Raw genomic sequence first — 131,738 nt, forward strand, 5'->3', positions numbered from 1 at the left:
GGAGGGCCTTAGCTCAAGTGCTGCCCTACCTTGGCTCAGTGAGGGAGGAACCAGTGGGGAAGGGCAGGAGTGTTTCTATAGTAGGAAATTACTTACTTAAACAAATGGTTCTGTTTCAGACAGTTAGTGACATCCTTTTCAGGTTGAAGTACTCATAGAATCACAAGACCCCTGTTCAAGCAGCTGGACGGACTCCAGTTTGAGCTGGAGTGCAGGGCTTAGGAAATCCTGTGAGGAGGAATTCCAGAACTAAAGTTCTGTGAGATTTTGTGATAATATGCGGTGGGGTTTTGTTCTTTTTTAGGGTGGGTTTTTTTTCTTTTCATGGGAGCTCTGAACAAAGAGTCTCAGACTTGCTTACAAAATGGGATGTTTTAGGCAGTGAAATTTAGGGCTAATGGCTAGTTGCCTTCGGTTCAAGAGATTTTGAAGATGTGATTTACAATATTCATAAATAAATAATTATAGGGTATTAAGCTGGAAGAGACCAGGGATGAGAATGGGTCATAAATTCAGTGTGAGTCAGCAGCATTGTTCTGCTGTGAAGGAGGCACACTGGGATGTGTAAACAGACCTGTAACATGCCAAATTTCAGTTATTTCTTCTGCCTTCCTTGGTGCTGGGAAAAACCTCACTAAACTACCCTAATTCTAGTGATGCTTTTCCAAGGGTGAGCTGACAGGATAGAATGTCCAGAGATGGACAAGACTGCTGAGGAAAGAATAAGATACCATCATTTAGTGTAAAGAAAAGAAAACTGAGGAGAGATGGAAGTGGCCATGTGTTTAGGAATTGCCTGTTCGCCAGGCCCAAAGCAGAGGGAAGGAAGTAAAAGGCTTAAAGAGGAAAAAAGGAAAAAAAATATGCAATTAGATGTCTGGAGACATATCTTGCTAGGAAGGACAGTGAAGCACTGAAATAGATTGTGAAGAGATATGTCCAAGTTGCAGGCTTTTAAGCACAGATTAGGGAAACATCTGTCAGGGATGACAGCAGTTTAGTTGATCACTTGGGATAGAGGGCTGACTAGATGATCTCTGGAGGTTTTTTTCAAGTCTTTTACCTCCTAGGGCTCTAAGGTTTGTTTCTTTATTATCTAGTCATTGTCTTGAGTCTCTAAGGAAGTTTCTTGCTTAAATTAATTCTGTTTAGTTTTACTTGCATAGGGTTCCAAAAGAAGAGGAAATTGTTCTGCTTTCTCAATGCTTGACTGCAAACTGTGAATAATTATGACAGCCTTATAAAGAGATCACCACAAGTGGCAATTAACATACATGGTGAAACAAATGAAAATGATTTAGTCGTAATGTGAAACAAAAAACTTTTCCAATACTGTCTTAAGTGAAAGCCTAACTATTGCTGATCAAATGCAGGAGGGGGAAGCCAAATCTTTCAAAATATGATATGTGATAGAAGGTACTAGCTATAGCTCAGTAAGGGTGTGAAGGAAATGGATAAAGGAATGAAAAAAACAGAGTATAAAAAGATTAGCTCTCTAGTAAAGAGCCAATATGATTGCAGAAGCATTAAAATCCCTGCAGGAGATTTACTGAAGACTCTGCCCTGGATTAGAATTTGATATAAAATAATTTAACTGAAGTCATACAATTTCTATGCCATTTGTAGCTGAGTTAATAGCATATGTTCCTGGAGGATTACAGTCAATGATTAAGGAAATTAGGTTTTGTTTGAATTTAATTTAGTTGTATAAAGCTGCTACAATAATTTACAGCTTTGATATTTAATATTTAATAACCCAGATCTTAAAAGAATCCGAGGTATAGCAATGTCATCATATATTGAAATATTATCCCCATAAGTCATTTATATTTGCTAGTTGAGAAGAATGTTCATCAACTAGATGGGCTAAAACAGAGCTACTTGATAAAAAACCAATGCAGTTTTATAGGTAGTGGTAGTGAAATTTTTCTGTATCTGTTATCCAGTAAATCATAATTCACTTAGAGAACTTCTCAATCTCAGTTTCAGTCTTCATAAGAATATAACCCTGATAGTTTTCTTTTATCTAATTTCTTAGCTTTTGGCTTTATGAACATCACAAATCCTGTCTGTTCTTCTATAAGCATGCTTCTGCTGCTCCCTCCTTTCATTTAAAAGAAGTAAAATGCTCAGTCTCCAATTTAGCAGGGTACCCTGTTCTGTTCAGAGAAAAGGAGGCATCCAAAAACACTCTCATCTGAAAATCAAACCCCCAGTATTTTCAGGTACCTTTCTATTTTCCCCTAAGTTTATAAGAGCTTACAAGGCATCATATAAGAGTTTACCAGGCATGGTCCAAGTTCCCCCCCATACTGAAGCCAGCAACTGCAGAATCCAGTCTCAAAATACTCTTGTGTAAGCTTATCACCCAAAGCAAACATGCACCTATGAAGCAACAAAGCAAAAGGTTTCCAGTTGCCAGCCTGCTCTTACATCTCTCCATGCTTGCAGCATCTCTTCTTGTGCTTGTAGCCCTTTCTCTCCTCCTCTGTACCCTTTCCTAGGAGGGGAGGACCCATCAAATGGTTGGTTGTTTTGGATAGCTCCCACCTGTTGTGGGCCACTGCCTTCCAAGCCTCAGATCTGATAAAGGAGGGGGAGCTTAGCACAGACTTCAGCTCATTTTTAGCGCACTGTGAGTGCAGACTTTCAGAAAGGAAGGTGGAAGCTCTGTCTGCTTGGCAGGACAGTTATGAGTGGCCACGGGTCTGCCACAAACCCCAGGCCCTGGCTGGAGTGTGAGGTGCTATGAGCTGGCAGAGCTCCAGACATCCAAACTTCTGCAGCCCCAAAATAAAGCAAAGAGGGTTTTCCCCTCTGATTAAAGCTGGGGGAAAGCATGTCAGCAGTTTATAGCTCCCTACAGGTATACATCTTTTCTGTTGGTTTCATAGTTCAGAAAAAAAAAAAAAAAAAAGCCCTCTGGAAGACCATCTTTTTCTTGAAGAACAGAAAGAAAAAAAGAAAAGGTTTCGGGTATTTTATTAGGATTTGTAATTCCTCCTTCAGCCTGGCTTCTATTTCTGGGAACACACAGTAGTTCTGCAGCACTGTATATTTCAAAGAAGAATAGAAGCAACCTTGTTCTGCAGGCACTGTTTCAACCATGACTGAAGTGGAAGACCTGAAGTTACAGTGAAAAACTGTAACATTTGTCCTCAGCAAAGAGGAAAACTTTTAATTTTTGGCTAGGAATCCTTGAATTGTCTTCCAAGTTGTTCTGTCCTGTTTTCCAGTGTAAGGGCAATGTAATGAACTGACTGGAATAACACTGTTATTGTGTTTGGGGCACAGATAAATGGAGGCTGGGCACAGGTTCCTGGTAGAGCAATTGCCAGTGAAAAGGCCAAGCTCCTCTCACAGATGGAACAGAGGTTTAGACAATGGTTGTCAAGATAAGCTGTAAGCTGAAAACTGGTGGCACTGTTTTTGTTTACCCTCTGCATAGTCTTAACAAATAAGTTTTTCCTCCATGGTCTGATTTTACTGGAATTCCTATATGGCACTCAGCCTAAGCTAATGAGTCTGAAGTCAAGCCAATACAACCTGACTCTCACTGCAACTTGATTTCTTGGGTGTGGTGTGCTGCTAATTATAATCATATACCTCTGATAAACTCAAGTCATAAGTAAGAGGTATGAAAAAATGTATATAAAAAGAAAATCCCAAACTTGTAATATTTGGGCTGAGTACCTGGGTACCTGTATTGCATCAGCTCTCACAAATCCATGCTGTATCTCATCAGGAAACTCATGAAAGGACACTGGTTTCTGTTCTTATCTGTGCCTGATAAAATGTCTTTTTTTAAATTTTTTTTTTTATTTTCAATGATGTTGTGTGTAGGCCTTTGCTGTGATCTGTGCTCAGAACAGTTGAACAATGGTACTTGGCTATGGTCCTAGCAAGCTGCTTTCTTCCCTGCTGATATGGGGATCCAGTGATGATCATCTGCATGTATATTTTATGTGTATTTTTATATACCTATATAGATTTTGTCAGTCCCCTGACACATTTTCAGAATTTACTGAAGAAAATAGTCATGAAGCTGTGTGCAAAACTCCATAATATTTTTACAAGCTAATTAGTTAAGCTGATATTAATCTCTGTGCTGGAAGGGGCTGAAAGACAGGACTGTACCACAAAATACAGGTTGGCAGATTGGGAAATTACTTCACAAATGTACCCAGGGGTAGGGGGAGCATGTAAAGAAAACAACTCTCCCATCTGCAAAAAACCCTGCTAATCATATTCATCATCACTGCAGTAGGAATATGATGACATGGGTTTTTGTCTGAGAGCAAGGCTTCCATAAACGTGTCAAGCTGCTTAATTATGGTCTGCTGCACTGGACTGCCACAACCTGCTAAGAGGAAAAAAACAAAAGTAGTTAGAGTAGATACTCGTTTTGAACCAGAATAGTGTGCTGACTTTTCCTGTCCTCTTGTTATCCGTGAAAACTTCCTAAGGACAAAAATTTCCACATCTTTGTTGGTTGCAAAACATATTCGGTTTTACAAACAAGCTTCTTCCTAAAGGCTGCAGTTTCTGAACAAACCATCTGCTCAATCATTTTCTATCCTGGCAAAAAGAGAGGCTGAGTGCCAGAATTTTTTTTTCCTGTGATGTTTACCCATAAGTTATTAATACCTATCTGACACCCACAGAGAGCTTCAAACTTTTTTGTTGAGTAAAACAATATTGCTGACTTGTCTGACAATATCCAAAAATGAGTGAGAGTTGTTTCTGATCACCCCCACCGTACAGCTCACAATGCCAGTTTGTTTATAAATAATGTCATCTGTTGTCTTCTCTGGAGTGTTTTATCCCACTGACTATACTTCCCTCATCCTTTATTTGAGACATCTGTCTCTGCTGGTCCTGGTTTGCATAATGACTTGAGAGGATGGGAATAAAGAGAGCTTATATGGTGTAATAGGCACATCCAAATGTATTCTGGAATTTAGACTCAGCAATGTCACAGTGTGGTCCTAATGGTCTTTAAACTGCTTTGAAGTCAGATGTCAATTCTGAGTACTGCTGATGGGAAAAGCCACTTAAGAAAATCCAAAACCCTACCACCCAAAAAAACCAACTAATGATCCCAGAGAATGGCTACTAATTCTTGTGGATTTGCTAAGTCTGATAAAACAGTGTTTGAAATAGCAAAATTTTACTTGACAGGAGAATCTTCAGCATCTGGCAAGAAATAATGAGATGTTTTAGACTGAGTTTTGTAACTAGTTGCTGACTTTTTCCTGTTTACTATATACTAGTAACAACATTACAGGGTTCAAATGAGATGGCAAAAGAAAGGATCTGTAGTGATAGGTCTGGCTTGTGTTTATGGCAGCTTTATCCTCAGACTCCTTCACAGAAAAGTTTAGCACTATATCCAAGTATTTACCCTGCTAAATAACAGTCATGGGGCATCAAGCTCAGGTTTTTTGGAGGTTTTTTTATGGTAGTGGTGGTGATTCAATTTTGGGTTGTTTTTTTTCCAAGAGTAAAAATTAACAATTTTTATCCCACTGCAGTATTTTAGTTATACCATCTTCTGTGAAGTTTCACAGTGAGGCGAGATAGTCCTGTTGCTCTTTAAAAAACCTTGGCAGATTAATATTCTCCAGTAGCTCTGTGTTCTGGGGGTCTGATTGGGATCTACTCATCTAGTGTTCTTACTTTAACTTTGTAGCAATCAAAGCTTATCCAAATGTAATATATTTTTAGAAAGAGTGGATTCTTTTTGTCAGCAACTGAATTGGAAAACAGAGGCTCTTCTAAAATTGGATTCATAAGATCCTTTCAGTTCTTTACTTCAAAGTCCCTTTCAGGGTCTCAAGGACAGACAACATGGTCCTTAATGTGCTTGGAAGAGTGTTGAAAGAACTGAGGGAGGTATCTTCTTCACAGAAGGAACTTTTTTATTAGTTTTGACTGCACCAAGTAAAACCAAAACCTTTTAGAAAAAGCCCATCTCATTGTAGATGACAGCCCAAAGACAAAGCTGCTACATTCACAAGTGCTACAGAAATGGACCACAATTAGAGTTACATCAAAACCCCTTGTGTTAGTAATTGCAGCTAGTCTGAGTGGTTTGAGTTTCAGGGGTTTGTTTTAGGTATATCAGAAGGGGGGTTTGGGGTGTGTGTTTATTTGGTGAGAGTAGGAACCAGGGAAAGAGAGGTGAGCAAGGATGGTGGGGGGCTGATCAAGCTGTCCCAAACTACTTTCATTACACAGAGGTAGTATAAATCATGGTAAGGTATGTTAGTGTGAACTGCAGCCCAAAATGCCCAGAAGCTCAGGATCCTGATTTACAGCACTCTGGGCTAAAGACATTTTGCCAATTCTTTCATTTCCATGATGAGTCGGGAAATATTTAGTACTTTTCTTGACCATATTTTGAAATCTTGGGCTTTTCTTAAAGCTTGTCTAATACTGGCAGGAGAGGCCTTTGCAAGTCAGATATTCAGAAATCTTTATTCTTTGAATTCACAGAACATGTGGCTCCCAATTGTTGCAAGGAATGTTGCCTTGTGTGACTCTGGAATGCCATGGCTGTTGTAGAAGTCACGTAACACTTACTCTGCAGTGGTAGATACAGAGAAGTACTGACCAAAGTGACCCAGTGGCTCTCCAGAACTGGAAACTGCCCTCAGTGTGCCAAACCTGAAGCACCAGTGTGACAGAATGGCACATGAGCATAAAAATCATAATTTTTAGATCATACTTTGAGGAAATCATACTTTGAGGAAATGTAATACATGTGAATCCTGTCCATATTGTGAGATACTGATGTTGCAATATAGTAGCTCTGGACTGGGTCCAGTTTCTGCATAAACTTTATAAAAAGATTTAACTCTTTAACTAATCTTTGCCTTGACAGTTCTTTTTCTCTTAACTGTCTTATACATGTTTGATGGCAACAATGAGCTGCAAGTCTGTGAGCTGTCACACACAAAGGAAACAGATTCTTTCCAAATATGCATTTCTGGAACAGGAAAAGTTCTACCAGAAAGAGACATGTTTGTTTTTTTTTTTTTTTTTATTTCTTGTTGTAATTATTTATGAGCATGTTTATTACATGGATAGGATGATAGTATGAGGAGTATCCAGGTATACACATTTATGATTCTCTTCTTTTGTCATTGTATGTTAAGAGCTTTCCTGTGGCACCGTTTATTTCTGGACAGTATGTTTAATGAAACTTAATCCAAATTGATCGTCCATTCAAAGGATTGAAAGGTAGTGGGGACTGGGATTTGACTGTAAAATAAGGTGCAAAGTTGAATAAACCTTTTGTGTGTTGCTATGGACTCCAAGAAGCCAGGGAGAAAGTTGGTGTACCAAATGCAGAAGTTAGGTGGTGTTAGTGTGTAATAAGAGGTCACCTAGAGGTAAATTAGGATAATCAAAATAGGCACAAGTTGAAAGAGGCATCTGTAAAGGAAGAATTGAGCCTGGACAATGAGAACTAGACTTTGAAATCATAGAATGATTTGAGTTGGAAGGGACCTTAAAGATCATTTGGTCACCAGCCCGCCACCACAGGCTGGACACTTTGCCATAGACCAGGCTGCTGACTGCCCCGTCCAGCCTGGCCTTGAACCCTGCCAGGGATGGGCATCTGCAGTTTCTCTGGGGAACCTGTGCCAGTGCCTCACCACCCTCTCAGGGAAGAATTTCTTCTTAATGTCTGGTCTAAATCTACCTCGCTTCAGTTTCAAGCCATTCCCTCTGGTCCTATTACAGCATGCTCTTGTTAAAAAGTCCCTCTCCAGACTTCCTCATAAAATGACTCATCTGCTGGTGCTCCAAGTTCAAGAATCTTCCAGTGTGCTGACTGGACATGCATTCCTGAACTTGTAATAATAGTCAGTTCCTGAGCCTGATGAGGAACCAGAAAGGCAAGATGCAGCTGAGATTTCAGATAAGGCAGAGTTGAAGCTGTGTTTGAGATGTTGGAGGGCAGATTTAAAAATGCAGCAGGGACTGAGAGAGGGCAGCATTGTATGGTATGATGTCAGTAGTGAAGCATGAGTTAATATAGCTAGTAATAAATGTAGCACATTGTGCAGTGTCCTAAAGGGACATAGAGCATACTCTGGAGGATGTGGATGAACTGTCCACCCATTCTTGGCAAGCTCTTCAGTTTTGAAGTCCTACACACCAAGGTTACAAAACTGAACATTTAAAAAATGAGGCATTTGGGAACTGAAACCAGAGCTGCATTATGCTGTACATAAATATGATTACAATCAGAGCTGAGTAAAATCGAGTAGAAAGAATTTGTTTCTTATAATCTGGAGTCACTGGCTCTTCCATTTTTATTTTGAGGAAGCTACCCAAACAAAATAGAGAAATCATAGGATTACTGATTCAGTGGCAGCAGAGAGGTTTTACAAACTCAGCTGGAGTGGCAGGATTGGTATTTGATGGTAGTTTAGTGTTTTGTTGGTTGGTTGTTGTTTGCTAGCAGCTGTGCTGCAGGTTTGTGCAGGCTTTCAAACTCATCCTTTTCCAGCTTTCTTCTCAGAAATATAAATAGCTTTTTTAGTGTCAGCTTTTTAAAAAGAAAAGTTACTTTCTTAGTGCACCTGGCTTTGTCAGTCTGTCACGACCAAAACTTTGTGAGGGGGGAGGAGGTTACATGCACACTTACCATTGATGCCTTTTAGCTCTTAATTTGCAGGATTATTGCATTCCAAGAACAAGATTTTCTTTATTTTAAGAATAAGATTTTTATGCTCTGTCATCCATATATTGTACACCAAAAACATTTGGAAGAGGAAAAATGTCTCAGTAAAGCATATTAAATAAGGGACATTTCATGGAATATGGAAAATATCATAAGTCAAAGTAACTGGTCTTGAAAAACTGGCAACTGCTATTGCTATAAATACAGCTGTACCAAAGAGGTGGAAAAAGATGTCTCCATGGAGGTATTTAAAGGTATTTTAGTACTTCTGTCACTACAGTAACTATATACCATCCACAGGTGCAACTGTAAAATGTTCATGTGTGATAAAATAGCTAAGTAAAAAATACCAAATAATAGCACACAAAAAAGTATGCATTTTTCTTTTGCAATGTATTTATTGTATAAAACATGCTTTAAAATAGTCTGTGTCTGTGACAAACTTGCAGGCACTTAAATTAGGATTTTGAATGGGTTCATTCCATTTCTTGCATTAGCCTCCAAGAGCAAGCTTTTAATGGAATTTTGACCTCTCTTGTACTTGCACATCAGCAGATTTGAGCCCTTGCAGCAGGGTGGGCTGAGCTGACTCTTGGGTGTTCTCAGGGACCTCTTCTAGACATGATGCCTATGTGAGCAAAGCTATCAGCACAGGCAAATCAGCTGTGTGCTAAAGCTTGGGCAGATAAGGCACTGTTTGTTCTGATGCTGGCTACTGGATTAAAAGTGGCCTGATGCATTGCTGTGTTTCTGTCTGAAGCCATTGCTGAAGGAAGCTAAAGGTCAGACTAAAAATATGTTGATGAATCAAAACCTTCTTCTGGCTCTTGAGATGTCAGCCAAGAAATCCCTGAGTGTCTGGAGCAAAAGGAAAAAAGCATCTGGGGTGGCTTTTCTCCTTGCCATGGATGATGCTGTATCACTCCAGGTCTACAGGACAGTCCTGTAAGCCAATGTTACATGTATTGAAGTGATTAGTCAGTGTAAAATTATAGGCTGAGCCTGCATTGCTAAGCCAGACACCAGTTCTTAGACCCTTCCTTAAAAAATACTCCTGGCCAAGTTTTAGATAATGTAATTGAAGTTTCATATTGCAGCCCTAGAAGAATCCTGGACTTTGAGGAGCACTCACCAAGCTTAACCAATTCAGCTGCTCTGAGGTGGTCTTGGTGAGCACTGGTGAGAGCTGTACTTCAAAGAAGAGCAAACTCTTTCCATTCCAGTTCTTGTCCAGCTGCTGCCTGCAGAGCCCTGCATGGGGAAGTGCTGTGAAAGTTGCACTCACTGCTTGTCTCTTCCTCCATGTGACCAAACCTGGTGTCCCACTACCCTGCCATGCCCCTGCAGCACAGCACAGTCAGTGGTGATGGACAGCAGATGGGAGAGGGTAAACCAGAGATGGGTGGCAGGGACTCCAGTCAGCCAGCAGGGGGATTTGTAAATACCTTTGTAATAAGCTCAGCAGTACCTCACCATAAAGTCTTGTGAGTCTTGGAAACTCCAAAGAGCACAGGAGTCTCCTCACCCCAGGAGTTCCCAGAGCACATCAAGCCTTTTTTCATTCTGCTGACTTATTACTTGGCATTGAATCAAGTTCAGCTCCTCAGTCCTTCTGTTCAGAGACCCATGACTTAGGCTCAGGCCTGCTACAAGGCAACTGACTGCTTTGGGTTTGACATCTTTCTCTTCAGACCTGATGGAGCATCCTTATGATCAAGAGGTCAGTGCCAGAAAGTAGACTTTGCAAAAGGGGTGCTGTAAGAGCAGCTTATAAATTAAGCTGCTCTTATAATTATAAACACTTATAAATTACCCCAAGAGCTAGGGACCTTCAAAGAGCTCATACCCTGTTCCACATGTAATATACATCTCCTTGGTCTTGCTTCCTCTAAGATAAACACGTAGCTGGGTGCAGGGTTTTTTTTCTTTTAATTTCTACCAAAACAAAATACTTCACTGCAAATGCTTTTCCCCCTTGAGGGATGAGAGTACTAATGACACATGACAGATGTTAGTCATGGTCGCTTTGTACACTACTGGAAGGCACTTGGGTGCCACAGAGATGTTTATAGCATAAGAAGTTTTAGAATAATGCAATTGGAGCTGATGTTGGTATTTAAAGTTAATCACTGGCTTTCAGGTTTTTAGCCGCTAAGTTGACAATTATTTTCAAGCCACGTGAAGGACAGGAATCAGGGAGAAAAATGAGTTATTTTTCTGCCCTATATCAGTGCATTAGTAATAAATCATTTAAGTTCAAGGGAACTTGAAATCCAGCCCATAATGGTGAGGTATGAGAAGTGTGTGCATGTGAAGGGGAAAAGCAAATTCAATGATCTGCTGATGTGAGTCTCTCATGTTCTTCCCTGGCCCACTTTCTGTGTTGATAAAGATGCTAATGGGCCTCTATTGTGCATGTATCTATTTTGATAACCATAATGCAGAGGGAAAAAACATTAAGTTGAAGTGCTGCTTCTGCGGAAGAGAAGAATATTTATTAAGCTGTTCTACAAAAGACAGATCTGGGCTCCCAGCTAAGCACTAGTTTCAGATATTAAATTCTAGCTATTGCACGCATGGCATGATCCTTGTCAGGGAGGAGCTCAGAGCCTGTAATTTTCACCTGATCCTACAGTCATTGGACACCACCTGGATGAATGCAAATACAGGCAAGTTCCTTAGCATCCCAAAGGGAACTTTCCTTCCCAGTCACAAGGCTCAGCAATTCTTGTGTACAACCAAGTCCATAATGCATCTCTCTTTCCCAAAGCCTTGTGAAAGATGATGGCTTAACTACTAGCTAGCAGATTTCAACTGTCATTTTAGTCAGAGACATACAGCACACAGTTTTGCATGCCTCAGCAAGAACATCTGTTTGGCAGCTGCTTCTGGTTTCAAGTCAAACCTCCTCAGTTACTGAGAGCTGCAGATGAGAGAAGTTAGCTGCGCCTTGCTTCCAGTTGTGTTGTGTGATCAGCTTAGCAGTGGGGCAACCAGTAATGTAGAGCACCCACCAAGCGTGGTTTTTTAGCTGTTAGATAATCCACAATGTGGATTTCTGTAAGAAAACGGAATATATGCAGAAAGTGTTTCCAATGTGTTTGAAAACTTGTTTTCAGGTTTTGGGGAGATAAGACCTCATCCAGTATCATGGAAGAGCCCTGAGGATTTCTGTGGTCCAAGAAACATTAAAGTACTTATTTAAATGCCTTGCAAAAAAGCTACATGCTCCACATAGAATATTACAGTATTTGTTGCTATTTGCATTTGTTTTTTGTAGAGTTATGTCTGTAAAATGGCTTTGGAGAAAAGGACTTGTTGCAGTATATATTTTGATTTTACCTTGTTATCACATCTATGAGGGCTTGCCACATGATCAAGGGATTTTCTAGATCCTGGCATACACAACAGTTTGTTTGAAAAGCACAGCCTTAAATGGTTTGTGGAATGAATGGGGAGCTGAGATGTTTTTAGAAGAATAGGAGTTGATATAGCGGATTTGCCCAAAGAGCAGCTGGGTAAAAAATTCCACTGTCCATTTCTTTGGCTGTTGTAAGATCATGCTTGTTTTTCTGGTTTTTTGCTAACTCTTGTTCACCCAGCAGCTTGAGCTCATTTACCTCAGTGAGCCTTTCTATTGACAAATAATTGTCAGCTTAGTGGCTAAAAACTGCAGAAATGGAAAACAGGTACCTGAATGCAGCATCTCCCACTGATGCCTCCAAGAGAAGTACTTGCTGCTAGAAGGAAAGTTCAGAAAAAATGGGGGATATAGATATTGGGGTTGAGCTTCAAACTACATGAGATTAGGGTAAATGATGTCATTAAAGGTACTTTAAAACAGTTTTCTCTGAAACTAATTACCAAGGGCTTTTAATTGGTGGGGGCATATTTTTAAGGACCTCTTCTTTAATCTTTTATGGTAATCAGGCTCCCACATTTAGAATTCAGCAGTGTTCCTCATACAAATAACTAGATAAAATTCTTAATTAGATTATAGTGACTGTAGGAAAAAGTTGTTCTAAAAGTGAAATTACAGACTGTTATGACTAATGCTGTACAAATTAGCATAAAGTAGTTCAGACCAAATTATCCCTAAGAGTTTGCAATTAGGAGCACCTGCTATTAGTGCACTTGCTAAACTTTTATCAATTAATCATTACCTCCTCAAATAACAAGAACAAAACTGAATGTTGTGAATATTGTAAGAGTGATTAATTGCTAGTTGTAAATTGCTGACTAGCTCCATTATTACTTCTACTTTAAAGACTTTCAGAAACGTGTCTATCAGTTTTATGAATGCATAAATTACACTAATGTACTTGGTATCAGTTGGAATTTTTTTGTCCTACTGGCTGGTAGCATCTGTTCTCAGATTTAGATAAGTCAGAGACTTGCAGAGTGTGAACTGTGTAACAGAAAATTGTTTTTACCTTGGATTTCTTTTTCCTCTTTTCTCTTTCAAAATGGACTCTAAACTCAGACTCCTAAATGCTGGGCAACTAAATCAATCACTCTGTTAGTTCTTTTGAGTACTGGGTATAGGGTAATTCCCTCATCTGAGGATACTGACATTTGACATCTGGAAAGGTATTTAGTGTTATCATCATTGCCTGAACTTACCTGTTTGTTCCAGCTTTGTGGTACAGTGTTGTCCTGCTTCTTTTTCAATATATCAATTAACATGTGAGGGAGTATTACAACACTGGAGTGTAACTAAGGGGGATGTTTTAATATTTTGTTTCTCAAGAAGTCTCTGCTTTCATGGGTCCTAGGCATTCTGAAAAGGTCAGTGAAGTAGAATACTAATTAATGGTTCAATAAATGATGTTATTTGAAGCATTTTTCTTTACATTAACTGGGGATTGGAGTAGATGTTAAATTTTGCCAGTTCAGGGGTGCTTTTAGTCCTGTGTAATCAGAGGCATTGCAGCTCTAATGCGAATTGAAAAAATCTAAACCAGAGAGCACAGCATTACTGCTGTTGAGTGAAACAACAGCAGGTTGCCAAAATGTATGGTACTATGTTAACAGATTCCTAAGAAATATATAAAAATCTGGAACTGATCAAGAGTTCAAAATCAAAATAGCTGGAATTGTTTATCTTGGCTTTTCTGAGATGAAGTCACTACATGGATGGAATAATTCTAAAGTGCAGCTTGTGAAAACTGTCAGAAATTAAGATTTTACAAAGCTGGAAAAAAAATGAGGTTGGAAATCAGCCAGCAGGGGAAGCAAAAATCCAAAAGCTAGATATTCTTGACATGCCTGAGAGATATAAAGGGAGATGGTATGGGTGAAAGACTTTTCTCATTCCCAGATCATCTGAGCTGTAAGGATGAACCACTTTCTAATAACCCTTTAGCTTCCTAGCATAAAATGTACCTGTCAGTTAAGTCTATGGGTTTCATTATAGTGCTGTGGAACAGGTAGTGCAGGTAAATATTGCTTCAATTACTTAGTACCCAAATGGAGACAACACAGGAGCAGCAGAAAACATGTAGCTGTCACTTAACCTAGCACCTAAAATATTCTCAAGTTTAATCACATAATAAATGAGATAATAATAGCCTTTGTCCTAGATGTTGTAATCGGGCTACTTCACCTGGTGCTGTGGAAATTCCTCCTGGGAGCTCTTGGTGAGCCAGGCTCACTGCCTCTCCACAGAGTGCCCCTCACTGGGAGCATTGGGGTTCCATGCCCTGCTGAAGTGAACTCTCCTTTGTGATTAATTCCTACATTTCATGAAGGAAAGTGAAGGCAAATACCATCCTTGTGTGAGGCATTTGGCACGTTCTGATAATATACATGCACAATTTTCAGTTATTCCATAATACAGTTATGGAAGTTATTCTAAATGAAAGTATTTTACTGAGAGCTTCGACTGAGGCATGTGAACCATGGAGGTGCAAAGTGGAGCCCTGTTGGGAGGGCTGGCAGTCATCAGAACAGAGGTGGTGGGCACATAATGCAGAAGCACAGTGAGGGAGTCACCCGTAACACTCTCAGGAAATGCAGTAGTCATTAGATAATTTCTTCTATAATTGACAAATGGGCCAAAAGTATAGTTTCAGCCAACAGCAATGAAAATTACAAAGCATCTAATTATGATCATGCTCAAAATCCTAAAGATTTTTGTTGTTTGTCTTGCTGTTGTTTTCTTACTTCCCACCTTAAAGGTCAGGTACTTTTGACAGATGAAAATTTTCTCATCCTCTACCTTATCAAGCATAAGACACACTGAATTTTTGGTTTTTAAATGAGCCATTTGTATAAGGTGGCTGTTTGCCTGCCGCCTTCTTTTCAGTAGCCTCAGGCTCTTGTTTTCTGCTTTCCTCTCCCTGTTTGGAGCTCACTCTCTCTGCAGAGCTTGCACAGATGAAGCTGGTTATGTATGACACAGTGCTGAAGCCTAAGAACAATCCCCTTGTTTCCTTCAAGTTACCTTGGATCCCACTCATATTTGCACAATGGCGCAAGTAAGAAATAGCTTTGGTCATGATAAGTGACTATCGCCATAATTCTTACTCACCTGAAGCTGCTGCCACACTATAATAAAAGAAATGGGGTCCTGGCTTTGCTCAAAAGAGGAAAACAAATCCTAAATCCCTGGGACAGGTGCTGAGCACAGCAGCACTGATTCTAAAGAAGCTGCAGTGATTGACACGAGTGGAGCATGTAACCACACAAGGATATCTAGGTCACCAGGGAGCTGATGTTTCAAACACTCCTGCTAGGCATCCCCTTTGGCACTTTGCTTGGCCTAGTTGGGGAGCAAATAATGAGGAAAACAGTTGAGAACTCCAGTGACCACGGTGTAGCACTTTTCTCTCTCTGCTTCTCTATATTCACACAAATCATCAAATATTTAGTTTTAGCCTGTTCAGTCCTTTCTCTTTTAAACATAAGGCAGGAGGTGTCACAAAAGCAAATGTCTCTCATGAGAGTTTCAGCATTTCCCCATTTGGACTTGGCTGAAAGTTCTGCTACAAATCCTGATCTTGTAATACTGTCACTTTACCAAACAAACTTACCAACACTTTACCAAACAAACAAGTATCCTAAATATTTACCCAACAATTTGAAATACAAGTTCATGTTATTTTAGTTTTTAGACCAAAGAATGCAGCTGCTCTCACTTCAGTAAGCTAATTCCTTGCATTTTGATTACTATAGGCTTCTCTTTTTAAACTGTGCTGCCATGTGGCTGCATTTGAATTATGCCCGTAGCTCATTTGGAAAATTGTACATGAGAACTGTGCCCAAAATGCAGTACTAGAACGTGAGCTGTGCTTTACTTTGTGTGTATGTTAGTGTGTGTGATTCATATTTAGGGGAAAAATCAACATAAAAGTTGGTAGGAACATACCCAAAAAACAACTTTATATGCCAATGCTTTCCTTGTTCAGTGATCTTGCAGCAAGCAGGTGAGTGAGATCTTGTGCTCCCCCAGCAGACCAAGGGATCCCCTCTCCTGATGCTACACCAGCACCTCCATTTCGAGCTCTGATAGGAATGCAACTGGAATCAGAGCCAGTTCTGGTGCTCAGCTCCTGGCTGTGCATTCCCATCAGAGCCCCTTGGCAGAGGCCAGAACAGCCCATCTGTGTGCTAGACTGCTCCAACCCAATCTGCTGAGGAGCATGGGTCCAAACCAGCAAGGACCATGAGCAAACTCTTCTGCTTACTCAGTATCAAGGAAAAATGGTTTTACTTCGCTTTAGTGAAGATTACTCCTAATATATGCGTGCATGCATATATGCGTGCATATGTGTGTTAACACTTTGTAAATCTAACATTTGGAATTCCTTCAAAAATTGCATTGCTATTTGGATCAGGTTTAGATTTATACAAGCAAGTCTGTCTGTTTTTTATTGTTCTGTACCAAATAACTGTTAGCTCATTTTGCCTCAATTTAATGACATCATAGAAGTTGGAGGTTATCAAGTTTCTACGTGTTTTGCCAACTAGGAGGAAAGCTATCATGTCACTTGATAGATGCTATGGAAAGTCACAGAAAAGTAGGAGAATCTACAGCCAAAGATATTGAAGCCAATCAATTGCAGCACACCAAACCTTAAAGAAATTTGTCTGTTACCCTGCTAGTTTTCCTTGGGGCTGAATTAATTAGTTTCACAATTCTACCCTTTCTGATCTTTTTCCTGTGATAATTTAATTGTCAAAAAGTTGTTTTTTACAGAAAGTCTCTTGATGATTGTCTGTTGCTCAGTTTCACTTTGTCAAAATTTGTGGGAATTTGAGGAGATCTTTGAAATACTGTTACAGTCAGGGCACATTTCAAAGCCCTCAGTGACACTGCAGAGGCTGAAGTACGTGACTCACTGAGTAAATGTGGCTCATGCTAATTGTCTGGGGACCTTTGTTCTAGTAATACATTGAGTTTCCTGCTCTGAGATTAGTTTAGTAAATAAAAGTCTGCTTTCTTTGAATGCAGGAAATAACTGAAACCCAAAACTGAATATCACTATAATGGTCATCTTAGGAACCTCACAAAACAAATTAAATTAGGTTATGGGCACAGGCCTAGTTAGAGGTGACTGACTCTATTCCCTTCTTGAAAAAGTTGTTTCAGTTGCACAAATGCAAGTGCTAAGTAATTGCTTTGCACCATTTTTCAGTACAAATTGGCTGGTGAGAGTCAATATGGCCAACTCTTTTGGAGCAATATGTTGCTGTGTGCAAGCAGGCAGTCTCCGACCTGCCTTTGCTGGCTGGCCAGGCAGGAATGGGAAGTGCTGTGTTGCAGCAGTAAGGATTGCAGTGCATGCCATGCAACACTACATCATCCCTGCTTACAGCTCACTGATAGTGCCAGACCTCTGAAAATACCCTGGAAATGGTTAAATTCACAAAGACAAACTTTATCCCACTGCACCCTGCAAGCTATAAATAGCAAGAATGCTGTAATTGCTCAGGTGAAAGGTAAACTGTAGTGAGTGCTGGCATGATTTATAGATCTTGGTTTGTGTAGGCAAAGGGCAGCGTGTCTTTGTGTCATGTATAGGTTGTGCATATCTGCAGAAACAATCACTACTTGGCTTTACCCTTATTCCTGAGTAGCTCTGTGCTGTTTGCCTTCAGCAAACATTCTTCACTGGTTTGCATTAAGTATTTTCAGTGATTGATAGTTTTCTTGTTCAAGGATTGATAAATGTGAATCGGCTTTTCATCTTGGCCTAAAGGGACCTTTGATGGAGTGGAGCTTTTGGGGGTGTTTTTTCTATAAGCTTTGGAAAGAGACTGAAAGACTTGATGCTGAGTCACTGGGGAATGCAATTTATAATGTGTGGCTTGGTCTGTCACTCATTATGCAGCATAATCAACTAAGTGACCAGTTCAGATGGGAATAAAATCACTGGCAGTTTTCTCAGAGAACGTGAGTGGATGAATATCCTTTGGCAGACTCTTAGCCAAACTCCAAGCTGAGAAACAAACTATGCTGTCTTTATGAGTGAAGAGCAAAATCAAGGTCTGGTAGAGAAATGGTGAAAAACAGAAGTGCAGAAGGGGCATCTATGTGCAGATCAAAGCAGCTGTTTTGCCAGGTCTTCAGTGATAGCAGAGTTTGATATCTTCACTAGGAATAATAGTTTGAACTGTAGAAGAACGTAGCTGCAAGGATAGATATGTGTGAGATATATGAGTCAAACCAGCAGGGACTGTCCCAAAAAACCCATGAAATATGCAGACCTTGGAAAATCTGAATATAGTTTGGAAACAGTGTTCAACATAAGAGGAAACTCTCAACTAAGTAACTATTAAGGCCTAATATAAATGCTTATTTACACCAACATACCCAGAAACTTTTTAGCAATGAAAGTGTTAAGTGAAAGTGAACAGAATTTAAAGGAAATAAAAAGAGCATTTAGTGAAGAGGGTTTAAAGAGGGCAAAAATCCATTATGAAGTTACCAGAATAAAAATCAAATCTTTCTGATGATCATGTAGCTTTTGCATCATAAAAATGTAAATGAGGAATATTTATTGCTAAGCCAAATTAAAGACTCAGCTAAACATTAAGTACACTGCTACACTAACAAAATAAAGTTGTCCATGTCACCAATGGAGAACAATGGTAATTCTTCAAGCTTAGGGTAGCAGCTCTGCCTTATGCTTGTAACCTCTTCCTTTTGCTCTGGTGGATTCTGCTTTCCCTGGTGGCCTAAGAAATCTCATGTCTCCTCCTGTGAATCAGAAGAGAAAAAAAACAAGCAGAGAGGTGAAATAGTTGGTTACACACATGAAACAAGCAGTAAATGGTGTAGCTGCTGGGGCAGTAGCAAAGCTGGAATATAATGAAATGTTTTGTTTTACTATGCAAATGAGATAAAGCATAAACAAGAAGGCCTGAAATGAAAACATCTTGAAAGGGGATGTAGGCAGGGCTGGGGAAAGAGGGTAAGTGTCTGACAGGTGGTTGTGTGTGGGAATAGTGAATTAGAGCAGCTGAACCAGAAAACATAATATACATGTGTTTCTCACTTCCCAAATGAAGGTACTGTTTGAATGGCAGTGATTAAAGAGGATTTCCAGGTTAAATGCAAGTACTCCAGTTTCCTGTAGACAATGTTGGATATGAATTTGTAGAAGGTATCTTGCCATCTACTAGACAGCAAACTTGTTTGCTGTGGAAGGAAACAGCATCTTTTGAACCCTTTAAAGTTGTTAAATAAATGTCACAAGGTAAATAAAATTTAAAGAATAAAGTACTTATAGAAGCTGTAGAAGAAAGTATATACAATAGGCTTCTCAAAAGATGCTTTTGTTTTGTATAGCAGTGGTATTTGAATTTTTCAAAAAGCATATTGTTTAAAATATCAGATCCAAAAAATCTTTGGTGTGGAATGTTAAAAATGCATTATATTTTTATGTTTCACAGTGAATTTTCATTTGTCGGCCAGAGGTTATTTAGATATTTACTTGATGTGAAACTAAGCGATGAGCCGTTTTTCATTGCAGGAACAAACATTGTGATCAAGGAAAGGAAAACCACATCTGCATTAGAACTAAGTAGTAGCTGCTGTTATTGGCTCTTTAAATCCAACTCAAACAAACAAAAAATATTTCAGCTATTATGTCTTACTCCAACAGGGGAGCACGTTATATCTGCTATTGTTGGCAAGCTGTGAAATAACATTTATAGATCAATTTACATTACTTTAAGCAAAGCATTTCCAATAGATGCTTTTAAAGATAATTTCATTCCAATCTCCTTCTTTATTCTCTATAGCTAGTTTTGCCAAGATGTTTTTATGCTGGGGTGTGAAGGCAGGCTTTGCTAAATCCAGCATTGCTCAGGACAAGCTTTCATGCATGAACTCCACATACACTGATTATTATCAGAGATAAGTTTAATACTCCAGAAACCAGGGAAGCTATATAAAATGAAACTGGGAGGTGCCACCCAACCCTTAAGGCTGTGAAGAGAAGCAGAATAGTAATATGCATGTGAAAAACTCAGCTGGATTCTCTATGGGTTCATGGCAAGAATGGCCAATTTGTTTTGCACCCTTTGCAATTGCTTTGTTCCCACAGGGGTAGTGCAGGGCTGGACACACCAAACTGTCTTTGCACACAGCTGACCCCATAACCTGATATTTCCTCTCCCTCCCCTGACAAGGTGCTGAATTTTTCCCCACACAGTGTGATAGCTTTTTTAGGGCTTTTTTTTGAGGTTTGTTTTCTTTTGCTGTTGTCCTACCAACAGTTCAAGCCCTACAAAAGTTTCCATATTAGGTTATTGGCCATTCCAGATTTGAACCAGTACTGTTCCAGTACTTCAACTGAACTGTGACCTGTATCTTCCCATGTGCAGGCTGCTCCTCAAGACTCAAACAGGATGAATGTGGGTTACCTAGTATGCTATCATCCCACTTTTCTTCTAGAGAGTGAAATTTTACTATATATAACACAGAAAAGTGGGATGGAAGTCGTGTTTCAGGAATTTCTTTTTGCAGCCTTTTTTTTTTCACCCTAGCCTTTACTACTTTCCAGAGAAAAGAAGCTAAAATGACTGAATTGAATCTCTTTATACCTTTAATCAAAGTATTGGAATGAAAACAGAGAACTTTAAAAGTCAGAAGTCTTATCTGCAGGAAGCAGCTAATATCATCTATTCTTTAAAAAATTATTCCTATCAAACTGTTGGAGCAAATTTTTTTTGGGAAAGGAATTGAAACAAAGTAATAGTGTGGGGCCAAATGCACTCCTTAACATAGCCTGATTTTACAGAGAGGCAGAGCGGGTGCAAAGCAGCTGAATGATTATAGAAGATAAGAGCAGCAGTGGTTCAGATCTGTGACCTGCCATTTCATCTCAAGATCCAGCAAAAGCCTCTTCTTGCTCCCTCATCTTTGATTTTTTTTTTTTTTTTTTTTTTTTTTTTTTTTTTTTTTTTGAGCAGAGCTAGGGGTAAGGATACCAAGCTGCCCATTTCTCTGGCAGCCTTTAATTGCACAAGTAGCAGATTTTGCTTCCTCCAGACTCTGTGGGCCATTTGAGTCCTGTGCTTTGGAGGGAATGGGGGCTGCTGTAGGAGGGCAGGCAGAGCGCTCAGGACAGGAAACAAGCTGAGAGATACCAAATCCTGCCAAATGCAGAGGAAAATGGGGCTGTGTGTGTGCAGGAGGAAAATGTAGGCCAAAGTTACCAATTGTTGCCTCAAGATGTTCAGTAACAGATAAACCAGCTCATGGAAATGTGGTATTTAAGCAAATACCCCAATACTTTTGGTTTAAGACAGTCTGTATTTGGGTAGGGAGCACCATGCTGAACTAGTTATCCTAGCTTGTGTTTCATGCACTGCAGCTTAGGCAGGCCAGCAAACAGCTTGGTAATGCCACATGAAATATCTTGGCATGTATCTGACAGCTCATTGGGAGAATATCCTGTAAAATTGATCACCTGACTCCATTACTCAAAAATAAAATTGAGTTTGTGTAGTGAGGTAAACATTGGTGAGGGTGCTTGAATGCTGTTACAGGAAATTAAATCCTCTGCATATATGGCAATATTTATTTTACATTTTGTGTACTTCAATAGGAAATGAGCTCATATTTATCTTCCCTCCATGGCAAGATGAATTAAGCTCCAGAGCAAGTACAGCATCAGTCTCCAATGGTTTTCAACCTAAAAAGCTGTATCCCTGAATCCCTGTTGTCTTGCCTTACATTTATGCTCCTGCATAGGATGGAGAGGGCAGAAGCCCTTTGAGATGCCTTTTCTGCTTGCAGGCTTACTTGTTGCAGTATTGTTGAGGAGGGAAAGAGGAAGTAAGAGTAAGTTATTTCTGCATTTAGCTAGAATATCTTGCCCTCTTGACTCTCCTCAGATGTTTGACCAATAGGACTTTTTTGGCTGCATGTTCAATATCATCAGAAATAAAAGTCCTAATATATCACTCAGACATTGGGTAAATTTTTGACAATTCTGGACATCATCTGGATACACTAATGAAATTGATATTTGGTCTCATTAATCAATCCAAATAGCACAATATACTAAAGAGAAGAAAAAAGCCAACTTTTTAAACTTATTTTCTTTCTTTCTACATTAGGATCTTTCTGCATTAGAAATTAATATAATCTGTCTTGATCTGGTCCTCCTTAAGTGAGCAGCAAATTGCAGGGTGGAATGGAATATAAGATGTGTTTTACTTTGTGTCTTGAACTCATTTATTTACTGCACTTTATTCCTCATTCATATGACCACAGTGCCCATGACTTGAAATCAACAAAACACAGTTATCCTGTAGAGCCAAATGTGCTGGAGGAAAGTTTGCAAGTTTAGACCTCGTAAGGGAAAGAAAAGAGTGAAATGAGAAGTGTTTCTAGTGATAATTGAGCAATACATACTTGTCATATGTCAGAGTTGAGTGACCTTTTTTTCCTCCTAACTGTAACACTCAAAAATGTGATAGCAGAGAAATTATCTTATCCTGCTTCTTTATTCCTAGCTCAGTAGTTGTTTGGGTTCCACAATTTAAAAACTACTTTCTCACAGAAAGCCCTTATCTAACATATGGCATTGTCTCTGCAGTGACTGAACGCCTCGTGAGCACAGAGTGACTTTATTTTCACAATAGCAGCACCCTGAGATGAGAAAATTTTCAACCCTGCTAACTGTGTGGGGTAGAGGGAGAGAGAGGAAATGAAATGCCTTGCTTATTTTTCTCAGCTAAGAGCTGCTGAGAAGCCTGTCTTTCCTTCCATTGTCTGTAAAGGGGCTGTGATTTTCACTGTTGTAGGAGGATCTTCTCTCTGTTAGGTGGGGGAAGCTGGTTGGCCATTGGTGATGTGGGACACAAAGCCACCAGCACATCAACATTACTTTAAGAAGTAAATATTGAGCCTGGTGATGGTATGGACAAATGGGGCTGTAAGGTCTCTGGCTTTTAAGGCTCAGAATGAAACTGGGAACCTTCCAGTTTAGCTAAATGTAGTGTAACAATCAAGTAGTGCACACCTTTTCTTCCCAGCAGCACCTGCTGACCAGTATTTTTCCTAACATTTTCTTTCTTCTGCCCATTGTATTAAAAACATACCTTAATCGACTCTATACCAGAAACCTGCCCTGGTGCTTCAGTAACCACTGTCATCAGCACAGGAGAAGGAGTCACCTTGTCCTGGCCATGTGCAAGTGTGCAGAACTGAGGCTCATGTCCCAGTCAGCTTTGGCCAAAATGCTGATGTAGGTGTTGCACCCAAGGACACATCTGCAGAGATGAAGCAGCCCCAGTGGAATGTGTTCTGCACATTGCTAAAATTCTTGAAATTGCTACTGTGAGGTCCTTTTACCTTCCAGAGCAAAGAATCTGGCCAAAACCTTCCTGTTGTCATTTTAATCAATCTGCTGTGAGAGGTGGCTCACCAGCTCCTTGAGGCCTGTGGCCTACGACTATTTGACTGCATAGCCAGTGTTTTTACAGAGTCTTTTCTGCATAAACATGTGAATACTCAGCATCAAATAGGTTTTATTAAACACTTGGGGTTTTTTCCTGAAAGCTCTAAGTATATTAATAGGTACCCAAAATGTTTTAGAAGCAGAGTACAAATGTGTTTCTGTTGTGCTAACAACAAATACTTCATTTCTTCAGGCCTCTCTTTCTCTTCAACTTCTTTTCCTCTTTGTAGCACTTGTGAAGCATAATGCAACTGTTTTCCAACCTGTCTGTAACCATGGTTTTAGTTTTTGTTTCCTTTGCTAATGAAAAGAAAAATCAAATCAATTTTATGAAGCTACTGATAAAGTACAGAGAGCATTTACTGTAATTAGGGCACTGCATTTCAGAAGTGATCTAAAGAATTCTGTTAAATGTCATTGCTCCCAGCAAAGAAACTACAGAAGTTGAAATGGAATTTTGAAAGGGAGAGTTGAGTAATGTGCTTAGCTGTTCAATCATGTTGACTGATGTACTCTTGAGCTGTGTTTTAATTTAACAAGTTGGATTTTCTTTCTGCAGTAAAAGATTAGGAGCAGTCTTTGCTCTAAACCAGGTAATTCCACACTTGCCTGCTCTTTGTTTAGCAGCTGTTATGCCACCTTCCATTCATTCTGGCAGTTGGCACAATGCAGATAATGATGAGGTATGTGATGACAAATACTTTCATTGTCTTATTTCTGGCTGATTTCTTATGCCAGATTGTTCAAACCAGAGTAAGTGCAGTGCTGATTAGAGTTTGATTTTTTATTCTTTTCAAGTTTATTTTTAAGGAATATAAATTTCCTTCAGAATATGTCTGGTCCTTCAATCTTATCTATATGGATATAGCCTGTATCATTAATTCATTGGAAGTAGGTGCTTATCCTCTTGCCATTGTTGATTGGATTTGCAAGATTGGAGCCTTAATAAGAACCTGTGCATTCTGCAGTGAGGAAACATTGTATGGTGAAGATCTGCTCATATATAGCACCATTTGGGAATTAATCTTGCAATCAAAATGAATGCAGGATTAGCTCTGAAGCCTTTCTTCTATCTGACATACACTAACCTACCTGTCCAACAGCCAGGCAACTGCTTTGGGAAAGTGGAGTCATTGCTCAGTTCCTATGAGCTGGTCAATACACAGTGGAAAAGCTTGGCCCTGGCTTTTCCTCACCTTGATTTACAAATGGTGAGGGAAAACCTAGGCTGCAACTTGAGACAGAAGTCCACAGTTAATGGACTCATTCAGACAAAGTTTTTTCTGCTTACTTGTTCACCATGCCTGTTCTAGGCCTGCTAGAGTTCCTTATACCTTGGCTGCACATGTGAAACCCCTCATTCTGCTGAGAGGAATTTAACTTTCTGTTCTTCCTTCCCTCCATGAGTGAGATTGTATCCTCTTTTTAGCACAACTGTGTGGTCACAAAGCCCCTGAGCAATGCACTGTGGAGGTGGTGATTTTGTGTTAAGTATGTTATTTTTTTCATCCCTTATAGAAACATTTCCTTAGATGGGGAACTGTCTGAATTTTGTGACATCAATCAAATGCTGGTTGGGTTGTGAAGGAACTTATCCCCATAGACACAGAGTATAATACTGAATATATCAACTCTGTGTCTCCTCGATATGTGCAGAAATTTGAAAGAAGAGGATCAAGCAGTTCTTTAACGTTCAGATCCTGAAATCAATAAATTTTCATCTGCCTCCATCTGCCCTCCCCCACCTGCTTCTTAAAGATCTCTAAAATAGCTTTAGACAGAGAAATACATTGTAGTATTTTGGACTCACCTGCTTTGAGGATAAAGTACACTCTGCAGAAGAAACAGGAAAAGAAAGTGAAAAGAACACAAAGGCAAACATTCAGTGGTGATCAAATGTGCCATATTTGTAGACAGAATGTCAGGGTGAAATAGATTATTTTGAAAGCGTGAAGATCTGGCAGTTTAAAGGAAAATAAAAAGTATTCCTGAGAGTTAAACATCGAAACTTTTTTGAAAAGGGGTTGGTGTTGTAATGAAAACAACATCTGGCTGTGATTGCTAAAATTTGATTGCCAAAGGAAAAACTGAATGATGTTATCTCACATTGATAGACATTAAAAAAAAAACTTGAAAAAATGGACATTAGAAATGAAAGTTAGACAGATGTAGCAAAGCAGCAGCTGTTGGAGATGGACAAGTTTTCTCAGGGGACACATTGCCAAAGAAATATAAGAGCCTTATTCTGACTGCCTGTTGCTGTAAATCAGCATTAGCTCCACTGAAGTCAAACTTGTCGTACCAGTGCAAAACTGGCGTAAGATCAGAAACAGGTATGGAAAACAAAGTCAAATAATAAAATATGGCAAAGTTCTGTCTGGAATATAATTGGTTTGGCATTTTTGTCACATGTACCTGGCTTTGTAACCATGTTTATTTTTTATGATTGATGAACACACTCAAATATTAGCAGCATGATCATATTCCAGGTGGATCACTCAGAGGACTATTCTAGACACAGGAAAAGGAGAAAAGGATAGGCACAGGTTCAGGTTCATCCTCATGTGCAGTATCTCAGTGAGAGAAAACCACTGCTACCTATTCTGAGGGATAAATAGGGGTAAGATGGGGGCAGAGCTAAGATGACTTGAGCCTGCTGTGCTTCTCATCTTCTTGAAGGTCCTCAGTAATTGTTTCCAGTGATGGAGGATGGGTGTTCCCCAAACCAGGAGTGAGACATACCCCAATCCCCAGCTCCGGAGCACTCTGAGCTCTGCAGCCCCACGGTCTCGTGGCAGAGCCATCAGTCAGTGTGGTGGGTGCTCAGACTGGGCACCAGGAATTGTCCCTCCCTGCTGCTGTCAGCAGTTACAGACCCGGTGCTGAGGCTGCTCTGCTCAGTGCCCCCAGTGTGAGGAACTCCCTGCATGCATGAGCTTCATCCCCAGCTGTGGTAAAGTAAATAAAGCCTACAAGGAAGAAAACATGCTTCCCAGCCAGCCTTTCTTATTACATTTTTCTAAACAATTCTTTTGGTTTATAGGGAGGTTTTATTTTTCACTCTAAACTGTGACTGTATATTAAGGGTGAACAGTTTCTTCACACCTTTCTTAAATTGCTGTAAAGAGCCTGGGTGGAGGTTACTGTGTTCTGGTGAATAATCCTTATCCTCTACATCATGGACAAATGCTGGCTGCCAGACAAAGAGCTGGAAGTGAGTGTGAGCAGATTTATAAAGTTGTGGTAGGGGAAGGGCAATATGGCAGAATTAGGAAGGGACAAAGTATTGGAAAATCAGAATATATTTCCAAAATAATTTTTAAGAGGCTGTTGTTAATGACAATGTTTAAACACAGTGTTTTGTTTCTGGGTGAAACAGAAAAGGATATGCTCATAGCCCCTGCTGCAGTTCAGAGAAAGGGAGCGGGGATGGAAATGATTAGGAGAGGGTTGATATTTAGAGGAGAATTTACATGGTCTGCTTTACACAGAAATCTTGTGTTGGTAAAGCTGAAATCAGGACATGTGCACACGTGCCAGTTCACAACAATTTACTGCATCTTCTGTTCTGAGTGCTGTAAAACCATAAGGATCCCAGAGAGAGCAGCCCCCCAGCACAAGCACAGAAACACAGCTGCCCCAAGCAGCGACAGCTCCCTATTAGTGCTGTCCCACAAGTGTGGTGTAGAAGTGCAGAATACAATTTCATTCCATTGTATCTGCTCTCAGAGAAAACACAAGATTAAATAAGTCTCACCACTGCTAACTACTGGCTAACAGTAGAAAGGATGAATGTTCTGCCTCCCTTTCTCATCAGGCAGTTAACTGCACGCATCCTTTGCCAACCACATGTACTTTGTGCTTCAGCAAATTTCTTTTAGTTGAGAGGAACAGGAGTAATGTGGCTCATCAGTCGGGCTTTTATCCTGTTTCATCAGAATTCTTAAGCTTTCTTTCCCCTGGCTTTTTGATTTGTTTCTAAATCTTCTATCTCTTCCTCTCAGACCTATTCCAAAGAGCATGTTGTACAGTGCTTTTCTTTTACAGTAACCAGATTTATGGGATTTACAGCATAGGGGGATCTGCTTTGCAGGGACTGTTAGCCCTTGGGTATCAGTAGATGCTTTCGATGTGAAGGAAGAAAATCTGTTCACATTTGTGTTGCGTGTTATTGTTCAAAGTCTGGGCTTGAGATCAAGGGGGTCACCCAACTGAAAGTTATCCCATAGCAGTGCTTTCTTGCTGTACAGCAGAATAGCTTCCAAACACATTACTGGCCATGGCAAGAAAGAGCAAAAGTGTCTTCCAAACCTTAATAAAAGAATCTTTTTCAGGAAAATAGTATCATCCAAGTAGTTCTGAGGGTTTAGGAGGTAAGGTAATAGCACAAAATTTTCCTCTCAGTTTGGATTAATTTATGCTAATTGATTTAAAATCTGTTTTGTGGTATTAGGAGGCCTGGTACCTGGTTAGCTGGTTGTTTAATTCTGTGTGCAAATCTGCCATTCCTGCCTTCTGAGCTCAGGGATTTTTGTTTTAATGTTTATCACCGTCACAGAAATGTGCTGTAATTGTTTGGGTTTTTCCCAGCATAGGCTATACATGTGGGAATCTCTCTGCTGGACATCTCAGTGTGTATCCAGTGGCCAGGTGTGGGTAGCCCTGTGTGCCTCTCCCCAGCACCCAAGCTGATGCTTTCCAGCCTGGCAATCCCTGCCAGCCTTCCTCCCCATGGCACCAAGGCAGATTGACTGCTGGAGCTGGCTGGCATCCAGTGCCTTTCTGTGCAACCAGGACTGCCTCTTTCTGTAGGTGTAGCTCTGCATGACCTTTGATAGCAAACATTATTTATATAATGATATTTCAAGTATCTGTATTATTTCTGACATTGCACATTATCTTATAATTTTTTTTTTTTTTTTTTTGCATTTACAGAAAACTTATTTTCTCTTTCACTGTATACCAAATATACCCATTCTCAATGAATTTGAACTTATGGCTCACATTGCCTTCATAGGAATATAAAGAAATGCTATCTGCTCTTGAAGCAAAATTTCAATATTTGGTTGCAATTCCAGTTTATTACAGCTGGTGTCAGTCATAAATACTCTCAGACTTCCATCCTTCAGTGGAAAGTTCAACAAATGACTGATTTCCTTTTGCTGTGTTTATTGTTTGCATTTGAAATACTCTAGAATGTTATTAATAGGTTTTAAGCAAAAATTCAGCTTCATTTCATCAGACTCAAAATGTGGAGATGAATCTTGCCGGGCCTATAGTACATTGTCACTTAATGTTTAGAAATAGTTTATCACTTCTTGTGTTCTCTGCCACATACTTGAGGTCTCATCCAGAAAGCCAAAGATTTCCTGTCTGCTGCAATCATAAGGAGTTTTTTTATATGGAGGGTAGCAATGGATATGATGTCAGATTGCACTGGATACTGCAGATTGAAAGGGGAACGCACCCACATTGATAATCTAATTAATATTTTTTAAATATTTTAACTTTTTTTTGTGGCAGACTGTACCCCTTTTATTCCTGAGCAATGTCTAAAAAATTGCATCCTTGAGCTGGGCTGGAATCTTGCTCATATTTAAACATGAGCTGATAATAATTTTATGCATCATGTAAACCTTTACATAATGAAGTGCTTTGGCATTCATCTCATGCAGTAATATTTGCTTTTTGATGACAAGCTAAACTGTCACTGGTGTGTGTAGCATTCCAAATGCCCTCTACCATTACAGCCTGATTTGCTTTGAACTGTGTGGTTGCATTTAAAATTAATAATATAATATTAAAGCACTTATTAGAAATAGCAATTTCTGAATGCTTAGCCCTTCCCAACTGGAATATCTGCGGTTAAGTGTGGTTTGATCTAAAGAAGTGCTATTTTCCTATTGTCTCTCAAAGGACTTTCTCCCTGTTATTCCACAAGTGAATTTGACCCTCAGTTTGCGAGTCGCCATTCTTCTTTCCTTCTCATATGCAGTGTTCTGTGACAATAGAAATATAATGCTCAACCTTGGTTTGTCTTGTTAACAGCATGTGGTTAGAATATTATGCTGCCATTTCAGTCACATTTTTACACTTGTCCCCTACTGTCTTGGCTGCTTGCCAGCACGGTGATTTATGCTTTGTTTGCCTCCAGATGTGATTATTGCTTTTCTTTCCTGGATGGGCTCTCTGAAAGAGTTCTTCACACATTAAAATGTTGAAGCTCTTAAATCAGGGACTTGCTTAAACTAATTTTCAGTGAAAATGAGTATAAAAATTCCTAAAGGAACAGAAAACACCTGGATGAAATCTTGATTTCAATAAAAATTGAGAAACTAAGATGTCTTGGCTTTAAAATGATGATGTAGGCTATTAGAGATTCAATATAACCTCATCTATTTAAGTGCAGCCCTGGGCTATATTTTCTAGTGAAGGGAAACTTTTCTGTGCTGCTTAGTATGTTTAGTGAAAACTCACACTTTCATGGTGAAAAGACAGCTTAAACATAAGATTTTTATAAGGCTTTGATTTCTTTCTTCTATGCTTTAAAAATTACTTTAATGCCTATTTTAATTTATTTGAACTTCAAGGAAGTTGCAATTTAATATTCCTAATCAGTGCTGCCTTCAGAGCACTTAACCTTACAAATATATTCTGTTTCAAGTAAGACTTCCTTTTCTCTACTTCCCCAAGCATCTGCAGAAAATAGTTCACCTAAACAAGTTATGATCACAGATGTTGAAGGTGAGCACAAAAATAATAATGCTTTAGAGGCCAAAGCTAAGAATTTTGAATAAAAAAGTGCTAGTTTTTTCATTGGATTCAGCCCCTCTTCCCCACTCCATGTACTCATGAATTTCCTGCATTTACATGTATTTTGCCTCTGACTTCGGAATGAATGATAGACTAGCATGGTTTTCCATAAGATGTCTCAAGAAAATGCATTTTTAATCTGGAGTAAACATTAACATCTTTGTAGGAAATGGCTTGGATTCAGACATCTGGCAAATGAAAGCATTATGTATCGACCTACTGTAGTTTGCTAGGCTGCTGGTAACTTCAGATTCATTTGTCTTGGTACCAGTGGAGAGAGCATTGCAGATAAAACCAGAACTGCTTGCGCTGTATTATTTAGAACAGTACTCCAAAACCAGAGAAGAACCACTGCAGCTATAGCTAATCAAGCAAGATGCATTCCAGTTCTGCTGCCTTTAAATACATGGGGTCACCATGCGTTCCCTTGCAGAGACTTCTTCACTTCTGCAGCAGCAGGAGGCAGATCACCTGTGTAAGCACATACAGGTGGTGCAAAACTGCCCCACCAGTGACAGGGATTTCTGCTTTCTGCAGAGTAACTGGACCAGTTAATCTCTGAAAGTCCCTGGCCCAAGGCAAAAAAGGCTTTTTTAAATTAAATAAATAACTGGAGAATACTATAAAATAACAAGGTGCATGTCTAGCTCAGATTCTATTTATTAACAGCAGAACTGTGCACCACTGGTTCTTTACAATTGTTTGTTCTCCCTTCAATTACTTGCTGAGAGCCACTCAGATCCAGCCCTGTGTCATTGTTTGTATTGCACAGGAACATGAATCAAGTCTGTCACACTTGTGATGTGGCTGCCAAGTCAAAGCACAGTCATTTTAAGTACTTAGCAAAAACCCCCTCCATGTTTTCTGCCAATGAAAACAGAACAGGTTTTGCCCCTTTGCTTGTTTTTATCACTTTGTGGAAGATCCATTTAAAAGTGACATTTATTTGTCAGCTGAAAAAAATTATCTTTTCAGGTGTTGTTTTTAATTATAGATTTTGAGATTTGCAAAGTTCACATTTTGTTTTTCATTTCAGGGCATATTGTCTCAAAAAGCATAAAGTAAATATTACAGCCAGCATTTCAGTTTTGTATTTTCTTACTTTGGTAGTTCCTTTTAAAATTCCTCTATTTGTAAGGAATCAGATCTAGCAGTTCCAGGAAGCAGAGGTTCAGACAGGTAGATGTGTACTGAATCCCAAAATACAGTTAAATATAAGCTATCCTAATCTCTTTATGGCAGAATATTAAGATGACATTGTCAGTTTAATTTCATCAAAGGCATAAATGTCTTTTTGCCCCAGGGACTCCAGGAAAAGGTATTTTCAGTTTTGGTCATTATGCCAGGCATAATAGTCTCTTTTCTGAATTGGTGTTATGGGCTTCAAATAGGAAAAGTAGCAGCATGCAGACTGCAGTATACAGAAAACATCCATGCACTTTAATTTGGGATATCTGTAATGGACAAAAGCTCCAAGACAAGATAAAACTATGGTAAAATTCCAGCCCTGAAAATTAGGTGGTCTTTGTTTCTGTATCTAATACTGTTAATCTGGCAGTTTTCATTACAGCTTGGAATTGGTTTTGCACTCCTTAGAGTTCAAATCAGTCCTAAATAGTTGATGTAACTGAATAGTTGATGCCAATTCACAGTTTAAGACCAAATGACAGTGCAGAGGCTAAACAGATTTGGGTATCAAAGCCCTTCAATAATGGATTTATGTAGTCTCTGAAATGACACATCTTCCTTGTTGTGTGGAAGAGTAGGCACAGTCCAGGAAAGAAATCAGTGAGTTAGCTTAATTGTTCCAGCCCTGCCACACACCCTCCTTTAGCTGTGACCATCCTCTCCTGCACAGGTGTCCCTGGAGACTGAAGCCATGATCCCAAACCCTTCTGCAGGGCTGTGTGTCCCCTGCTGCTCTCCCTGATGTTGGGCTGCCTGGTTCTTGCACTCACTGCCTGAGAAGTGCTGGTGCTCACAATCTGCTCCTCTCCAAGGTAGGTGACTTCTCCTCTCTCATAACTAAATTACTCCCTTATGCTGTAGGGTTGAGCTGCTATAGCAGGTTGTTTTCTGTAAAACATGTCTACAGTGAATTTCTCAAACCTCTTCACAATCATTCTGTAAGTGTCAGGTACTAACCTTGGAATTACTGGCTTTAGATTCTCACCTACAGCCCATTTCTCTGATTCCTAATAATAACCATCAACAGTTAATTTTCCATCTCCCTTATTACATTTAAAACAAAAAAAAAGTTAACTTCATTGCTGCTGCTGCCATTGGCCATAAAACTCCAGCTGTAAGCTTAGTGCGAAAAAATGAAATGAAAATCAACTGCATCAACAACCACGCCCACATCCCCCAGCCCTACTGAAACAGCAATAAGAAAATCTGTGCCTTTGGAGAATGCAAAAATTTCTCAATTTGATTTGATACAATTTATTTCCAATAAGTTTCACAGTCAGGAGAAAAATTTAAAAGTTGCTCTGTTTAGACCATAATAAGAAAAAATAAAATTTAATGGATTCATTTGCATTTTTCTATCAGTTATCCATGATTCATACTTACCTCTTGGAATGCAATACACAGATGAGTCATACAGAGAAACAGCCTCTGCATAGGAAATTACACTGTCATTTATAAGTAACATTGCTTTCCTGAGCTGAAACAATGATGGGCCACAGTAATCACAGATAAATCTCCACTGCCTTGGAGCACTTGTTTAGAAAACCCACTCCCCTGTGTGTGTGTGAAACCAGAGCCTGTCTCAGAGCATATGGAGCATATAGTAACTAATTCCCATTAGCATTGGGCATCCTGGGAACCTTTCAGGATCACCATTTCAGCTAATTATTTTTTTTTAATACAATACATGAAAGGACACCTTGCACTTTGGTGCCCTGACTGAGCCTCCTTGCAGGGCTGTTCTCCCCCTTTCTTGGAGCCCTGTGGTCACCTGGAGTCAGGCCTCAGACTCCTTGTGTGCTCCAGCAAACTCCTCCCTTAGCACACTCTTAGCCAGCTTTGACAGAGGCTTGGTGAGAGCCCCGAAGCCAGGAGCATGTGCCAGGACAAGGTGGAACTGCCCGTGTCACAGCCTGGGGTGTCCCACATGCCACAGGGAGCTGAGCAGGGCCGGCCCCAAGAACTGGTTGTTGAAGCACCCTGCTGGGGGAGATGGAATTCCTGCTGGGGGAGATGGAATTCCTGCTCTTGTAAGACCTCTGATGAAGCTATGTCCTCCTAAAATTTCTGGAGGCTTGTTCTCTTTTTATGAGATCATCATTCAAGACAGAAGGAATGAAGCCCAAAAGCTTCCTAGTTTTTCCAGGTTGCTCTTGAATATTCCCAAATGATAGAAACAGGAGAGGGAGCGAAAATATCACACCAACAGCATCTGTTGACTGCCAAATGTGTTGTAATTCTCTGGCCTTTTAAATAAATGCTGTTCATATGTATTGCAAAGCCTGCAAGAGGAGGAACTGAACATACCAAGATTTGAAGCCTTGTACTCAAGAGGCTGAATGTCATTCAGGCTGTGGGTTCTGATCTCAAATATGAGTAAACCACAAATTTCCCAAATCTGGAAACACAAGACTGTGCAGCTTTAATCACTGGTGTATAGTGTACCTGATTGGTATTTTCAGAGCATCAGTAAAACTCACAGAGGGAAAACAGACATGACAACTAGAGTGTATGCTTGGAATATCAGTGATTATGTTATATATGCATCTGAGATTTGTACTTAATTCAAGTCAGGATCTAATCCAGCTCCCATTAAGTCAGTGGGAATTTTGCCAGTGAAAACAATAGTAACAGGATCTGGCCAAAATAATTTAATCCACCCTCTTCAGCTGCTGTGCTCACAGCAAGAATGTTGCCATTAAGAAGTTTATATGGACATAAATATTCACTTTAATTTCCTAGAGTTTGTCTACTTGCTTAAAATTGCATTTGTGATTAAAAAAAGAGCAATACAGTGTACTATGGCAGCATTTTAATCACTCTAGGTTCAGGAATAAATAGAAAAACATCTTAAATATTTTATACAGATTATATTGCAATCTTGAGTTAACAATTTATTTTGGAGTTGTTTATATCTTTTTCATTCTCTGTTGCTTTATTTTTCTTCTGTTGGTTCAGGTTTCCAAGCTACTCTGTGAGAGTGATAGTGATGGGTTTGGAATTTTTCCTCCTATAATCACATTCTGGAAAATTGTCACTATGCATGTTGTGTCACTGAATTGCATCTTGGCTCCTGCTGTGATTCTGTTTCAGGAGGAGGAAAAGTTTAGGGCTGTATCATACTAATACTGTGTTTAATGGACTGCTCTAAGCCTTTGAAGGATGCAAGAACATCATCAGGGGGAAGTCTTTAGCGGCTGAAGCGTTTTTGAACAGCATTCAAAGGTTTTATTACACCAGACCCTGCTCGTCAGTGCTGCCCTCTCCCCATGAGCTCAGGTGTAGCTCCTTGGCTTAGAACTTCCTGAGGAGAACAAGATGCCTCTTCTGGAGACCTGGTGGCTTGTGCCCCTGTGCCTGGCATCTTTTCTGAGCTGACCACCCTTGATGCTTCTGCTCTGTGCCCTTCTTTTCGTTCCCACCGCAGGAGCAGCAGTGAGCCCTGAGCTGTGAATGCACTGCAGCTGCAGTCAGCCCTTCTCAGAGAAGGCCAGCACTGGTGTGCTCCAGTAAAGCTCCAGAATGGCTCAGCAGTGAGGGGAAAATGCAGTTCTGCAATTGGCAAAGAGCTTGGGAATGTGTAGGAGCTGACCAGGAGTGGCAATGGGGGAGCTGGGGGCTGTGGCAGCTGCTTGTGCTGCTCCCAGGATCCTGCCTCACTTTACAGCCTGTCCCGTGTGCCCCTGCAGGCACCAGTGCAGGCATCGGGTACATTGCACCTCCTGGCACTGCCACTGAAAGCATTTAGGATTTGAAACAATTGTCTCTGGTTTGTTTCTCTGCCAGCTGGGCAGTGAGGGGGCAGAAGCCAACCGGACAGAATGCACGTGGCTGTCATTTCTGAGTAACCATGGGTCTAAAAGCACCTTGCACTGAAGGTGGCTGTTTCCTGTCCTGGCTAACTTCAGTGTGGGTATGCATATTGTCCATGACCCCCAAAGTTTTTTCTCCTGATGCCCCCACAGCCTTGGAATGTCAGCATTTCCTATGTTACTGTTGTTGAAAAGTGTTGTGGTTTGACACTGGCCCAATGCCAGGCACCCACTCGAGTCACTCACTCACCCTTCCCTGCTACCGCTGGGCAGAGGAGAGGGAAAAAAAATTAATAAACACTTTATGAGTGAGATAAGGACCAGGAAAAATATTTCAAGGGGAAAAAACAGGCTCAGCTTAAGTAGCAAAGAGAATTTTATTGCTAACAGAATCAAAGGAGGATAATGAGAATCAAAATAAACTCTTATTACAAGACTAAAACCCCCAAGCCCTGTCTCCCTGCATTGTTGGTGGAAGGAGGGAGGGACTGGGGGACAACAGGTGTTTTAAGGGCTTATTTTACTTCTCATTATCCTCCTTTGATTCTGTTAGCAATAAAATGCACTTTGCAACTTAAGTTGAGCCTGTTTTACCCCTTGAAATATTTTTCCTTGTCCTAATCTCACTTACGAAGTGTTTGTTACTTTTTTTCCCTCTTCTCTGCCCAGCTGTGGCAGGGGAGGGTGAGTAAGTGAGTGACTCTGGTGGGTGCCTGGCATTGGGCCAGTGTCAAATCATGACAAGAAGTCACTAAAATTTCAACTCTTCTTCTACTCTCCCTCTCCTTTTTTTTCCCCTTAGATGTATTTTCTTCAGTTTCTCAAGCCTTGAAAATCTTTGGGGATTGAACTAAGGCAAGAACATATTATGCATCCATTTTAATGCCTCCTTATGGTCCCACAACAATGTCTAATATTGTTCTTTTTCTTGGGCAATCTAAATTTTCTTTGTTTTTAGGACCAAACAAAAGAAATCCATCAGGGCATGGCCCGGTGCAGGCAGAGGGGCCAGTGTGGGGCAGTAATGGTGGTTAACACTCTGTACTGGCTGTGTGTGGGTGTTCCAGCTCATGACCCCACTGAGAGATTGGGTATCTCCACCTCCTCATAGGACAAACTTTAATTTGGGCTTGCTCTAGGCTTTTTATTCTTTTCAGTCCTTGGATGTGGTCTCAGTGATGGTATCCAAACCCTTCTCCTTACCAGTCCTGCTGACTTTGATATAGTGGCTCACTTTTTATTTCCCTTATTGTCTAGTCTTGCTTCCTAGAACTATCTCTGTACAGCAGTATAGAGATATGTGTATTAGTTTTTGGGGTTTTTTTCCTTTGAAATTAATATTATAAATGCAAACGCTGTTACCCAGGAAATGTTTGAATCATTTCACAGTGGATATCTGAATCCTATTAGTGGGTAGTGAAGGTTACAAAATTCTCATACTCTCTCCTAAAAATGTTTAGGAGGATTTTATGAGTGCCTCTGCAAAACTATTTAATTCTGTATTCTGACTATCTGGTTATAAACTTGATTGTATATTAGATTTGGTTTATGAAATAGGCAGCAAAATTCAATGCATCGAATTAAAACCCTGAATAGGAAATATAAAAGCATTCCTCCTGGATATTTCAAGTTATGAGTTCTGTGACTGAACATTATTTTATATTTATATTTGGTGAATTATTTATTCCAAATAGATTAATTATAAATATGACTAAAAAAACCTCCAAGATCTCCCAATGTATAGTTGCTTGATTGTGGGGGTGGGTGGTTTTTTGATTATCTAATCTATTGAGAGAATCCATGTATCTTTATTATACTGCTTAATGGCCTGGAAACACATTACAACAGCATAGTAGTTTATTTATAGCTATATAAAGTTGAATTACTTTTAATGAGACATTTGCATACAATTATTGCAATCATGCTGGAAATGGAACAGCTACTTCAGCATATTTTTGAGACTTTGGCTCAAGAACTCTGAGGATTTCCCTTTACAGCTGCTGGTAAAAGTAAATTTTTTTACCCATGCTCCAGACTGTGGTACATGCTCTACCACTGTTTCTGGAGGGAGGGAGCCCTTGTTGCTCCAAATTAAAATGTAAACACTGATTCCCCTGAGAAGTCCAATAGGCTTAGTGCAAAATATAAGCAACTAATATTTTTATGGATGTCAGCTCCCATAGTATGTCTGTTTTCTCTTTCAATTAATATTTTGCATAAATCAGTGTCTCAGTAAAATAAGCAACACCACACTGAAAAGAACACAAGGCAACTGTAATTAAGCCATATGTTTAGTAATGTGCTGAACAAACAATGGAAAAAATTACTCTTTGGTTACTAAATCAATTGTAATCAACCTCATTCCACCCACTGATTCACCTCTAGGAGCTGATAATACCTCTGTAGATATCAGGAACAAATCCAGCAGCTAAATTAATAAAGCAAAATTGGTGGTTCAGCTACATGTGTCAGCACGAATGTATTGCTCCCTACAGCTTTATCTCTACAAACATCTTTTTGCTCCCAGAGGGCACTTAAAAATCCATACTGGTAAAATAAATATAAAGAAATTACTCAGCTTTATAATTACAGCATCATTTAAGAATTTCTCTGCCTTTTGCCAAATGGGTTGAAATTTGATGGATTATTGCTAACAAACTATTTATCTCCAATAGTCAAAGAAAACCTATGAGCTAGTATTGCTTTAGTTTATACCCTGTGAACAAGGCTGTTGGAGTATCTGGTTTGCTGTTAGGCAGCTTGTCAAGCTCACAGTGATGGCCTGAGAGAGGGTTTTTGTGGCACAGGGGCTGCCATCACATGGTGCAGGATGGCAGCTCAATGTGCTGCTGCCACTTGAAGGTAAATACTTGATAGTAATAGGGTCATCTTTATCAAACCTTCCCTCATAGATGTGGGCAGAGACGTTTCCTGCCTACCAGACTAAGGGAGATGATGCAAGGGAGGGATGGGTTTAACATTTTCTGGAGCCTGAAGCCAAAAATTGCGTTCTTGTTAACTTGGCAACTGGTCATGTCTGCTGGCTGTTCCGCTGTGGTGTGTCACTGGTTCCTGCCAAGAAGGAGTGGTGTTGATAACTAGCAGAGCATTACAAAAGTGCCTGCTCCATGTCCATGTGGTCACAGGAAGGAGCTCAGCAGCATCCTGGGCTCAAGGCAGCCCTGCTGTGCCTGTCTGGGAGCCAGTGTGAACAGAACTAGAGCACACAGAGCCCTGATTCATTTTAGTGTGTGTAACACAGGCATGGCTGGAATACATGCACAGGCCTTTCTAACCCTTGGGAACTGAAACAAGGGGATGTTAGCTCAGTTCCCAATGGCTCTGGTTTGGTTATTCTGCAAATTGCCATATTCATGTGTGGAGGGATAGCATGTAGGAAAATAAAGATAGTGCAGAAGGTGGTCCCACACCTGAGGAGTTGCAGCTGTACTCATCACCAGAGACTGGGAACAGGCCTGCCCTTAATAGGCCACAGCTGTGTCCAATAAGAAGATGAGTGCTACAAAAGAGTGGGTAGCTGGGTGAGGAGAGAGATGGAGTTTGCTGGTTGTACTGTGAAGAAGGAGTCAGTGCTGTGAGGAACTGCCCATGAGGAATCATCAAGAAGGTATGGGAGCTTTGCAATAAGATGACAACATTCATGTATGGCAGGAAGTGTCTGGGAATTCCTATCACATGAAGTGCACATGGACAATGTGTTTAATGCTTTTATCTTATTAACCTGTGACTGTTAGCCAGTGAACTATTTAAAGAGCTAAGTGCTATTTAACAATAAAGGACATTTCCTTGCCAGCTATTTAATTGTCTTCAAAGAGTAGACATGGCTTATGGGCACAAAAAAGAATGAAAGGAATAAGCAAAAGTCTCTAATTCCTGGGTTGAAATTCCCTGGAGGTGTTTGTCCAAAGAAGGGAAATTCAGATCCCCAGAGCTGATTCCTAAAGAGAATGTAAAACTGCATTACTTTTCTGTATTTCTTATGTAAGATTCCACTAATCAGGATTTCCTGGATAAAGGAGTGTCAGCTAAATCTTAATTTTTGCTGGCTTCCCACAGAGTAGTGCTTATTAAATCCAATAAATACCTCCTAAAAAAAAAAACCATATGCAATGCTAAAAGTATCATTCTTATTGTAGGAAAATAAGCTTTACAGCTTTACTTGTAGTTTATAAATATTAATGAAATAATTTTTAGTAGAACTTTGCGAACTTAAAAAATATTTAGAAAGTGTGTACAATTATTACATAATGAAATCAAGGTTTGAAGGAAGTGGAGACAAATCCTGAAAGAAAATTTAAGTTTGCTTGGAAGGTTTTGATACATATCTTTAGTGATTTTTAAAAACATTTTGAAACATTAGTGTCTTGATGATATTGAAAATCTTGAGTGCCTAGTTTTATATGAAAATAATTTTTAAAAAACATTAGTGGCTTGATCAAAACCACAAAAAGTAGTGAGAACTTAAGAGCTGGAAATGAAGGTTCTTATTTTCATTTTTTAAATTACTCTGCTGTAACCAACCTGTGTGCATTGGACTGACTTTGCTCCAGCTTTATTTACTCCATAAATATACAGATGTTGTGATATGCTAGTAGGTCCAGCTTGGAATATTCAGTGAAATATCACTATGGAGTCTGTGGGTGATGATGAGACATCACAGACCTCACTGGACCTTATGCATCCAAGTTAGCTAAAAAGCCAACTCCAGCAGCAAGCTCATGTCCCCTGCTCCTGCTTTGAATTTTTGGGGATAGAGGCTACAGTAGCACCTAGATAAAAACAACTGAAACTATAGAGAAACTGCAGTAGCACCGAAGAGTTGTCAGTGGTTGTGGCTGCAGATCTGCAGTGGGAAGTGGGAATGGGACAGGTGTCCTACAAAAGCCCAATTACTTCTTCAAATGTTCTATTGTAAGGTAGTCAGAATAATAAAAGGTATGCAAAAAATTCTGGTATTGGAACAACTTGGAATTCCTTTAGCATACAACTGCTCTTCTAGGGAACGATTTGGGTGCAACAATGTGGGTTCTGCTGCACCAAGGTGAGACAGGTTTATTGATGAGAAGCAACTGGAGGAATCTTGATGAGTAAGTACATCTGTCCCTACTACATAGGCTGTGAAGGCCAGAGTTAAAAAAAAATCCCAACAGTTCTCAGCAGACCTGAAGTCATTCCAGAGTGAGTAGCAGCCTACTGCTTCTTGCATTCCATCTTTCCTTAAATGGCAGATGGAGAGTATGGGAAATATTGTGACTGCATGAGATAAAGCCAGGTGTACCAAACGGACCATGTGGCAGCTTGTTTGAGAGGTCAGTTCTGGGAGCTGGTGGAAGGAGTCACATCTTGCCCGGTGTCACCAGCTGGCATGGGGCTGCGTGTCCTGTGAGCAATCCTGGGGTGGTACAATGACAGAAGTGGTGCCAGGAGAGCTCACACAGCTGAAGGCTGGGAGGATGAAGGGGTTGTTAGTCAGCCCCGAGCCAGCCGCCCTCCGAGCGGCCAAAGCTGCTTCAGTGCTGCTGCCAAGGCACTTGAGGGGTGCACACAGCTCTATGGGGACCCTGCTCACTGCTGGGGAGCGATGCTGGAGGAGCTCTTACACCTTGTTCCCTGGCATCTGCTGGTGCCACAGCTCTGCTGAACTCTCTCAAACTGTGCTTCAATCCATTTAAATCCTTTGTGTCTTATGGCGGCACAGGCACTGTGAAGTGAGGGATGCTCACAGGAATGTCTGAGCTGCCCCAGCTGGGCCAGCAGACTGAGATGTGGGGCATCAGTTTCTACCTAGGAGTGGAAGCATGGCCCTCCTGAAATTACAAAAAGCTTGGTGGTCTTACAGTGTGTTTACATACATTTAAAATAGAATGAATCAAATGGAAGTAAAAGATAAAGAGAACAAATGTGGACTTCATGAAGATTTATAACATGTCAAAACTAGGGAGAAAAATTCACAGTAATGATCTAGCAGATGAAAATAAGTTACTTTGCATTACTAATGGACAGTTTATATTGCAAAGCCACTGTCCCATATTGCACACATTATAGAACCTCCTTGCTATCTCAAATAGATAAATAACATTAGCACAAAGCCAAGAAGATTTATAGCATGCATGAATCTCTCTCCATTACTCTTTTCCGACTAAGTTTCTGTAACTCTTTCTGTTGCATATGAATCACTTCAGTGACCAAGCTAATTCATGGATTAACTCCCTTGGCTCCAGTGGAAGTACTCCAAAGATGATTTTGAGGTGTACACTAAAAAAGGTCACACAGTGAGTAAATGGATGTTATAAAACAAAGTGCTTGTGCTAATTGGCAATGGCATCATCCCATCAACCCCAGAGCAAGTGGATTGTTCCCAGCCTCTGTTACGGATCTCTATTACAGACAAGTAATTTATTTTCTTTTTCTATCTATTGTTTGTGTTCTAAAGCAATTAGCTCATTGGAAACTAATTTTCCTTTCATCTGGGGACAAATGCTATTTTTGCTTATGTTTTTATAGTTACTCCCTAATTTGACTTTGGTCATTCTGGTAGAAATGTACTGTTGGACTGTCTGTCACCTTCCAACTAAAGAGCCCAAAGCATATGGCCCATCTTATGCCTCCCAACACTCAGAAAGTATATAGGTAATTTTATAGATATTTAATAGACAAGAGGATTTCAAATTCTATCTTGTCTGGAAAATTCTAGTGGGTTTGGAGTGCTTGCCTTTTGGGAATGGTCTTTGCATATTCACATTCCAGATGTTCCTTCTGGTAGAAACCTGAGTGTTGCTTGGTGGACTGTGCATCTAAATGGACTTTCTGTTGTGGGTGGAGGTTACATCAGTGCACTGATGGTTTTGTATGGGCCTGGGTCTGCTGCAACAAGCTGTTATATTTCTCCCTAACATGTGTTTCACATCAATGCAGAATTAGCACATCATCACACAAATGATCAATGCTGGGTTCAGTCCAGGAAGGAACAAAATGTAAAGGGAAACTGCGTGTGCACGAGTTCAGATTTTTAAATGGGAGTTGCTGCTAAAGGCTCATAGAAAAATCCTGGCACATATTGAGGTAAGAAAAATGTATTTACAGTTTTAAAATTTCAGATCAAATTTCTCCAGAGTTCTTAGCAGCATTAATCAAGATTAAAAAAAACCCCTAAGTTGTGTTAATTATGCATGTGTAATGGTCTGGGAAATGTGGAAAATCTTAAAGTGATGAGAAAAGAGTTTGATGTCCTATTTAATATTTAAGTTCATTGACACCTCCTGCCCCCAAAATTTACAGAAAGCTAAACTGTGCCTGAGCTTTTTAAAATGCATATGGACTGACACTAAGTATGAACATTTTCAGTCTTAAAGGAATAAAACCGAGAAAATGGCAAGCAATCAGAAACAAAAGTTACATTACATGCCTAACTATTGTATCTATAGTGGCCACTACTACTGCCATTATAATGCACAAGAGAATTTGAAAGCATTTAGATTTGCCTTTTCAGCTGACAATCTGCCGCAGGTGCTGTGCCATTATAAATAACTATTCAGCTGTTATGTGTTATTGTCTAAATCACCATTTTGAACCTGAAGTATAAGCTGCACAACCCATAGATCAAATCTAAGAAATTGGCTCTTGTTTGCAATGTAGTTATTTTAAAGGAAGAAAATACCCAGTAAATCAAACTCACAAAGAATTTTAATTACGCTACTTGTTCCTAGGAGCAGTATTACAGTTTTACATTCCAACACTGTGTGCATGGGAAATGTAATACACAACACCTGTTAACAATACATACTCTGATGAATGCTTGGCTAAAAATTGGTGTCTGATTTTTTTTTTAATTATATAGGGTGGAGAGAAAGAAGATTGAGTCCATTTTTTTCTGTAAGTAGACAAAAAGTATCTATTTAGTATAATGATTTATGTTTTACCATCAGATGAAATCATACAGGGAATTTTTTTGGTCTAATACAGAAATAATTATGGTTGTTCTATCATTATTACATGAGTGATAGCAGGATTTATGCATAGCAGCAAAAGGTGTAGGTAGCACTGGAAAAATTGTTTTCATTATAATTCCCTACTTGCAGCCTCTGATTTTAATTCTTATTTGGCACAAAAAATATACATGGTTGAGTTCAACGTAAAAAATGCTTTATTTGGATTGTATTTAATTTCTCTGTATTTTCAACAAAACTTTTCACTGTGGCTGTGAGAAAAATATTTCTCTGGTATGTGTATAAAACATTCAGTTACAGTTAATATTTTGAAACGCAGCAGAGGCAGTGAAAATTTAAATAGTCATTTATCAAGAGTAATGTCTGGCTTGGGTAACATGCAAAAGGTAGTTACCAAGAAGGAACGTGTGATCCATGTGCTAGTGTAAAAGCAAGAGGTAGAAGAAAAATTACATTGTGTGTGATAAACCCAGGAAATAAAACTTTGAGTCAGTTTTGTGTAGGAAAGCCTATAATCGTCTTTTGAAGCTTAGTCTGGTTTTGGAGCTTGATCTTCTTTTCATCAAGGGGAGTTTGAAAATTTACATCAGAGGAAGCGAAGAGGCAGAAATCAGAGCTGAAAGAGCATCCCGATCCTCCATTTTGGGGACTTTCCATTTTTGCTGCAGCTGAGTTTTAACTGCAAGTGTTATAAATAAGTAATGGCTCAGTCCTCCCATCCCGGTTCTGGCTGAGCTCCCGTGGCTTTGCCTGTGGGTGACTGAGCTGCTGCCCTGCTCAGGTGGCCGCAGTGCTGAGGTAGGGGAGCCCTGAGAAGGACGGCAGTGGGCGGGTGCAGCGCTGCTTCCGAGCACACAAAAAGGTTGAACAGAACAACTGGAGATATTATTACCCAGGCAGCCTAACAAAGCTGTGTGCTTCTGAAGACAAATGTTTTCACTGCAGGGTTCCCAGGAAACAAAGGGAGTCGTGGCCTTTACAAAGTACACAAGTGGCAGAAATACTTGTATACAAAGTCTGACTCACAGCTCATGTAAAGAATATGACAAACTTCTTAGTCTAATTCATTAACTGTAAATAATGTCCTTTCAAATGCCATCCCCAGAAGCAGTTTCTATTGGAGCTATTTTTTATCCTTTTGCCACAGATTGTTTTAAAAGAATTATGGGAAATGACAGCTGTAGAACTAAAGTTCAATTTTTCACAGATGAAACTACAAAATGCATGGAGTAATGTAATCCAGTCAGACAAGTGAGTAAATTATATCTTGGTTGCAACAACGCACCACTTGCTGAATATCAATAAGGATATGTTTCCTTCTTTGGAGTAAAAATATTTGCTGTTAATGTAAACGGTTCTGAATGTCCCTGGCAGTATAGGCACAGATGCCAAACAGCATTAAAACTGAGCAGAATCTCATATGTTTTGTTTGTGAGGAAGAGGAAGACGGCGTTCACAGATGTTAAAACAAGGAAGATGATTCCTTTTACATTGCTTTACCATAATGAAACTCCATTAACTTCTATCATCTTCTTTCAAATTTCAAGTAAATGAGAAAAGCATAAGCTCCAGTTCAAGGAACATTGTCAAACAGTGCACTCAGTATTTTCATTCTCCTTCTAAATTTCCTAGGATAAGTGTGTGGGTAACTCTGCTCCCTGTGTACCAAAATACCCCTATTCTCCATAACCCAAGTCACAAGTGTCAGCAGAGTACATGAGAGCTGTGCCACATCTTTCTCTTCCTTTGAATTTTCAGTTCCAAGATACTGAGCTCAAGAATGGGTTAGAATAATCAGTTTTCCACTCTAAACAGGCTAATTCTCCCTCATCTAAATCAATAAATTACATTAATAAATACCTTATGGAAATATTTTACCCCTGTTCTAGAAGAAACCCATAATGTTCCATATGACATCACATGCAGAGCTCATGTGCAGTTAAAGTGATATTCTTAGCACGAATATATGTGCTGGCCTTGGATCCTCTGCTCAATGACTTTTTATTTTTACAAGAAGTAATATACTTAAGCTCTCTAGAGCTCTGTGAATTCATTTTTTGCATGCAACTACATAATCTTTTTGGAGTGAATATGGACATTAACTCCTCCTTGCAGCTCTCTGTAAACATAGGCTTGCACAGCAGATATTTCAAATTCAGAATCTAGGAAGGAAAGTGCTCCCAGGACTGACTACTGAGTTATATACCATTTTATTTTAATGTACTTTGCCAAGATGAGTCCATAACCTCAAATGAGTGAGGGAAATAAAGGGGAAGGGCAATAACAAACAGCTTCATCGTAATTTTAACCCTATTGCCTAGTGATCACAAAATAAGCTTTATGCTTACATATTTAAGGAGACCACATGGACACGTTCTTCCTGAATGTGCTCATCCACTCCTTGGCATTTGTACTCTGTGTTTCCAAGTACACAAGAGAAGACACGTGATCCACTTGGTTGCTTGGATCTGGTGGCAGGGACACTTAGGATGTATTGCCAAACTGCAGAGTGACACATTTCACTCTCTTGGACAGGCCTCTTTCTGTAAAATGGAGACTCATTTGCCATACTGACTCTCCAGGTGTTGCTGCTGTAGGTGGGATCCTAGTCCAAGACATCACTTAAATATGATGTAATTATGTCCCAGTAATTCAGGCTTGCCAGTCCTTATTAAATAACTAAAGAAATATTGAAACACCTTGGAAGCTGTTTGTGTAGTCCAGCAAACAAGCAATTCACAAATAAACAAAAAATACAGTTAGCTTTAGTATACAAGACAATTCAAGTCTTGAGTAACTACAGTCTCTCTATTAAAATCCTCCTGTAATTTCAGCTGGATGTATTTTTTCACTTGCTGCCCTAAATTGTTATATGTTATTCTAAAAGCTGGTTAACATCACATGGAGAAGTTGGCAAAAAATCAATAGAGCTTCACAACAAAGGCATGAAAGGAGTAAAATATGAAACCTATGAAAGAAATTATGTTCCCATTTGGGGGCAAAAGGGCAAGGGCAATGGAATCAGTGAATTTATATTTTTTCTGTAGACTTTGCTGTGTTACTAAGATGTAATACTTCACGTAGTTGTGTCTTTCTATCTTCTTTGGTCTGCCAAGAGAATGAAATAGCAGTTCAAATGGAAAAGTCAAGTTTTGTCTATCAAAATGAAATTTCAAGAGAGTTTTCCCAGGAGATTAATGTCTCATCTTTCTCATGGAGTAAAATATCCTCCAGTTCCTGTGAACTTGCCAAGATTAGCAGTAGTTTATGTCTTTAGAAAAGATACAGAGTAGATGGGAATCTGAGCTGAAGTGGCTGTCTGAAGAGAGAATATATACATGTGTACTATATAGTACCAATACTTGAGTATGTGTTTAATATGTAACAATTTATATAGAATATGAATATACATACTCCTGTATTTTACAAGTTTTATTTCTATTTGCAATTATAACTCGTTAAATTATTCTTTCTGGTGATTTTCAACGCTACATTAATTAGCAAATGCTGTACTGCACAGCATGTCCTCCTGAAGAATGCAGCTCTCTGCCAATGAAACAATTCTCTCAACAAACCAAAAGCCCTATACTAACTTTATGATAAATTATTTGTCCATTGTCACCGTGTACTCATGGCTGTATAAGACTTAGGGGACTTAGAGTCACTCAATGGGCTCTTCTTTTTGTCTCATGTCTTGAATTTGGGACTTCTGAGTGGATTGTTCTGGTTTGAATAATAACTATGAGGAGTTCTTGAGTTGTAGAGATTTTAGGTTTTGTTTTATCAATTGATGACCTTGAGGGTAGGTAGTTTGAAATAGCTATGCTCTAAATTATCCAAATTGCTTTATCTTATGCATCAGGTGTCATAGTTTAGGTTTTTGTACTAAGAGATGTTTAGAGGGGAGAAAAACCTAAGCTTTCTTAGTTCACACTGATGGTGAACTGCAATGTTATACACACATTTACATTATTTCTACAGTTTAATACAAGTAAGGAGGTGTCTTGAACTACTGGATTAAATAAATTCCTATTTCTGCTTGAAGTTCTTGTTGGCAAGAAAAAGTACAGGTCCCCTGGAGATGGGTTACATGTTCTTATAAGTCTTTTCTATCTAATTTTTAGGATTTCTATGAACTCAATTCAATTTCTTGGCAATAGATATAGCAGTCTTCTGGCTATGATCAAGAAGAGAATCAATCTAAAATTTGCTTTTATCCTACATTGAGTCACTTCTCTTTATGGTGAGAAGATAATGGAATCATTGATAGAATACACATTTTACTACTTTCATTTCTTTGTATGCATATTGTTTTGAATAATTGAAAAGTTATGATTTGCTCCATTTAACTTGGACTTTGTTGCTGGGCAGAGTACTAACTTTACAAGTCTCAAAATCACTGTCAAATCACATGGAAACTTTGCCTACCTATTAATTAAACAGGCACAGAGAGGTACTGAGCTGGATTGTGTTGACAGTGAGCAAAAAAGAAGCAGCATCTGTCCCCAAGTAACTCGGAACTCTGTCTATCCTGCTGCTGATACACCAGTTATCCTCTCATACCTGTATCTCATTTTAATTGGATACTGCCTGAGAAATGGCAGAATTATCTTTTTGTTTTAAAAACAAGTTTCCCCCACAACCTGGGATTTATGTTTTTCTTTTCCTAGTACATAATCATGTCCAGAATTTTTTTCTGAAGGTGTGTGTCTATATATGTAAAACAGAAGAACATTACCTAGGGGGAATGCTGTTCCCTGGATAGAATATCTGCAAAGAATGTTATAAAGGAGCCAGGAGGGGATGATTAATTACTGTGTTAATGCACTTATGCACAGTAATGCAGGGCTCTTTATTAAGAGTCACGTAGCACTAATGTCCTGTTGCTTTCACAAATTACCCGTTTGTTACTGGGAGGGTCAAACCCAAATACTGTGTGCAAGTCCTCCACATATGCTCGTGGTTTCTTCTCAATTCTTGTACCACAGGGCATGAGTATAAGCAATTTGTTGTCATAAGGGCTGGCAGCCAGGAGAGCTATATGTCCATCTGATGTTGATGTAACAAGCAAGGCTCTGCTAGGAATTTCTGTCTGCTTTTCATCCTGAATTTGCCTATGGCTAATTACTCTGCTTGGTGATGCTTAACTAAAAGTGACTGGAAACGTGTTTGCAATTGAACATTTTTATAGGATCTCTGTCAATAGGAGGATGTTTTTGTGGGCCTGTTTTTTGTTACAAAACCTTTGCTTTGTAAAAGGCAACTTCTGAAAATTCATTCCTTTTCTTAAATTAATACGTTTCATTTACTCCTGAAATGCCAGGATCTCTGTGATGAGTAACAAAATCAGACTGAATCACCTTGGCTACTAAAGCTTTGGAAGGTTTGTTGGAATATTTTGGAGCACTTGCAGCTGCTGGATGTGTTCCAGTTGCAGGAGGCCTGTACTATCAAAGCTTTGCTTGCAGCTGTGACCTTTATTCCCTTTTTGACAAGGACTTGTGTGATGCAGGAGAACCTGCTCCCTGCCCAAAAGATGGAGTATTGTGATGAAGAGGAAAGTATTTTTAAAAAGATAGCTGTGTAGTTCATTGTCCAGAGAGCAGTGTGGAATTGCTATATTGGTGATGCTTCAGTACATAATTAGCAAAATTAAAATTTGGCAACTTGAAGAAAATTAAGGGGAACAACCACCTCTTTGCCCAGCCCTGCCAGGGCTGAGTGTTAGTGGGCTGTGTGGTGGTTATCTTGTACAGGCTAGAGGTGACCTAGGCACCATGAGCTAAAGAGCTTTAATCGAAGAGAGACAATAAAGAAATGTGCCTTCCATGATGCTCATGTTCTGAGTGACACCAGTCTTGGCAGAGCCTCTCCCAAACCTTAGCTCTGATTGCTTCTCAGACAAATAGAAGAGCACTTACGGTGTAAAGCCAGACTTTCAAATATGTTCTGCTTAAATGACATATTTTAAATATTAAATAACAGACACTTTCAGGAAACCTTTACATCTAACAGAACTGCACCAGTGGAGAAGGAGCTCTGCTGTTCTCTAACCTGGGTCTGTTTGATGATTAGAAATCATATGAAAATCTACCATGGCTACCTGTAGTAGGAAAGGACTCCGTCAGCATTTTAAGTTTAGCATTTCTGTGTTGCACTTAGAAGTTTTGCATTTGAAGGAAATCAAAAGCCACCTTAAATATTCACATACACATGAATGTGGTTTTGTAAACATGAAGGATCCACATGAAATTAGATGGCATGGTTTGATGCAACTGTTGAATCCTTTTTTCTGTTTCTAAGCCTTCTGACACCAACTATCTAAAAATCTAAATTGAAAAGTAGGAAGTTTAGGAGCTCACAACTGGAAATGTGGTTTGAGCTTCAATCAGCACTCAGCTTCAATCACCTGCTCAGTTCAGGTTTTGTGCAAGAGAGAATTCAATCTTTTTATATTGAGAAACAGAATTAGCTCTTTCTAAAGGCTTTAAGCCCCCAAGTCTTTTACATTGAAAATGTTCGTGGAAGTCAATGGGCATTTTCAGTTCCAGAGGAGTGCAGGGTTAAGTCGAGAATCTACCTGTTACCAACTAGATAACATAATAATGAATGTACACAATCTTGCATTGCATCCACTTAATTCCTCAGTTTTAACACCTTACTACGTGCAGTGCTTGCAGCTCTGAATAATGTTCTTATTTGGTTAGATTTATATACACTGTAAAAGGGGCAGTAATACAGCTGTGCAGCTATCAGCCACAGAGCACAGCACAAATTGTAGGAATTCTCAGTGTGGGCTCTATTTCTTTAAATTCACAGTGTGGGCTCTATTTCTTTAAAATACTGTGAATAATTCTACAAAACACTGCAGGATCCAGCTCTCTGAACCTCAAAGATTTCTGACTCCTTTTGGAAGCACGATTGGTCTACCTGTGTCAGTGAGGGTCAGGGTGTTTGAGCAGAACAGGAGCTACAGACGTGTTGAATCTCGCACTATACATCACAACCTTAGTGGGTAATGGGCATGTTCTTGTCTCCTGTGCCTCAGCTAGGACACAGGTACTGTACTTTGTGGTTTGCACGTTTTAAGAAACTGTGGATGACAAACGTCTGAAGGTGGCAAACTGCTCCAAAGCAGTGGCACAGCCTGAAACAGCTGCAGAAAATCCCGGGAGGCCTTTGCTTTATGTGAGGCACTGCAAGGAAGTTGTTTTGTCGTACCAACTCCCTCAGCACATCCATAAACTTTGCAAAGTAAATTACTTCTTTCTTTGTTCTCATTACTGTTCACCTACCAAATGCTTGCATTTTATTTGATGTTGCGGGTAAATGCTATTACTCTGAATTACTGTTGCTGCGTGCAATAGCTGACAGGGAAAATGTTTCGATGTAGTTTTAGTTCGCTGCTGTTCCGAGTTCGTTAATTAGAAGCGGCACGCGCCGGGCCCGGCCGCGCGGCCGTGAGGGGCGGGCCGGGCTCTGAGGGGAGCGCGGGCGGGGCGCCGTTAGGGGCGGGCCCGGCGGCCATGGCGGAGGGCGTGCAGGTACCGCCGGGGTGGGAGCGCTTTGTGGTAAATTGTCCGTGCTGAGCTGCACCAAGGGCCGCAAGGATGGTGAGGGGTCTGGAGCATCTCGCTTGTGACGAGAGACTGCGGCAGCTGGGCCTGTTTAGTCTGGAGGAGACTGAGAGGGGTTTTATCAATATATGGCTCAAAGGTTAGGAGGATGGTGCCGGCCTCTTTTCAGTAGTGCCCGGTGACAGGAGGAGCAAGGGCCATAAACCACAGCAGAGAAATTTCCACCTCAATATGAGGAAGAGCTTCTTCATGAGGAGGGTGGCAGAGCACTGGAACGGGCCGCCCAAGGAGGTTGTGGAGTCTCCATCTCTGGAGAGAGGCATTTGGAGACATTGCAAACCCCTCTGGACACGTTCCTTTGTCACTTGCTCTGGGTGACCCTATCTCGGCTGGGGGATGGACTGTATTACCTCCACAGGTCCCTGCCAACCCTTACAATTCTGCGTAGAAAAGAGTGTGGCGTTAAAAAAGCTGTGTGTCTGTAAATACGCATATGTACATATAAAAATACACCTGTCGTCACTTTCAGTTCCCGGTGTCAGTTTCCCAGTGTCAGTTTCCAGTGTCACTATCGTCACCCAGGCAGTTCAATGGAGAGACAGGGCCTGGCCCGGCAGCTCCTCCAGCAGAGACTGCGGAGCCTGGGCTGGCACAGCCCAGCCGGGTCTGTCCCTCACGCAGAGCTGCTGCTCGTGTGTGCCTCCTCCACCTCTGACCTCCCACTGCCTCGCCAGCTTTCACTCGGTTATCGACCCTCCTTTATAAATGTATGGTTATTTCTTGGTGTATAGGGTTTGTGTGGCTTAGGTCGTAGGGAGCTACAGGAGTGTTTTCTGCGAGAAGCTGCTGGAAGCTTTCCCATGTCCACTAGGGCCAATGCCAGCCAGCTCCAGGACACACCCGCGGCTGGCCGAGGGTGACCTCACCCGACAGAGATCTGGGATAACAGATTTAGGAGGGGGAGGAAGGAGGCCATACAACAGCAGCTGGAAGAGGGGGATGCAAATATAGCTGCAAACACCAAGGCCAGCAGAGAAGGGGAGGCAGGATGTGCTCCAGGTGCCAGAGCAGGTTTCCCCACAGCCCATGGTGACACAGCTGTGCCCCTGGGCCCATGGAGGTCACGGTGGAGGAGACACCCATGTTGGAGCAGTTCATGGTAGACTCCCTGGTGGGGGGCACCCCGTGCTGGAGTAGAGTTAGAGTGTGAGGAGTCTTCCCTGAGGAAAGGAAGGGAATGAGGAGGCAGCAGGGTCAGATGCAACACGTGCTGAAATGGCTGCAAGCACTTTACCCCATCCCCCTGTACTCCTGGGGGGAACTGGTAGAGAAAATTGGGAGTGAAGTTGAGTCTGGGAAGAGAAGAGAGGTGTTTTGAAATGAAGTTTTTATTTTGCATTATTCTACTCTGATTTCATTGGTAACAAATTATTTTTCTGCCCAAACCAAGACCCTTTTGCTCATGACAGTAATTGGTCAGTGCCCTTTCCCTGTCCTCACCTTTTCCCACAAGCCTTTTGTTACGTTTCCTCTCCCCTGTTTGGCTGAGGAAGGGGCTGGCAGAGAGGCTGTGGTCAGCTCCTGGGCATCCAGCCTGGGTCAAACCACCATAGTGGGCTTTTTTGTGGTGGTAGGAGTCTCCTAATTTTTGGTTGTTGAGGAAAAGGCTTGTGGTTTCCTTTTAAAGAGCACTGGGGCAGTAGAAGCAAGCTTACACTTTCCTTCCAGCAATATCACAGTTGTATTTCTCACCTTTCATTGCTTTATCTTGCTATCCTCTGGAGGATTTTACAAATCCACAGTGTTTGCATTAATATTTGCTTTATTTGCTTGTCTTTGGCCTCCTCCCTGTTTTTTTCCTGTTTCCTTTTTTGACTTGGTTGACAGAGGTGTGGTTTCTGACAGGCAACTCATTTCATGCTGCTTGTCAAGAGATATAAGAGTAAAATTCATTCCTCCCAAGAATGTATGAGGTATTGCATCAACTCAGAATTTCTCCCTCAAGCCTGTCTATGTAGTTGTAGCTACTATAAGATAATTTTCTTCTGCTTGAGCTGCTTTGTTGTCTCCACTGGCCAAGAAGTCGCCGTGGCTGTTGCGGGAGTGATTAAGCGCCTTCAGCCGTGTCATGGTTGTGTCTTTGTCAGTACAAAAGCTCACCATTTAGGTTTCCTTAAATAAATAAACCCTCTTTTCAGTGAAATGTGTTGCTAAGTATTCTAAATGCTTTATGAAAAATATATGCACCTTTCACAGAGCTACATTAGTGCTCTCTGTAAATATTTTGGCATTGGAGCAGCGTAACGCTGGGGTAATGCAGTCAGATCGCAGTAAAAGGATACAGGCTGTGCTCTATGGGACACGACAGGCTGTCAGAAATATATTGTACATCTGGTTGAAATGTACCATTGAAATTTTTGTAGATTTTACTTCATGGCTTTATAAAAAGAATCTTTAGAGGAATTCAGTAAACTTTTTTTTTCCACGTGTTTTCTGTTCCTCATGTATTGAAGTTTGTTCTACACACAGTAGCTTACTTTTGTGATATTTCTGTCTATCCTTTATGATTTGTTTTTATTGGAAACCATGTGGAATTGTGTGTTTTTATGATTCTATAGTCCCTAGTTTTGGCTGAAGGTAGCTTAGCATGGTCCGTATATAAGGTATAGGAATCACTATTCTGGTACTGTTTCTTTATATAATTTCTTACATTTTGAGACAATTCCTTTTATTTAAATTGAATATTTTTATGATTGTTACAGCTTGTAATGACTTTCAGCAGAAGGTCTGTTAGAAAATCTAAATACTGATCTTATCAAGTCTTGCTGCTGCTTTATTTTTAACCACATTTTTCTCGTAAGTGGTCTGCAGCTGTGAAAACATCAGTAAAATTTATTGTCATCAGACGTTTGGTCAACCATAAATCATGATATATGGACTGTGACATTTTTGAAACTTATTTTGTTAGTAAAAGGACACTATCATGTTTATAGTGTTCCTTGAAAGCTTTCTTTGCCTATAGGTTTTGTGTTTTGCATGTGACACATCTGCATATTTCCCTTTTGAAGGTAGTTGAAATGAGTGCTGTTATTTTTATTTCCTCATTTGTTTGATGACAAAAGAAATGTTTATGATTAAAAATAGCAACTATTGATCTTAACTTCCCATTGTGGGAGCGGACAAGTGGGGCCTTTTAAAAACAAACAGGAGCAGTGAATATGTTTCTGTTTCTGCCTTAACTATTTGTGTAGAAAGCTTCAGGATTTTCTGCTGCTACTGAAGCATTTGACAGCTTGATAACAAAATGTGTATAATAATACAAATAACAGCCTGTGTTGCTGGTGTAGTTTGGTTGGGTTTTTTTCATTCCCATTTTGATTAAAGTTGTAACTGATATACAGTGCTCTTCCAGGGTACATCTGCTGTGCTGTCAGCCCAGGCAGAGCAGCTGAGCTTGCTTTTCATGAGCTACTGGAAAGTTGAGTCCAGTCTGATTTCCCTGCTAGGGTGAGGACAGCAGGATCTTGGGTTCCTTATGCTTTGAGTGTTCTCTACACTTGGTGGGATTTGCTGTTCCCTGTGTATTATGTGTTTGGAAGCCATTTTGCAAAGCGTGGTGGTGTATTGTCAAACAAATGCAAATGCTGTCTTCAACCACTGCAGAAGGCTCATCCCAAAGGACAAGCTTATTTTTCTTGAGGAATGCTGGTGCTCATTTCAGTTGCTGTGTTTCAGGGTTTGGCCACTCTGGAAAGGCCCTCACCAACACCCCAGGTAGAGGGGCATTTTTCCTAGCCAGGGATGACTCAGTGCAGGTTTGAGGTTTTGAGAGTTCTTTCCCACCGCTGTAAACATGGAGGTTTTTTGCAATTTGCTGTTTATCATGCTGCTGCTGCTATTTCCTGCTTCATGGCAGTGAAGAGACTGAGATTTAGAAAGATCTTACTTTTTGTTTTAGAATGTCTGGTTTGGTATTTTTGATTTGATACTGTTAACAAGGGTTGCCCACAGCATTTGGAGCAATGTATTAAACAGCCAGAAACATATTATGCATTCAGAACAATTAAAAATCCTTCAAAGGATAATAAAACTGTAACAAATAATTCTCTACTAGCAGCCTGTATTTAAACAGGCAGTTTGCTGCTGGGAGTGGGCATTGGTAGGATTGGTCTCAGGAGTTTTTTCCTGACACATGAGCAGCATTACTAGAATTAACTCACCTTGGATTACCTCAGTCAGTCACTGCAGTTAATACTAAAATGAACAGTAAATTCTTTGACACCAGTGAGCACATATGAAAATAATCTCCTGGTACTTTTAGTAGTGGTTAAAGAGACAAAAGTAATCAATCAAAATAATTGTAAGTTTTAGTCAGGTGTGTGTGTGTAGGTTCAGCCCAAACAGAAACTGTCTATAAACACAGGATTGTTTAAATGATTTACGGACCTTCAATACTTTCTTAAATTATAGAAACATTGCTGATTTTTAAAAAAATTAAATCATGTGCTTTGTGTCCCATAGTTCCTCATCTGTCATTTGTGACACTATCTCTTATCTGATACCTGTGCTTGTTACGGTGGACAGTGGTGCCCAAACCCCATCTTATCATGAGCATTACCAAAACCAGTAATGCACTGGTGGGAATGTTGCTGCTGGGAATGTTGTTCCAGCCCCTGGGTGATGAAATGGATCTTGGGAAGCATTCACCTTGCCCTGTAAACTGTTCTGGTTTGATGTGCAGATTAGGGAGCCTTATCTGCAACTCTGAGTTAGTTACAGCAGCTGCCAATCTTTTCAGTTTAAACTGCAGCTTGTAAAATATTAGCATTTTGCCTTTCTAACAATTGTGCCCAGTAAGATGTTGAGTGACTGACCAGTCATAGGTAATTTATATAGTGGTGGTCACTGTAAATAATAAAGTATTCTATGTATTGAACATCCTAAGAGAAAGTGAGGGAGGAGCTTTAATTCAGTTTCCAAAACATTAATATCAGTTATTCATTTAATTCAGCCCCTACAGCTTCTAAAGAATCTCATGTTCAACGAGTTTTTCACCACTGCAGGAAAGCATTTATATTTTTTATTCTTACTGAAATATGTCTTTCAATAATTGTATATTAGCTGGTAGTGCTATTGTTTTTTCCTGCAGCTTCAATTAGAGCAGCATTACTGACTGTAGGAGTATTTTTTATGCTGTTTAAATTACTGCTAATAAAAGCAAACTAACATCGTGCTTTTAACCATGTGAAGGAAGCCTTCACTTATTTCATTCCTGTTCTTACGAGATAGTGTATCTGAGATTGACTTGTTTGCAGTTGGGAACAATAATTTTTCTTATTGAGGTATATGTGAAAGTACTCAAGTACTTAATTAGAGGGGAGGAAATAGTCTGTCCACTGAATCAATGTTCTTTGCAGCTCTCAGTCTTGTTTTGTCCCTCCTGTCTGTGGTGGTTCTTCAGCTAGTCCCAGGATTTCAGTACCTCTTGTAGCTCAGCAGCAGCAGGGGGAGTAGTGTAGCTTTACTTGGGGGCTCTCCTTGTCCAGCACTGGAGTGAGCTGGTGTCAGCTCAGAGCAGTGCTGGTCAGGCTCAAAACTCCGTGTGTGTCAGGAATTGTGCATTGGTCTCCCTGCATGAGCTGGGAGCAGGATTCTGCAGGCTCTGCCTTGCTGCACTTCTCTAAACCCCAGATCCTGCAGATGTACAAGTGTGCCTGCTACAAGCAAATTGTGCCAGGGGTTTGTGTGGTCAGGCCGGAGCAGGAGGCTGGGAGGCGTTTTGGGACTGGTTCACTCTTGATCAGAGCTGGGCCAGCACCCAGTGCCCAGCAGGGCTTTGTCCAGTTTGCTCTTGAAAGCCTGCGAGGATGGAGATTCCTCTGCCTTTCTGGGTTATCTATTCTAGATATGAAATATTTTCATACTGAAATATTTTTCTTTATCCTGCCCCATTGTGGATCCCCTTCCACCGGAGCACGCTCCCATGACCACTGTCCCTTTTTCCCTGAAGTGCACCTCTCTGAAGGGGCTGCTTCATCTCACACCTCACCTCATCTACATATTCTATTGTGAAACAGTTTTATGGGATTTATTCTACTGGTTTTTGCATTTCATAGATTTCTTACTGAATTTTCCTGTTTTTTTGAAGACCACTGCATTGTTAGTTCATACTCAGTTTGTTCTTCCCTAAACCATGTCCATCCTTCCTAGGAGCAGTAGTGTCAGATCCCTATTATTCTGTTGCAGCAAGCATCTTGGACCTTTGTTTGGCTAGGGGAAGGAGATAGTGTAGACAGTAAATTTGAAAATGCAATCAAGTACATGGTGGAGAGCAAATAACATAGTAATTTTCATGTATTCTCATAATATGTTTAGAAGAAAGTTAATTTTAAAATTTAATTATTGTGCAACACAGTATCATGTTGGTCAAATTTAGATTCATGGATTCTTTTGCACCTTTAAATCTCTGTTGTTTTTACTTGCAAGTTAATTTAATCTTGTGCAGCACATAATATGTCAGTGTGTTCCCATATGAATTTATGACAAAAATACTATGTCCCATGTATCTGCCCAGCTTTTCTCTGGTGAGAATGTGTTAAGGTGTTGTGTTACTGCTGTATAATTACAGCTGTCTTGCATTTTTGGCATTTGTTGAATTAATCCCTTGCATACCTCCTCAATATAAAAATGTTATTTAGATAAGTTAGTGACGTAATAAAATAAACATTTTTTAAGTTACATTCCTATGTCCATGTATGCAGGATGAATTCCGAGATCAGGATGAAGTCCACGATCAGGATGAAGTCCGAGATCAGGGTGATTTAGGTGGAGCAAAGATTATCAATAGGACATTTCTTTCTCTTTCCCAAGTAACTGCCTTGTCAGAAGAAGATCTGGAAGGAGTTGAAAAGTAAGTAGCAGTGACAGCAATGCTGGAACCCATATAATAATAAAATAAAAATTGTTAGATTTCTTTTGTGATGGTTATGCCATTAGTCTTTAATTGTTCAGTTAAATCATTGATATTTAGTATTATTCATGAAAGATGGCAGAAATACTTTTGATCTCAGATCCAGCCTGGTTTACTGGTTTTCCTATATATTTTAATTTTGCTTAGACTCCTTTTTTCCACTTGAATTTCACCTTGTCGTGGTTTCTGAATTTACGATAGCTTTAAATAGGCTGTAAACAAAACACAAAATAAGAACAGGCTGATACTGAGCTTTTTTTGGTAAATCTCTCTGAGTAACCTTTTTTTGCTAAAACATTCAAGATTCTGTACTGTAACATGAGTTACCAAAAAATCAAAAAGGTCTTGAAAGTTCAGCAAGGGATGGAAAGCTTAAGAAGGCATTAGTAGGTCGCCATTATGGTGCTCTGGGGAAATGGGAGGCAGCCAAAGACTTCTGATGTCAGGCTGCCTTTGTCTTTCCTGTACCAACACTCTCCCTTGTTATTAGTGTTTAATAGCAGCTAAATTTAGGAGGCCAGAAGTTTGACCTGAGACTCCAGATTTATATTTGAAAGATTGGACTTCTCAGAAGTACAAGAATTATTTAGGAGCGTTTGTGTCTACTAGTAGTTCTTAGGGAATTGAAAGGCAAAGGGCTGGGCCGCTGGTCTGGTTTGGGAAGGAAGAGGTGGAGGTGTATAAAGTCCAGCTTTGTTCCTCTGAATAGGTGACCATTTAACAGAGATTAAAATATTCCTGAAACATATTCAGTTTTTCCTATTTGTCACTATTCTAGGGAGAGAAAGTTTTTCTGGGATTTTTTTTTTAAACTGGAAAGAAAATTTGCCACCATCAAATAATAATAGAAAAAATTCTTTCCTTTCCTGTTTTCTCTTGCACAATGGGCCCCTTTAAATTTAGAGGAGACTGAAGTGTACAACTCATGGAGACTAAAATGTGCTTAATGTGCACAATTCTTTGTGCAACTTTCCCATCAAGATTAAAAAGAAAAGCACTGAAAGATCACATGCTCTTTTAGTCTCAGCTGATCACATATGTATTTATATATACATGCTGTACAGAGGGAATGTAAAATATATACTGCATCTGACTGGAAGGAGCATAGTTACAGGGTATTTTATGCACACTAAGCAGGTTAACAGCAGCATTGAAGTTTTGTTTACCACAGTGCATTGTGTCTATTTACAAGAGCAGTTTGAGGGCCACAGCTAGGGTTAGAAAATCAGAATAGATCTGAGTCTGATAGTTTTGATATCCTGCATTCCCATCTATCAGGGAGTTTTGTACTGCTGTCCATCTTGGTAAGACTTGAGCCCTGTGAAGAAAGAAAAAGCAGGGAGGGTAACTATGGAATCGAACTGCCCCATGGTTTCACAAGCATGTAAAGATACTGTTGTCAGTGACATGCCTTACAGAATTGGAAAGATGAGCACTGGCATTGTTAGCAGAATCAGAGAAAATCTAAATCCCTGAGAAGCTCTGATTATGAAAACACAGAGTTGGCAGAAGCTTCAGAGAGAGAGGATATGGACTGTTTCAAACCTTGGAAAGTTCAGCTGGCCATGTTCCACTTCTATTCCAGGACACAGGCTAAGTGTTTTTAACTGACTTGCATGTGTGCAGCCGTACAAGTTTGTCATGCAGAACAAAGGAATACATGTTTTAAACAAAACTGATTGGATTATATGCTTTACTCTGTTAGCTATTGAGGCTTTAATTAAAGAAAGAAACTCCTCTCTTTTGACAGCATATCTGTACTGTGTCGGGTAAAGCCCTGAAACTCTAATGGCTGCAGTCAGTAGGTCTGGGATTAATGTCCTTCTTAGGAAGGAATGAGAAGGCAGCAGGGCTGGGGAAGACCTTGCTTTTTCACACAGGAGTAGAAACTCTGCTCACTGGCACCTGTGTCCTCAGCTGTAGTTGAGAAGCCAAGGATTGCTTTAATGTAAAACTTAAGTACCTGTGACATGGCCAAAGTTACACTGGAAGAATTGAAACCGAGTCCTAGCCCCAGTCCCGTCTCTTCATGTGGAAAAAAGCACACAGTTATTATAAAAGATGTAACTAATTCTGTGTTTGGATAGAGTAGACATAAATGTGTCAGCAACAGTATGGTCTCCTACAAGGGAGTGTATTTTTTCATAAATTTTGCGAGTTAAAGTGAGTGGAAAAATTTTCATGGTGTGCCAGTAAAATGGGATAAGCATCTTTTTAAACGTTTTGACCATTATGGAAGTGCAATTTAAGCTTCTAAATATTTAAGCTACTTTCAGTAATTATGTATTATATTATTTGCATTAATTTTCAGATGTAATTTTTCATCAGAGGCCACATGAAAAATAATCTTGAAATGTAAACAAGACCTTATTATACTGTAAAACTATCTAAATCAGAGTGAAAGCATGATAGTGGAAAATGGAGACTAAGTGTGTCATTTCATCCCACAAACCAATTCCTGATGAAAACTTTTTTCCTCTGGAATTTTCTATGTATTTCTCTTTGGTTTTGTACTGCTCTGATTTTTGTTCTTAACACTTCAATAGTTTTTGGTGAAACCTGCAGGTAATTGTTTACTTTTTGATATGTCCTCTGATCATAAATGCAGTCTAGGAATTGATGTAGCTAAATTCAAGAAATTATGTACATATGCACATATGAATAATGTAGCAACTAAACAAATGTTATGGTTATAACTGCATGCAGGCCAAGTAAGACTTTGGAATCTGTAATTTATTTTTTTAATTTCATTGTTTTACTCTGCAACTTTTTTAGGAAGATGGCAGAATTTCTGAATCTTACACAACTAAAGACATCTTTGAAAGAAACTATTTTATTCGATTATTATACTGCAGGATTTTGGTGGGCTAAAGAAATGAACTTCAGTCTTATCCAGATCTCAGGATTCATGGGTCTATTAAATTTTGCCTTGGAGAACCTCAGCAGTAAGTATAATTAAGAATTGTAAAATAAATATCTGAAGTGGAAGGCAAGAATGTTTCCTAGTCATTTTAATAAAGTGATATTTAATTACATGTAATTTTGAAATTATTTATTTTCCTCTTGAATGTTGCTATGTTAGACCTTGTGCCTGAAAAGAATTCTTACTGGCAGATCTCAAGTCTTTTGAGTAGAATATTCCTCATCCTTTGTTTGTACAATATGTTGTACAAATGGCCCAAGTCCTGAAGAGACCTTTTCTTTGCTATGGTAAAATAAATAATAATTACAGTAGAGTGAGAGCAGGGAGCTCCTAAATTCCAATTCCAGCTTTCTCAGTGACTGACTCACTGTAGCCTTGGGCACATTTCTCTGCTGTTTGAGATATTCAGTACATCCTGTAGCGTTATAGCAGGTGAATTACATTTTTTTTTATCCTCAGAGGTCAACTCTCAGCTTCCTGTATGGCAAATGCTGCACTTCTGGCACAGAATCTATGTTAACTAAGGACTGGTGAGGGAAGTAAACTGGTATTGCTGCTGAAGATGAAAATGACAAAGGACTGTAGCTCCTGTGGCTATGAGGAAATTTGCCACAAAGCATGAAGCTTGGTCTAGTGGGAATGAAATAGCCAGAAAAAAATGGTAGCACTGTCCTCTAAAACCTTCTTTGTCAGACATTCTAATGCTTGTTTAACATTCACTTTGAAGGTGATTATGTTCAGAAAAGTCCATCCCAGAGGAAGAGTGAAAGGATTCAGCAGTTTCCTTCAAAAGAGAAGGCAAATATTTTAAAATCAAACTCATAACATTTATTACACTTGTTCACTGTAATTTAGTTCAAGGGCCTTTCTGACTTGGAATTTTGACAGAATATGTACGTGCTTTATGATCATTGGAATTCCAGTTGTCCTTCCTGTCTCCAATGAGAAAGTATCTTAACATATGCTAACTATGTTACAATAACAATGGAGCAGAATGGGAACCCATCAGAAATCAGCTTTATGAGACCATGTAATACATGTGTACACAACAGGCTGGTAGCACAACCGTTATTAAAACTGACTGACCTTTTTCAGGAATGTCATCTTAGTTACAGTAAGCTTTGCCAAACTTTTAACTCTTTAAGCTTAAGAAATTTTCCATGGCCCTGTCTGCGTTTGGTGAATTTTTATATATAAAATTGCAAGTGAAACAGTCCAGTGGGCTTGCAGACAGAGACTGTGGGAAAAAAAAAAAAAAACCAAAAAAAACCCAAACTATTTTGTGGTTTTTTTTGTTTTTTTTTTTTTGAGAGGTCAAATGCCACGGTGCTTTGAAGTAAAGATAAAGATTTGGCAAGCAAATATTGTGAATTTGCTTTTTGCTGTCCTGTGAAAATCCATTAAGATTTGGCTAAGATATACATGGTTTTTAGAGAAAGAAAATGTAGTTTTTAAATGCTTGCAGGAAACTTCTTATATTTGCTTCACAGCCCAGGGCTGAGATGAATTTTCTTGTAATTACCAAACATTTCAACTGAAAGCAAAATTCTAATGTCTTTTATATTGATGACTTTCTTTTCGTTTCTCTGCACTGGACCCAGTTAGCCTGGAGAATTTAACTGACTTGGCATAATAGCAAGAGTAGCATTGAGCAGAAAGAATGGATTTAGAGAGGGAGGGTAATGGAAATGCATTTAAGGCAGGTAAAGCAGCAAGGAAAACTGGAGGCCTTTCTTGATGGGGAGGCAGAATGAGTTACATGATTTGATTCTCCTCTATCCATTGAGGGTAAAGTACTCCTTACCTCACACAAGTGCTGCATGAGTCTTCCTGAGACAGGTGGTTGGGACTAAAAATCAGAAGATGTGCAGAAGAAAGAAAATTTGGATGAGTTGGCAGCAGACTCAGGGCCTGGGTGATCTGTTATGTGCCTTCACTTCCCTACAAAGGGTATTTCTGGTTCTGTTGCTTTTCCTCATTTCCTATGGCTTCTGTTTCCTTTGCATTCTCTGTGTTTCTTTCTTGTCCCTTCCCATACGGTTATTTATATTGTGCTGCCTCTCTTACTGAAAAGTGAGGTAGAATTTTCAAGCCTTTGATTACTGTACCACTAAAGGGCAAAACTATAAAAGTAAAGAAATCTTCTAAGTATTTTAATTTGTTTTCTGTACAAAAAAAACCCAAGGAGTGTATCAGTAGAGACATAAAACAATGAGGAAAATAAATCTATTTCACCACTGGCGGATATTTCCCCATTTTTTCTGTAGATATTTTTAGACATAAAAGAAAAAAATAAATTGTATTTGAAGCTTTTTTATTTTTAACTTTCCATGGTACTAGTGATGGCAGACACTGTGTGCAAATCATAAAGATGAATCCTTTTTTTTATGGGTTCAGCAAGCACTGATACATTTCAGATAACTGTCCTCTTTGTAAGGACAGTTATCAAACAGAATTTAAATTCTAATTCCAACCCGTTGTGGCATTTGTTTTTGATTTCCAGGGTAAAAATGTAAAGTAATTATCTGGTTTGGAAGGATGCAAAAATGTCTCCAAGTTTGATGATGCATGCAGGGTCTTATGCATATTCATGTTTAATCTATTATGACTGTAAACACTTTAAAATATTCTTCGCCCTTTTTAATATCTGTTCCTGTATTAATGGCTTATGTTGCAAGGGGCATGGTCTGAAGAATAATCTTTTACAATTCATAAGAAGTAGTCTATTTTAAAGAAAAATATACCCTGCCTCTCAAATTTGCATGTTATTCTGCCTGTGGTTCTCTCAGCACAGGTAAGAGGTGAAGCTGTAGTATCTTGAACACCCGTTATTGTGATCCTTGCATTGTGAAGGCAGAGTGGTGGTTTTGTAGTGAAATTTTAATGGACACTTTAGTGATGAGAATAATGGCAATAGAAGCATTTGACTGCTGTTGGCTTTTAAGTGGTAGGTCATAACTAAAACTTCAACAAGTCTTATAATTAAAATGGACCAAAAACTCCCATCCCACCTTGTCATGTTTATACATGGTTTTTGTTCTTTGGGATTACTTTGCAGTCAGACGTATGACCTTGGGAGACAATGTAAAAGAACTTGAAAAAGCAGTGACTGGAATAAGAGAAACTGAGTCAGAAGAAGGAGGTGACGTGAATTTATTCAGCGTTGACCAAGGCAAAGCAATCATTGATTTCTTGTTTTCCAGGTATTTATTTCTACAGAATCTGTTTTTATTTCATTAATCTAATATAGTGAGAAAATGACTGATAAAATAACAGCAATAATAAGAACAACAACATGACAATTTTAAAATTATTATTATATTTACACTACTTCTACTAGTAGTATTTTGCTCTTATTTTACTGGATATCTTCCTACTGTGCCAACATACTGCAAACACCAAACTGTAAATAATGAAAAAGAAAAATATGCAAGGAGCAGTAAAGATCTGGCCTCAGATGTGAAAGTCCAAAAAATAAATTTGGACTGGAAGTTTGTAAAAATATAAGATTATGCTGAAAATATTCCTTTAGGGTTTTGTTTGATGTGCTAAAAGAAAACAAAGTGATGCATGGGCAATAATCTTGTTTTGCTTTTAAGAGCTACTTTTAGATTCCATCTGAATAAAATTGTAGATCTTATTTATCTTATTTAGATCTTATCTTGATTCTGTTACTCTAAGTATTTGTATAGCCTTGACAGTTATTGTGGACTGAAGTGATTTAAAGTTTTGTACTTACAGAATTGAGGTTCTGGTCATATAGGAGTCATAAAAATGTTGCATTTCAAAATCAGCAAAAGTCCAGTATGTATGTGAAAAGGTTTTGTGGCAGGTCTCAGCTTTTAAACAGAGACACAGAAAGAGATGCAAACAGCTGTACATTCGTTATTTATTTGAGAAAAAGACTGAGTCTGCCAGCACCAGTAATGCCCCTGTATAAAGTTGTGACTGTGTAGCCATGTGTACACCCCATTTCACTGCACTGCTGGGGTTCAGGCAGTGCTGCACTGACATACCCCTGTTGGCAGCACAGGATGGACACAACGGTTCTCAAGCTGTTCAACCATTCATCAGTGTCGGGGGCAAGGAGATGGAAGATGGATAAGTTACTCCTGTAGAATATGCTCATCCACTGTACTGCAGCTGTAGCCCTTCAGCCCATTTTCTGACCCAAGTGGGGGTGGAGGGATTTGTGGCAGATGGGCATAAAAATTGAGTAAGTCATGGCTGATCCATATCTAGATTTACTGGGAATTTTCTGACTTTTCTGTAGGAAAAATGTAACACAGCAAAGTGGGAGTTTTTAGGGTGTTTTCCTGAATGCAGAAAAGTATTTTCTCTTGAGGGAAGGCAAAATACTAGGGTAGCCATTTAGAGTTTAGAGTACTTGGATTTAAAGGGGGATTTAAACCCATTGCAGGCAATTTCTCTTACAATTGGGCTATAAAATATGTCTCTTTCTCCTACTCTCTGATTTTTTTCTTTTGTTTCTTTCTCATGGAAAATATAAAACACTTAAGATTCTTCTCATAAAAAATGGGAACATCCCTTTAAATCTCAAATTTCTGTAGTCAGGCAAAATAATGTCCTGCCAAGTACTAACCCTAAACTAAAAGGAAACTTGGCATTTAAGATGTCTCAACTCCTTTTACTTCTGCCTTCCTGTCTGTCTTTTGTGTATTTATATGGAACAAATGTTCTTTCCAAATAGCACATCTATAAGTCTTGTGTAAATTATCCATTGAGAGCTATCTTGTCCATGAAGTAATTCCTTCACAGTCGGAAGAATTTCATCCAAGAGATTAGGTGCTCCATCCTACTTTGAACCAAAGTATTAGCTGGGCAGAAATACAATCAAGCTGCAAAACTTTTGCAGCAGAATGGTATTTTGGCCATCAGATATGGGTTCTATGTCCAAACAGCTTAATTTATTACAAATGGGTGCTGTGGCCATGCCATGGATGTACACACATACGGTAAAATGTATCATAAGTGTCCAGTTTATGCCATCCATTATTTCAGATACTGGATTTTTTTTCTAAATAAGAATGGAATTTGCACACTTAAATGGGTGTATTTTAAACTTTATTAACTCAGAAATAGTTTGAGTTTTATTCCAATTCAAATTAATGTATTAGTTCAATGCATTTTTTTTCTTGTTTAATTTTAAATGATAAGCCTGTAGATTTTTTTCTACTCAAGATAGTGTGACATGTTGTAGTTCAGATCACATTTTTACAGATGAGCGGTAAACCCATGGGATTTATAATGGAAACAGGGACAAATGCTTAACCACATTGGCACAAACTGTACAGCAACTATAATGACACCTTCAGGTTTGGTGGAAGGTGACAGTTATCATCTTTTTATCTTGTCTCCTTGGGCAAACACACATCAACGTAGCTCCTGACATTTTCTTTTCAGGAAGCAGTGGAGCTGGGGAAATATGTCATTGTTAATCACCTTCAGATTCTCATATGACATCATAAGAGGGCTATTATTAACAATATTACTTACACAAGTAAAATTATTTCTGGGTAATTGCTAGAAACATTGGTATGGAATTTTTAAATTGTTCACAGCAAATTGAAACAAAAAGGAGCATTTTGTATAATGTCTGATAGAAGAAAGAAAATTACACTGTTTTTCTAAATAAATGCTGATGTCTGATTTATGTAATTTGATTTCAAGACCATTAAATAGAGAAATTTTTTCCTTCATACAGGATTAGGGGTGCCAGGTTGAATAGAGATATTTTTAAAAATAAAGACATAAAATTCAGAAATGCCAGAAATAATTACTTATACATTTGGGTATATATTTTAAATTATATGTACCTGTAGCATAGTCCATGAACAATATCAAAACACATTTGGAGGGGAGGGGAAAGAAAAGACCTGACTTTTAGGTGCTGCAAAACTGGCTTATTTCAAAAACACTAGGATAAGAGAACAAGTTTGAAATACTAATTTCTGCCAATCCAATTGGAAGGATATATGTCTTATTCCCTGTGTGTCTATGATGTTCATAAAATATTTTTTGTCTTTTTTCAAATAATCCCTGTTAGAATTTTACCAAATTACAGGTGTGTATGAAAGGGGACACATATTTACATAAATCAGTGTGAGTCATTTCCAGGTTAAGTCCTGAACTCTCTTTAAACATAATTTCTGTGTTTCCACTGAAACATGTCAGGAATTCTTTGGTGAAGTGCTGCAATAAAAATGTACTTAAATGAAATTGCAAATACTGTAAGAACTTAATTGCCTGTGTGCTTTGGGTTTGGGGGAAGGCGGCCTCTAGGTGATGGCATCCAGACTTCTTATGTGGGCCTTGCCAGTACCGAGCCAAAGGTATTGCTGACCCAACTGATGGGGGTCCCAAGAAAAGAACCTGGGTTCTGTCCCTAGGCAGAAAGCACAGGAACCAGTTACAGAGGTTCCCTGCAAATATTGCTGTACCTTTCATGGATACAGCAGGCAGGACAGCAATAAAGTCCTGGAATCATTCTTCAGCCTGGACTTGGTATGAAATCACAGAGCAACATTTTAAATCATATGTCAAAATGATGTGACAGAAGCCAGGAGTTCTGTATCATGATTGTAAGAGAAGAACGAATTGTAACAGACAATGACAAACAAAACTTTTGGTTAAACAAATGCTGTATCATTGATCATTAGAAAAGGAAACAAAATTATTTGAAACATGTGAAATGGAAAGCCATACATGTTTAAGGAAGGAATATTTTAGTCCATTGACAAAGTCTGTTTAGAGTTACTTTTGTTGTAGTACACAAAACTGCTGTGTGTTAATCTATTTTTTTAATTTTTCTTAGAGGAAATACTACACTGATTTTGCAAAGTGACCTTGAGAGAATAAATACTTCTATTCTTTATTGTTTTGGTGTTCCAAGACCAAACTTTCTCCCTGTACTGGCAGCCCATCCCAGAATCTGAAAGCCGATTTGGCTTTGTTTCCTTCTTGTCTGCTATTGCTGATAATAAAGGCATAAGTATCCTGGTGATAAGTGTTTCAGGAATTACTTTTTTCAGAGGAGAACTTTGTCTTCTCGGAGTTCAATTTCATAAGGACTAAGTGGATGTATTTTTAAGTAACATGTTGTATTTTCTACAGCCATCTGATAATAAATCCTGCAAACTGAATATGCTGCTTGTTGGTTTAGAAGTTAAACAACTGTTTCTTTTTAAAATTTGGACTGTTACCATGCTGGAGGGTACCTCTTGGTTTAAGAAAACTTGTAATATTGTTACCTTTCCAAAAACTCACAGCTCTGATAGTCTACGTTATGTTGTTTTTCAGCTTATTCCAGTACTATAAAGCATATGAATACCTCTTCCACGTTCGTAGAGAAGATCTTGTGCTAAGTAATGAGGTGAGTCATTTATATAGATGGAACTCATTATGCAGAGTTCCTTAACGAGTGCACCATGGCATATGTTTTATATTGCTCAAAGCAACTTCATGTCAACATCCCTGCATTACTAACGTAAAACGGCTGATTAAAGAGCGCAAGTTAAGATGTTTTGATCCTCATATTCAAAATTAATTTGGGATCTCAAAAAAGTGTAAATGCATTGCTTGGTTAAGTCATTAGTTGTGTTAAATCAGGAACACTTTTGTGTAGGTATTTGTAAGTTGATGCATGTAATTTGAATTAGCAACGTGAGTCTGACTCTGCTTTAAAATCAGCAATCAAAATCAGAAAATGCTCTGTGCCACACTAGTCTGACCACAGCCCTCATAGACATGTGTGCATGTACAGAGTTCTGTACATGCTTCTGTAGCCACCAAGAGTTAATTGTACTGACTAGAAAGAAAGAAACAAGCTAGAAACTGAGCATTTTGAAATAATTCAGTTAACAATAGTGAGTTGGCGTCACAATGAGCTTTGTGATGTGTTCTGACTTACATGTGAAAAACTACATAAGAATGTGTTGATGCAAAACATGGCCTTTAATCAAATGGACAGGTTCAATTAATCAAATAAACCTTCCTTTAGCTTTTTGAGGATATTTGTTATTATACATTAAAAAATATTTCCATTTTAAAATTTTATTAGGAACCAACTGATGGCCCAGAGGGGCACAGTAGTGTATTATTTTTGATGGTACTTATATTTTAGCTTATCAGTACACAATGAAGTTAAAATTAGCGCACTGGAAAAATTCCTTTACACTTTCAGCTGGTATTTTGACTCTGGTGATGTGAGATAATTGCTTTCCATGTTACTTTTAAGTAGCCATATTATAAAATTACTTTTCTTGACACGGATACAAATATTTGGAAATTACTCTTGTCATTTGCAAGGTGGGTTAAAATTCCAACTGTGATGAAATTGGTGACAAAACTGTCAATACAAAGGTGAAGCAGAACTTCAGTGTTACTATGTTAGGGTGGGGGTTTTGTGTTAGGTAATCAGATCAATGGGTGATTAGCACTTCTTAATTGGTAAAATCGATTTTAATGGGGCTTTGATTAAGTAATTCTTGTGTAAACTTGAATCATGAATCTTAGAGGGTTTCAGGCTAGCTTTAAGGAAATGTGTTTGGGTTTTCTGAAGTCTCCTTTCTGGGTGGGTGAGATGATCATGTGCAGTCCCAGCCACAGGACAGGGCTTGCCCTGGGCAGACCCTGGGCGAGCACCACCTCTGCTGAGGGTACCAGCACCTCTGGGCAGTGGTAGGAGTGGATTTCAGGGAATGACTTCGGTGATGATCCATCCAAGCAACAAGTGCTGTCTGCAGCTACAACTGTCACAAAACCCTGCATGACAATCTTTAACTGTAACTCCTTTATGGCCTTCTCTTACCTATGGTGCCACTTCACTTCAATCCATCTGTTTTGTATTCTGAGCTACATGGCAGAGAGCTTTTAATTTGTCCAACTACACTCCAACACCCAAGAAAATCAATACTTATATTCTGTTAGAGTTCATTTTGATAGGGTGATGCATTGTTCTTCAATAAGTAAAAGTTTAAGGTATTGAGGCTGCACATACAAATTTATGGCATTATTTGTGCTTGCTTTATGTGTTAAAATGTGAGGAGAGGTGAACTCAGCATAGACTTCAAGTTCTTTTGCTGTAACTTTGTTTTATTTAGTAATTCTTATACATAAAAGAGATCATTACTTCTATTTTGCAGTCCCTTAGATGAACAGTTTTTTGGGCTGCCGTGGTTTGGTGTGTGTGGCTGTGGCAGGGACACACCTGGGGTCACTTGCTCTGCAGTGCATCTGCTCAGGGAATGGGAGATCAACTGGGAAATCCATGTGCTGAAAGTTTGGCTGCTGTCCTGTTATGTAGGCCAGTGTCTTACTACAAAAAAAATGCTCTTGCAGACACACGACAGCCCAAAGCTGGATCTGATCCTGACTGTAAGCTGAGTGCAACTAACGTCTAAGAAGTTTTCCTTTAGCTCCAGCAATAAAAGCCTGTTCTCTTGGAACAGGACACTCTAAATTGTAATGGCCAGATTTGCCCAAATAACAAGAAGCGCAGTGTTCCAAGAGCTTAATTACAGCATTATCTCCTTTTGCAAATGAACACTTTGAGACGAGTCAGTGAAATTACTTGCTTCAACAGAATTGATTTGCTTCCACTGAAATGGCTTTAGCTCAGCGAGTATGTGCACCGAAAAAATTACCTACGGAATAAAAGCCCAGCACCCTCAGGAGAAGATCTGCTGCTCTAAAAGAGATACAGCTACAACAAATAAAAGCTGTACTCAGTGTTGTAATGGATATCCTTTTAGGGAAACCACAGTGTGTGTTTTCCAAAGAAATCTTATAGCGATGGGTTGTAAAGTCATTGGAATTTTTTTTTCTCTAGCACAGGCAATTATACAGTGTTCTCAATCAAGTTTCCTTTTTGATCTTTCACTGCAGTTATTTTCAAATGACCCTGTCATTTCCTGTGTAGAATAAAATCAGACAAGAAAAGGGAAATGACTCAAAACTCAGATTATGCATACAATATCTGTGGTCATGCCACTTAACAAAATGTAAGTTATTTAAATGTAGCACATAATTAGTGGAGCTTCACAGTCTGATTAATATTCTGCATTTGATGCAGCTAGCATAATAAAGCCACCTCTGTAAAACACAGACAGTGTTCAAGTCTTAAAAAAAGATTAAAAATGCCAGGCTAATTTAATTTTTTTTTTTTTTTTTTTTGCATGGGCTAAAGCCTTTAAACCTCAAACTGCCTAAGGTGATCATATTGCCTAGGAAAAAAAAGGTTAAAACAGAAAGACATGAATGCTTGATTAGATGATAAAACACACATCACACTTCTAACCTACTTTGACAGTATTTAAAATTTAAAACTTGCCTTTCTAGCCATCAAATCCCTTACTTCTCCTTCATTCCAAATCTACAAAGACCTATATATTATGTATGCATGAATACCTGTTAGAAAACATGACGGTACAAGGAATTGCTGAGAAGTGTTAAGATTGCCAAGTAAATTCATTGCTTTTTTTTCCTGTTACTATTATGAGCAGTTCCCCCCATTTAGAATGATTACAGAAGAAGCTCTGCTTTAGCTGTTCTGTGGCTGTGATCCAAAATAAAATGCAAGCAGTGCTACCATACCAGAGTTCTTCAGGAATATTGCTGTTAAAGATACCAGTTTTTTCCCTTCTGCCTGTTCTGGGCATTTTGCTCTCTAGCTGTGATTTAGTACACCTATATTGGCCTGCAATTTCAAGGAAAGCAAAAGGAGTACAGACTAAATATTGATGTTCAGGGAGTCAATGGAGCAATTCTTATTAACACATCAGATCTTAGAACAAAGGTTTAAATTGTTAATACATGAATTGTGTAGAAGTTAATTCTTCTCTATTTCTACATTTAGTTAATATATTTTGCTTTGATAGGATATTACACAATATCTGGCAAATTTTTTCTCTCATTTACAAATTGTACCTTATACTGCAGTTCATGGTTTTTGCTCCTCTCTGTTTTGTATTTTTGGATGGTATAAGGCTAAGGTCTTTTGGGATTATGTCTGCTTTGAAACATTTCCTAATAAAAATAATGTGGTTGGTAAATCTAGTTTTATTCCTAGTTGCTTTAGCCAGCCTGATGGAGTAATCTGCTATTTTATGGCCCAGATGACTAGCTAAGTTTGACTTCTTGAAATAGTAGTGTACAATGTAATTTTCTTTAGAGATGTCATAGTGGGTCAGGTTGCAATAAAAATATCAAAGATTAAATTTAATGGCAGTGCAGATTCAGTATTGTAGCAGTTACTAGATATCATCCTCTGTACTTAGAGTTCCAAACTGGTTTCCATTAATGCTTTTGTTCTATGTACTCCCTACTTTCTGAAGCATTAAGCATTTGGGCTGTGTCTGGTCCTTATTCCAGTTATGGGTTGGGGTTGTTTTTAAGTTAGAACAAAATCCCTTCTTTGTTTGAGTTTAAGGAGATGGATAGGAAGAATATGCTTTTTGAAAGCTAATAAAGCTTTGTGTTCTTCTGATGGCAAAAGCCCTACAATCTGGGACTTGACTTTGGTACGTAATCCTCATTAGGAGTTGCATATTTAGATTGGTTAATCAATCATTGTTTAAATGAATTTGATCCATGACTTCTTGAGAACTGCATTTTAGAGATGTATGAAACCAGAATATTTCCATAAGCATATCAGTTCACACTACAGAAATTCATTCCCCAGCTAATGGAGTGCTTTTCAAAGCCTGGAGGTTTCAGATATTTTTAGTGCCTAAAAACCAGTGAGTTGATGTTTTTAGTTTTGTTTTCTAAATATCACCATGGCAAAGACATCAAGAAGAACACAGGACTAGAAGGGATGTCTTCAATTGTTAACTCTCATGCTGCTTTCTCTTAGGGAAACATTCATAATCCTCTTCAGAAACCTGTCAAACTCCAGTTTAAAAAGTTAACTTTTTTTTTCTTTGCTCTTCAGTTAGAAAGTGCCCTGATGCCTGGTTTCTGTTATTGTTATAAAACCTCAATTTCTGGTCAGGGTGTATTCATGACAAGCTTATGTGCATTTGTCCTTGTGACAATTTGTGCTGGTATTGACCTTTAGCTCTCGTTCCATCCCCAGTGTTTATTTTTCTAGTGCATAAAGAGACAGCAATCTTATTGTCAGCCTTCATTCAGCTAGACTAGAAAAGCCAGCCTTCTGTAATCTTTGCTTTAAAGGTAGACTTTGATACACATGTGCTTACATCCATACCAGCTTCTTGTCATCCTGTTGGCCTTCTTCTATAATTGTTCCTCTTTAAATCAGTTTTGTTAGAACATAAGTGACCAAACTGACATAATATTGTTGCTGAGATAAAAGCAAGGCCTTGTAAAATATCAATAGTGCTTTCTTTTCCTCTGCTGGGAATAGCCTACATGATAGGTCCTAGAAGCGTTTTATACCTGTATCGTGTGCCTATCGCATTGTACATCTGCTATTCTAGTTCTCCTTTGTTATTGCATTTTCTAGCTGAGATACTCCCAGTGCACTATGGGCTTTAAAAAAAGATGTCCCCACAATGTCACCTCCCAATTTGTCATTGAATACAAGAGTGAATAGACTTCAAGGGCGCTCAGTCCCATCTGTGTGGTATTCCTGTCTGCTCATAAATTGATCATGTCTCTCACATTGCTTTTGTCTAGAAAATTATTTATTTAATTTACTATGAAATTAGTCTGGCATCGTGTATCTTTGATAAATTGATGTTGTGTTACATTCCATTTCTCTTTAATTTCCATGCTCTTATTTAGTTTTTCCTTCAAACATGTTCCTCAAGCCTTTGCTGCTATGAAGATCAAAACTACAGCTCCAGGAGTAGGTTCATTATTTTCTGATTGTAGATGTTTAAAACTGGTACTCAGTCTTTTGATGTCTAAAGGAAAATTTTTGATGTCCATTACAGAAGTGTGCCATACCCAAGTCCAGATTACTGAAGTAAGCAGCTGGAGAGCCAGTGGGTTTTTGACAAAATTCACAGATATCCAGCTCTTTGATCTTGAGGCTTGCTATGGCTGAACTGGAGATCTTGAAGGATTTGTGATTAGTCTGAATGAAAAGTGGAGTCTGTTGGAATTTTATGCAGCGCTACTTCAAATATTTAAGCGTCTGTTGTCTAGTAGAAACAGCCTTTGTTTCCCAAAGCTTCTATTGGTATACTCATTTGTCAGTAGGGGAGCTACACTGATGCTTAGCAGTTAATTTCCATGTAGGTCACATGCTGATGATCTTCTAATGAACTTTTAACATTCCCAAGTTTTGGTAGCTGAACTGCTCTGCCCTAAGAGCTGATGAGAGCTCCAGAGAGCTGGTGGAGAGAGTGATTAAGAAAACGTTTTTTAAATTATTTTCTTAGGAAACATCAAATACAAAACAAGCCTGCTTCTTAACTCAGTAACATGCGTGAAGTCACGAAAGAAAAGAATTCAGGCAGGACAAGTGCCAGATAACTGACATGGGCTGTGCCTTCAGTGTGCTGAGCACCATGGTTCTGACCCAGCCAGTCTTAAAAAATTGGGAGCTTTAATTTCAATGGACCTATTCACATGCACAGAATTAAACTGAGAAGTGACTGAGGTCACATTGCTCAGCACCCTGGAGGATGAAAAACTAAATATATTAGAGGAAAAAAATAGAGGCTCATGATCAATTTACTTCAGTTGTACAACTGACAAAGCATCACATTTTTTGACTGTATGATCTTAGAGAGAGAGGGGGAAAAAAACTTCAATTCTTGGCAGGAAAACAATTCTGGAACTATGCAGGAATTAATATATACACAGATGTGCTCTATGAGTTTTTAATTATTTATTTAGGAAGTTGCTTGATTTCCATATGTATGGAATCGTGTGTGTGTGTATGTGTTTGAATGTATGTAAGCATACATAGTTGGGATAAGAGCAGTAATGACTTGTTTATTTGCTGGAATGCAGGTCAGCTAGGAATTGTAGGCTTTGATTGGAAGGATAGTCAGTGCATTAATGACAGCCTGTTTCTGCTATTCATCAGAATGTTCTATGACCCAAATGATGAAGCACTCTATCAGACGACTACAGCACATTTAAAAATGGTTATCAATCAAGATGTAAATTTTAATAGAAGACATTGAGAGTGGCAGAAATGTATTGACTTGGAGACGTTTTTAAGTGGTTAAGCAAAGTAGCTGAGGACAGACTATTAGGATATGAATTTTGTTTTACTTTTCTAGTATTCCAGAATACCTCAATCTGTTGATGCCCTTTGCAAATTCTAATTGTTTAACTTGACCAGCATGAAAAAAGTACTTGGAGCTGAGCAAAGATCTGTAATTTTGTTTCATAGGAGAATCTGAGAATTTTGCAGTTTGATTTAATTCCAGTTTAAAACAAAAAAATAAACACTTAAGAGGATTGCTATTCTCACATGTCTGTGTTTAAACTCCCTGACACAAAAGCAGTGCTTTTGAAGGTGATTTCAGAGCCCCAGCTCCATCATGGTGCCATACAGCATAGTTGGCTCTGCTGGAGCAAGACCCACACAGTCTAGGGGTCCTCAGCTTGCTTGGGGAGACAGGAATCTAGAAAACAGGATTCTTTATCAGCCAGTGTGGAAAACATTGGAAGGGCTTTGTACATATGCTGGTGAGAGCCAGGTAGGTCACTGCTGGCACATTGGCAGCAAGTTATTCGCGCAATAACTCAACTTTAGGAAGTTCAAAGGACGTAACTTGAAAGGAATCTGCTGAAAAAAAGTAGAGACACATTTTATTTTGAGCCCAATGCATTATGTCTGCTGCAGTACAGTGCTATTTTCAGTGTCAAACTCTTCCATGTAAAGTAGCAGGCATCAAGGAGTTATTCAAGAATGTGCCACATTTTGTTTATATTTGGTGGTTCAAATTTAGCTGCCCTTTTTTAAAGTTGTTTGCCAGAAGGTACCATTTTGGTGCCTGTACAGTTTGACTTACTGGAGACTGGTTTTCCAGAGCAGTTGCCCTGTTTCCAAGATTTCCTGCATAATATTTGGTAATTGACTGACAGAGATCCATGACCTTAAAGTACAATTAACAACTGTTTTGTACCCCTTACCTTTATCTGCAGCTTTTCATCATCTTGAAAATCAAATTGCATTCATAAAAGTATTGGTGGAATGGGCAAGTGATGTAATATTTCATGGGAATGTATCCCCACGGGTGAATATTTAAGTATCAAATTCATACATCTTGTGACCTTATGTTATGAATAACATGTTGACCTTATTCATATAAATAAATAGCATGACATTTCTTTACCATGATGATTTATAATCAATATACATTTTAATAAATTTTCATCCATTTAGTTGATGTTATGAGGACAAATGTAATCCAAGTCTAAATAACAGACAAGTTTTACAGTCCTTTAAAGTTCCTTTTTAAAATGCACCAGAAAGTTTGTGTCTTCTAATTCCACCTTGAATTTTACAACTTGTCATAAGATACAACATAAAGTATTTTTACTGAATATTGAATCTGATGTATTTGAATATTAATTCATAAAACATTATTTTGATTTCCTATAAATATGCTAAGCTCAGCAAAATGTAGTGTTACTCATTAGAAAGCTAAGTTTTATAGGATGTCTGGTTGGTATTTGAGGTAACTTATATTGCTACTTAAGTTTACATTTAATAAACCTTAGCTAAGAAAATTGTTTAAATTTCAAAGGAAAGATAATAAATAAAATGAGGGCATCTAATATTAATGTGAACTGTGCCTTTATTTTGCTAAAGCATTCAGAGCTAAATAGTGGTGGTCTGTTAACAATCTAGGGCTATTTGGCAAGTCTCTAAACTTACTCAATAATCAAAACATAAAAGGACAATGGAAACTTTTCACAATAAAAGAAAAAGGAGTTGAGTACAGAAACCAAACAAATTATTCTCTGCTTTTTCTTGCTAAGGATATGAACTTTATAGGAAGGGCAGCAAGCTCTGTGTTAGGGTTGCCTTTTCCTGCCTTTGTTATAAATTACATCTGTCTGTGAAGAATCCTCTCCAGTTACTTCTTGGTTCATGGCTACGGGGGAGGTGAGCATGTCTATCTGGAATGGGGCAGAGAGAGACAGATTGTGGGGGAGCCTTTTCATTTTAATGGTTTGTTTTTCACTGAGGAAATGGCAATTCTAAGCATTAATTTGCCTTGCTTACTAAATATATAGATGGATAAAATTCCTAAGGATCCAGCTGTGTAAATAGAATATTAACAAAACAACTGTTTTCTTCAGCATTTTTATTATTTGTTCTCTGAAGCTTGCTAGACTTTTGGAAGACTTCAGCACAGTTTAGGTTAAGTGTAATCATTCAAAATGTTTTTATTAGTGCTTAAATGAGGAAAACATTTGGCAAAGGGATGGAGTTTATCCAAAGCATAATGTTTGATCCTTTCACGAGAGTCTGAATACAATACTGCAACAATATTGTAAGGCACCAGAAATATGGGAATAAGCTGCCAAATGGTACTGGAAGGAGAGCCTGTACATACCAAATATGTTGGGTGCAGTGTGGTCTCCATGCCCTCCTTCCCCTGCACTGGTGAGCAAAGAGATCAGGGTGAGGTAGCCCAGATGTGGCAGTGCAGGGCTCTGGCCCCTTTCTCTCCTGTCTGCAGTTTCCTCCACCATTTGATCCCAAGGCTGCAGTCACTTGCAGGCTGCTAGCGACAGAGCAAGGTGGAAATTCTGTCCTTCCAATCCCTTCTTCAGTGTGGGCTGGTGGCCACCTCCCACCAGCTCCAGTCCACTGAGCCTCACTCTCTCCTCTTCTGATTTGGGAAATGGGCTCCCATCTGCCTCTTCCATCAGCCTTAACTAACCTTGTGCTGCCTGAGTCTCCCACAAGTCCACTGTGTTTGTGTGGAAGCTGAGACTCCATTATGTGTTTTGAGCACTCAGAAAACATCAGATAGGCTTGAAATCACAACAGCTGGAGCCTTTTGGTGTTCTTCACAGTTAAGATTATTATCTAAAATATTTTTTGGTTTGGATTTCCATGTGTGCTGTTGAAAATTTGGTAGTGAACTCATCCTGAATCTCTTCTTGGCCAGCTTAAGGCAAAGAGGAGAAATACTTAATTGTTTATACTTACTGTTTGCTCTTTCCTACTTGTTAGAGTGGGCAGACTGTTTGGCTGACATTAAGGTGCTTATATGGTGAGTGCTCAGCTTTTTTTTTTTTTTTTGGCTGACTTCATCCTCATATTTTGTCCTCTGCCTGCAAAGCCTATGTTAGAGCCCATGTAGGTTCTGCAGGGTTACATTGCAGATGGTGTTGTGTCCAGGATAATTCCTAAACAAACACAGATGTTTTTGGCTGAAATACCTCAACATTCTGCTTTCCATTTTTATGACAAGTGGTCCTTTTGACTTCTTGCTTGGTTCTACAAGAATCCCACAATATTGTAAATACACATTGCAGAAAATATTGTTACTACTCCCACAGAACAGGTCATTCTGCATGAATAACATTCTGATACACATATGACTATTTTCTTAGTGTTAGAATTCCTGTGCTTGATGTGTTGATTCTGTTCTATTCAAATAATACGAGGTAAGGAAAAATATCTCCTGTGCATTTGCACTGTCATTTATTTTGACTGTGCATATCAAATTTGGCCTGTGAACACAATCTAAGGAAATGACATAGATTTTAATTGATAAAGATGAATGTTGCATGCTTCATTTATAGGAAGGCCATCCAAATATGGTCTCGGAGTTGTGAGAACATCCTGTGCTTGACATGTCTTGAATTTTGCATTGATCAAGGCTGTGGACAAGTTTCAGGCATTAACAGGCTGGAATTCAGGTCTATTTCTAGATTTACTGGATATTGTGTGTTGTGAAAAGATTGCAATACATTGCAACCAATGCATATAGTACTCTTATATAATAAAAGGAAAGAGTGCTAAGGATGTTCCTTAGAGATTATTCTACTTTGAATATCTACTTTACATTCCCTCAGCGTTTTTCTTAGCATTCATTTTGTATTCATGGTGCCCATTTATCATTTTTGTCTCTATCTGTTATACATTTAGGATCTTAATGATTTTCTTTTGTTCTAAGAAAGATGTGCCAGCTTTTTGTATTCGTCAGGAATTAGGATATAGTTGAATACTTACTTTTGGAGAAATGTTAAATTACCTGTAATGGTCAGATTTCCAATGAACTAGTGTTACTCTCATAATAAACTATTGTCAGTTTTTAGTGTTACTGTTGTCCTGGCAGGTCTAGATTAAAAGGAAGTGAGGACTAGAGCCTAGGTAGCTGACTTTGGGGTGGGGAGGGGGGGTAGGAGGGGATGGTTGGTTTTTTGTGTGGCTTTTTTTTTTTTTAATAATCCTACCATTGGTTCACTGTGGTGCCCTGCAGTGGAATTTCTAAAAATGTCATTATGTTTCTGTCAATTTTGAGAATGACCCCTTGAGTCTATCAATACTGCATGCCTAGAACTGTGCGCTGAACCATTAATTTCTGTTTAATAATCATGTTTTGTTTGAGAAATCAAGAAATTGTCAAGGTGGAAATAAGGAGCCAAATGTTACTTATTTTACCATGACACAGATTTTATCTTTTGTCCTTCCTCCTTGCTTGCAAATAGAGCTCTCTGAATTACTGAATATGAAATTAATATCCTTTTCTCTGCAACCCTAACGTGGCCAAACACAATAGGAGTAGTTAAAGACAGGATTTCAGTCTTATCTCTGTGTTTCTGAACTACTGCTGGTTTGTCTTCAGTTTCTACTCTTGTTATTCATACTGGTTTTATTGCAGTATATTTAATTGTCTCTTTGTTCTGATCAATCCTCAGTTAAATGGGTAAATAATAAAAGAAAGAGAATACATAATCAAATTACCAGCAGTAATTGGTCAGTCCAAGCATTACTGGAACTTTATAGTGGGTGGAAAGAACAGGGCTTTGGTATCAGAGTCAAAAAGGCCAAGCCTTTAAAACTGACAACATAAATACATTGCTACATTGGCACATCTTTGTGAATTTAAATTACAAATTATTGTGCATAATCAGAATCAGAGCAACTGGAAAATCATACAGCATGGATAGACTTTATTAATTTTGGATACAAATGAAAGACATTGGACAAGCTTAGAAATCTGACAGGCTAGGAGAATCTTAATATTTGACAAATTGACTTTGTCTCCTGGATTGCTGGGGTTTTTCTTTCTTTCCTAATAGTGGAAACATTACAAAAAATAATAAGCAGCAAACCATATGCATTAGAAAAAAATGTAGAAATCTGTGGTAAGGAAGGTTATTTGGGAAATGGGAAAGTTTAAAGGTTATACATTAAATGATCAACAGGGCATTGTGTGTTACACAGGGGACTGAGTTGCTCTAGGAATTGGGAATTAAGCCCTAAAGTTTTTCAGAGCTTGATTGCCATTTTAATACATTTAGGGTTTTGCAGACCATAACATGAGTAGGTTTTGTTTCATTTTGTAGTGAACCAATACAATTAAGAAGACAAATCTGCTTTCTTCCTTAACATTTATCTGTTAACATGCTAGCAATTTTAGTAGCAAAATAAATTGCTTAATCAGATAGGTACCAATAGCTCTAACCTATCCAGACATACAGAATTTGATTTTTTAAATTTTCATTTTCTCCTTCTACCAAATCAATTGGAGAAGAATGGACAAAGAGTAATGAAAAGGTAGCATGACTTAACAAACTAAACCCTGCTCTATGGAATTCAGGTACATAAAAGGTCATTTTTATAGATTTGTGCTATTTAGAGGATTCTGCCTGTTACATCTGATAAGATCAGTATGGTGGGGAAAAATTAAATCTGCTCATGAAAAGTACACTGAACTTGACCAATGCTACAATAAATAGTTGTGTTTCAGCAGGGTGTTGCAGCTTCATGTTTACCTGGCTTTCAGGTTGACTCTGTCAACTACTTCCCAGTTAAGATCCAATTTACTCAGGCTGCATAAAATCTTTGATGTGACATTAATGTGCTCTGGAACTCTGTCTTCAGGGAACAGTAATTTCAATTCATCAAAAATATCTTGAATTTGAAAATTAAAGAATTTGGGATGGTGACTTAGACAAATTTTTCATGTGATATTGCATGAGAAGGCTTGCAAGGTCTGTCCTTCTGTTACTATTACCCTATTGCTGTAAGGTCTGTCCTTCTGTTACTGTTGTCGAGTATAACATTTTGAGTGAGCTGCTAAGATTTACCATTCAGTTCATGTTTCCTCAATACACTGTGCCCCGAGTAATTTCAGGGGAACTGCTAGGATTGTATGGAAAATAAACAGTATATTACCATGGCGTGTAATGTGCAAAATTTGGCCTCAAACTGAAAAATGTTACATTAAAAACACTCTCCCTAATGCAAACATCCCATATTTACAGCTGTAGAAGATACTACTACAACTTTGTGATGTGTGGTTGTATGTGTGTATGTGTAAGTAGAGTAGAAAGTGCTGTATTGGTTCATCTTGTGGGTCATTCCCAAATAAGACTTCATTTGAAAACATTTAACTAATTGTGCTTTGTGTTTTCTGTAGTGAATTAAGGAGCCTAGTTAGTGCTCAGCATTAAGAGGAGGTTGCTGCAGTATATCTGCAATACAACGGGAATTATATTTGTTAATGTACTTTGGGAACATTTAAATTCTAATCACGCAGACGAAAGGAAATTTCAAGTGATGGCAAGTAAATTTAAATTACACAACAGTAAAGACTTTCATACCTTTGAAAATATTTCAGCACTGGCTTTTTTTTTTCACTTGCTTTGATTATCCATGATCACAGCAGCAGAATTCTATTGCTGTTGCCATAATTTCTGAAGCATAACTGTGCTAACATGAAATATGTATATATAGGTACATTTGCCAACTTGTTTTAATTTTGTCGTTGGCTTTCCACCTCATATGTTGGGAGGGGCTGCTGATCAGCGTGGTGGTTGAAGGAGAAGGCAGAATTGTTGTAGGAGAGAATGAAGATAAGCAGGCAACATTTGGAGAAAAAGTAAGCACTTTTTCTGTGGTTTCAGGGTCAAGAAAATAAGATTTCCATCCCATAAAATCTGTCTCTGTGACCTCTGGGAGCCCTCTGTGGCCATGCAGGTGTGAGTGTGGCTCACAAGCACTGTGTAAGGCAGGAATTTTATGCCACGTAAAATTGTCAGCTTTGCCCTTGTTGAGCAGTCCTCTGGATCAGGTCTCACAAGCTGTGTACCTCCAGTTATCTAATGGATATAGCTTGGCTTTTCCTGCAAGCCGGATCTTGGCTAAGGCAGGAAAATGCAATACAAGATATGTAGTGACTGTGGAAGGGGAGGACAATTCTTTCCAAGGAAGCATTTTCCTACCCTTCTCAAGCTCAATGTCCTCCTACCATGAGTCTTTTCACCTCTTCAGCAACACCTGCTTATTGTAAAAAAAGAGAGGAAAAAACTAAGCACCACTGTGACCAAAAATAGAATTCCCCCTTTTTTTTTTTTTAATTTCTGTGTTTAACCTCTGCTTTTTGAATCATATGCACAGCAAGAAAAACGGGGTGTGCTCTAGCAACTTGTCAGCTATGAAGCAGTGCAATTTTTTAGGTAGAATCATGCTATCAGTTGGAAGTAAACAATAGGTCTGCATATATTTAATTATTTACTAAATTTTGAGTTATGCTATTCTTTTAATTATGTTAATCAGGCAGGCTCCAACATTGCAAGCCTTAGGGCTTGAAGTGCAATTTCAATGCTTTGTATTAAATTTGCTGAACTTTGGAAAAAGATGAAATGGCTCAGTATTAAACATTTTCTTGATTTAAATTTTACTAACCCATGCACTTTATGACTCATATTCTTTCCGTTCAATGTACAGCCCCAGCAGAATGACCATAATAGTGAGTAAGTGTTCCTTTTGCACACAGGTTTTGCTTATAAACTTGATGAATAAAGGCCTGGCTGTTGAGGGAATGGTAAAGATCTATTGTGCCTTGCACTTCAAGGTCATTGGTTCAAGCACACATCATTAAAGGCAGAAACTTAACATCTGACTGGTGCTTCATAACATACATTAAATGAGTTAGTGGTGTCAGTGGAGACAAAGGAAACAACCAGTTCAATTACAAGAGAAAGGGGTAGGACTAATGCACACTTCCAAATATTTGGAGGAATTGGGAGATGCTCAATGTCTTCCCCTGCATGCAGTCCGAAGGGTTTAGTCTTTTTCAGTCTGGAAAGGTTGTAGCCATCCTCCTGCTTGATCTCATTCAATGGCATGAGCTTAATGAGTTGAGCTGGATGAATACTTAGGTGGAAAAGGATCCAAGGAAAATGCAGGTAGAAGATGGTTTGGTGATGAAGTAATAGTGAACCAGTTTGGTGCTGCACAATGGGCTCTTTGAAGGGAACTGCCACACTGATATTCTGGCCACTGGTCATTACCTCAGGCATATAAATCACAGGCAGAGAACAGTTGGGCATGGTGTCCTCATGACTGCCTTCAAGTGAGTAATTACAGCCTGCCAATGGTAGTTCCCCAGAAAAGTTAATGGCATGAGGTGCCCTCTCTTTTGGTCAGTTGTGCAGTGTGATTGTTGCTTAAGGCTCTTTTAAAGAAGTAGTTGCTTTTCAGTCACGTGATTCCTTTATGTGAGACTTTTATGAATGTTAGGTGTGTTTAGAGGAAGGAGTTTGTGGAACGTGGCAGTGATTTTTTTTATTAGCCATTTAATATTTAGTTGTCAAAAGGAAGTAAATCACTTCTGTCTGCTCTAAAAAGTGCATTCTTTTTCCTGCAGCTTTTCTCTTTCCTTTGGTCTTGTTGTTGTTATTGTTTGCTTTGAAATCTGGGTTGACACTGGACCCAGGATGTCTTTACTTAATGTATACATAGGACTTAGTGAAAGAAATTATTTCAGCCATTATAAAAGAGCCCTGTGACATTTCCTCTGTGGTACCTTTATTCAGGAACAGACCAAAGGGGGAGGGGGTATCAAATAAAAACTTCACCTAAGTAGTTCCTTTATTAATAAGCCCCCATTAGAACATTTTGTGAGTAAGAAAGAAAATAAGGTGAGAAAAACTAGAGAAGGAGAAACTCAACCTCCCACACAAATGAACTTCCAGAAAAAAAATAGGGGCATATGCAATGCTGGCTTGGTTTGGTTTGTTTCTTTTGCCCTTTAGCCCTTGTTACTTGTATAACATAAAGTTCTTATACCTTTGGAAGATGTTTAAGTCACAGGTTTTTTATAGTTTTAATATGAGTATACATTGAAAATACTTAGTAATATTTTGGATTTAATGTTTTAGATTTCTTTTTATTCTCAACACTTCACTGAAGCAGAAAGCATTTTTGGAAGAGGTCTTACACATCTGAGCCCCTGAATTAGTCTAATGTCACAGTTGTTCATTGAGAGGTGGTTTCACTTAATTGTAATGGGGAAAATCCAGTGGAAGATTTTGCAATGGAATTTTATGAATGAAATCTTGGTTTACGTTTAAATAAGTATGCAGTGCTCAATGAAATGATCTCTGGAACTTTTGTGAATATTTTATTCAATAACCTTAGCCCATGTTTGTTTTTTTGTTTTTTTTTTTTTTTTTTTTTTTTTTTTATGAGGATAGTGAAGTTCCAACTGTCTTTTTTAAATTTAAAATTTAAAATGTCAAAAGCTTCTCTATTAAAAATATATTTCAACCTCTAGGTATTCAAGTATTGCAAGAGTATTATTTATTTTCATAAAGGATTCTATCTAATTCCACATAATAACTTTTTCTAAAGTAGACCGGGGGGGAACATGCATAGAATATGTCAATTCTTTCCTGAAAGAAAACACCTTGTTAATTTTGCCTCCAAACTCGAATAGGAAACTTTTTTGACATAAAAAGCAATTAGGTTTTAAACTTCTTGTCATGTCTGTTAGAAAATCACACAACTTCTAAGCAATTAAAAAAAATAAATCTTCAATCTCAAGTTATGGCAACCTGTGATATTTAGTTGGAGGATTTTTAGGATTAAAAAAAAAACAACAGAACTTTTATATTTCAAAATATTAGTGCATCGGCTTTATTGGAAAAAGCTGCAATTGTTCAAATGATCTCAGTAAAACAATTTGGACTACGGTTCCCGGAATGCTCATGAAGCTGACATATCTACATGTTCTCAAAAAGTCATAATCCATCATTCTGATGCTAGATCGATGGATTATGACTTTCTGATGTCAGGTCTGTGAATTAAGGCTTTTTTGAGTACAGCCTGCTATCCAATTATTGCCCCTATTCATATATTATAAATCATTATTCCTTCACCAGGTAGTCAGCAGTTTCTATTTCCTGAAGTTTCAGAGCATTCTTTTTTTAGCCATTGTGGCACTCCCATTGAGCAATCAAAAATGGAGAGCGCTGACCTGAAAAATAAAGCTTCTATCACAGCAAATTGTTGAGGGAGCAACAGTCGTTTCTAATTCTTCTAGTTTCTGTTGAAACAAATCTCATCCTCTTCCTGCACAAACAAGCAATATAATAAATTAGTACGAAAGTCAGTAGTTGGCACACACTGACTTCATTTTTAAGTGCTTACGCCTGAGTTTCTTAAAACTGATGCTTTCTTCTGAGAAGTTTCATTTTTTTATGTGAAGAAAGATCAGCTTCTGATTTAAAGCTGGAATTTGCCAGTGTGCTGCCTTAAGTGACTGTGTCTATTAGGTGCTGTTAAACTGAAGCTCCTTTGAATGAATTATTTATAATGTAATACTCACCTCTAATGTAACAAAATGTATGATAAAAATAAAAAATGCTTTACTGTAACCAGTTTAGGTGTCAAATCAAAACACATTTAGGACAACTTTATTAAAAGATACTCAGAAAAACAAGAGGAGTTGTTACAGGACCTATCGTGCATTCAGAAAAGTCATTAAATGAAATGTAATCATCCTGTGTTGGAGAGTTATCTCAACAGATTTCTCAAGCTAAGGGAATTTAGGTCTGGTCTGTGTGGATGGAGAAAATCAATAGTATGATCTTGTTGGTTTTTATTTCATTTTGCTGTACTGATATTCTTCATTAGGATACGGTTTTCACAGTAGATGGCTGTGCATAAAATATGCCCAGTCAGTACATTGCTGGTGGAGTAGTTGTCAAAAAGGATGGAAATCGATGAAAAGGAGCGAGGTGTAATGAGTGGAGTAGAATTTATCTTTATTAACTGTTTGTTCTAGTCCTGTGACTGTTGTGAGAGCTGTCCTAGTGTGGCTTGTGCCTCAGTTTCTCCTTTGGGTGGCCACATGGATTCTAAAATCTGTGTTCCAAGACTGTTTCCTTAGCACTCTCCTGATAAACAGGCTTGTGTATCTTGTGTTACCCCTGTTGCTCTTCAGTCAAGGATGTTATCAGAAACTATATGAGAGGGTTAATAGACATTTTACCTGTTCTGCCATTAAGTAGTTGGGGGGCAGTTTGTATTATTTTAATATAAAGGGAAACATTGTCTAGGCATATTTATCTCATTCCTTATTGTTTATTTCAGGAGTTCTGGTCATTAATGGCATCCTTGCTCTCACATTCCGTTTCCTGTTACCTCTTTTACATTTCAGATTTTGGCCACCAAGGCTTCCAGGGTGCTGCAGAGCACTGGGAAGAGGTGGTTTGTTGTGAGAACAGACATAGTTGTTCTATGAATACCTTTGCAGAAAACATTATTTCAAGGACAGGTGCCAGCACAGGGATGGAACTGGGGCGGGATGGAACTCCAAAGGCCTCCTTGTTTCAGACAGCCCAGTTCTGCTGCTGGGGAGTCGCGTGAAGCTCCCGCCACGCACGGAAGTCTGCTCCAACCCATTTTGAAATTTCCTGTAAACTGCAGATGCCCACTAGATGGAGACATAATATTTTCTACACTAGTGGCTATACAGATGGTAATCAAACCCACCAGCTGCTGCCTGCGCATTCCGGGCACCGCGCCAATTTACTGGCAGTATGTCGACTGGGAAGCAGACAGTGACACACTTTGATCGAAAAGCTTGTATGATGATTTTTTTTTTGTTGTAATATTATTGTTTTTTTAAAAAATGATAAAAGAGATCAAGATGTGTATCTTGATCAAAGGGTAGTGCTGTCTGCTTTCCCATCAGCAACTTCTAATTTATAGAAATCAGATTGCATGGAAGGCAATCAGCAAAGGTTTGAGGTCTTTCTTGTTCTCACTGCCAAGGCATGCTGACAAGTGAGAAAATTAAAATCAGAGAAGGTAGGGAGAGAACTAGTAAAACACTGGTTGAAATATAATTATTTAAAGTTCACAATTTTAATAATTTTAGGGCTGTTAAAAATCCAGTTAAAGTGCTCCATTTGTCATTCAGTTGTATTATAAGAGCACCTCAAGGTCTTTCTCTGATGGAGGGTGTTGCTTTGAGACTAATTTAGCACGGAGAGAGAAATATATCTATTACTTGTTGTCATGGAAAAATAACCTGTCTCTGGTTCTGGGGCCAGGTTTTTCAAAGGTACCTCCTACCAACTCTGTTTCTTCCATATGGAGCTGTGCATCCAGTATAACTTATAAGGGTGTATACATGATACAATGGACACCTGTAAAGAACTCTTAAACCAGTCAGTCCTATAAATGTGGAAATACTTTGTACAGAGGGACTTAACTGAAAATTTGTCTATCATACTTGGTAAGATCTTTTCTCTTTAGGGTCTCTAGTTAAGTCATTTTTGTTTTCAGCTCTTGGTATCGACTCCCTCTTTAAAAGCCTTTTTGTAATTTTATTTTTCAGTCCTTTCCTATATATATGCAAATTAGCAGTTGCATATGTATATGTGTGTGTGTGTGTGTGGACTGTGTTTCCATGCAGGGGTCAATATTTCTGGCCAACATAAAAGCACAAACCCAGTGACAGTGGTGAGAATTGCTTCACATTCTGCCAATTTTTAAGACCAAAATGGAAAATGGCATCATAGAAGGACTGGGATCTGTGACATTTTGTCTCAATGGAGCAAGGGACTATTGGAGGGAAGAAGCTTAATGTAGGTAAGGAAGTTAATGGGGCCCACCTCCAGGAGTCTTCAGTGTGAGACCTTTGATCTGATCTCTGGGTTATGCTCAGCCTTACTGCCTCTCCTCCACCCATGGGATGTGGTTGCTGCGTCCCATCATTCTTGCTCTTTTCTTCCACAGCACCAAATGAAGTCCTGTGTCCTCATCCAGCCTGCCTTTCTCTGTGCTGCTAGCCAAGCTTCCCAGCAATTAGTGATTTTCCTATCTTCTCCTCCACTTCTCTCCTTGGCAGTCCACACGCATTGGATTTTCCTGCTGAGTGCTTTCTTCTAAGGGTTAGATCAAAAGACAGCAACTTCAGAGTAGGAGATGTCATGTTTCTGGGAATGGCTCGGCATTCTCAAGAGAAGATGCTGCCATTGGGTGCTTGCTCCCTCTAGGTATTTATGACATTGCTATTTAGGAAAGCTGCCAAGGAAAAGGTGCTGCTGAAAGGAATAAATAAAACCCTTTGGCATCATTGCTTCATTTTTTCCCATCAAAAGCTGTCACATTGTCTTTATCTCATCAGGCAAACTGCGTACAAACTTTGTGGTCACACGTTCTTTGCCTATTTTTGTAGAACAGAGTTTCTCAGAGAGACAAAGCACAAGGGGAGGAGAGGAAAGGCTGCAGTGTACAACTCAATGCAATACCCTTTAGCTTCACTTATTCTGTGGCTGGCTCAAGACTGTCACTCCAGAACTGGAAGTGTTTGCTCTCTGTTCTGAGTGATGATACAATTCTGTATGATTGTGGAAATCTTTGACCAAATGTTAGATTTTTGTTAGTTCTGTTACTTGTGAGTATGGTGATTTTCTATAAGATGTAGTAAACAGACTTTATAAGGGATAAGGAGTTAAGAGACTGTTTTTAATTTGTTTTTTTAATTGGAGAGAAATTATTCAGTAGAAATGTTTGTTTCTTCCCTGCATTGTTGAAACAAATTCTAAAAATCCACATTGGATTATGTGATTTGTCATGAGCTTCCTAACAAGTCAAAGCAGAATGAGATTTATGCTATTTTTCAGCAGAAACCATTTCATGCCCCAACAGAAATGGAAATGACTGTTCTCAGAAACCTTCCAAGTTGAAGTGGGAGGAGATAATCTGCAAGGAGATATTACCTTCTCAAAAACAACCTCACATCATCCAAGGTGTGGTTGGCTTTGGCAGTTTACCAAGGGGAAGCTTTACTAGATTTCAAATCACCCACCTAGCCAAGCTGTGCTGAGGCAAGGCTTTGTTTAACTCCTGCATTCACAGACCAACCCTGCCCTTACCCACAGCTGCGTTTTTATCTAACGTGAATGACAGGATTCTAAAGGAGAGTTAAAACAAACACAGGCACGCACACAGAGGTGCAGCATAAACAGATTTATGAACACATATGTAATGAGAGAACCTCTTTATATTGGGGCACAAAATCATGTAAGGAAGGGAGGGTTTCTTTAGACTAACAGGCCGTGGTTACAACTCTGCTGATTGAAATTCCATAGAAATAGAGTTGTAAAGAAGCACCGATACCTTAGACTTATGTGGAGGGTTTGTGTGTGCTGATCAAATATTCTGGTGTTAAAATAGACTAGTTTCACATAGAGAGGTGACTGAAAACTGTAACTCTGAAATTTCAGAGAGCTGGCTTTCTTCTGCATTCCTACATTGGGAAATATATGCTAATGGCTTAATTTTTATGATAAAAACATGAAAAATAAGTCCCTAAAATAGTGTTGAATCCATTTTCTGATAAAACAAATTTGTTTTCCCATTTGTGATTAAAATGACCTACAGTGAGATTTTTTTTTTTAACTAGGTGTTAATTAAAAATATGGAAATGGATTTAAAAAACCTTGCAGTTCACAGTGGAAGAATTACCATAACTGATCTGTTCTCAGAGCCATGCCTGTTCTGAGATGTTTTTAAGATGTCTAAGTTACTGGTTGTTTTTCTGCATGATTGTTTCCAAAGCAAAATGTGATTCCAATAAAAACAGTAATTGAATTTACAGTCCACAGGACAAATTGTTGTTTTAACAGAAACTTACACACTCAGGCAAAGACCTTATGTTTTAGGTCTAATAACAAAGAACACAAGCTCCCCATTTTTATGTGGCCATATATTCTGCAGTTTTCTAATGTGGCATTTTTTCTTTAAAAAAATCTATATTGTATTTTTGAAATTATGTGAGCAGTTTTTTCCCCCTTTTAGCACTGGATCAATATTCCTTGGGTTGTGTTGGTTTGGGGTTTTTTTAAAGCAACCTTTTAAATGTTAGTGCAGCTATTTTCTGTAGCATCAGCTGGGGGTGAATCAATACAGACAAGCCTATCCACATCTAATGCACCTAATGACTGAGAGGAGTTTGGAGAGAGCTTGTTCATCTGGCATTTGGTGCTGAGAGAGCGTGCAGAGCACAGGACAGTTGTGTGAGGGGCTTGTCCATGACCAGTCTTGTGTGGAGAAAACGCTGATTTCAGAGGAAGTGGGTAGAAAGGGAAGGCTGTCCAAGAGCAGTGGCAGACAAAGGCAGGAGGTGGGACCTCTTTCCAGCATCAGGCAGTGACTGCCCTTCACTGTGCCAACAGCAAAATGCTATTTTTCTGCTCTCTGCAGGTGCCCCTGGGCTCTTCTCTAGCCCTTTTTGTTCTAAAAAGTGGAGGGATTTAGTTTTCCTAGGTTTTTGGAATCTTGGTGCCTTTTTTTCCTGTTTAGGTAAAGCCTGAAGTGTGTGCCTGCTGAAGTAAGAGAAGTTGGGTGGTGCTCAGCTCCAGGGGCACACAGGCTGCTCTGAACTGGTGTGTGCAGAGCCTGAGACACACTGGAGATTCACACATGCTGGAAACAGGCATGTCTACATTAGCAGGCATTTTTGGAAGTCCTGAGGCTGACCTAAAGCCCTGTGGAACAGTAAGAGTTGGTGAGATATTGCTGCATCTCGGATGTAACACCTGTAAATAACAGTCCAGGATAGTGCCAACAGCTGTCTGGCTCTTCCCTAGACACTCAGGGTGCAGGAGGAACACGTGGTGCTGGTAATCATCTCTGAGTTCCTACAGTGACCATTTGAATAAAAAAGGGAATATTTCATGCTTCTTACACCAGGCAAACCAGGGACCCCAAGTGAGCTTTCCTAGGTTCCCCTTGGGAAAAGGCCAGAGAGCAGGCTGTGCTTGCTGCAGTCCAGGGCAGGTACATTAAGAAATTTTTAGGTTCTTAATTTATCTTAGTTGACTGTCTCTCAGGAGAGGCAATTGTCTTTGCACTTCCTGCAAGCAGAGGTTTAGGGGGTTGACAGAGCCCCTAAAGCAGGTGTGATGAATACCAGCCCCCCAAGCAATTTAATTCTTATAGGCCATTTTGTTGCCAAAGGCACATGCTCTCATGCAAATTGGTTTTCTGAGAGTATGGAATTGCAGTATTTATAAAATGTTTGAAGCCTGGTCCCTGAAAGAGGTGCAGAGATGCCCCTGGCCAAGTTTTGTTTCACATTTTTATCATAATGTTTTCAGCATTCATATTGGTTCTTTACTGATAAAGTAATGTGGTAGAAAAGATGCACAACAAGTTTAAAGCTCCAACCTGATAAAGGTGGATGCCACTGCCTGTTGTTCATTGGGTTCAACAGAACTTACTTTTATGGTTTTCAGATGTGATCATATGAGTAATAAAAGGGCCTTCATTTTTAAAAACCATTTGTAGCTCTAGATAGGTGGTTCCTGTGGGAACGGTGCTTGTGGTGTTTTTTTGTTTATTTTTTAAATGACTTTAGATCCCTGTTGATTATGATTGTGTGGCCAATATAGGAGCTGGCTGTTCTTTGCTTTCCATGGCTTGTTCCAGAGCCCCTTGAAGTGGAAAGGGGGGAGTTCATACTTTGAAGAGTCCAGACATGCAAGAGTTGCACTTTCAAGAACAAAGAAACCAAAATTGTTCACTCCTCCTGAAAATCTGTATGTATTTTTAAAGGGTTATATTAGCCTTGAGTATTCAAAATGATGAGACGTATCCCAAAAAATAATAAGTTGCTTAAAAATAATTGTTTGGTTCTTTTTCCTTGCTGTCTAGTTTTTTAGCTTTTAAGATTCATGTTTTCAATCTTTCCTCTGCAACCATAAGAGCTAACTTTATTTTTAAATGAAAGCTGAGATTCTCTTGTAATCCCATAACTCTGGGAGATTTGGCAATGCTAAATGCAATGTGAATTTAGAGTGACCATTCCAAGGTGAATCATTCAGTGATGTGTCCTCGGCATTAAAGCCAGCTGGGATTTTTTTTTTTATGTCTTATTTTGTCTTTCTAAATAATCTGCAAATTGGCAGCAATAACTGGAAGCTTGGTGAAAGCAGTAGAAGACAACTGCAGCCTAGTAAAATCAGGGAGTTTTATTGTTGGGTTTTTTTCCTGGTATGTTAAGATAGATTCTTACAGAATCTAGGCATTAAGGGCACTCTGCATTAAGATATCTCTGGAGAGGAAGGCTTTGGTTGTTTTTGTAGAAGCACCCTTTTCTACTCAGTCAAGCATTAAAATTGGCAGCAGCTCCTGGAGTAGCAAGAAAATCCTGGTTGTCCTCATGTAGTTACTGAAAACAGTAAGAGGATATGTAAAAGCTTTAACTCCAAGGAAAAATATTTATAACTGTGACATTGTGTTTCCTTACAGTAATTTATGGGCGAAATGTAGGAAAGGAGGAACACAAGCTATAAATAATATTTCTTATGTAAACATAATGGCAGTAGCAAATTCTTTTTATTTAAAAATTAATATTGATGTTCATTAATATAAATTACCACATTTCAGATGACTCTGATGTCCTTGAGGCCAGATGTCACTGACTGATTTACAGCTTCCTGGGGGGAGGAGGAGATCCTGTTTTGTCAATGTAGGCACCAAATTGCTTCAAATAGCTATTTTAGACTAGATTCTTTACTAATGTATTGTCAGCAAAGTCGATTCACATCACAGATCAGAAACATGGAAAACTCTTTTAGAACATATTGACTTGGATTTTTGAAATGCAGGAATAAGAGCATAAAGCCTACCTTTGACTCACTGAACCTCTGTTTCTTTTAGGAATAGTGGTTTGAAAACTCCTGCCCAGGAACACGCACACAGAATTTCCATGTGCATCATTAGCAGCCAGGGACATCCTTCAGAGGCAGAGTTTTAGGCCCTCATTGATCTTAATTCTACTTTTAATATTAATACAAATGCGTGTAGTGAGGTTGTGCAGGAGGAAGCTCTGCCACCTCAGTCACACCACAGAGATCAGGTATCTGGATTAAGTTTTTGAGTGCTTTGTAAAATCCTTTGGTCCTTTGGACCTCGTGTACTCAGTTGCTGCAGAAGAGGATGGCAGATGTGTTTGTAGAGCTGTCAGCAGCTCCCAGGAACCTCCTGTGGGAACGCTCGTGGGCGATGCCTCTGCAGGCAGCTGGGGTGGATTTGTTGTGTTTGCATATGCTGGCAGGTAAAAGGGGAGGGATTAAAAAAAGCAGGCTGGTTTGAGTCAGTGCATCTCTGTCCATTAGGTATTCATTCAAATTCAACCACATGAAATACAGGCATCCAACAAACCACCTCTTGTAAGTGCCTTTTATTGCAGCAGCTGAAATTCAGCACATTTGTAGGTCTGGGGCCCACCATGTTTAGCATGAATAGCAAACTAATGTAAATTCTGTAAATCCTCTGTATTACAGAGTTTGTTTGATAGCAAAGCTCACATATATATGAGAGAAATCTGTGCAGGCCTCTGGTAGGATAAGGTCCCATGGCATACAAGTAAAAACTGCACAGGTGATATGAATATAGAGAATAATGCACAAAGAACTCCCTTTTTGAAATTCATCTGCCCTTCATATAAATCAAACCTATATCCATTGAAAGGCTTGGAAAGATGTTATGAGGCTTTAGAAATGGTCCATGTTGAACGTGGGATCTTTTTTCCAATCCTTATAAATAATTATTTTCCTGTGTTTGGTAAGTTTAGCTGCAGAGAATTTATGTTAAGACTGTGTAGAAAGGAGTACAGAATTTCAGGTAATATCAAGCTGAGAAGGTGGTTTTAAAATATTTCTGTGGTACAAAAGCTTTCTATCGAAGAGGCAAATGCATCACCCCCTCAGTCTTTTTTCTCGTTTATGAAATAAGTAAACATAAACTCTGAATTCTCATTTTCAGTAAGCATGTTAGTAAAGCCAAACTGACCTTGACCTTAGCTTTGCTAATTCCCAAACTCTGATATTTATTCCTGGAGTAGATTGTTCCCCTTCATACCACATACATAAATACTGCAAACCTTTTCAATGCCTTGAATTAGAGTGTAAGTAAATAGCTAGTTTTAATCTACATAATATTTTGAGAGCAGACATTCTGTGCTATGACTATTAAGATATTCCCAGCAGCCATTTCTATAATACTAAAACCTCTTATATGTATTATTAAAAGTAACACTATCAGCCAGGGCTTGTTATATGCCACAGAAACTTTAAATAATAAAATACAGAATGGATAAAATCTGCAATAATAGTAACTTAAGAAAAATTAATTCAAGTAAGAGATAACATCAGGGAGAAAATGCAATGGTATATTGGTAAGTTATGCAAAGCTAATTTTATTATAACTACCACATCTGTGGAACTCATCTATTAGAACGCTTTACCAATCTTCTTTCCTGTTATTATTCTGTTGTAGAAATTTCCCTCTGTACTATCTTACTGTCTTTTCTCTGCCTACATTTGTAAAAAGGCAATTTGCTACCTCTCAACAACAAGAAAAGTGTACGAGTTTATGTACAGAACAGCACAGTGCTTTTTATACAAACCTGTCTTTATGCAGACGTGCAGCAGTAAGAATTGCAGAGCAGGGCTGTGGCACGGGGCTGTGCTCTGAGAGCAGTGTCTGCTCTCAGCCCGGCTGCTGCCCCTGGGCTGGGGAGGTGCTGCTGACCCATCAGCCCCATGTCAAGCTGTGCTGACTTCCCCAGCCCAGCGGCCTCCTGGCACCCCACCTCACCTCAGAACTGGTAAGAATAGTGCACCTAATTGTCCTTTCAGTCTCTTTCAGAGCAGCTGACACTGATATGCCAGCTGCATTTGTGCAACTGCCTCACAATGTCTTGATGTTTGAATTCCTGTGGACCCGCTGGACCGCAGTGTGCAGGAAAATATTGCCAATTAATTTTTAAGGCATTATCATCTTGCCAAACTGTTCCTCACATTTCGATAGTTATATTGATTCAAGAGGACACTTTGAGTAATACATCTTTGTCATAGTGAATAATGCTCACATAATGACAAATCTTCAGGAATTAAAAAAAGGAGAGTGAAGTTTTTAATGTAGGTCAGTGGAAGTAATTCACCATAAATTTACTCAGTCTTCAGAAACTAGCAACATTTTTTTAAAACCTTTGTAACTGTATAAAACTTACTGTGTCTCCTTCTCTGTTTTTAAATAGATTTTACTACAGAGCCATTGGTGCTATTAAACATGAGGTTTTGTTCAAAGGAAACACAAAGACTTAATTGTATTTTTTAAAGGAAAGTATTGCATCAGAAGGATTCATTTAAATACGTTTGTTGGCTTCGGGCTCTCACCACAATTCATTCGTTCTAATTTTCCCCTGGACTTGTTAAGGACACAATGTATAGAAGGGAGCAATGCAGAATGGCATTTTTAGGTCACTATATTTTGGCTGTAAACTGTAGTCCTGCTCATAAACTTGTTATTACTAAACAAAAAGCTTCATATTCTACATTGAAGTTTCACAGTCCTTAAAAAAAACTTTTGGCTGACTGTTGGGACTATTATGGCTCATTAAAGAGACTAGTTCTGCTGTAATTTAGTTATTTCTTAATGATCCAAGAGTTATTATTAGACATGGAACAGATGAGTAAAGAATGGCTCTCTGTAAAAAGACGCAGTGAAGTAAAAATATTATTCAGAAAAACAGAACCTCTAAAAAATCTTATCCATCCAGCAAAAGTGTATTTGATTGGCTTGGAATTGATTCTAAAAACATGGTCTATTTTTATTACATAATTTGATTTTTTTTTTTTAATTTGGACTGGAGAAAAAAAATGGAATGATAATTTAATCTAAATAAAAAATATATTTTTAGTGAATAGGCTACTAAGCAAAAAATATTATTTTAAGGAAGCAGAAAGTAATTTTGAATTGTCATCCACTTCAGCTAATATTTTTAATAAGAAAATATAAGGGAAGAAAATTGAGATAGTTGCTAAATTAAAAAAGCTCTAGTTTTTTAAAAACTAGAATTTGAATACAATGTGTCTTTGTTTTTGAAAGAAATACAGTTTGAGTCAGTTTTTTCATTTTGATTCCAAGCACAAACTTTCTGACTATTTCTTTTGTGAGTATGTAGGCATTGGCAAAGTGCTGAAAATTTGAATTACAGTGATAAAAGAAAATGCTTCTATAACTCTGTTTTTCTCCTCGGTTGCAATCTGCAAATCTTTCTGTCAGCCTGTTAGGTTCTTATAAACACGGGCTAATGCTATCTACCTACTTTACTGAGCTCACACATAACAGGGAACCTTGGTGGTAGTGACAGAGTCCAAACAGAAGTTCTGAAAAGCTTTTAGAACTACAAAAGAGATTTTTATTGTAATGAAGTGGCTAGGTCTAACTTTGTATTTTCAGTTGTTGCTATCACTTCTGCACATGTATAGAAGCTTTAATATTTTCAGCGTGTTAACTGTAGCAAGTAACTAAATGACCCAAATATCAACCTAGCTAGAATTTCAAAAGTATGAGGAAATTAATTTATGGGAATTGCAATTACCCTGATGTGAATTAATGTCGTTTACTTACACCATCCAAGCAAAATCCTGTTTGTAATCGCTGACTCAGAACTGGAACATCTGCCTCGTATTCTCGATGGGCACTTCCCCTGCAGAGGCCCCAGACACACCATTTCAGTGCTGTACCCTGCTCCTTGCTTGGCCACAAATGCCTTTTTTCGCCCTATTTGGCACATATGTTTTCTGTCATCCATTTTTTTAAAGTAGGACACAAAGCCTTCTTCCTTTAGAGGACACAGGGCTGCCTTGTGCATCACTCCTGAGAACCTGAGCATGGACTTGGTGTTCCATCCAGCTGCTCCAGGTGGGAAAAGCCATGCCCTTGTCAGAGCATTCCTGGAGCTGCAGGTCCCATGGTCCCCCTCTCTGCAGTGAGGTTCCCACGGTCACAGCAAAGGAACAAGAAGAAGCAGCAAAACTCGGACCATTAGCAACTCTTAAATTATAGTTACATATTAAAATAGTTTCCTTAGGGCCTTATTTGATTTTGTGTCACTGCAACTTCACTCCATCCGACTCCTTTGATACTCCCCTGCAATTCCAAACTGCAACAGTGTCCCCATTCAGAAGTGACAAATTTGCAGTGGGAAGACAGAATGTTACCTAAGCACTGTGTTTTCTAAACGTAATTATCCACATGAGTAAGAAGCTGTAGTGTTATGAAATTATGAAAATCATCTGTTCTTTCCAAGCATTATAAAGAGGGCCCCTTGAGATGCAACTAGAAATTAAAGCTGATCTATAATCATTTTCAGAATGCTTTCCAGTTCTGAGCACCTGGATAGTAACAGAAAAGGTATTGTTTTTTGCTGTTTGCCAACCATTTCATTTCCATTTAAAAAAACTGCAAGAAACCTCTGAGCAATAATTAAACATAAATTACTTTCTTCTTTTTTCTTTTTTTTTTTTCTATTTAATACTACCAGGATGAGATTGAACTTGACCAACCTGCACTTTCCCCCTCAGCTTCAGCAACAGAATCTCAGGTACAGTTTTGTTCCTTTTAGTTTATTGGGGGCAAGGGAGGAGGGGGGGCATTTAAGCTGTTTTTCTATGAACTGCCATTGGATCCCAGTCACTGATGGCATTTATTCTCTAGAACATAGCATGCATTCTCTTCTAAGATTGAATGAAAAGACATTTAATGCAATAATCAGTCAGCAGAGAACATTTATTTGAGTGAGCCCATCTGGGCTCTCACCCTGTGGGAGGATGTGTCTGCCTGGCCTGGGCAGTGTGAGACAGCCACGATGGTCTCTGTCAAGGCAGTGCTTCCCAAAAGCAGCTCTGTGTTGTTGCCTCTCTTTGTGCTGGTGCTGCTGGGTCTCAGAGAGGACAGGGGGATGTTCTAACTCAGTGTTTCCTCTGGCTGGTTGCTGCTAGGGCACTGACCAGGGGGATTGCCTGCAAGAGCCCTGTCCAGGGGCAGAATCTTCCGAGGCTGTAGCTGGTGTCACTGCTGAAGAGGAGAAGTCTGCAGTGTGTGAAATCCCAAATGAAATTATTGGCAACCTTGAGGTACTATTACTAGAAAGCTATTCACTAATTCTGTCTATGGTTAATTAGCTAGCTCAGTCTTAATGAATATAAACTGTGTTTGTGCTAAAGCTGGCAAAAAGCACATCCATATGCTGTAAAAATGTGAATTAGCCTCTATAAATAACTCCTAGTTTAGTCAGCTTACATATGATAAGATAAAAAATACTCAGTAATATGACAACATATATCTTCAGCCTTACTATGTGTCAAAAACACAGGCCAAATCCTGCTCTCAGTGATGTCAGTGATAAAATTCCTTCTTAGGGGTTCAGGACCAGCTGCTGTACTGGAGTATATGCAATGTGTGCTTAATATAAATTGTTAGATGCATCTATGTCACACATCCTTCAATTTGTGTAAGAAATGACTCACTTATGCCAATTTTAGGCTTTGTCTGGTAGGTGTGTGACTACACAAGAGCTGCCTTAATGAAACAGATCAGCTGTCAGTATGTGGTCTTCAGACTCTGAGGGGTCTATGATTTCTTTCTGTGAGGTTCATGGAAGAGAAGGAAGCTGCTGTCACTGGAATTAACAGGAAATGATTGAAAGCCAAAGAACAGATTTGCTAGAACAGATTTGCACCAAGGAGCTGCTGGAATTTGGTCTTACTGGCAAGAACCAGGTGGCATTGGGCACTTTGAACTTCAGATACAGCACATTAGACACTATTGACTAAGCAGCAGTTTAATAAATACCTAATATTATCTGAAAATACTATGGTATTGGTAAATTGCTTTGCTTGTACTATGCATCAGTGGGAAATATGAATTAGAATTATTGTATGAATTATTATATTAATTAGACTAGATTAGATCATTAGATGAACCTATTTGAGTTCATATTCCATTTCAACATGTCTTTAGAAATGGGAGGGAATCTCTGGCCTGTGTTATCTCATTCCTGTCCCTATCAATAGAAAAGAGTAAATATCTGGTTTTCACTTGACCTTCATGCCATTAACATCAGTGTTAGGAGGCTTTTTTGTTTTTTCTTTACAAGACTGCACAGATGAGAAAAATGCTTTCTTTTTTTCTTTTTTTTTTTTTTTTGTTTGCAACTCTGGTTGTATACAAAAAAAAATAATTTCCCCTCAGGTTTTTAATTCTTTCACCAGTGTATCATTTTCACCTGTTCTCTCAGTTTCTTGACCTCCAAAGAAGTCTTATAATTAGATTTTTACCTGATTCATGATCAAACTCATACTGTTTTTTGTTATGTGTGAAATATAGTTTCACAATCTTCATTATGCTCAGTATAGGCATTAACAATGCAACTGTTGCTCTAATTGAGTCTAGAAAATAACTTTTAGTCTGGTATCGCAGTGCTGACACTCAGTGGTCTCAGCAGCAGCCATAGCAAAGTGTGGTGGCAGATGATTTTCAGTGGAGGTAGGACCAGAGCCAGAGGTGTGTAAAAACTGGAGAAGAAAAGGCATCTGGAGTGGCTGGGAGTTGAGGATCATTGTTAGCCTAGAGGATCATTGTTCCAGCAACCAAGTGTACACATCACATAAAGGGATGAAGACATATTTGTAGATTCTTGAATTGAATATGGTGAAGACCATTTCCAAAGATTAAAAGTTGAGAGACAAATTCCAGCCTTTTGGTTCTAATCTGTGCTACTGAGAACTTTGAAAACATTTCAGCTGTCGTTACCCATTGATATATTGCAGAATAGCACTAACAGGGATTTCTAGGACTGGCAAGCCACAAAAGTTCCTAAAATGTCAAGTTTCTGCAAGTGCTTCTGGTACAAATCCATGCTTCTGGTACAAATCCATTTGCTTTATCAAAATTACCTGAATTCCATTAAGAATGTAACTCTGAGTTTTGGAACAGTTTATGTGGAGTCTGTAAAAGACCTGTCAGCCTGTCCCAGTTGTTTGAACAAAACTTTATGACTCTTAGAAATACTGTCATTGCACTCTTTCCATGTCTCTTGTATTTTCGCAGTGAGCAATTCTCATACTGAAAAATATACAAGTTACCCATAAAACACCAGTGTTTGTGGCCCCTTTTTCCAGTGATCCCACATTTCCAAGTGCTCTACAATCAGAAGTTGCTATGCATTATCACTGCCAAAGATTTCATTAGAATACATCACAACCCCTGTACCTTCCCCACAAATGTTACATTGCAAATTAAACACTCAATGTCTACAGCAGTTTGGATTTCCAGAATGAGATGCATATTCATAATTGTGTTTGTAATTAAGACAGACAAGCAGCATCACAGAAATACGGTTTTTTATTGTTCATTTTCAGTAATGCTTTTTAATTCCAGCACTGTTTCAATAAAACACATTACACTAGAGAACAAACATCTGCAGCAAAGGCAAACAGTAGGAACAACCCAGTCCCAAAGCAATTTTTCTGATTTGGTGTCTATTGGTAAAGGCTGTCTGGGAAGAGAGGAAAATTAGCTTATCTCCAAACAAGGTTAGGTGAGGAATGGCTGTCCCAGATCCCTTCCTGCTCGTGGCAGCCGTGCCATCCATCGGAGTGGTGCAGGGCAATGTGATAGCGCGCTATCGCCTAAGGACAGACGGCAACACCCGTCTGTCTGCAAAACAGGAAGGTGTGGAGGATAATGGCTGCCTTGCTGCTCCACTCTGTGTCAAGACCACAAAGACAATGTGCACCCTAAGATAGCTCCATCATAACCTCCTCTTTCTTCTGATTTGCTTTACAGGCAGACTTAAAAGAAAAGCTGCAAATGCAGGAAGAAGCTTAGACTTGGTGAAGAGAAAAATTGAAAAGTCCTAAATAGCCAGATAAGAAAGGTGATGCTGGGTTTTGCAGGAATTGGGCAGTAGGGGATGGCACATACAAAGGCTGGCTCACTACCTGAATCAAATTATATTTGTATAGAGGAAAATGGTTCTGTTAACATTTACTTTGAAGTATTTCATCCCAGTTCCTCAAATTTATGGTATTCTGCCAGCGTTGTTGTTTAGTTTAGATTTAAGTTGAAGATTATAAACAGAAGGGCAGGTAATTAAAACACGTTGAAGTTCAGTTTATTTCTGAATACAGTTTTAAATTCTAACTTAAAAAAAAAAGGTGCAGTTTTATTCTTCCAGTTGTGAAATACTTAACAGTTTCTGCTTTACACCTATGGTTTTTTTCAGGAAATGTTGCTACAAGGAAGATACATAGAGGGAAAACATTATTTTGAGGCACTGTAGCTATAATAAGGGGAGAATTTAATTAACATGTAATTACGCACCTTGCACTGTAGCTGTTCGCTAATAATATGTATGTTATTTTGTTTTAATTTGCTTCCTAAGCTTTAAAAAAACATTAATAGCTTACACTTCTTTCTTTCCACTATATTAAAATTGCATAACTGAAGAGTTTGCACTTAAGTATTCCAAGAAGAGGTTCTTTAGATTTCAGTGGATTATTTTCTGGAATGCATGTATCCTTTCATCTGAGAATGTTTCCATATTTTGTCAGACATTATAGAAATGTTTCATGCTCAAAAGGAATCCAACCAAATAAATGACCTCAGAAGAACCAGTTGAACATCTATGTTTCAAACTTGCAGTCTGTATTTGTTGTGTCACAGAACTCTGTGCCCTAGAAAGCATGTGAAATACAAGTCATGCTTTGAAGCATAAAGGCTGGATTGGATTGCATGTTTAGTGGAATACATGAGAAACAGAGTATTTTATTCATTGCATTTTCATATTTATTGACCACTAAGTAGAAAGTTAGATTTTGTTTAATTTCATCCTCATTTTTTGATGGTGGTAAATGAAAAAAATTTGCAAGCCTGACTCAGCCAGTCCAAAGAAGAAAACAGCTTGTAGCAGTTCTCCTAAAAGGTCTGATTTGATGCTGCCTGACTTTCAAGGGTAGTGGGCACAGGGCTGAGCGTGCAGCTGGAAGGGTCATTGCCATGTGCCCAGCAGGACGTGGTCCCACAGCTGCAGACGACACCCAGGAGCTGTGCCTGGGCACCAGGAGCCTGGGTGTGCTCTGCAGAGAGCGTGCCCAGTGTGGGCACAGAGCTCCTGCAAACCAGTGGTTCACTGCTTGAAGGCACAGAGCATTTTGCTTGGTCTCATGCACTGAGAAAAATTCTTCCCCTGGTATGTGATAAGGAGAAGTAAGGCCTGTAATGATTCACTTCCAAGTTCTCTTGATTGCTGTTTCCAGTGCTGGCCAGAAAACTAGTGAGAGCTTCCATTCAGCTGTTAAAAGCTGACTGTTCTGCTTTGAACAGTGAAGGAATTATTGAAGCATTATTAGTTTTGTCTTCAAAAAACATTTTGATTCCTGGTTATGTTGTTTGTTGTTTGATTCCTATGAAATATGATTTTTTTGTTAACGAAACTTTCTGAAATCAGAATGTCCTTTATTTTGATATATAAATCCATCTCCCAAGACATTATGCTAATGTCACCATTTCCCTAGTTTTGAACTCAAAGGTGAGAACAGAACTTTTGAAGAGAGACGTCCATATGACAAAGAGTATTTAAAATACTTTTTAGTGAAAATGTGTTATTGGCAATTTAGCATTGTTTAGCACTTCAGACCTAAATCTGAGGGCTGCAACATTCCTGCTGTAGTGCTAAACAGAAAGGGACTAACTATGGTTTATATTAAGACCAATGCTAAACAAAGACTTTTGCCCATAGCTCTTTCTCCCTCTCCCAGATTTTGTCGAACCTCTGGGAAATTTTAAAGTGCTTTGAAGATGAAAAATAGTATATGAACCTCAAGTATTACTGTGATGATTTGTTAGCAGTCAATCTTAGTACATATGCATAACAGCTGAGGTAGTGCAGAAATCCAGAGTGAAGTCCAATTCCCACAAACCGTTTTCGTAACCAACTTTCTGCTCAACTAAATAATGCTCCAAATAAAGAATAGCAGACCCTGGGATTTTCTGGGAGTGGGAAGGAGGATGGTTAGGAGCCTGAGGGAGGGAAGATGAGTAAAAGGTAGACATAGCATCTCTCTAAGCAGTCAGAGTGTGAGTTCTGACACAGCATATGAACATCGAATTGAAGAATTCTTTAATGTCTTCAGAATGTTAATATGAAATGCAAAACATCATGCTTTGGATAGATGGGTAAGAACAAAATGTTCAGATGCAATATGGTGCATTAGGAACAGTCTCCATTCTGTATTCCTGGCTTTCCCATTGGTTTAAATCAAGCTTGCTGTTTCTCCAGTCTCTCATGTCATGTTGAGTTACTGCTGTAGTCATCTCTAAAAATAATTATGCTGTCATTCCTTGGACCTACACTTGAGGCTTTGGTATTACTATCTTTGAGGTTTTTCGGGGTTTTTTTGCCACACTGTTGATCTAACAAAGTTCTTTACAATGCACATACATAGCATAGTTCTTAACAGGTTCCCACCCTACAGAGCTCTCAATTTAAAGCAGATAGATCTTGTAGAAATGAAGAGATGTTGTGTTCTACCTTGTCTGCCAGAGAAGTGGTGGTTTTCCAGGGGCAGAGGACAGATGAAACAGTATAGTTTCTCCTATATAAGGTATAATATTGATGCTTTTTAGCATCTTCATGGCAAAATCTTGGTCTGTACTAGCATTTTATAATGAGACAGTGCACAACTAGTAATTATCCTCTGTGAAAGAAAAGCTCTATTTTCAGGCAGTGCTTTTCTTCATTACACTGTCAGTGTGATGGAAGTTTAGATGGAAAGCAGCTTTTCTAGTAAGAAACTGGCTTGAAAGTGATGGGAGAGGAGACAAAAAGAGAAGACAGTTTTTTACCTGTTTTATAGTATTTTATCATGACCTTTTCTTCTCAAGCTTTTCTTCTCTTCTTTTGCACCGAATTTTGATTTGAATTTGAAAATTGCCACACTGTTTCTTTCCTAAAATTGCAACTGGCATTCCTAGAAAAATTGTTTTCCTAGAAAAGCCACTGTGCGTAGGCTTCAAATTCAGTTTTTCATAAGTGAGTATAAGACATTTTCTTCAATAACCTACACTGCTAACCTGACCACAGAACACGGGCAAAGTCAGCACTGGCCTGTTTCAGTCAGGCTCTTCAGCACATGATCCAGCTGACCACTCACACATGTTCATCCAGATGGGTGGGTTGTACTTACCTGAAAAGCCTCTGGAGTACAGGTTTGGTCCTGGGCTGACCCAGAAGGGTGTAGAAGAGAGAGCCACCAAGTTCTGTCAGCTGGCAGTCCAGAGAGGGCTGTGTTCAAGGTGAAATGCCCTCTGCTTCTCCACCATCCTTCACAAGGAAGTGACAGCAGTGACAAAACTCTGAACTGCTTTCCACGAGCAGCTCCGAACTGAACGTTTGGAATGAGCATTTCAGTCCATTTTGTTGTGGCACTTTCAGTGTGCAGAGCAAGCTTTGGGCTCCAGCAGTTGTGGATTCAGATCACATGTACCCAAAAAAAAAATTTCAAAGGATAGTTGCAGTGACTCATGTAATTGCGAGTCCCATTCAGATGCAGAGCCTTAAAGAGGACATGGGATTAGTAATGCTGCAGAAAGAACGGAATGTAAAATATTTCCAGAGTAGAAACAACCTGACATTTTACACAGTGAACTGCTTTAAATGCAATAGTGCTACTCTAAAGCTTGTGCTGTCCTTGACTCAACAGAGGGTGCACTAAACAGGGGGTTTGTTCATGCACAATTCTTCATTCACTAGGCCTGATGGAGTTGTGTTTATTTTTAATGCGTTTTTGAATGTTTCTGCAGCTGTCTCAAAGAACAGAAAAGGAAAAGGTGAGTTGTTACAAGCACCCCACCAGATAGGGTAGAGGGAACAAGTGGGGAGACCTGTGGCCTTGACATCAGGAGGCTGTGAGGAAGAATGGTCCAAAAAAGTTGTTCTCTTAAATAAGCATGGTACTTCTGTGTTACTGGAAAAAGGCTGGTGGAGCTGTATCACTTCAGGATGCTGATGTGCATGGTCATTCATGGTGGGAGCCTCTGGAGGTTGTTTTCAGCACTTTCAAGGTGATCCTGTTCCTCCGGTGACTGCAAAGGTGGCAGCAGGATTTTGCCTCCCTTCACTGAGGTTGGTCTACATGAATATCTCAAAGTTTTCATTTCTCTCTTTCCAGCCGTTTCTGAAGATCTTTCATACAACATTTCCTTGACATTTGAATCTTACATGTTTTAAATTTCAGCCAAGACAATTTTCTTGTCTATTTTTATGATTGTATTGATTGTAGCATATAAAATGTCTTATCTGGGTAGAGCAGGATCCAAGTATCCCAAGCTGCTACCTTTGGAGTTGGCTGTGGGAGATGCATAGCAAAGAGCATAGGAACAGGGCATCCTAAGGGCATACCCCTGCCACGGACTGGTGCTTTAGAAACTTGTGGAGCCAGAGTATGCACCCATGGGTTGAAATGGAAGGAGTTTGTCCAGCCCTTTTTTGACCTCAGCTGTGCTCCTGCCCACAATACTATTCAATGGCAGTAAGTTCTCACTGTCATTTTTGTGTTGTTGGTGAGCCCCAGCTGCAGTGGATACCAATGGCTCAAATTTCCTCAGCTCAGTGGCTTTCAAGATCCTCAGCTGTACTGGTGGCTTGTATGTCCTGAGAGTGGATAACCAGGAAGACACTGACTTTGCATATACAGCAGGAGCAGCAGAGACCCAGGTAAGAGAAAGCATCTGTCAGTCTCTACAAGACTCAGCCAGCATTTATGCCCTGTTACTGTTTGTCACTTCTTTTTGTGCCATATGTAACTTGGATTAATCCTCCTGAGCAGAGATGCATCATTCAGTGTTCATCTGTGTGTCAAGGGACACACAAAGTTGCCCTGCCTGGACAGAAAGATACTGACAAATGGAGGAAAAATGACCATCTTTGGTCTGTCAGGCAGACAGCAAATAGTTTGCTATTCTAATCATCAGAGCAGCAAGTTTCCTTGGAGCATGTAAGTCGTGAATTACCACGCAGCTCTGAGAGGAAACTTTGCCCTTTGATTGTTTTCCAAAGAAATGTTCTCAATTTCTTTACTGCCAAATTCATATTACAGATCATGCTAACAAATTTTCCCAAGCCTTCTTGACCTTCTCCCTCCTTTCCAGTAGTAAAAGAAATTTCACTCATGGCAGGGAGATGTTGAAGATTGCTAAATTTTGCTGATTTAGGAACAGAGTGAATGAAACAAGCTTAAAAATATGTAGATAGCACATTTCAGAATGCAGTTAGCTCCACTGGTAAGGAAAATGAAACTTGTGATAATTCTGCTGTTTGACAGAGTGTTAGAAAATTGCCTGCTAATGGGTAGGTGGGGAGGCTGCACATGCTCCCTTATGATGATGGCAGAAGTGTGTGTATGGCCCTAGGGAGCCCTGATTTGGGAGGATGTTGGTTTTGGTTTATTTTTCTTTTCTCCTTATTTTTCCAGTTAATCTGTGCCTGTTCTCACCAAAGTAAGACAAGGTAACAGCAATGCTTTGCTTCAAACGAGGTATTTTACATTGATTAGGGCTTGGAGGGCTCAGTGTTTAATAGCAGCATTTCCTCTGTTACTGACTCATTTGTAAACAGAAGAGTGAGCCTGAGAGCCCTCCAGCCTGAGTGAGGATTTTGGGGTGTTTTCTGAAAGAACAAGGTGAGAGGAAGACACCCCTTTGCTGTGCTTCCCTGCTGTTGGTAGTTTCTGTATGCAACTGCCACAGGGCAGTTTTGTCACTAACCCCAGTTTTTCATTAGAGTTTTCTTACCTGGCATCTGTCTGGATAAGAGAGGGATGCAGATTTTTGTGTTGGTTTTGCTCTGAGACCGTTCCAGCCTCCTTTTGAAATGTCACATTTCAACTTAACAAATTGCTGGGTCATGCAGTTCCGATGCCCCAGAAACCATTTTCAGTGACATACTACAAAAGCAGGACTGATACAGATCTCCTGACTGCATTTCAAAGGCATACCTTTGGATGACAGGGTTGCAGATGAGACTTTAATTCTGTACAACTCAGTGGAAATATGTTCATTTGCTACCAAAGCCTCTCATTTTAATTTTTTTTATCTTCCACTCTAATTTTCTGTGAGTAATATAGATATGGGGGCTGATCTTCTGTTGAAGTAGGGGGATCAATTATTCAAGTGAATTCTGTTACTATCAATGCCAATATTTCTGTGAAATTATTATTATGTAGGGCTACATGAAGGTATGTCTTTGTTATATATGTCAGCTTTCAGTACTGTCTCCCAAATATAAATTATGAGGATGGTTTTTAAGCCCGTGATCTCAGTTTTACTAAATCCCTACTCAGACAAAATGCTGCTTGATCTCACTAGGCTTGATCTCACCATATTTACCATGGTGTGACTCAGGTGTGCTGGAGCAGCAGCAGCCAGTGAGGAGCTGGGCAGGAGCCAGGACAGCCGGGATGAGCCCCGCTGCTCCCACATGCTGAAAGGTGGCTGCCACACCACGGGGAGCCTCACTTCTGCTGGGGGTCTTCTCTGAGTAAAAACAGAGTTTTAAGCATGAATCCATCGGGCTCAAAGCAAGAATTGGGATCTGTTTGCACATCCCTGCATTGCGTTCTGAGCAGGTTAAACACGTGTGTGTGTGTGATGGTATTGAGAAACAGAGTGATTTAGACAGATGCACATTATTCCTCAGCTCTGTGTCAACAGTCAAAAATGAGCTTTTGGATTTATTAGTTCCCAATCCTGCACCTATCTTAAATCATTACCATATAATAAGGACTCTGTATGGTGCATTGTCAATAAAACCTAATATTGAGAAGATTACCAATCGTCTAGTGCAAATGGAGAGCACTGTAAATGATTTAGAGAATACGTGTCAAACGTTAAAGCTGTCTAATACCTTCTAAAGTAGGTTGATACTCATAAATCTAAGATAAACGACCTGTAAAACCACTTAAGAAGAAATAATACTCATTTAATCAGGCTTCCAGTGGAAAGACTGGGTAGGAGAGCAATTCATAAGGAATTATGAAATCTCTTCTAATTCAGGACTTTGTTGATACAGAATGCATTTGAAACATTCAGTTGATAAGCAATTGTGGTTACTTGAAACTACTGTTGTAATAGCACTAAATTATGGCCCCACTGAAAAAAGAAAAGATCAAAGGGCATTTCTTTTATGGTTTATTGAGCTCTTATTTTTCCAGATTCAGCACTGAGTGTATCAGATGGAGATATAAAAGTATTCATTGGAATTACTGTTTTGCTTAATTACAGGGACGTGGTGTTGGGTTGGCTTCTGTCGGTGTGGCTGCCCATACTCACTGATAACAATAGATTCATTATTGCATTTCCCTGGGAGGAACAAGTCATCATTTGCTGGGACAAGCCTGGTAACAAATATAGTGAAACAATCTCCATGTTTTCACAGAGCTGAATGGTAACTTGCATGAAATTGGTCTGTTGAGTTTAGTGGTCTTTTCTACCTTTTTTTGTCCCCCCAGACCCACTGGAAGAATGGCTAAATGTGTGTGTCAGAAAAATTAGGTGACTAATGATGATTTTCTCTACCAAAGGTCAGATCCTTCAGCTCTTGTGCAGACAAAACTTCTATTCCCTTAAATATGTTTTTTGAGGCCACTTGTTAATTCCTGTTCATTCTTTTGGCTCTGTGAGTGCCCAGAGCTCCGTGTCACTGCCAGCATTTATTCGAAGTTGACGCAGAGCTTTTCTTGAAGCGACTGTAGTGGTATATTTAGCCATGGAGCAATCTTTCCAAAGAGCACTGTGCTGTGACTCATGTGACTCTGCTGCTCTGCTGACCCTAGCAGACTTACTCATCGTTTACATAGTGGCAAACAAGATCAGGTTCTGGCTTGATGCCTTATTTCCCTTGATGCAATAAATGTGCTGCTTGCACATGCAATTTTACTTCAGTTCACGTTTTTTAAGATAAACTAGGAATCCAGCTTCTTTTGTCTTACTGTGAAAAATAAGGGTGCTTAACTGCTTCTCTGAGTGGAATTGGTGAATGACATGCAAATGCAGCTCAACACTACATAGCCCATTTGTACTGCAAAAATAACCATGGGATGGCATGTTTATGGTTAAAATGCATTGTCCATCACCTTCTTTCCTTGCTCTCACAGAGGGCAAACCATAGATGCAAGCACACCTGTGCAACAGCTGTAGTCTCACCCAGTGATAGCAGTGGGTTTGTAATGAGCAGGGGGGGCAACCTTGGCAGCACATTCCCACTGGAATTTTTGAGATACTGAAGTCTGTCTGAAAAAAGGCTTGTTGATTTACTTTCTACTTTCTTCTCAGCTGGCATAAAGAGTCATTTTACTAAAATACCAGTTAAACCGAGCATACATTAAAGATCATTTCAGAAATCTGTCAGCCTCAGGAATATTGCTTTTCTATTTCCTGAGAATACCTTGGAGTAACTGGCTTTGCTGCTCTGAAGCGGAACAGCTGTTGCATGTATGTGTTGTATTTGCATTGTGTGGCACAGGGTATTTGTTATTAGTTTAAAAAGAAGAAAAATTAGAAGCAACAGCTGGGCTGACTTTCACCTGGTGGTTATGGGATCTGTTGCATTTTGCTGTTGACAGAGAGCAGAGGAAAATTCACACATGATTGAGAGCTGGAGAAGCCTCTGAGAGCTGGGAGCTGAAGCCTTCCATCATGTAAAATGGCTTGTGAAGGGTGAAATTGCTTGGAGCTGATCAATTTTTATTTAGGTGTCAGTGCTTTTTAAAATCTATGGGTTTTTTTAAACAAACTCTAAGGGATGATAGAAGGAGGGTGATGCTAGATAACTGGCTATTAGTTATTTTATGGCAGTCCAGTAATAGTTATTTTATGGCAGCCAGGTAACTAGTTAACCAGTTCTTCAGTGGCAGTTAACCTGGGAGATGCAGATGGCTGGGATTGGATGAGGTATCAGTGGTCTGTGTGTGTTGTTGAATCATGAAGAGCACTCAACAGAAAGTCAGGCTGGGGGCGTCATGCACCAGCTGCAATCCCAGCCCCAAGGGGCCCTTAGCAGGGCTGAGGACCTGCCCCTCCTCTGCCATGTGTGGGAGACCCCCATTCCTCACTCACAAGCAGGCAAATCACATATGCACTCCTCAGTTATAATTAAATTAAAATCTCACTAATTTGGCAGCATACCTATCGCGTTCTATCCTAGCAAGAAACTATTATTTCTTCTTTTATTCTTTTTTACTTGAATCCCAAGCCATCAATGGCTTTCAAAGAAAAAAGAGGTCTTTTCCTTTAGAAAAAAATCTATTCAAATTATTCATGATTTCTATCAAGAAGGAACCTTTCCTCTTTCAACTAGCAAAAAAAGGGGGAGTTTGATCTTCCTCGAAATCATTTGAGAACCTTGTACATTTCTTTCCAGAACTAAAACTTTCTACAAAGCTTTGGATATTCAGTGGAATAATGTCTATTACATAATTGAAGCTCAATACAATACCTTGGGGCTAATAAATGGTCTCCTGGTTCTATAGAAAATGTAATAAATCATGATAGTTCTTACTGGGATAAGGCCAGGCACAAATGACAAAGTTGCTTTTGAAAGTGACTTGTGGTCAGAAATACTCTTGGTCCAAAATCATTCTCTTGATTGTCAGGGGGACATTTACTTCCTTTAATTTTCAGCCTAGATTTTATGTTGATCCTGCACACTGAATAAAATCAAGCCTGACAGAGCTGCTACTGCAGCTGTTACAGCTGTAAATGTGAAGAAGGCCATTTAAGACAACTCTGTTTCACTGACTATGTTATTTGGAAAGTATGCAGATTATATTAAAAATGGCTTGATATGTCTTTATTGTGTGGCTTTTTTTTTAAGGAAGCAAAGGATTCTGCAGTATTGAGTAGTTTATTAACATTTCTGATCACAGCTCTTTTACTTAGAAAATAATTGTTCTATTGTGTGCTATGAAGCTGCCTGTAAACAACTGGCAAAGGAGTACACTTGTTTGTATTCTCCATGAAGAAAAAATCAAATTCAATTGATTTATCAAAGGGGACATTCTTTGATGGAAGGGAACTTTTTCAAACTTTATTAAAAATATTGAATAAACCATAAGCGATCAAAGTTCATAATCTGAACTCCTGCTTGAATACAGTAAACCTTCAAAATAACTCATAAAGCAGGAGATGAGATGTCTAATAAAAAGAAATGCTCAGAGTAGCCTATTTCCAGACCTCTGTCTTGCTCTGGATCTTGGCTACACCATTGCAGTCCCACTGATTTTACTGGAGTCACCCTGTGTTTCCACTGGAGAGACTGGTAATAAGAATTGAGCCCTTAACCTTTTTTTCTGTGACCAATTCAGAAGTATCTATGAAAAGACTGCCTGTCTTTTCATTGAGGGTTTTTCCCTCATTCTGAAAGAAGAAATGAGATTGCAGTCAGCAAAGCTGCACAGTGATTAAAGATAATCTAGGTATGACCTGCAGGCTGAGTGACTGTCCCCTCTGTTCTAGGAGGAAAGCAATCATATGGCCAAATGCAGGATGGCTGGGGAGAGTGAAGATGAGTGAAATGGAAATTCCCAGAGCTGTGGAGAAAACAGAACTCAAACAGGTGGGATAGCATGGCTTTGTCTTGCAGTCAGCACTGAAATCATGGGCCCTGTGTGAAATACTATGTTGAAAGCTCAAGTGTGTTAGAAACCAAAATGCTCATATTTAGCAGCAAGAAAAAGTTACTGGTATTTTGATGTAAACAATAAAACAATGGAGGATAATAGGATAACATAAGTGAAGGTATAGAGGCAAAGAGTGAAGCAGAGGGAGCAAACACACTGCATGGTTGATCAGGCACAGTAACCTGAGGTCATTTCAGTTGGGTCACAAGGAAGAGCACACTCAGCATGTCCATATTCCAGGCAGAGGTGGGAGGCTGGGGCTGCACCTCGCAGGGGGATTCTCACAGCCACACCCAACAGGGAGGTGGAGCTGGGTACTTGCTGCCTGGGGTATCCTCTGGCTGGAAGGTGGGATGGAGAGCTGGGAGAAGACACCTGATGGTGCCCAGCACAGCCTGTCAAACACCTTTGCTCTGAAGGGAGCAATTCTTTTTTTTTTTTTTTTTTTTTTAAGTAGCACCCTAGTCCCAATAGAGTGAAAAAACCCAAACCAACAAAAAACCCAAATAAACTCCCATACTGAGAGCTTTTGCAGGGGGTCTATCAGGAAAACCTATGTCCCTTGTGGGTTCTTTGCTCTGGAAATGAAGCAGAGAGATTTGCAGTGAAGACCCTTTGTCAATCCCCAGCCAGGGTAAATACAAAACCTCTAAAACTCTGATTAGTTGTTTGGGTCAAAAGAGATCATATGCTATAAAAAAGCTGCCTTCCTACATGTCATCTCATCCTGTGCAGCACTGCTGTGGAAAGGCCTTATCCTAAATACTCCATTCTGATATAGCAGCACATGAAAAAGAAAAAAAGACACTTTATTAAAAAAAGAAGCTCTTTCAAAGAGTGACAGATGAATGTAGTGAGAGATTAAAATAAATTTTAAAACCTGAACATTATCCTCTAAGGGGAAAAAGCTCCTAAATACAGGTGCAAAACAAAAAATGGCAGAGCAAAACCTCTGACAATACCTTGCACAGAAACATTTATTAGGTCTCTGTAAGTGATCATTAACATGAAACTTGCATTTAATCTAGTATTCAACCATTCCCTTTTATCTTCTAGCTCCATGTGTTTGTGAGAGACAGTGGTCCTTCAAGCTGCTTTTTTCTCACTGGAGTGAATGTGCAGGGGACATAGGTCAGAGAAGGGAATTTGAATAGCCCTGTTTCAAGCTCATCTCTCTGATTTTAGCTTAGACCAAAAGAGGAAAATGATCACCTCTTCTTTAGAGCTGACCAAATTCTTTCCAAACGAAATAAACCCTCAGCTGTCCTGTCAGCAGTACAGCCCTTTGGGTCACAGCACAGGGGGAGCAGTGTGTGAGCTGGAGTGGGCTCAGGGGTGTACAGAAATATTACCTTCATTTTCCTGTGTGGACATGCTCTTTCTGGGATGTTGGCAGCAGCATGTGGGCTGGCTGCAGCAATTATTTACTTGTGTTGCTATTGCCAAAGCACCCAGGCAAGGGATTTCTAAACTAGCCCCATGTATCTGCTGTCACTGACATGGTTGCACTGTGAACTCAGCTCATATCCTGGATTTCTGATGAGAACTGTTGCACACCTGGAGTAACATCTAAAGCCATCTCCTTGACCTGCTTCTAGGAGTACCTAGCTCAGGGAGGTTGGTAAGATGTGAAATTGCCTCCCCTCTCACAAGAATGTGGCTCACTGCTTCTCTAGGCCATGTTGACACCTCTTGACAAATGTGGGTTGATGGCACAGGTATAATATTCACTTTGGAGGTGTCCAAAACTCTGAGTGCTTTTTTCCATGTATATCCCTTTGTGGTGCATGCCCAGCTGCCCTGCCAGTCTGCACTGCTGATTTCAGTGAGTGACAAAGACATTTCAAACTGAAAGGAGGTATTTTAAATACAGTCAGGAACAACATAAAAAAATGACCTCAAAAATGACCACATAAAGTCCTTTGTTATTTCCAAAGCACTTTCCCAGCTTGACACCTTTACTTTTTTATATCCAATATAAAATTCAAAATGTTATATTCCAGGACAGAATGTGGATCTAAAATAGAAATTTATTGAACCCCAAACTACCTTTTTTATGCTACTGCTTTGAAAGAGGACCTGAAGTAAACTCAGTGTAAAGATCCAGAAAATTATCAAGAAAATTCTATTTATCAAATTTGCTCCTTGTGGTCTTGTAAATAAAGAACTTCCCTGAAGTTCTCCTCAGAGCATGAGGAGCTCTGACAGCAGTGAGGAGCAGCCTGGCTGTGGATGGCTGTGGGCAGCAGCTCAGGGTTGCTTGGGGTTGACCATGCTGGGATGACTCAGGTGTCCCTTGCGTGGCTCAGAACAAGTCAGCCCTGCTCCTCAGGAGCAGGACAGAGATCTGGAGTGAGGAAGTTCAGTCCCATCTCCCAGGAGAACATCCAGGTTTGTACAGTGAAGGCCAACACAGCCCTGCAGGGCCTGGCAACCCCTTCTGTTTCCTGACACCTTTTTCTACAATGCAGAAGGTCACTGGAAATGGTCTGTTGGGGTTCTGTGCCCAAAAGGTTGATGTCTGATTGCTGCTTTCTCTACTGCTAATTGCTGCTTTTAAATGGCTTTGAAATTACCTTACAGTGACTGAGTGCAGGTTTGGGGCCTGTGTGTACACAGAAGTTGAAGTGAATCAGCTCAGAGATGTTTGGAATAGGCATAGCTGGCATCACACAGCAAAGAGAATGGCTGGGTGAATTTGCATCTTGTTTAATACATCAAAAAAAGTTTTAAGCTGTGACTTGTGGAAGTCAAGCCAGGAACAATAAGCTTGTCTGGAGAATTCTGGTCTTAGAAACGAAAGGATACGGAGCCCTGTCCAAGGTAAATATTGACATGACTCAGGATGAACTAGTAAAACGTTTAATGAAGCTGAAAATAAGGCATCTGGGATAGATGTTTATTGTTAAAAATGAAACATTCAAGCAAAAGTAGCATAGTGATGATGGAGGTTATTCATAGGGAAGCCAAGTTGGGGAAACAGCATCATCTGAAAAAAACTGACTCCGGCTATTTGTGAAACATGGAAAAATGTTAGAATTATAAGAGAGCTAAAAATGTAGGTGAATAGCAAACAGTTATTAAGGATATTCAGAGTGGATTTTGGAGACTGAATCATACCAAGGGAGAAATTATTCAGGTGTCCAGAATAACTCTATTGGCTTTGACAGATTTCTTGGTATTTGCCTTTGTGTAATTGAGAGTTTACTCCCTTATGCCATATGAGGACTGAATATTAAGAAACCTGGAGGGAAAAAAAAAGCACTTTCTTTCGTTCCAGTATCATTCTCTTGATGATAGGGAATAGGTCACATTGACTTCACAAGGCATTTCAGGAACACCTGAGGAGCTTTTCTGTTTCATGCAGCAGGAAAAGAAACAGCCCTTGCAGAATGCTGTGAAAATAATCAGAAAGGTTCCATTGAACGGGGCATGGGAATGAATTGGGCTGCTATTTTGGAAGCCTTACACCTGAGTCTATGGTGTTACTGGAATGATCTGTGGAAAAATCTGTGGCTGGGTGAGGCAACACTACCTTCCCATGCTCACCAGTGGTGGAGATACTGGGGCAGAGATGCCAGGATCTGGAATTGCCTGCTTAGGTGTGCTCTATAAACCAGCTTTTTTCTACATCAGAAATGTAACCTTAACGCATAAAAACTGATTGTGTGCAAAGTGTACCTTTGATCTCTTCCCACATACCATGCCTATAGTTGCAGTGGCACAAATGTCAGTTCAGAACTGTCTGGTGATTATGCACATGCAGCTGCAGTCCCCCAGATGGCTTCCTACAGTACAAGGGCACACATCCTCCCAGCCCCAAGGCACAGGATAACCCACACAGCTGACCATGTGGCAGAAGGAGTAGAGGCAGGGACACAGGAGAGGCAGGGAGGGATGCCTGGGGAAGCCAGCAACTGGGAGAGACCGCTGTGCTGAGGCACTGCAAGTGCCCTTGCTCCTTGGCTGCTTCTGCTGGATTCAGAAAAACTGTAATTGTGTTTGGCTCTGCACCATCTCTCAAAGCCTGTATCCAGGAACAAAGTGAATGCTACAATCTCTCTTAGTCCTCCAAGCAGTCTTTTGGAAAGCTGGGGTCTAAAATAATTGAAAACTTAAAGCATAACCATCAACTTCTTGGACTAGATTTAGAAAATCCACAGTCAACCCATCCACTTCCTTCATCTCCTGCTCACTGAGGAGGTTTCCTTTGGCCAGGCTTCTTGTTGAGGCCACAATCAAATAGTAGTTGATGGTAGATTTTATTACTAACATAAACAAATAGCAGGTTATTTTGTTATTGTCCCAAGCTTCAAAGCTGGAGCTGATCTTTAGCATCAGTGGGCTCTACCAGTACTGACATGCAATTGGAATGCAAAGGGGATGTTGATTATATAAAACATATGTTGCTTATGCAGATCACTGAGCGTCACTTCAGTGCTCTCTGCAAAGCACCTCAGCCTGTTGATCCTCCAGCAGCCTCAGCCAAAATAACCCAAGAGCTGCACATTCTGTGAGCTGCTGCACAGCAGCATCCCAAAGGATGCACACCCTGGAAAAGGATGTTGACATAAGCAGCAGATATGTAGGATCATATGCTGGCATTGCTGTTTGAAACTCAGTGCAGAATTGTCTTCTCTGGGCAGAGCAAGAAGGATTTAGTGGATATAAAAGCACATCTAAAGCAAATAAGGGATTTTTATTGTCATTTTCCCCCACACCATTTTATTGGTTTTGTGCTCATAAAAACATTAGCTGATTAACTCACTATCAGAAAGGCAAAGCTGCTAACCAGAAGCTGTGTGCAAAACCAGATACATGCATTGCCTTGATAGTGGTAGGGTGAGTTTTTCTTTTCCTGCTTCCTTACTTTTAAAACCTGGCCAATAAAACTCTTTTCTATCATCATAACATTTGGCACTATTCCCATATGTACAGATTGCAACATCTGCAAGTTTTAAAAATTAATATAAAGTTCTGTAATTGTATAAGCCTTGCTCATTTTAATGGTCCTGAATGAGCAGCTCTGATGCAAGTGAGACTCAGGCAGCAGATGAAGTGTTCTGCCTGTACTGAGCAAGCTGCTCCAATGGGGCAGGATGTCTGTGTAGTTGGTGCTCATGTGGGTGATTATCACAGTGTAGGATTGTACTGTGGAGGAACACAGGATGGACTTGACTTTCTGGCAAACAGAAATTCAGTAAGTTACCAGTAAGTGCAATCATGGGTGCCAAACTGCAAAGTAATCACATTTGGTAGAGCTCATTTCTGTCACTCATGGTCCATGGAGATCCAGCATGAAGGTGTGAGGTTTCACTTTGTCCATTTCAAAACCACATTGTGCATGGACATGTAGGTGACCTTTCATGGATCTAATTGAAAGCCATAACAGGACTTAGTCATTACCTACTCAGGGTATGTTGGAAGTATGGTTCAGTATTTCCAGGTTTATTGAAATACAAGCACTCAGCAAGCAGTTTTAGGAATGCTTTACTTTTCCTGTGTGTATATAAAACCTTAGAGAACTCTCTGATTGTGGCATATTTCAGCATAAAGGAAGCAGAAATAAAATCAGGCCCTATAATTCATGTATTCAGTAATGGAGGACCAAGGCAGGAAGAGACAGGTGCTTTTCTGAAAGGAATGAAAGATCTGAACAGCTGATTCATGATGAAGTAATATGCCTTTAGCTGAGAACATTTATTGTAGCTGAACCTCATGCCATCCCTCAAGCCAGTATCTTAGATGAATCAGCAACTTGCAAGCTTTATCTCAGCTGTACCAATAGAGTTTATAATATTGTTCTGTCAGTGCTATTTATACATCATCACATGGCTGACTACTCCAGGCTGTGCTTTTTTTACACAGACTTGGATGATGTCACTGTGGAGTAGGCAATTGTACTGAACAAAGGCTTTCTTCAGAGCAGCAACAATTAAAGCTGATGGCAGAGTACAACACCGGTGCCATGGAAATACAGAAACAAGCTCTCCAGTTTTAAGGTAGCTCTAGAAGGGCTTTCAGTCCTTCAGTAGCTGGTCCCACTGGGAAATTACTTGAAGTGATATCCCACAGCTCTCAGTGTCCACCTGGCCTTGGAAATGTGTAGGGAGCAGTGTGGTCTGAAGCCTGGGGCTGCTGGGCAGAGCACTCACTCACCATGTAATTGTTTGGGGAGGAAAGAAAGCAAGCTCCTCCAAGAAGGAAGATCTGTGGATCTATTCTGCATCATTCACTAAGAGAAACAGTGTCAGCCTGGAAGTCTGCAGCCCTGCCATGAGTATATTCCAAAAGCCAGGGAACTGGTACCCATTGTAGTAAGAAGCAGTGAAAGGATCTACAAATTCTTTGTAAAGGAAGAATTCAGCATCCTCAGTTGATTGCCCTTTCATTTGTGATGTTCCAGTGAGCCTGAAATTCTTCTCTAGATCCCTATTCCCCAGTGCATTGTGTGCATTTCTGGCTGTTTATCATCTTTCCATAAGGCCAGCAACATGTCAGCATCAACAGCTGTGTTCTTCTCATCTGCTACTTGTACTGGAGCTCTCAGAGTTTAACCACCACTGCTGACCAGCACTGCTCGGGCACGGTGCTGCGTGTAACTCTTCCCTGGAAGCTGCTTCTCAGGAGCTCCCTCTGTGCACCCTCCAAGCACATCACTGGGTCACAGGTGGAGGCAAGGAAAAGAGAGTGTTCCCCCCCACCCCTGCCTGTGCTTTGCAGAATGACTGCCGTAATGAAGTGGTTTATTTCAGAAGTACTCATAAATTGGACACAATTACTGGCTGCCTCAGAAACAGAGCTGCAACATGCTTATGCTGCAGGTTTTGACCTCTCTTGCTTTGCAGACCTTTCCCTCCATTTTCCAGTGCAGGTTTAGACTCAGGTGTGGAAAACTGCTGTCAGCAAGGTTGGTTTTTCCCCCGTTAAGTTTCACAGACTCTCTAAGTACATTCCACAAATCCTCAGAAATCTGCATTTCCAGGCAGGACAGCACTGGCCTACTCCTAGGGACTGGTCTAGTTGCCTTATTGCAATTACAGCGGTCACCCCTCTCTAGGGAATGGCCCTTCCCAGTGCTCTGACAATTTTTATCCTCCTCTTAAAAATTGCTTATTTCAAAGTTTGGCTCTGCACAAAACATGCCAGCATCTGATAAAGGCTCAAAACAGAAACAGAATGGCATAAATAGAAATTAAGTAAATTAGGAAGATGTGCCAAAGCAGCAAAACTCTAATGATAGCTGTGGCTGCATGTGCATGTGCTGTGTAGCTTCCAGCCTCTGCCAGAGTGCCAGGCTGCCCCTCAGTATTCCTGGGAACATATGCATCCACTGTGTCACTGGCACTGCCTGCTCCACCTTGGACTGCATCTTCTCACAGACTCTCTAGAAAGCTGGGGTTCGTGCAGGGAGTTGGTGCCAGAGCCCCAGCCAAGCCAGCAGCAGCCCTCTGTGGCTGGATGATTTTTCCTCACTTGCTAAACTGTGCTTGTGCCATCTGGTCAATGTAAACAGCCTTATCCTCTCTCCAGCCGCATTTTGTGGAAATTGTGGTCTACCTGTGTTGTCAGCTCAGCCATGATACTATATGGTTTATTTCCCTGAGGAGCCAGAGGAAACCTGAGCCAGATTCCCAGCTGGTAAAAATCAACATGACTAAGGTGAAGTAATTTTGGACCATCTGAGAGTCTTTGTTAATGGCCAGGGCTGGAAAGGTAGAGCACATCTTTTGCTACTTTACTCATTATTGATGCTGTTTTTCCATGAAACCATTGATCACAAGTGAGCAGGAGATACATATGTGAGAGCTGTTCTCCTAAGCAGCATAACAACTTAGGGTTCCAGCTGAGATCCTTCCAGAAGTGGCTGTGTGTGGTGCTGGCTCTGCTCAGGTAGCCCTGAGTCCCTCAGCTGGGCTCCCACCACTCTTTCCCACAGAGCACAGCTTGGTCCCCCAGAACTATGCTGGAGATAACCTACCCCAGCCTTATGTTGATCTTGTTTTTGAACCCTGGTTCTCTTTATTCCATAAATTAGGACATTCTTTGTTTGAAAATACAGGCAAAGTTTTAGAAAACTTTTGGGATGAGAAGAAAATGTGGAGCCAGTTGAGAAGGGATATAATAACCTGTCACTCTTGGGTTGCTCTGCCTATGCATGTTTCAGCCTTGCTGAATATTGAACTCTGGGGATCTGTGCTTTTGAGGGAGAAAACCTAGACAAGGATGTTTATTAGATCTTGGGCAGAATCTTTCTTGCCTTTTGTTGCCTCCTGGTGCCCTTCCTCACCAGCTTGGCTTTGCTGGTCTGTAGGAGGTGTGGCCCTGGGGCATGGGAGAGATAAAATTTGCACTTCTGTGAACAGCTGTTGGTCTGAAGCTCACAGAAACTGCCAAGTATGAGCACAGTCAAACTGGACTTGTTCTTCTGCGACACAAAACAAATGGTGAAGATCAAGAGTGGTGGTTTAGAGAAAGATAACATCTCCTGTCAGACCAGCTGACATGCTCAGGAGAAAGGGGATGAGGTTTTCAGCACATGGGTCTGTGTAATCAAAAGGAGTGCACTGAATGAATGGGCCTGGAGTAAGGGAGGCAAAAATAGAACCAGCCATCTGTCAGCACACACCAGGATGGCTAATTGGGAAGCCTCAGTGCTCAGCTGCTGAACGTCCTGCCTGGTTTTGTCACGGAATGGAGGTGGCCGTAGCAATCTCCCCTCGTGGGCTGGGCACAGCTCGGAGCGATGGGGTGGCTGGGTGAGCTCCCCCAGTGCCCTTCTGCAGCACTTCTGGGGTCCTGTTGTGGGTGACAGAAGCATCTCTGTCCTGAGGACCATCATCTTCCTCTGGTTAGACAACAGGAGAAGTCCTCAGGGCAGAAAAGGTAGGGAAGGACTTGAGGCAGGTTCATATCTGGTGCCTCCTCCTGCATGGGCAGGAGAATTCTCTTCACAGCCAACAGCCCAGCTGCAAAGGCTGGAACAGAGAGGAGGCAGCCCAGCTGGGGCTGTTGCATTTATCCAGAGGATATCCTAACATTACTTTGAGATGTTACCTCTCCCAATGGTAGTCAAACATTATAAATATATATGTAGTGTGAATGTATGTAATGATTGATTTCATAGTCACCACACAAGTTGGAAACATTGCTGATGTGATGCTTATAGACAGGAGTTAGTCCAAATTAAAGGCAGGAAATTCCAAGGTATTGTTCTTATGGAAGCTGTGACAGCTGAATTATATAGGCTTGTTAAGGAACTAAAAATAACCTCATTCAGAGTAGATAAAAGCATTATGTATGAGCAAGGAAACTGAATTACAATTGCAGTGGGAGCCATAAGTCTGAATATCTTGACTGTTGCGTGCAGTTAAATGGAAACTCCACCATGCTGTTATATTAATTTGGTACTTTTTATTTAGGGACAAATCTTCAAATTCTTTGCCTTAAAACACAATGAAGGCAATGGAGAATTTCAAATGCAGAAAGATTCAGACATGGGGATTCAATGCCTGGTTCATAAAGGTAGGATGAACTTCCATCTTGGTTGTTTCTGCTGCCATGATTTGATGGTGGGTATAACTGTGGGAAGCATCTTGCATTGCCTTCAGACTCACCAGGACAAGACTGTAGAAAGTAAATAGATCTGGAATTCATTTCTTGCTGATCGCCGCCTTTTCTGGGACAAAAACCATGGCAGGATCTTGGAGAATAGAAGCCTGATGTGGTAACATCCATGGCACCCCTCAAGGCCATGGTACCCCTTGCCAGCAGGGGCACAGCCAGGCTGTGTCCCACCTCCCACAGCTCTCCCTTGGGATGACCACTGGGATGAAGGACTGAGGTTTGTGGCTGCCACAGCCCTGCTGCTGCACCCTTGCAGATGCCAGGCACTGGGCTTGGCAGGAGACCTCAGGGAGCCCTGTGGGCTGAGGAGAGCATGCTCAGCCAAGTTCACTGCTGCATTTGTGTGGGAGCACTGAAGGACACCCTGGGGTTCAGTGCCTGCTCTCCCTGCTTAGTGTCCATCCTGAGGGAGCAAGCTGGCAGACACTAACCTGTGCTCTAGGCAGGCAGAGGGAAAGCCTCTGCTGGCAGATCTGGGATGGGATGCTCTCCATTTAGCATCAAGCTGAAATTTTACAACATGAAAATCTGATTAAAACCCATATTTCAGCTGGCCTTTCTTCATCCAGTATTTGAAACCTGGCATCTGTGTGCTGGCTGCACTTCTGAGACCCAGCAGAGCAGCTTTTGGAGATGGGCTGGGGCTGGACTGGGGCTCTGCCCCGCATCTGCCAGAAAACAGTGGCTGGGTTTTCCACAGTGGCTCTCAGAGTTTTTCTGTAATTTTATTGCAACATCTCTGCCTTGCCACTAGTTTTCCTACTCTGAGACAGTAATTGGTGTACATTTTGTTGCCACAACATTACTCACCTGGAATTTGAGACATTTTGCTTCTACTTTGCTTTGTTTTAATCAGACTTCCTTGAAATGTCATATTGAAATGAGAAAAGCAGCAAGGCTGTAGAAATCTCAGCCATAGACTGCAAGGCAGGAACTGCATACAGAGGTTGGCAGGAGGCACTGGGACTACCTGAGAGTACCTCTAATTGCCACCTATAAATATCAAATATCAGTATGTGTAGGGAAGGTGAGTGCAGAGGACAGAAAATAGTTTTACTCTATGCTGTAGTATGATTCATGCTTTTAAGATCAAGATTAAAAGTCTCTGTTAGGTTCCAGACTATGATTTTATTTTCATTTACATCAAAGGATTTAAGAGCCTTCAAACCCCAGCATTTTTAAAAATAACTTTTAAGCATACTGTCTGGCAATGTGAGTCCCACTTAGCATGGAAGAAGCCAGGTTCTCCTCATATAAATCAAATAACTGAAAAATCTGAATTAAAGAAATACCTTGTCCTCAATTTAACTCTGACAGCTTGTATTGTATTTTTGTTTCAGGGAAAAGACTTTATGAAATGTGGGCCCTTGTAGCCAGGACATAGCCCTGGCTGATTAGCCCTACAGATCAGCAGAAACCATGCACCATAAAAGCCTGTGCTTTTATGCAGGGTTCAGAGCCTTAATTTGAATTTTTGGGCTTGTTTGTATTTCAAAAGCAAAAGCTACTGAATTGCATATTGAAAACCACATTTCAGGGCAAGTATCCTCAAAACACAGCCCAGGTTTGATCAAAAGGTTCTCAAGTCTGCAAACCTTTTGACAAACCCAATGAATGTTTACACTTTCTAAGTAAACTCCAAACCATAGGCTGGCATCTTGCTATCGAGTTTTTTCAGATTTTCTCTCTCTTCCTCTCCCCCTCCTTTATCCCCCCCCAGCCCTTCCCCCAGTTCTCACAAAAATCCAATCTGTCCTTCCAAGATGGAAATTTTAATGTTTTTATTAATAAAAACATGAGCAGGCACAATAAATAAATATCTACATGCAGGCAAAATACTGAGCTGTATTTGTAAAATGCCAAATAAAAAACAATTTTGTATTTTGCCTTTATTTAATGTCCATTTCTGTGGATCAGACTGCACAGAGTTCACTTGTCCAAACCACTAAGATAAACCTTACCACATATAGAAATAGATTTTAATTACAGAGCAATAAATACTGTATCTTTTTTTGCTGTATGCATTTTTCTATCAGCAGACAAAAGCTGACATTTATTTTACTGATAGCCCTATATTTCCCCTCCCGCTACCACCGCAGCAGAATTTCCCTTGCCTAAGGAAATTGAGAGGATCAGAGCACATCTGATGTTCCATTAATTTAAAACGGCTGCCAGGACTTGCATATTGTAGCAGCTTTAAAGTGATTGAATTTGGATTATTTCAAACTCTGGAAAGTCCTGCCTTGCCTGACAGAGGTGTCTTGAGTGACAAAATAAAATATGAATATGTCGTGTCTGTACGTCCTCATCCTCGCATGCAGCATTGCAACAAGCACAATAGAAGCCATGGAAAGAACAGCCCTAAGATTTTTTTTTTTTTTTTTTTTTTTTTTTTTTTTTTTTTTTTTTTTTTTTTTTTGTGGCAGGCCCCCTTTTTAAGCTGTAGCCCAGCTAAGTGGAGACACCTGGTGTTTGCTGCAGCAAGTTCACTAAAAATATGTGAAAGGGGAGGAGGAGAGCAGGGTTGTCTGGGGTGCCCTGCCTGGGACACAGCCAAAAAATTCCTCTCCGGTTGCAGGGGCTCCCCCTGTGAATATAGCCCTGCTCTGACCACAGAAGGGCTGCTACAGCCCAGCTCTTGTCCTGGGGGGAAGCTTTACCCTGTCAGGTGTTAAATAAAACACCAGCTTTTGGGCAATTATCTGTTTTGTAATGCCTAGTGGGTAGCTTATGCAGCATAATTCCAAAAGCAGAAAAAGTTTATGCACGGCCAAAGGAATATTAAAGTTTCACTACAAAAGAAATATTGTGGCTGCCAAGGCCTGATTACTCATAAACCCCACAGCATTATCACCATCCATCACTGCCGAGCTTTAATGACCAAACTAAAAGGAGAAACATCAAAGTGGGGGGGTGGTGTCGTTGTCGTTTTTCAAGAGTAAGATTCCCTAAATATAGGACCAATGGTAGAGCTCGACATATTTTTTGACCAAAAAACTTGAAAAATCATTCAAACGAATCACAAAACATATGTTATGTTTTGCTGTAAAAGCCATGAAGTTTGTGCAGTGCTCTATTATGGTGACTGCTTGGCTTTTCATGCATTCCTAAATTACCATGTAATCCAAAACCTTGTTTTCAGCTGCTCTATATTGGAAAGTCCCTTGCAATAATCAGGATGATTACAGGCTAGTGCAGAGAACAAAACTTGTTTGTATTATTGCAAATAAAAATGTCGTTTATCAGAAATTTTACCTTTCAAGGGAAAAATAAAAATAATAATAATAAACTTTCTCTTTTCCCTGGCTGGAAGTATTTTAAGCATGGGATTAATTTTGGCCACTCTACGACTTAAAAACACATGGATACTTGGTATAAAAATATGTTTCTTTCCTGTAGGGACTTGACTCTAATTGGTGTGCCAAAACTATCTCACAGAGATTTCATTGTCTTATCTACTTACATCATCTTAATGCGATTTTATTTTACTTTGTCAAAGTCATATTAATGTAAATGTGTTCTTGATAGCAAACAGAGTTCTTTTTTATGCTAAACAGGATTCAGCTGACTCTAATAAAACAGCTTGCAATCCATTAGGCTATAACTGTAATATAGTTATTTTGTTTCCCAAATAAAGACCGTGTCAGAAAGCTGTATAAGGATTTTTGTCTTGTTTTTCCACAATAATTGCTTGGGTGGGGTTACATTCTGATCTTTAAATGAACAGTATCGCTTGGAACAAACACTTCATATATCTTTTATCTTCCTCTTGCAATACAGTTCTGAGTTTTCTTTGAAAATGCAAAGCTACTTTTCCAGATAAGTCATCAAAATGTTTCCAAAGTATTTTAACTGCCAGATTAACTATATCTTGAATACAAAGATAGATGGCTTACATTCTTTATGCAGAAATCCTGCCAATGCATAGCAACTAGCAACAAATTAATTTCTTTTGCAACAGTGGGAAGGAAATAAAAAAAAGAAACCCTGCTTTGCTATGCAAAGCTCAAAAAGGTAAATAGATATTTAAAAAGAAAATAAGGTTACTCGTTCTGAAAGGGTAATCTGTAAGCAAAGAACAGAGGATTAAACATACATTTGCTCTCTTTACAGAATCTGTGTTCCAGCCTTCTCTTAATGTATTCAGCTAATTAAGGACTGCGGTGACCTTGTGGCAGATTCTGAAATCTAGGAATGTCTATTTTTTATTTAATTTTATTTTTATTTCTTTTAATGCTGCTTCTCCCACAGAGCTTAATACAATCTGTTTCAGGTCAAAGTCTGTTTATGTCAGCAATGTTCATACTACACAACTAAAATGTTTTAATGCATTTATCAACTGAAAATATTGCAAACATTTCATTTCCTTTGATACAGACACAAAAAACCCTCTGCCTTCATTGCAAATTCTTGTTCATATGAATCACTCTGAGTAATATTTGCTTTAACTTTCGTGTGGTTCTACAAACAGCCTTTATATGGCTGGACTTCAAAGCTGGTAGAAATAAAGGTTAGAAATGTGATAGGAGTAATCTATTATTAGGCATGAAACATTAAACCACTTTTAGTCATAAGCCTTAAAACCTGAATAATATAGATTTTTAACTTGCTGCATATTTATTGTGTTTTCAGTTAGTTAAGTCATTTAGCATGGAGGAACTGTTTGGAAGAGAAATATTTTCCATAGGAACACAGACCACAATTGGGTTTAATTTTTCCTAATATTTAATTTAGAAAAACTGCAGTATGGTAACAGACATCTCATATGTCAAAGCTGAAATACTCTGCTTGGTGCTCCTTGCAGTGTAAAATTAATCTCTTACCAGCATGCTGACCTGAAAGGCAGGTTTTAGTGAAACAGGCATGGGGTGATGGGAGGGGTGTGGGAAGGGAAGATAAAATCTCCTTCAAATAGCAGGGAAAGGGAAAAAATTAACACAGAGGAATGTCACAGAGTTTGCCACTGACATCCAGTGACATGAGCTGATCCAAACCTGTGCATGAGGGGTTTCTTTGGCCAACATGCCCCACACCATTCACGGTTCATCCCTGTCACCCCACAGGGGTTTGTGAGGTATCAGATCTGCAGGGGGCATTGCTGAGGAGGGATGTGCCCATGAGCCCTGGCCTTCACCCCTTCACTCCCCTTGAGGAATTCACATGGTCCAAGAGGAGCTGGACAGGGAGATTGCCATGGTTTTGAGGGACTTCAGCCTGTGCAGCCAGTGGAGGCTGAACAGTGTTGTTCTTGTTCTTGCTTAGGTTTGTGTACTAGCACAGGAGCATAAAAATAAGCTGAAAACATGTAACAGTTCAAGCCAAACAGGTCAGCCAGAAATAAACTACCATTTAAAATCTAGAATTTTAAATCTTCATGAGCCTGGGAAAGAACGGGGAAGCAGCCTGGGCCCAATCCTGTTCCCAGTCCTAGCAGTGGGAATTTTAACATTGACAATACAAGACACATTGCCCTTTTCTAAAAGTCTAATTTTGTTTCCTTAGGTCCAGCTCTGCCAGCTTGCCATGGCTGCTGTCTGCCCTGCACGAGGTGGGATGAGGGGACTCACTTTGCCCTTTCCTGGTGGATTCAGCCATAGCACAGGGACATCAGCCACCTCTGTTCATATTACCTTGGCAATGTGGAGAAGGAACCCACTGCATCGTGTGGAGTGGGTAATATCCAGATTTAGGGTACATGTCTGGGGCAGGGGGCATCTCTGAGCTGCCCTGCTCTCCCCTTGGTGTCACTGCAGCAAGGAGCGGGGAATGGCTCACTCAGCATCAGGGAGTGGAAAACTCTCACTATTTATATTTTGGTCAGTGGAAGAAAGGGTCACACCCATCCATCTCATTAGTATAAAAAAGCATTGGCAACACCATAATCCCCACCTTTCCTTCTCCCATGCTTCTCCAGAGCACCTGGTGCAGTGCCAGAGGGTTTAATAGGTTACCCTGCAAAGCCTGGGACCGTGGTGTCACGCAAGGTTGCACATTCCCAGGAAGTGCATGTGCACAGAGCTGTAACAGACAGGCTGAGGAGCAATGGCCCTGGCTGGCAGTGCCGAGAGGTGCTAATATTGCTGGGGAAAGTGAAAATATAATTGAAACCGTTTATTTTGGGGGGCATGCAGGACACAATGAGGCAATAGCTTCCGAGCAACAGATACCTGTAATTCACCTATCCTGGTCTTACAGACTTAATTTGCTCTACAAATTTGGCTGGTTGCAGAACATGTAAACACCCAGAACTGTACTCGGCAAACCATTAAACATTAACTTATTGTCGACTTTAAAAAAACCCTACTCATGATATTAAAAACATAAGGGGAAAGAGATGCCAAGCTAGTGAATGAAGCCAGCTGACTGCTGAGAAGAGGCTACGGGGTTTGCTCCTTAGCTTTGCTGTTTTCAGTAATCTGAGTCACTGAGATATTTTTAGACACAGTAACAAGTTCCATTGTTAAGTAATTTTTCATTTGAATTTTTCTCAAATTATGCTGTCCTCTTGGCCTGCAAATCCCTTTCTTCAGCAAGGCAGTGCTGCTCTCCACACCCCAAGGAGGAAGGGGAGCTATGGAGGACTCTGATGATTTGGACCACATGGTGGAACAAGATAGATCTCAGCGTCAGGTTGGCAGGATATTTCCCTTTCTTCAAAGGTCTCCAAACCCAGCAAGATTTTCTTTGATATCTCTCCAAAGGGATTTATCAGCATTGGGGCATACATTTGTTTAGATTGTTCCTGTAGGGTGGGACTTTCAAAGGAGCAAAAGGATGCCAAGTGCCAAATTCTCACCAAGCTCTCCATAAAGATTTCCTTAGCTTCCTTTGAAAATGCTAGCTGTGCTCCCCATTGCTCTGTGCATCCCTGCTGGAAAGGTGCCCAACGGTACCCTCACAACGTGGGCACAAGGGATACAGGAAAGATTGTGACATTTTAAAAAACAGGAGGAAGAACTGGCCTGGGAGAGAGGAAATGCGTGAAAATGTGCAGGTTGGGGAGGAAACAAGGAGGGAAATGGACACCAAATTCCCTAGACCCATCATTGTTTGGGGTTTTTTTTTATTCTTCCTCTCTGCTTATTATTTCTCTCAGGTTTTCTCTGAGAGTTTTTAACTAAATTGACATGTTTTAGTTAAAACAAGAGATGAGCATCTATTGAGATCATGGGCAGAACTTGGGCCCTGTTACCAACTTCTGCTCGTGCTCTGGCTTGAGACATGTCGGAACACACAGGTGACCTGACGGCGCCAGGCATTAGGCTGGTCCCCCTCAGGGCTGCCATAGGAAAAGCAGAGGCTGTGCCCTAGGACAGGGCCACAGGGAAGTTAGAGGTTTGGCAACTGGATGTCTTATGTACTTTTCATGAAGCAGGGGCTAAGTCCTCCCTGATGGTAATGCACTGCCTCAGACGTAGCGGGAGATCTGCAGGGAGCTGCATAGAGACATTCAGGCCAGTAGCTCCCGAATAACAAATGCACTGATGTCCAGGAGAGGACTTCCAGAGCAATTTGTTCTCCTGCCCTGGGGAAAGGGCCTGATGAGGGCTTTGGAGAGAATGTCAGAGAAGGAATTTTTATTTTACGAGTAAGGAGATACAGAGGCTCTTTCTGATCTGTTATAGGTGCGTTAATGATTTGCGAGCTGAAGCAGAGCTTGTCGTCCTCTGGTTATTTTGCAGGCTGAGAAGAGCCTTCCAAGTTCTCTAATACTGTATTTGTAGTCATGTACCTGGCTGGGTTTTTTTAATTATAAGTACCTAGAGATTGCTGAGAGCCACAACATCTCTTAAACCTAGTTTCTCCTTAGTGCTTGTTGTTTTCCAGATACAATTTAAGATGTTGATTTTGCCCCCAAGCCCCCATGACTTAGTGTTGCAAAGAAAAGTGGTTCTGTTAAAATTTGTCTTGTATCATGAGCTAAGTAAACCTCAGCACATCCCTTCTCATCCCATGTTGATCCAAGGATTAGATGTTAGCTCCCTAATTCAGTGAGGACAGGCACAGACCTGCTGCAGTAGCTCTGCCTGGTGCTTTTGAGGGGCTGAGGGCAGCCGGGTGCTGAGGCAGAGATGGGGCAGGGGCTCTTGAGTCCTTGTCTCTTGCAGAGAGATGGAGGGCAGTGGAAGGAGCCTGGAGAGACTCCCAGTTTGTCACTGGGGCACTGAATAGGGCCAGCAGCCAGCTTGGGAACTCCTCGGATCTCAGCCAGCAATGGTTGTTGAAAGGAGCTTCATTAAGCGCTCCTGAATGTAAGTTTTGGGAAATCAGAGTTTCACTTTGATTTATTTCAAACATTCAGCTACCAAGAATAAAATAAGGACCTCTCATATGTGTTTTGGAGAGGTAATAAAACTTATTTACATGTCTGCAAAGTCCTTTGCCATGCACACTTAAATCAGCCTTGCAAATCTATCTGAACGTAGTGCTCTGGCATCAGCCTCCAGATGACATGTAACATGTTTGCAGTTTGATGGTCTTCACTCAAAAGGCTGGCTACAATATTTTTATATTTAGATTTATTTTTGGAGTTTATGGTTGAAAGATTTCAGCTCTGGGCAGCCTTTTCCATGGCTTTTAGTAGCGACACTTGCAGTTGTGTTTCACGTAATTAAACAGCCAACAATACTTAATGAAGAAATAAATAACATCAATAAAGTAGTAAATAATTATATGCAGGCAAACACCAAAGACATTATCCATCAGGCAACAGCTGTGAGCATTAGTTTTGATTAATCAATAATGTTGTACAATAGGAGCAGGAATGCTGGCCAGGCCTCTGGGGGAATCACCAACGCTTTTCTAAGCAGCAAGCATTGTGATTTTAAGCAGAACTTTCAGCAGAATCTTTAATTAAATGTAACAACCAAGATCTCCTCCAGCAGCATTGCTGCACTTCTCAAAGGCCATCGAGCAGCTGGAGTTTAACCAAAACCCATTTAAGGAATTTTCTGTAGCTGGGAAGGTTTCTTGGTACGTCTGTGCTGGGAGATGCCAGTGGGGTACCACATCCATCAGCGAAGGCACTGTTGGGCCAAGGGTGCTTTGGTGGGGTTTGGTGACCCTCTGAGCAAGGGACCAGAAGTGCCTGGCTTGTGCCACCTAGGCAAAATGAGCTGGAGCTTTTGGCTCTGCCTTCAGCAAGGTGGCAGAGGGCATGCCTGCCCAGCCTGCTGCTGGAGCCCTCAGGGCCTCATCCCAGTCTGGGCAGCTCTCAGAGCAAGCGCCTGTTCTGTGTTTTGTTTCCAAATGTAAATATGGCTGACATTTCCCACCCATGCTGCAGCTCCTCAGGAATCTGATGTGGGCACGTTCATGACAAAATCAGCAAAGTCTGGTTCATCTTCATCTGTACCTCCTGGAAGAGGAGCCTTAATGAAGCTTCCAGGAGGAACAGAGTTCCTACCCCCCTTGCTGAGCGTTCCTGTCACCAGCCCACTGAATTCTGTGGCACCGCTGTCTACTCGGGCAGCATCCCTGGATTGTGCTGATGTTCCACTGCAATCAGCCAGCCAGAGCATTGGCTTCTTCCTTTTCTTTATACTTCTTCCCCTTCTTTAGTGTATAAGAGCTTGAAAAGAAAGTAAACCATTGAGAAAGGCTGATCATGGCACCAGATCCTAACTTAGATAAAAGGCACGAAGTTTTATAGCCATTACCTCTTTAAAAGAGAAAGAGCAGAAGGGACAGGAAGGGTTTCTGGCATGTCAAGGACAGATTTCCAGAGTCTGCACTCCCGTCTTGATGGTTTGTTCCTTATGAAACCAATTGCTGATGACTTCTTGGCATCTGAATAAGCAACAGCACCACATTGCTTCCACCATGAGTCCAATGCTGGGGATATCTCCCTGGCAGTGGAGACAGGAGCATGAGAAGGGAGTGAAGCAAAGGCTGTAGCTTGGCTTGACATGAACGAAACAGATGTGCAGAACCACTCCTGGAGGGTTACTTTTATTCTCTGAATTGGCAGATGCACGTAGGAATTTTGCAAGCATAAGGCACGTGGGTTTGTTGAGCTAAAAATGGCGAATCTCCAGAGAGGGATGGACAGGGAAAGCCCTTGGCTCTTGTTTGAGAAATGGAGGTTTGCAGAAGGCAATGGGGGAAACATCCACATGACTAAAAACTCAAACAGTGCCCAAAGACCAGTCTTGAAGTCTTTTTTCCCAAGCCTTCTCAGCAGGAAAACCAGGAACAGAAATCTCACACGATAATTGCTGATAGTGCAACAAACCCCAGAGGGTTTCCTTACTCACTTCTCAACAT

General features: G+C 39.7%; 1 protein-coding gene and 1 long non-coding RNA gene across 3 annotated transcripts; both read left to right on the plus strand.

The window, feature by feature from the left end:
• The first annotated feature begins 50,919 nt into the window (after positions 1-50,919).
• On the plus strand, positions 50,920-101,792 carry CABCOCO1 (ciliary associated calcium binding coiled-coil 1). 2 transcript variants are annotated; one of them, XM_063162864.1, is made up of 8 exons: positions 50,920-50,943; positions 57,738-57,886; positions 60,722-60,891; positions 63,928-64,072; positions 68,190-68,262; positions 97,652-97,711; positions 98,109-98,243; positions 100,957-101,792. In XM_063162864.1, exons 1-8 carry the CDS (start codon positions 50,926-50,928, stop codon positions 100,996-100,998), a joined length of 792 nt encoding a protein of 263 aa, XP_063018934.1. In that variant the 5' UTR covers positions 50,920-50,925; the 3' UTR covers positions 100,999-101,792. The 2 variants fall into 2 exon arrangements, with proteins under 2 accessions (XP_063018934.1, XP_063018935.1); XM_063162865.1 differs by lacking the exon at positions 50,920-50,943 and adding an exon at positions 52,926-52,949.
• A 6,656-nt stretch (positions 101,793-108,448) lies between these two features.
• On the plus strand, positions 108,449-121,372 carry LOC134421685 (uncharacterized). The gene is made up of 4 exons (XR_010028662.1): positions 108,449-108,566; positions 108,678-108,749; positions 111,682-111,781; positions 121,268-121,372. It is a non-coding gene; the product is annotated as an uncharacterized LOC134421685 (long non-coding RNA).
• The last annotated feature ends 10,366 nt before the right edge of the window (positions 121,373-131,738 follow it).

Source organism: Melospiza melodia, chromosome 9, assembly GCF_035770615.1.
Source record: "Melospiza melodia melodia isolate bMelMel2 chromosome 9, bMelMel2.pri, whole genome shotgun sequence".
In the NCBI taxonomy this organism is placed as follows: Eukaryota; Metazoa; Chordata; class Aves; order Passeriformes; family Passerellidae; genus Melospiza; species Melospiza melodia.

Excerpts from the sequence above, each read along its gene's own strand:
- CABCOCO1 (XM_063162864.1), top strand. Across the intron at positions 68,263-97,651 it reads ATCTTGTGCTAAGTAATGAG|GATGAGATTGAACTTGACCA; the intron begins GTGAGTCATTTA and ends TAATACTACCAG. Across the intron at positions 98,244-100,956 it reads AAATTATTGGCAACCTTGAG|GCAGACTTAAAAGAAAAGCT; the intron begins GTACTATTACTA and ends TTTGCTTTACAG.